The 138,429-nt window shown below is 29.7% G+C and overlaps 8 protein-coding genes across 10 annotated transcripts; 7 read left to right on the top strand and 1 right to left on the bottom strand.

Annotated features, from left to right (window-relative positions):
* The first annotated feature begins 3,731 nt into the window (after positions 1 to 3,731).
* On the top strand, positions 3,732 to 8,144 carry LOC129920493 (lipase member H-A). Its single transcript, XM_056001787.1, has 7 exons — positions 3,732 to 3,766; positions 4,017 to 4,165; positions 4,236 to 4,351; positions 7,341 to 7,467; positions 7,532 to 7,723; positions 7,782 to 7,983; positions 8,051 to 8,144. Exons 1-7 carry the CDS (start codon positions 3,732 to 3,734, stop codon positions 8,115 to 8,117), a joined length of 888 nt encoding a protein of 295 aa, XP_055857762.1. The 3' UTR covers positions 8,118 to 8,144.
* A 9,765-nt stretch (positions 8,145 to 17,909) lies between these two features.
* On the top strand, positions 17,910 to 37,577 carry LOC129920392 (phospholipase A1-like). The gene is made up of 7 exons (XM_056001675.1): positions 17,910 to 18,429; positions 28,577 to 28,749; positions 32,583 to 32,706; positions 32,785 to 33,030; positions 33,106 to 33,288; positions 37,059 to 37,242; positions 37,308 to 37,577. The coding sequence occupies exons 1-7, from the start codon at positions 17,910 to 17,912 to the stop codon at positions 37,453 to 37,455; spliced, it is 1,578 nt and encodes a 525-aa protein (XP_055857650.1). The 3' UTR covers positions 37,456 to 37,577.
* Positions 37,578 to 40,879: 3,302 nt separating this feature from the next.
* On the top strand, positions 40,880 to 44,601 carry LOC129920282 (pancreatic triacylglycerol lipase-like). The gene is made up of 5 exons (XM_056001648.1): positions 40,880 to 41,183; positions 41,244 to 41,507; positions 41,566 to 41,751; positions 41,870 to 42,050; positions 44,408 to 44,601. The coding sequence occupies exons 1-5, from the start codon at positions 40,880 to 40,882 to the stop codon at positions 44,487 to 44,489; spliced, it is 1,017 nt and encodes a 338-aa protein (XP_055857623.1). The 3' UTR covers positions 44,490 to 44,601.
* Positions 44,602 to 47,761: 3,160 nt separating this feature from the next.
* Positions 47,762 to 52,822, top strand: LOC129920222 (pancreatic triacylglycerol lipase-like). Its single transcript, XM_056001514.1, has 5 exons — positions 47,762 to 47,869; positions 48,097 to 48,496; positions 51,329 to 51,877; positions 51,942 to 52,121; positions 52,179 to 52,822. The coding sequence occupies exons 2-5, from the start codon at positions 48,436 to 48,438 to the stop codon at positions 52,820 to 52,822; spliced, it is 1,434 nt and encodes a 477-aa protein (XP_055857489.1). The 5' UTR covers positions 47,762 to 47,869; positions 48,097 to 48,435.
* A 4,113-nt stretch (positions 52,823 to 56,935) lies between these two features.
* LOC129920142 (lipase 1-like) lies at positions 56,936 to 63,387 on the bottom strand. The gene is made up of 6 exons (XM_056001394.1): positions 63,103 to 63,387; positions 62,845 to 63,022; positions 62,508 to 62,722; positions 57,567 to 57,707; positions 57,376 to 57,519; positions 56,936 to 57,322 (listed from the first exon to the last, which is right to left on the bottom strand). The coding sequence occupies exons 1-6, from the start codon at positions 63,220 to 63,222 to the stop codon at positions 56,936 to 56,938; spliced, it is 1,185 nt and encodes a 394-aa protein (XP_055857369.1). The 5' UTR covers positions 63,223 to 63,387.
* Positions 63,388 to 69,544: 6,157 nt separating this feature from the next.
* On the top strand, positions 69,545 to 77,298 carry LOC129906404 (lipase 1-like). Its single transcript, XM_055982159.1, has 6 exons — positions 69,545 to 70,045; positions 70,134 to 70,311; positions 76,141 to 76,352; positions 76,415 to 76,558; positions 76,621 to 76,758; positions 76,821 to 77,298. The coding sequence occupies exons 1-6, from the start codon at positions 69,863 to 69,865 to the stop codon at positions 77,214 to 77,216; spliced, it is 1,251 nt and encodes a 416-aa protein (XP_055838134.1). The 5' UTR covers positions 69,545 to 69,862; the 3' UTR covers positions 77,217 to 77,298.
* Positions 77,299 to 80,959: 3,661 nt separating this feature from the next.
* LOC129905139 (E3 ubiquitin-protein ligase TRIM9) lies at positions 80,960 to 110,787 on the top strand. 3 transcript variants are annotated; one of them, XM_055980540.1, is made up of 10 exons: positions 80,960 to 82,756; positions 98,524 to 98,619; positions 98,939 to 99,070; positions 99,134 to 99,235; positions 99,305 to 99,464; positions 107,271 to 107,303; positions 107,693 to 107,832; positions 107,946 to 108,084; positions 108,319 to 108,552; positions 110,333 to 110,787. In XM_055980540.1, exons 1-10 carry the CDS (start codon positions 81,914 to 81,916, stop codon positions 110,620 to 110,622), a joined length of 2,169 nt encoding a protein of 722 aa, XP_055836515.1. In that variant the 5' UTR covers positions 80,960 to 81,913; the 3' UTR covers positions 110,623 to 110,787. The 3 variants fall into 3 exon arrangements, with proteins under 3 accessions (XP_055836515.1, XP_055836514.1, XP_055836516.1); XM_055980539.1 differs by having other exon boundaries at positions 107,271 to 107,312; XM_055980541.1 differs by lacking the exon at positions 107,271 to 107,303.
* Positions 110,788 to 113,626: 2,839 nt separating this feature from the next.
* On the top strand, positions 113,627 to 137,090 carry LOC129907264 (lipase 3-like). Its single transcript, XM_055983383.1, has 6 exons — positions 113,627 to 114,321; positions 132,417 to 132,594; positions 132,700 to 132,911; positions 132,974 to 133,123; positions 133,191 to 133,349; positions 136,473 to 137,090. Exons 1-6 carry the CDS (start codon positions 114,121 to 114,123, stop codon positions 136,890 to 136,892), a joined length of 1,320 nt encoding a protein of 439 aa, XP_055839358.1. The 5' UTR covers positions 113,627 to 114,120; the 3' UTR covers positions 136,893 to 137,090.
* Positions 137,091 to 138,429: the final 1,339 nt, after the last annotated feature.

Raw genomic sequence — 138,429 nt, 5'->3', positions numbered from 1 at the left:
AGAAATTCTAATTTGTCATCTACGATTGTCTTATGACTCATTTTAATCGACGATGCTTGGTTTTTTAACCGACTTCCAAAAAGGATGAGGTATTCAATTCGTCTGTATTTTTTTTTTCTCCGTATACTTTTGGCCATTCTCCTTTGGGTTATGGTATATAAGGGCGTTTGGATTTGGTTCTTTTTCCGGGAGGATCTTTTAACTATGAGACATTTAAAAAAAATTTGGGATTTGGATAGTTATGTTACACTCCATTTTTTGTTTGCTCTAAAGCCCGTAAAGTTACAAAAAAGAGGTTGTCTGTAAAGCCGGTTTACGGACGATGATTTTATATTACGTGATAACGTCGTCAGAAAACATGTTGTGTGCTTTTGTTTAAAATGAGTCACTTAAAGCGTTTACTTATTTCAAACAATCATAATTTACAACAAAAAGCTAAAAAAAAAAAATATCTTTTTTATTTTCTCATTGTATTAATTTTTTTATTTTAAAAGCTTAGAAAAAAAAATTATGCAATTTAAAAGCCAAGTATTTCTTCTTAAGAATAAAACCATTTTTAAATTTTTGCAATGCGCAAAAAGTATAAAAATAATTTATTGAAAACAATCATTTTCATCAAAAAAAAAGCAAAGAAAACATGAATTTTTATCTTCTCACGTCATTAATTCCATTTTTTTTCCTAACAACCTATAAAAAATTGTATACTATCTGAAAGCTTATTATCTTAGCTCAAAATATATATATCGATTAGGTCTATGAGAAACCTACAACAAGAGCTAGAATTTGTTGAACTACAAAATATATACCATGTGAAAGCTTATTATTTCACCTTTCATATAACGTATCAGTCTCATTTCAAAGATGCTTACAAAAGAAGTTAGAGTTTTTTAAAGTCAACCATGCCGAATTTCCAGACTAAGATTACGCTACTTCCCACACTGGTGGCTGTTCGGGGGGCAACAGATCTCCACTGTTGTTTTGAGGTTTTTCGCAAGTTTCTTGATTTAACATTGTGTAGCTTGTAGTTAGTCTACCGTTATGTGTAATATACCAAATGAAAGGTAATTGTATCAGGATCACGGTTGCCGGAGTGGGTAGGATCCTACCAAACTGGGTAGGTTTTTTTACCTTGGGTAGGTTGGTAGGTTTGAAGTCAATTTGGTAGGTTTTTCCAAGTTCTTTCTCTAAAATAATTTTATTTTTAATAATTGACAAAAAAAATTTAATTATGTCAAATCTACCCAAAATATTTGTGCCAAACAAATGTGCCCATCTAAACCGAGAGTAATAATATTAAGTAGTGCCCTTCAAGCAAACAGGTCCGACCTCGGTCCGAATCCGCTCCGCCTCAGGCGGAGCTGAGTCCGACTTCGAGGCAGAAACTGGTCTGAAGGCGGCTCAAATTAGTATGGAAATTAGAATCACCGCGGAGCCGATTTTATATGTATTGGTTTTTTCACCACGATTTCTCCTTCGACTTTGTGTTCATATACAAAAAGTTGCAAGTGTGTGCGTGCAACCCCGTCTTTCGCGGTCGGAGTGTCTTTTCTGAACTCCGTTTTCTTGCTTGAAGGGTGTATGGTGTCTGAACTCATCCATTTTCATGTTTTGTGTTGACACTAATTTCACATTCTTGATTAATGATTTCTACAAAATGGGATTACAATTTTATTTTAAAACTTTTTTTCCAAAAAATTATTTATAAAAAATTATTTTTTTAAAAAACGGCTCTAACGATTTTGAATTTTTTTTCTAAAAATGCACGTTAATATATCAATCAAAACTGCATACTTGTTTTGGAGGGCAATTTAATTTCAGATTTTATTTTTTTTTTTTTTTTTAAACGAATTTTATTTCTATATAAAAAGTCTTAAAAATTTAAGCAACTTTAACTCCAAGAGCAAGTTCGTGCGACCCAGTCGTGGATTTTATTTTTTTAAACAAGAATTTATTCTCTTAAAATCGAAAATTTTCGTTGGGTAGGTTTTTCTTTGAATTGGTAGGTTTTTTTGAAAAATTTGGTAGGAAATTTTTTATGCGAGTGGCAACCGTGATCAGGATGCTCATAAAAGTTTAATAAAATTTCTATCTGCTCTTGTTCAAAAGTTTAACCTGTTGAATTCTAAAATTTTATTTTAGCGTTATTTAAAAATTGTGTTTACGAAAATGATCGCACACATATAGTCGTAGTCATGGTCTATTATTACTCTTTATACTTTATTCCTGTATCTATTAAAGAAAAAAAGATAAAAATAAAAAAGGATGAAAATCGGTTAAAAACGGTCAAAAAACGTGTTTTTTAAAAACTTGTTTCTTTCGTTATTCAGTCAAAACTCACTAAACGATTCCAAGTTTTTTTGCACATGTATGTATGCATAAGGCCAAAACCTACATGTCCTATAAGTTTGAGATTTTTTGAAAGCTCCAAAAAAAAGCTAAAAATCAAAAATTACCCAAAATACCCCTAAAAAACAAGATGTTTTTCAAAAATTCATATTTCGAAACGCAGAGTGTTGGAAAAAAAAAAAAACGGTTTCAGACGCATAATTTTTTTTCCTTCTCTTTCACCTGGCATCTTTAGAAATGTAAAAAAAAATTTCCAACCCAAAATCATCATTTTGTCATAGCCCCAACAAGTGTAAAACGTTCAAACAAAACGTTATAGCTTAGTTTCAAAATTTTTTAGAATTTTTTCTTAAATGCAGTTATTCTCAATTCTCTACGACTTCGCGTTTAGATTTTAGCCCAAATTTCATCTTTCCGTTTTACCCCTGTTTACCCTATTAAATGACGGAATTTGTAAAAATCCTTCATTTGGATTAAGCTTTAGGTTATTATCTTTCAAATAAGCTATAGAAGATTAGTTTATTTTTAATTGAATTTTTTTGCCGCACTGCGAAAGTGCGAGAGTGGAACGGGAGAAAATGGTCATTTTTTTGTGGTGGCTGCCATGGTTCATCGATTTATAAGACGTTATCACGTCAAAAATATTGTGATGTGACTGCCAAGTATAACAAACCACTCTAACCGATTCCATCCCTAGTTTATGTACGGTCTTAACGAACTCTTGTACTGCTCATAATCTCGTAAAGGCCCTAACTACATTTTTCTTACTTATAGAGGGAAACACTAAATCTAATATCGCAATTTGCATATAAAAATGAAAAAAATCAAAAGTACATTTTGAATTTTCTGAGAATAAATCAGAGACAATGCCCTAACTCCAAATATGCAAAAAAAATTTTTTAGTTAGGGCCTTTACGAGATTATGGGCAGTATTATACTAAACTGATCCTCAGTATTGCCAAAATTGTTCGAACATTTTTTTTATAACATGCTTGACTGAGTTTTGCATTGAAATCGCCTATTTTGTTATTCAAGTTCAAATCCACTTTAACTCCTAGACTTTGAATAATTAATTTTCCTTTACCTTTTGCCTCAAGAAAACGTTAGTGGCCAGTTAATTAAGTTTATTGGTTGTTAAAGATATGAACTTTAACTACATAGTTAATTCCAATCGATGCAAATTCTCTAAGCAAACATTGTTAAAATCACTTACATCGAAGTGTATGCAAAATATGCGTGTAGACAAGTGTTTAAATCACTATCGCTTAAATTTTTATGATTGATTCAGCTCGGCGAGTCTGAAAAATGATTTTATGCCTCCTTCACGTGCTGCATGCGAAAAAGATTGCCTTTCACTTTTCTGCTGTTTTTACTATCAGTCAGGCATGGCGAGAAAGAGGAAGCTCGTGCCTGTGGCAGGGTAATGTTTTTCTTCTTCTATTCATTCAGTAAGCTATTCTACAATCTTTCCGTAAATGTTTCCGACAAATCGTTTTACAATTTTTCGTTTTTGTTTTATTTATTTTATATTTCTGCTCTAACGAACACGTTTATTTTTATTGTGTAATAATTTGTTAGGCGTTGGTTTAACATTGCAATTGAATTCACTGCATGTTTATGTTTTTAAAATAAAATTTGTATTATTTTTTGTTGTTGTTGATTTCTTTCAGAAAGGGACCACGTTTCGGAGTTGAGCTGAGTATTAAGACACCGTGGAGTCTTTACAAAGCCGGATATAGTAAAAATAGAGAATCTGTGTTTCTTATACATGGATTTAATGGAACTGCTCAAGACAACCATTTAGTTTATCTGCGAGATGGTAATAGTGTTTGTATGAATGAAGAAATTGCTTTCTAATCAATTGATGTGTTTTTTTTTTAAATTTGTAGCTTACTTGTCACGGGATTATAATGTGATTACAGTTGATTGGAAACCATTGACGCAATATCCATGCTATTTGACAGCACTTATAAATACAAGATTGGCTGCACAGTGTGCCGCACAGGTTAGTAGTTCCTTGATAATTACTTAATTTGTTTGTTTCTGCGTAAACAACTCAATTAACTGTTTTGGTTGTTAAGAAGAGCAGTTTTTATGTGTAGGTAATTACAAGCTGTTAGCTCTTATATAAACTATATTCTATAGTTTTTAACATACCTTTAACTTACCTACATATAAAGTAACTAAAAATTAGGCTAATAAAGAAGACAGAAAAAAAAACAAGTATTCCCCGATTTCGGGGTGAGATTCTCTATCTCAAGCTGCATATCGCTTTTAATCAAATTCGGTACTTAAGGGGCTTTGAAAATTCCTTAGAGGCGAAATGGAAATTTTTCTATTGTGATTTTTTTATGGCAGTAATTTTTATGTGTAAGTACTGTAATAAGTAAGGTCAATCTCTCCAAGCAAAACAAATATTTTTTGATCAGTTACAACCTAAAAATGTTTTCTAGTTTCATAATTTTTTCGTAAACGACTCAACCGATTTCAACAAATTTTTTGACGTGAACGTCTTATAAGTCAATCAACCATGGCAGCCACCACAAAAAAGTGAAGCCATTTTCTCCCGCTCCACTTGAAATTTTTCGCAGTGCGGCAAACATTTCAATTAAAAATAAAAAATAAACTATTAGAGATACAAAAATCTTTTATAGCTTATTTGAAAGATAATAACCTATAGCTTAATACAAATGAAATTTTTAAAAATTCCGTCATTTAATAGAGTAAATAAGGGTAAAACAAAATTGCAAAAAACTGGCTATTTTCTAAACGCGACAATGGCCCGTATGCATAAAAAATAGTAAATACTAGCAATATGAAATTAATAAGTACCTATAAGTACGTTTGATATGCACAAAATGTGGACAAAACACGTTCATACTTTACAATTTTTCAAGTAAAAGAATTTACTATTTTTTATGCATATGACCCAATGTAAAGAGTTTATATTTTTTTATCGATAGATACATTTATTGCAAGACTGACAGTAGTATATTGAAAAAATTCTAAAAAACTTCAAAACTAAGTAATAAATGGTTTTCTAAAACATGAGGTAGACCTTTGACAAAGTAGTGATTATAGGTAGGGGAAATTCTTTTTGACAATTTGAAAAACGTCATTCGAAAGATAATAAAAAAATTAGTTGCCTGATACGGATTTTTTTTTAAGTTTCTGCGTTCCTAAATATGAATTTTTGAAAAACACCTACATACTTATTTTGGGGTATTTTTGGATGAGTTTTTATTTTTTTTTAAATTTTTCGTAGCGTTCAAAAAATCTCAAACTTATAGAACATGTAGTCTATAACAGTGCGCATGCATGCGGAAAAATTGTTATTTTAAAATGATTTCTGACTGAATAACGGGAAAAACAAGTTTTTTTGTCCCAAGTTTTTTGACCGTTTTTAACCTTTTTTCTTTTTTTCTTTTTTGAATGAATGAAATGTATACTGTAGGTAGATAATAGACAGGACTAGATATATATCTGAGCAAATTTCAATCAATTTTGTAGTCACAATTTTGAGATGACGGTAAAATAAAGTTTTATTTTTCAACAGGTTATATCTTTTGATCTAGAGCAAATACAAATTTGATTTAATTTTACTGAGCATCCTGATGATATTACCTTTCATTTAATATATCACAGATAACTGTACATTCACTACAAGCTACACAATGTTAAATTAAAAAACTTGCGAAATACCTCAAAACACCTGTGGAAATCTGTTGATCATGAACAGTGGGAAGTACCGTAATCTGAGTTTGGAATTTCGACATGGTTGGCTTAAAAAAATTCTAACTTTTTTTTCTAGGCATAGCAGAAATAAGATTGAAACGTCATATGAAAGGGGAAATGATAAGCTTTCAGATGATATTAATTTTTTTTAGGTTTTCATTGAAAAAAATTGATTCAATAGCGTGTGAAGATAAAATTATATGTTTTTTTCTTTTTTTGATGAAAATTGATCGAGCTCAAAAAATTCTAGCTGTTTTTGTAGATATCTAAAAGACATGAGATATATATATATTTAGGGCTGTAGCAATAAGTTTTCAGGTGGTATAAAATTTATTATAGGTTGTTATATCAAAAAAAATGAATTTTTGGGTGATGGAAGTGATTTTTTCAGTTATTTCAAAAGAAATGATTGTTTTTAATAAATTATTCTAATACTTTTTGCGCATTGTTAAAATTTAAAAATGGTTTTAGAAGAAATATTTGGCTTTTAAATGGTAAAAATTTTTTGTAAGCTTTTAAAATAAAAATAATTAATATAATGAGAAAAGAAAAAAGGTAATTTTTTTTTTACCTTTTTCTTGTAAATTATGATTGTTTGAAATAAATAAACGCTTCAAGTGACTCATTTTGAACAAAAGCACACAACATTTTTTATGACGACGTTATCACGTAATATAAAATCATCGTCCGTAAACCGACTCTCTCTCTCTTCTTTTGTTAAAAAGGATTTGAATCATTTTTAATACTTTTTTCTACATTGACATCATTTTATTCAAAGTGATGCATTATTCATTTATTTTTTTGTTTGTGATCAGCTCCAAAGCTTTGTCAAAGGATAATACTAGGAGAAAGGTGTTTCATTAACATTTGATACTTTTCCTTATACAAGTTACTAAAAATATCAATTTATGGGTACAAATGTGGCATCCTCTTTGTAATTTTAAAACAAATTTTATATTACTTTTTAAGTTTTTATTAAATTTCTTATACAAAATTAAAAATAAACTTTCACAAATTTTAAACAAAAAGGTAGTAGGCACCCTAGTGAAGAAATGGTTATTGCCATGGTCTATGAAGCCAGAGGTCTTTGTTTGAATCCTGGTCCTTTACCACCAACAAACTTTTTTGTCAGGGGTACTGCCTCTTCAAGGAATTGACAAAGTCTGTTTTCAATGTTTTGTTTTCGTTCTTAAGTTTTTGTCCTGGAAATGAGGAGTTTTTAGAAAATCTTTATTTTTTTTCTTGTCTTTCTTTTTTAGATTTACTCTTTTATCACACACCATGGTACGCCTCGTGAAAAAATAACGTGTGTAGGACATTCTCTCGGTGCCCATATTTGTGGAATGATAAGTAATCATCTTACAAAAAAGCAGTATAGGATCATTGGTAAGAAAAAAATTTATTTTATTTATAAATCCTCATTTTATTTATAAACATTGTCCATATTCAGGTTTGGATCCAGCTCGGCCGCTAATCGAACGAAAGAAAACTGACAGTTTTCGGCTAACAATTGACGATGCCACTGTTATTCAAGTAATTCATACAAATGCAGGTTTCCTGGGGCAGAGTGAAAATACAGGACATTTAAATTACTGCATAAATGGTGGAATGTATCAACCATACTGCAGAGGACATCCAATAAGTTAGTTTTCAAATAACTGTGATATTGTTGAATTTACTCAAGTTTTTTTTTATCTTAGGAAGATCAAGATGTAGCCATTTTATGAGTATTTGCTTTTTGGCAAATGCAATGTTCAAACACAAGAAATTCATAGGTATTCCTTGTCCCAATGGCTGTGTCAAGGTATCTGGACCAGGAAGATTACCAGTAACAACAAGGGATCCTTTTAAAATTGAATCTCTGTTGCAGGAGTATAAAATGGGTAACGATGCACCGGATAAGTGAGTAAAAAGATATGAAAAGTATATATTCAGAAACTTGACGTTTCATTCTTTAATACATTTTTAGTGCCCGTGGATGTTTTTGTCTCGATGTGCCTTATGCCAAACATTGTCCATTTACACAAGCTGAATAAATACAAATAAATTACAATTTTCTTAAAGTGTTCATCTTGTTTATAATTACAAAATATAATTAATATTTGATTTAATTATTTATTTATATGATTTATTTTAAATCAAAATTTAGGTTAATAAAAATAATTGTTTAGATCTTTAGTTTTATTGTTATTTATTTTGTTAAAAACAAATTAAGATTAATGTGATTATTAAAAATAGAACTATAAGTTAAATTGTTGTATGTGGTAGTGAAGTCTAAGTTTAAGCATAAGTTAAAACTTAATTTAGTTGTATTTTAATTAAATAAGAAATATATACAATATAAAAATAACATTGGTTTTTAATACCACTTTATTGTCTATAAATTCTACTCTGACTTTGTGATAATAATTCTTTTAATAGTTGACTTTTCATGAATGACATTGACAGATTCAAATATTTTTTAATGTACCTATATTAGGGTGGGTCAAAAAAACTTTAACCGTTTAGAAGATATTCGCATCCAAACCAATGCCCACTGATTTCAATAATTTTCTTATGGTCCCTATGCATTGCGACTTGGATGCGAATATCTTCTAAACGGTTAAAACAACCAATTTGAGGCCAAGGACTTTTTTGTAGAACATTTAAGCCCTTACAATAATCCATCTTACTTATTTAAAAATAATCATTTTTAAAACCCTTTTTTTTTTATAACCACCTATAATAAATTGTATATCATATGAAAGGCTATTATTTTACCTTTAATATAACTTTTTAATTAGATTTCTACAATGCCTACAAAAAAAGTAAAAATTATTTCAAGCCATTCCTAGATAACATTTAAATTCTTCCTTCATATTTGATTTATCTTTTTGGTGTAAACTATTATTTTTTATTCAATTTTAATCCAAAAAAATTGAGATTTTATTGTCTTATTGTCGTTAAAAGTTGATCAATTCAGGGTCAGTCCAATACTGTATCACTTTATTGTATCCTTATTTAAGTCTGAATGTTTAAAAACAAATTCACGAATGGTTAATGTTTCAAAAATTAATTTATCAACAAGTCCAGCCACGTAAAAATACAGAAAATAAAGAGGTTTTTAGAAAAAAGTGGTTTTGGTTTTTTGTTAATTTCTCGAAAATGACAAGATAATTTTGAATCAGGTTTTCTGTTTTTGTTTAAAAATAAGTAAGAGCATCGAATTTTAAAAACTTAATTAATACTTAATTACATAAAATTTTGAAAAAAAAATAGTTTGAATTTTTTTCCAATTTATTGTTAGGGAAATATTTCGACAATTTAAGAAAATTTGTATGTATAAAAAGTTTTTTTTTTATAAAAATACTCTAATGATTCTAAAATTTTTCTTCCAAAAATTCCTTTTCATACAAAAAATCTGATGACATACTTTGCATTGTGATCAAAATCATTCAAAACCGTTTTTCATTAATTATAAAAAATAGATTTTATGTATTTTTATACATTATAATTTTTCCTATTTATTTTATAACCAGCTTTGAGATAAGAGCACATTTACCGTAAGAGCAAGTTTGTGCGACCCAGTCGTGTATTTTATTAATATGTTTTTTTTTTCTCAAAATGAAAATATTTTAAAGTATTTAAAAAAAAGCTTATTTCAAAAGATAATAACCAAAAGCTTAAAAAAATGAAGGATTTTTAAAAATTCCGTCATTTAATAGGGTAAATAGGGGAAAACAAAATTGCAAGAAATTGGCTATTTTCTAAACGCGACAATATAAAGAGTTGATTTTTTTTTTAATCGCTAGATATATTGCAAGACTGACAATGGTATTGAAAAAAATTCTAAAAAATTTCAAAACCAAGTAATAAATGGTTTTCTAGAACTATAAAATGAGGTAGACCTTTGACAAAGTAGTGATTATAGTGATTATAGGTAGGGGAAATTTTTTTAGACAATTTGAAAAACGTCATTCGAAAGATAATAAAAAAAGAGTTAGGGATCTATTACGGATTTTTTTTTTAAGTATCTGCGTTTCGAAATATGAATTTTTGAAAAACACCTACTTATTTTGGGGCAATTTTTGGGTGAGTTTTTATTTTTTAAATTTTTCGTATCGTTCAAAAAATCTCAAACCGTGTGCACACATGTGCAAATAACTGGTATTTTAAAATGATTTTTGACCGAATAACGGGAAAAACAAGTTTTTTTCTCCCAAGTTTTTTGACCGTTTTTAACCTTTTTTTTATTTTCATCTTTTTTTCTTTAACAGATAAATGAATGAAATGTATATTGTAGATAGATTATAATCGATAGGACTATATTGGTAAAAAATTTTCAATCAATTTTGTAGTCACAATTTTAAGTAACGGTAAAATAAAGTTTTATTTTTCAACAGGTTATTTTATTATTATTATATTATTTAGCATCCTGATAATATTACCTTTCATTTGATATATCACACATAACTGTACATTCAATACAAGCTACACAATGTTAAATTAAAAAACTTGCGAAATACCTCAAAACACCTGTGGAGATCTGTTGATCATGAACAGCCACCAGTGTGGGAAGTACCGTAATCTCAGTTTGGAATTTCGACATGGTTGGCTTAAAAAAATTCTAACTTTTTTTTCTAGGCATAGCAGAAATAAGATTGAAACGTCATATGAAAGGTGAAAAGATAAGCTTTCAGATGATATTAATTTTTTTTAGGTTTTCATTGAAAAAAATTGATTCAATAGCGTGTGAATTATATGTTTTTTTCTTTTTTTGATGAAAATTGATCGAGCTCAAAAAATTCTAGCTGTTTTTGTAGATATCTAAAAGACATGAGATATATATATATTTAGGGCTGTAGCAATATAGACCAGGGTCGATAATTTTTGAAACCAGAAAAAATCATAGTAGAATGAAACCCATTGGAAAAGGAGGTGAATATGATGAAAATTAAAGGAAAAATAAATTACGGGCGAGCCGATTTCGGGAAGTGGGTGGGTTGAGTTTTTAATGGTAAAAAATGGTATATCTCGATTTCCGGCAAAACTACAAATCCTATAGAAAAAATTTGTATGGCGAAGTTGTAGGTAATAAAAAGATCTACAACTTTTGCATGAACAATTTTTTCACATAACCTCAAAATTTATGTGAAAAATTAAAAAAACCGAGTTTTTGGTTTTTTATTTTTATCTTTTTCAAAAACAAAAATTTTTCTACGAAATTTGGTAAAACCTTAGCTTATTATGTCCCAAATACACTGTAATTTATTTTATTTAAAATATTAATTTGTTTACCTTATTTTGACTTAATACCAAAAAAACAGCCTAATTTTCAATCGAAAATTCACGTGTCAAAATATCAGCTTTTTTCAAAAAGTCGGTGGGCATTTCGTTCGTTAAAATGTCTATTTTCTGATGGTGTAAAATAAAATTTACATTAGTATACTATAGAAAATGTTCTCGTAAAATTCAAAAAATGAAAAAAGCTTGAATTCGAAAAAATCTTTTATCATTGTTTACAATTTTGGGCTATTTATTCAAATTTACACTTTAATTACTCAAAAAACGTAACATTTATCAATGTTACATGAAATCTTACGTTTTTATATCGGTTTTTTGAATTTTTCACATAAATTTTGAGGTTATGTGAAAAAATTGTTAATACAAAAGTTGTAGTTCTTTTTATTACCTACAACTTCGCCATACAAATTTTTTCTATAGGATTTGTAGTTTTGCCGGAAATCGAGATATACCATTTTTTACCATTAAAAACTCAACTCACCCACTTCCCGAACTTGGTTCGCCCGTAATTTATTTTTCCTTTCATTTTTATCATATTCACCTCCTTTTCCAATGGGTTTCATCCTACTATGATTTTTTTGTACTTTTTAATGTTTTTGAAGGCATCGGCACACGGCACTGGTCTAATAAGCTTTCAGGTGGTATAAAATTTATTATAGGTTGTTATATAAAAAAAAAAATGAATTTTTGGGTGATGGAAGTGATTTTTACTTGCGATATAGGTACTATATATCAAGTTATGCATTCGTACAAAAAAAAAAAGTTGAGATAACATTTTTCCATGACATTACGATGGTAGACAATGCCAAAAAAGTGGGTCCCGGAAGTCCGTCTGTCTGTCTGTCAGTCTGTCAGTCTGTCAGTCTGTCAGTCTGTCAGTCTGTCAGTCTGTCAGTCTGTCAGTCTGTCAGTCTGTCAGTCTGTCAGTCTGTCAGTCTGTCAGTCTGTCAGTCTGTCAGTCTGTCAGTCTGTCAGTCTGTCAGTCTGTCAGTCTGTCAGTCTGTCAGTCTGTCAGTCTGTCAGTCTGTCAGTCTGTCAGTCTGTCAGTCTGTCAGTCTGTCAGTCTGTCAGTCTGTCAGTCTGTCAGTCTGTCAGTCTGTCAGTCTGTCAGTCTGTCAGTCTGTCAGTCTGTCAGTCTGTCAGTCTGTCAGTCTGTCAGTCTGTCAGTCTGTCAGTCTGTCAGTCTGTCAGTCTGTCAGTCTGTCAGTCTGTCAGTCTGTCAGTCTGTCAGTCTGTCAGTCTGTCAGTCTGTCAGTCTGTCAGTCTGTCAGTCTGTCAGTCTGTCAGTCTGTCAGTCTGTCAGTCTGTCAGTCTGTCAGTCTGTCAGTCTGTCAGTCTGTCAGTCTGTCAGTCTGTCAGTCTGTCAGTCTGTCAGTCTGTCAGTCTGTCAGTCTGTCAGTCTGTCAGTCTGTCAGTCTGTCAGTCTGTCAGTCTGTCAGTCTGTCAGTCTGTCAGTCTGTCAGTCTGTCAGTCTGTCAGTCTGTCAGTCTGTCAGTCTGTCAGTCTGTCAGTCTGTCAGTCTGTCAGTCTGTCAGTCTGTCAGTCTGTCAGTCTGTCAGTCTGTCAGTCTGTCAGTCTGTCAGTCTGTCAGTCTGTCAGTCTGTCAGTCTGTCAGTCTGTCAGTCTGTCAGTCTGTCAGTCTGTCAGTCTGTCAGTCTGTCTATCTGTCTGTCTGTATAAGGAGCTACAGCCTAAACGGATGGACCGATTGATGTCAAACCTGGTATGCAGCGTTATTTGGCGACTCTCCAGAGGGGTTTTTGGAATTAATTTTTTTGGACCAAAAATAACGGTACTTGTCATATACCGATTTTAGTAAAATTGAAATATCTCGAAAACGGCTCTAACGATTTTGTTTAAAAAATTCAAATGTAAGTTTTAAGACAAGGTCTATCTTCTAATGAAAATTTTTTTTTTGAAAATCATTATTAACGGTACCTGCCATAGAACCGTTTTTTTCAAATCCGATTATCTCCAAAACTAATTATTCGATTTCAACGAAACTTTTTGTGAAGAAGCATTTATATAATTTAAATGTAAGCCAAAAATAAAATTTTGAAAAAAATAATTTTTGGATTTTTAAAAAAATTTTGAAAATTTTTTTTTGAAAAATCAAATTTTCGAAAACGGGACACTTAATTTTTTTGAAATTTTGTTTTTAGATGTTGATTAGTGATTTATACAAAATGGCATACCAATTTTATTTTTAAACTTTTTTTTCCAAAAAATTATTTATAAAAAATTAGTTTTTTAAAAAACGGCTCTAACGATTTTGAAATTTTTTTTCTAAAAATGCATGTTAATATATCAATCAAAACTGCATACTTGTTTTGGAGGGCAATTTAATTTCAGGTTTTATTTTATTTTTTTTAAAAAACGAATTTTATTTTTTTTTATTTTATTTTTTTATAAAAAGTCTTAAAAATTTAAGCAACTTTAACTCTAAGAGCAAGTTCGTGCGACCCCAGTCGTGCATTTTATTTCAGTTATTTCAAAAGAAATGATTGTTTTAAATAAATTATTCTAATACTTTTTGCGCATTGTTAAAATTTAAAAATGGTTTTAGAAGAAATATTTGGCTTTTAAATGGTAAAATTTTTTTGTAAGCTTTTAAAATTAAAATAATTAATATAATGAGAAAAGAAAAAAGGTAATTTTTTTTTACCTTTTTCTTGTAAATTATGATTGTTTGAAATAAATAAACGCTTCAAGTGACTCATTTTGAACAAAAGCACACAACATTTTTTATGACGACGTTATCACGTAATATAAAATCATCGTCCGTAAACCGGCTCTCTCTCTCTTCTTTTGTTAAAGAGGATTTGAATCATTTTTAATACTTTTTTCTACATTGACATCATTTTATTCAAAGTGATGCCTTATTCATTTATTTTTTTGTTTGTGATCAGCTCCAAAGCTTTGTCAAAGGATAATACTAGGAGAAAGGTGTTTCATTAACATTTGATACTTTTCCTTATACAAGTTACTAAAAATATCAATTTATGGGTACAAATGTGGCATCCTCTTTGTAATTTTAAAACAAATTTTATATTACTTTTTAAGTTTTTATTAAATTTCTTATACAAAATTAAAAATAAACTTTCACAAATTTTAAACAAAAAGGTTTTAATATTAAAACCATTTTTTTTTAACCGTAAGTTTAAGTATGCACGTGCGACCCAGTTGTGCATTTTATTAAATTTGAATTCAACAAGTATTTATATAAAAGGTATAAACAAATTTAAACAGCTTAACTCTTAAAGCGAGCTCGTGTGACCCAAAGGTACCTTTGGTTTATATTACTTCCGTTAGTTACATTGATTTATTCTTCATAATTTATTTATGAACAATTAATGAGCAATTAATGCAATGTGGAATAAATTGTATCTATCTTATGTCTCAATCTATATCGAATATTAAAAAAAAAAAAATACGATAGCTTACAAAATTTCTTTTCCAATATTCTCAGGCTCTTAAACACAGCAAAAATTACTTCAGTTGCGTTTCACCATCAAGCTTAAGTTTATCACAAAAAAAAAATGCAGTTATTTAAGTTTATTATATTCCTATCGTTCATTGAAAATATTCTCACAGGAAACATAAAATTCAGGAAGTTAATTGAAAGAGTTTATGAAGAAAGTGATTCAGCAGTGGTGTATTTTATCGGAATTGATGATGAATTTTTGAGTGATTTTTCAAAAGCTGATATCTACATAAATATATCGACTTTTGATGTGGACTTCACAGAAGAATTTCGACAGAATAACAATCTTATCATTGTATTTCAAGTTCCTGATGAAAACAAGCAAAATTGTTTAAAAAATCTCATCAAAAGTACTCATGTTAGAGTATTCGTCATAATTTCAGCCAAAATTCTTAAAAGTTTATTTCAATACTTTCATTTTTTCGCTAAAAATAAATTCACAAAAATTTTTGGAGTCCTTGAAAACGGATCATCTTTTGCATACCTTCCCTACGATAAAAATCCAATTCAACAACTTTCGGAAACTTCTACTCATCTACCTGACGCCTTGGACAATCTAAATGGTTTTCCTTTACGAACAATTATTTGTGACGAAGTACCTAGAACATTTTGGTATCCAAATGAAAAAGGACAAAATGTTATTGGTGGAAAATTTGGTCAGCTAGTTGTACAATTCCTAAAAAGGCATAATGCAACTTTTAAAGAAATAAGTAGCTGCAATCAAAGTACAATAAATTTTACTCTAGACTCTCTTATGAACAACAATATTGAAATAAGCTTTAATGTGTATGTACCAGACATAAATCTCGATATAACTTATCCAGTGTCAATTGAAGAATTTGTTGTAATAGTACCTATTAATGGATTTCTTGACTCACATGAGTATTTTTGGAGGCCATTTTCAGTATTGGTTTGGCTGAGTATTGGGTTTTCTGTTGTCTTTTTTACTTTGGCTAAGATCATAATTGACAAAGTTACAACTTCAAATGTAAATGTTTGGTCTAGTTTTAGTGATATCTTTCGAATTCTTTTGTATTTACCAACAGAAAAGCCAATAACAGCCGGATACCGTTTTTATTTCCTGGTATTATAGGCTATTGATTATGTCGAAAAAAACAAGGTAATAAGGAACTAAGACGTTCAAGGGTTTTTATTGCAGGAATCGTTCAATGGGTTATAAAAGAAGATAAAACCGCGGAGTGCTATTAAATGAGAGGGTGGAAACTGAAGATAGGGGTGCAAAATCCCCCTTTTTGGTTTTTTCAATATACCTCGTAAACCAAGCAAAATTTTGATATATTGCACATAAAACTTTTTGTAGAGAATTAAATTTCCTATTGGAATAATGTTTTTTAAAAATTTAGAAACAAAATTTCCATACTAAAATAGTCAAAACAATCATAAAAAAATATCAAAAAAATTGATTTTTTGAGTTTTTTTGCTTATTTAGTTGTACATTTTTTTTGGGTTGAGATAGACATAAATATTGCTCCAAAGAAAAAAAGAAGATTAAATTTCCTTCAAAATGCTGTACTCACTAAATTTTTTCATTGAAAATTAACCGAAGTATGGCCATTTTAATCTATCTTTTTTTTTCGCATTTTTAGTTTTACTCAAGTAAAACAGAAACATTTGAGGGGAAAGTACGATAACTTAAGCACCAAGAACTGATAACGAGATTTTGTAGAGGGGATAAATACAATCATTGTTTAATATGGGAGGGGGGGTCAATGTCCCCCCGTTTTGGCGGGAGGGTCAATTTTCTAAAAAAAATACTTAAAATAAAAAAAAATTATTAAAAAACAACGGCAACACTTACAGTTTTGATTGATACTTTTTTCAAAAGCTAGAATTATAAACTTAATATTAATTTTAAAATGAAGTTATTTTAATCAATTGTTTTTGAAATACCCGATTTCAAACTCAAAACTTGTGAAAAAAAGTTTAAAAAGCACATTGAGTACAATTTTCACAAAGACTGTGGACTCCTATACGAAATTCATCGACAAAGTAAACTGCCTTAATTGATTTCTTATCAAATCATGAAAATCATAATGTTCCTATGCCTTCTACTTTTTGAGAAAATTGAAAAATAGACAAAATACTTTCTTTATCGGAATCACTCGTTTATTTCAAAAACAATTGATTAAAATACTTTCATTTTAAAATTAATATTAAGTTTATAATTCTAGCTTTTGAAAAAAGTATCAATCAAAACTGTAAGTGTTGCCGTTGTTTTTTAACATTTTTTTTTTATTTTAAGTATTTTTTTTAGAAAATTGACCCTCCCGCCAAAACGGGGGGACATTGACCCCCCCTCCCATATTAAACAATGATTGTATTTAACCCCTCTACAAAATCTCGTTATCAGTTCTTGGTGCTTAAGTTATCGTACTTTCCCCTCAAATGTTTCTGTTTTACTTGAGTAAAACCAAAAATGCGAAAAAAAAGATAGATTAAAATGGCCATACTTCGGTTAATTTTCAATGAAAAAATTTAGTGAGTACAGCATTTTGAAGGAAATTTAATCTTCTTTTTTTCTTTGGAGCAGCGTTTATGTCTATCTCAACCCAAAAAAAATATACAAGTAAAAAAGCAAAAAAACTCAAAAAATCGATTTTTTTGATATTTTTTTTATGATTGTTTCGACTATTTTGGTATGGAAATTTTGTTTTTAAATTTTTAAAAAACATTATTCCAATAGGAAATTTAATTCTCTACAAAAAGTTTTATGTGCAATATATCAAAATTTTGCTTGGTTTATGAGGTATATTGAAAAAACCAAAAAGGGGGCTTTTGCACCCCTATCTTCAGTTTCCACCCTCTCATTTAATAGCACTCCGCGGTTTTATCTTCTTTTATAACCCATTGAACGATTCCTGCAATAAAAACCCGTGAACGTCTTAGTTCCTTTCTAAACTACATAATCAATAGCCTATTATGGTTTTCTTTCATTATTGGAAATTTGTTTATAACATATTTTCAATCATTTCTAACTGTTTTCATTAAAATAAAACAATTTGATTCCATTCAAGACCTCGTCAACAACAATATTTTCGTAATGATACCAAGTTTTCAATGGGAAATAGTTAAAGACGAGTCTTATCCAAAAGGCTTAGAAGAAATAATTCTTCCGATTGCTTTTGAACCATTTCTATCTGAATTTTTACGAAACATTGATTTTGCATATGCTGGAGATAAAGATAGATCCCAGTTCTACATAAGCTTTCAATCTTTATTTAAAAAGAGTTTATTTCGTATTGCTCATGAAGTTATTAATAGCCATCATTTTGGATATGTTTTACCACATAGATCTCAATTTAAAGAAATATTAAATGATTTTATTGTTGAAATTAAAGAAACTGGTTTACTTCAGAAGTGGGATACAGATGCAGTTTATCAAGCCAAGGCAAAAGGTTTTGAATCAGAATTGTATAAAGATTATGTTCATGAAGAAGTTCATGGTCCATTGGAATTACATCAGTTGCAGTTTTTATGGAATTTTTTATTGATCGGATTGGCAGTTTCAACAGTTGTATTTTTATTTGAATTAGTTTTTTGGGAAGTCCTCAAATACAAATGTAATTCCTTGTACCGAAAATATTTTAAGAAATCTTAAAGATAACTTTTTTTCTGCAAGATACAGTTGAAACTCGATTAACCGGGATGGTCGGGACCGAGTCCATTACGGATAATCGAAAATCCCGAATAATAGAACTTTCTTTTCTGAAACAAAAAATTATATTTATTTAAGTATTTATTAAAAAACTTATATACGAACAGTGTTCATATATTACGGATAGTAGAGTTTATTACGGATAACAGAGTTTAAACTAATACGTTGTCTTTATTTTCGAGAACAAATTTCCAATTTTTTCATCACGGATAATAGAGCGTCCCGGTTAATCGAATCCCGGATAATCGAGTTTCAACTGTATATATAAAAGTGTTATAAGTGTTATACGAATTACTAATTAAGAAAAATTGTAAGAATGTTAGTATGTATATTTCTAATTTAGACTTAATTTATCATACACCGTTATTTAAAAACGGATTTTGTGAATCACTTTTTTCTGGACATTTTTAAATGTGTTAAAATTGGTAGATATGTTGGTTGTAAAGTACAAATATGTTATATATTATTATCTTTGAAAAGAATATAAATAAATTCATAGTTACTAAAAGTTTTTATAATTTATTTTTAAATAAATTTAAGTGGATGTTAATAAATAAATTGTGAAGTTTTCTTTTGAGTACTAAATTTGCATTAAACTGATAAATTTGGCATGTTTGTTTTATTCAAATTTTTAATATAATCTCTTTGTTCGAGAAAAAAAATTTATTTAAATTTTTTGGTCTCCTACTCTTATTTGTATAGGAAATAGGATATTGATTATGTCTTAAAAATCATAACAATGAGGATGGCACCCTACATTTTTTTTTTAGATAGAAGAGAGTATTATCTAAAATATGGTGTAGAGTTTAGCTTTTTAGTGCATAAAAAGTTATACTGTTTTGATCATAGAAGATTTTTGTCAGTGTAGTTTTATTTTGAATAGGATTGCCACATTTGTAGACTTACTTATTTTATTTTATTTTATTTTATTTTATTTTATTTTATTTTATTTTATTTTATTTTATTTTATTTTATTTTATTTTATTTTATTTTATTTTATTTTATTTTATTTTATTTTATTTTATTTTATTTTATTTTGTTTTATTTTATTTTATTTTATTTTATTTTATTTTATTTTATTTTACTTTATTTTATTATTGTTTTTTACTATTTAGACTTTTGTTTCGCATTTCAAACATTTTTTTTTTCTGGCCAAACAACAAAGATATAAATGTATTAGTTAAGTGAGAAATTTTCCTTTAAAATTGGGTTGATACATAGAAGTCCCCATTTTAGAAGTGGCAACCCTATTTTTTAATTTTCAGTATTAACTTATCTTTTATTTGACACCAATTTTAACCTCTAACCTTATGAGCTAAGTAATTCGACGCACGGTCGCCTCTCCGACTATGTTGTTTATCTGACAATTGAGAAATTGGCCCTAAAAGTACTTTGTTACAATTTAAGTCTTTATAAATTAAAGTGATAAATGAGTTTCATTTCTAAAATTAAAACCAATTTAACGGAATCACATTATTAACCAAATTATTGCAACCAAAATTTATGCGTTGATTGCAGCGTTACCACTTGCAGAAAAAAAGTCGAAGTAGATTTGAAGAAAAAATGGAAGTAGATTGAGAAAAATCGAAGTAGATTTCAAAATATCCTTTTCTTTATAAAAAACCTATATTAATAGAAAATAATTCTATTAAATTTACTTAAGTTAAATAATTAATTTAGTAAAAACAACTAACAACAAAAAATTGAATTCTTTCCAACTACATATTTTCGGTGTAAATGTATTTTTATATATTGTTTTATAACAATTTTTAGTCAAATTTTTGGTTTTCTGAAAAAAAAAAACAAGTAGATTTGGCTTATATTTTGATAACTTGAGCCTAGTACGCAGATCGCGCTAAAATTTATCTTTCATACAAATTTCCTCCAAAGATAAATTTTAGCGAGGATTTTTATCCAGGTAGTACGCAGTTCACGCGCTAAATTCGAATTCTCATCTACTACTTTTGCAAAAAGTCTCCACTCAATTTAGCTCGCGAAATAATGCTCAGCGCATTTTTTCACAGATAAATTTTGACATTTTTGTGGTTGTTGTTGTTGCTGCAAGGAATAAGAGGCAAAAAAAACCTTGGAATATATAAAAGAAGAGAAATAAAACAAAATGAGAGCGTAAAAAAGGTATTCTGCAGGTAAAAAAAAATATGTAATGTAATATTGAATGTAAGCTGGTATAAGTAAATGAAACTGTGATTCAGCCGTTATTTTTAAATTTAAATTTATCTTGGCTTTTAGCGAACGCGTGTAGAGATAAAAATTGTCGAGATAAAATTTAGTTTAGCGCGATCTGCGTACTGGGCTTTGAAGTAGATTGGAACAGAGATTTTAAAATGAAGTAGATTTTGATATTTTTTGAATGGTGCGAAGTAGGAAGTAGATTTTAATTTTTTTTGAAAAAAAGAAGTAGATCTACTTCAATTGAAGTAAAGTGGTACCACTGGTTGATTGTCTCTTTTTTTTAATTTTGAACATAAACATATTCTTGTTTTATTAAATCGAGTTGACGCATACTACTTTTCTAGTCACTCGACCTGATCATGACTAACCGGGTCTGGTCAGGGGCGTATACAGGTTTACTTCTTGGGGGGGGTCATGCCGAAATTTTTTATATAACAATTTTGATAACTTAGGCATAAAAAAGTGATAGTTGAATTACAAATATTAAATTTTTTTCGTTTTACATTTCGTCGGTCTCATAAGGAAACCTCGTAACTCCAGCTTTTTTCAAAAATGACTTTTGAATGCCATTTTTTAGAAAATATGTCAGCGGAGCAACGCAGAAAATTTGAAGTCATTCCGAAAACTCTAAATAGACTTAAATTCAAATTTTGCACAGCACGTTACTCCCTAAAATTTTGATTTTTGGAGTTACGAGGTTTGCTTATGAGGCCAACGATTTTGAATCTGAAGAGTTCTAAAGAATTTCCAAACAAAAACGGTATATAGTTCGCTTGCTTTAGTTTAGCGTCTATCATTAAGTCTTGACCAATTAAGGCGTTCCTGTTTTAAAAAAGACACTGATGTTCGGTTCTCAGTTGAATAATTTGCCTTAAAAACAACTCTGTATTGTTTTCCGCTAGCCCAAAGTTATTTTAAAACTTATAATGAAAAATAAAATCTTTTTTATTTAATAAGTGTAACTTTTGAATTAAAAGATTCCTAAATCGATAGTTGTTTCAAAAAATTTAAGATTAACTCTCTAATCGTGTACAAAATTCACAATTTTGATCGGAAGAATGTATTGAATTGGAACAGTGCAAAAAAAAGGTTTGAGAAATGATATTTCTAAAAATTTTGCCGAATATCTTCAACAATAATTGACCTGTCAATCAGAAAGCCCACAATTTTTTCAACAAAATGCGCCACACAGCAAGGCAACAGAAAATTTATTTAATAGTTTATTCTCTTCATCCATCAAATATAATCCTAACTTTTCATGCACAAATCTGCGTTGTTTTTAATTCAAATTTCCCTTTCGCGAAGATTTGACTCTAAAAAACTTAAAGTTTGTGTCGAAATCAATTATAAAATGGCTCCATGAACAATTGCACAATTATAAATTCATCATATCATAATTTATAGTCTCAGAGCCGGCAGCAGATTTCTTGCTTGAGAGGTAACCAATTTATATTAATACAGCAAGGAGTTCCATCTTCCATTTATAGCGATAACAAACATGTAAGTCTGCCAGCTTGTATCGGCGCCGATTCTGAGAAAAAGTGCAATAACATTGCAGTTTTTTTTAATGATTATGGAACCAACAAAAAAGTTTGGCATTACAACAGTTTATTCCTGAAACCAAAAAAATTGGTTTAAGTGAATTTTAAATACAAAAAGTGGACAGACTGAATCGTTTAAATTTTGATGTATAATCATTTGAAAAAACTGCACTGTTATTACAATATTTCTCAGAATCGGCGCAGATACAAGCTGGCAGATATACATGTTTTTTTATCGCTATAAGTGGACCTCCTTGCTCTAATAATATATGTAAATCGGTTACCTGTCGCGCAAGAAATCTATTGCCGGCTCGCAAGAAATATGCTGCCAGCTTTCGGTCTTGCCCGAAAACGCGATTGAAGTTTGAGTAATGTATAAAAATGGATGAGTTCTTGAGGATAAATCCGTTTATTTTTATTGGAAAGAGTTGCCTTACAGATGATTTTTTTTACCTACCCAATTCAATTTCTTTTTAAAAGTTTGAATATACCTGCTTGTTCGGATTTTAAATCTATACAAAACTCTAGAGCAAAATTCGCTAAAAATAAATCCGAATCCCCAAAACATGGTAAAACAGGTTGTTTGAATACCAAAAATTTTTTTTCACTTTTCATTTCTGTTCATGTTCTTAAACTTCAATATTTCAAAATCATCTTTCTTTAAGGAATTGAGTACAATATATCAATTTCTTGCTTAAGTTTTGAGGTCTTGGGGGGGGTCATGACCCCGTGACCCCCCCCTTGTATACGCCGTTGGGTCTGGTTCTTGCAGCGGTCATTTAGATTTGATTTTATTAACTTCAGTTGACAAAGTGTAGAAACATGGATCGCACATCTTTTTATTTGGTGTTTCTTTAACCAGTGAAATAAATATTTTTTGTGTTTGCAATTAAGTTTTAGTCTTGTTTAAAATACACAGATATGACACTAATACTGTGTATTTTAAACAAGACTTAAACTTAATTTCAACTATTCGACTTTTTTCTTTTTTTTAATTTTTTATATCCTCAATACAAATTGGAAAAAAATTACAGGAAAAAAAACAATAGTTTCACAGTTTCTTGTTTAACCAAATAAAAATACAAATACAAACCGTGTTGTTTGAAGTTTAAAATTTTCATAGCAAAATGACCAGTTATTATAAATTTGCAAAGTTATTGTGCATTATGATTGTGCTAGAAATTCTGAACACGGTTCAGCCACAACACCCAAACGATTTGAATAGTTCGAACTTAAAAAAACTCTACCGGTATACCGATGAGCCCGAGATAAATGTGCTTAAGTTGGAAGATTATTATTATTATTTATTAGCAAGTAATTAAAATTAATATAATATAGTTGTAAAAAGAGCCAAGCTGCATTTACATCATTGGTAGTACTCAATATAAGAGTTATTTTGAGATATTGGGCCACCTTTAATTCCATCCTTAAGGGTAGATACAAGAGATTTTCTGTGTTGCACTTGCTTTATTGCATATCATAGTACAAGTAATAAAACATTTTTATTAATATGATACATGATTTCACAGTATTTTTCAACGCCCGATCGAATAAAATTCATACCAAAATCTCTCGACCATCATTTAAAAAGTTATTGGACTCTTTAAGAATAGTCTTTTACTTATAGAGCAAGAATCAGAATTTTACCAAATTGCTCTTTGAAAAAAAAATAATACCTAAAATATGTCCATCAAAATATTTTGGGTAAAAGGGTGTTTTTTTTTTAGCAGAATGAAATGGTACCGGTGTTGGAAACCTTGTTTTCATAAAAAATTCTAAGGATAAATTTGCACAGAGAAAAATATGACCCGCTAAAAATTAACAGATTGCCATATTGTTTTACCGTCCATACATTTCATAAGGAAATCTAATAAAAATCAACGATTAATAAGGTTTTTTTAAGGAGATTTCTTATTATTTTTATAGAGAAAATCTTATTAAAATTTGACTGAAAAGTTGATTTTTTTTTTGCAACTTAGCACTAGAACAAAAATCGCGATCAATATTTTCATGGCAGGTTGGTTCAGGTGGTAAGGTGGCGACTAATGATTTGAAGTCTCCAGTTCGATTCCCAGCCTGGTCATCGTTTTTTTTTATTTTTTTGCAGATTTTAAAACAATAAGGAAAACCCGATTGTTTTAATAAGGTTTCCTTCTTGGATGAAAACCATAGAGAAATCTTATTGTTTTTGTTCTATTTTATGTGGTCTATTTTTCTCTATGCGGGTACATGAAAATTCTTAAGGAAAGTGCCCAAAAACTGGGTCTCGGAATCAACTTAACTTTCCAAGAGGGCAATATTCCAACAAATACGGCCAAGGTAGTAAAGAAATGGTTGCTGTGCAATGTTATTACGCAAGTTAAACATTCCGCTTTCTCTCCAGATTTGAATCCTTATGAACACCTATGAGTTAACGTAGAAAAAAGGGTTCGTCAGCATACAATAGCCAACAAGAATGACCTCAAAACGATCCTACTTGACGAAGGAAACAAAAATTCCTTCAGATACGACTGCCAAGCTTTTCCATTCGATGAGACACAGATTGCAGAAAGTGATCAAGATCAGAGGAGGTCCTACTAGTTAAGTTTATTTTTTCCTTACGTAAAGCGACTTTTGTTTAGTTTTTTTAACGAAAATTAGTAGAACTAGACATAGACTTTTTTGTTCCATATTTTTTTCTTTTTGTGCTAAGAATTTTTGTTATTTTAAGTTTTTAAATGGTATAATTTTGTTGAAAAGTTATTTGTTGATATACTCTCTTTCATTACTGGTACTTTTAAAAAAATTTCGATATCGTAAGCTCAATATTTAAAGAAAAAAATTAAAAAAATTGGAGCTGTACAGAGACTTTAAGGACTATATGTATATAAGTGGAGGTGTTTTTAAAAATGCATATGTATATATATATATTTTTTTTTGAATCATTTTTTTGAAAATAGCTCCTCCCTCCTAAACGAAGGGAGATCCCCAAGTAACAAATTAACTTGTATAAGGTTCAATGCAAACTATTTTTTGACTTTTGTAAGAAGAAGGACAAGTCTTATGCAAACCATTTTAGCGCACACTATCGAATTTCCTCAAGACCTTCCTCCACAGGCAATCCAGCGTAAAACGATCTTATGCAGGCCTTTTTACAAAACAACGAAACATTTTAGCGAGGCTAAAGCTTCGCTAAGGAAACTATCATTTGCATTGGATGTTATAATAAGGCCTTATAGAGGTTGTTATTAGATGTTGAATTTATGAATAAAAAAAAAATGATTTTATTGAATTATCTTTTTTTTCTTTTTATTTTTTTTTCTATTTTGTTTTTTTTTCTTCTTTTTTGGCTGTTGTTCTGAAATTGGGAGAACTTTATTTTGATTGAAAAAGAACACATTTTTTTTAATTTCACAAATGGCCCGGCCATGAATCGATCCCACGTACCTCCGCATACCAGCGCAGCACTTTACCCAGTAGTACATGCTCGAACATTTGAGATGAGTGGAAAAAAGGGAGCTACTTGATAACTCACATTGAAATGCAATGTTTTTTTCTAATGCACTAGAAAAATTGCATAATTTGAAGAAAAAACATTGCATACTTATAAGAATAAAATATTGCATACTTAAAAGATAAAAACATTGCGTACTTAAAATAACATCTTGAAACAGGGCTTATAGAGGCCTTCTGTCACTTGAAAATACGAGGCTTCCTTAGAACGGTTCAAAAAGGTCTTAAGAAGGCCTTCTTTAAATAAAAATTTACAAGGCTTCCTCTAAACACTTCTAGGATAGGGAGTCTTAAAGAGAGCTCCTTTCTTTCTAAAATGGTTGACTTGTGTAATCAAGCCTTAAACTAAACATTTGGGAGCGGGTCAAAATTCTGACTTCAAAATTCTGATTTAAAAAATTCTGCTTTTTTCAAGAAAATTCTGTTTTTCAAAATTCTGCTTTTTTTCTATTCTGTCTTTCAAAATTCTGCTTTTCAAAATTCTGCCACAATTTTTTACAAAAAAATTCTGCAAATTCTGCTTTTTTTTCTTAGCATATGCGTTTACTTTACCAAAATACTACTCAGTAATGTTTTTTAGGTTGGTATTTTCTTAACTACTTGCTGTTTAACCATCACAAATTATTTTCAAACTGCTTAGAGCACTGACTTTCTTATAACTCACATCTATTCGAGTATACCGTTGAAAACTAATTATAGAAACGATGTTGTGTGATAAAGTATATTTCTTTTCTTATTTAATGTTTTGAATATCAATTTTTGTTTGACGAAAACTTATTCTCAATATTTTTAAATTTATTGATTTATCAAAAAAATACGAATATTACAAAAAAATGACAAAGTAGGTACTGTAAGTGAGTAATCTCAAATAGGCAGCAAATTTTGCTAGAAGATGATTTTACAAAATTCTGCCAAAAATACAGAATTTTGTAAAACAGAATTTTGAAAAGCAGAATTTTGAAAAATAGACTCTTCAAAAGCAGAATTTTGAAAGCAGAATTTTAAAAAGTAGAATTTTGAAAGCAGAATTTTGACCCCAACCCTAAACCTATACAAACTACAGCTTGTCGAATCGAAAAAACCTTATACCTTATGCAAGCCAAATTGTTACAAATTGGGTGGGACACCCCTTCCCATGGTAAAAAAAATGCTTGCATTTGACTTCTTTACAAGAATCTGTTTCTAAGTTTTACCGCCTTAGTTATCGTACTATCCCCTCAAGAACAACAAACGGACTCGTCAATTTTGGCTAGTAAGGTCAAATACTTCAAGATTTTTACACTAGCTGTCGCTCTTTGTTTCACAGAAGGGTTAAGCTACCAGACATGTAAGTAAAGTATACCTAATATAATATTAAACTATTATAATCGTTGTTGTTGTTTCTCTATTTTAAGACCTTATACAAACTAAGGTACACTTTAAAGCAAGTTGTGTATGTTCCCACTCTTTGACAAAAATGCTCACACAGTTATTGTTTTGAACTTAAATACTTTGAAATAAAATAAACAAAACCATAAATCTGCAAAAAAAGCTTTGTTGATATATCTTAATGACAAGTTTTTTCCCGCATCAAATCTCACAAAAAGTCTTCAAGTGCATATATAAATTTGAGCATACAAAGTCTTTATATGCAAGACGAAAAAAACACCGTCGCAAACTATCCATACACGGAAATCACTGCCGACACACATGCGACATGCCACTGAACTCGACTTCCTTCTTAACTACCATATCGTTAGCCATCAGTGTCTTTCATGCCCTAAAGCCACCTTTTTTCACAGACATCCAAAAACATATTGTAACTCTATTCGCATTTGGCACTTCTATAAATGAATTTATATCTATTGTCAATCAAATAACAGCACTTTGTCGGTCGGTCAATACACCATTTAAATATTAAAAAACAATTATTAGGATTTTCTATTGTACACTATATTCTTCCAAAACCCATTCAATCTACAATGCTCGTTTAGGCCAATAAATAATTCATCATGCAGATGAGCCACCGAAGACAATAATAATTATAAATCGCAAAGTTGGAACTTGAAACTCGACATAACACATTCATGCAAGTTGTTTGGTCTTTAGTTAAAAAGTTATTACTATTCCCCGCATGTTTTTTTGGTAATGGAATGTTAAGACTGTAGACATGAAATAAATGCAACATGTTGTTTGACTATCCTATACTCGTATTATACTGCCGCATATATCGACGCTGCCGCGGCCGCGTTATACCCGCAGATGAACCAGACTCAAAATGCAAGCATTACGTCATGACTTGCGTTTGGCAAGTTATATAGAAAAAAAGCCTGAAGAATTGTTTGCTGAATAAAATGAAGGCATATCTATAAAAAAAAAATAAAGTATCTCACACTGCAAAACTTTTCAAAGCAAAAAAAAAAAAAAAACTAAAAACTTAAACGAAAAAAAAAAAATTGCTGGTTAGCATGAGTCGAATGGCTCAATGGTAGCCCCACGTAGACGGGAGGTTTACTGCCACTAGAGTGAGCATTGGTGGATCATAACTCTGTGACCACCACTCGAAGTAACATCAACCAAAACAAAATTCATACAAAAAATTTAAAAGTTGAATAGTGCGTTGATATGTGATAAACTTTTTTGAATTTAAACTTTAAATTTAGAGCAGATAAAAAATATATATAATTTTTGGACTTTTTTTTTATTTTTGACAAAAATGCGTATAACCAGTGATGGTGCAATTTACCTGATTGGTTTGGTAATAATTTATTCTTGTGCAAGTTGTAAGGTTTTGAGATGAATTTAGTCAAATCAAGATTTTAAGAATTATTTTTTTTTAAAATATAGTGACAAATGCTCAACGAGTTTTATTACAGTCATTATATCTTGGAGATGCATCGAATTTTAATACATCAAGGGAAGATTGTGTGTGGAAACGTGGAAATGATTTGTATGACAAGTGTCCTGATCCAGATATTAATCTTTATTTGTATACGAAACTGAATGGAACAAGGCGCCAAGTGAGTTTATTTTAGGTTTAATTTAATTTTATGATTTGGTTTTTTTTTTTTGTTTATTTAAAAAGATTGCTCTTATTATTTTGATTTTATTCTCACATAGCTTTGAATTGTGACAAAAATGTTTGGCTTTTATTATGTAATGAAAAACTAAACAAAATAATAATTCACGTTTTTGTCATAAATTATTATAAACTTAATTAAGGTCATATCGTAGTTTTTTTTTACCCATCACGACCATTTGTTAGAGACGATTCACATCATTGGCAGTCATAAAATGATTAGAATGTTTCTACACAGATGATATGGTTATTCAAAATAAGAGATTTATTTTATATCCAAATGATTGCTTTTTGGTATGAGTAGCAAACTACTAAGCCTACGTTGGACTTTGGAGTATGAAACCTTGATTTACTTTTAACACACCAATTACTATAAGAACTGAATTTGTTTGTATTACAAAATACAACCAGTAGTGGATTTATCAGTTTTTATTGGAAAAATTGGACTAAATTGTATTATTACATAGATGTTATGACAATAAAGCATGTTTTAAGTTAATTGCAATATTAGTGACAACTTGCTAAAATTAGTACTTTGTGATCACAAAAATAACAATGTGAAAATGCCATTAGTTTTGGGTTTTTAAAAAATTGATCACTTTGGTAGGTTCTAACTAAAACAAACTCAACTTGAAAGTAGGCAGAACAGCTCTGATGATGATTTTTTACGTGCACTATAGGACATAATGTACTTTATAGAATGTTTAAAAATCGTAAAAAACCCACCTTAAGATATCAATTAGGCATGATATTACGATTATGAATATGCCAAGAAAGTTTGTCTATCTGTTAATGTGTCTATCTCAATCTTATTTGAAAAAAAAAACTTTTAATACTTTTTACCATTTCTTTTAAAAATAAATGATAAAATTAAACTAAAATTATTCTCTTTTACAAATTTTGCTATAAGAGAACGTTCGACTTGGTCGAATTTTATAGATCCTTAATTTTAAATGGAAAGTGTTTATACTTGTAAAAATAACACAAAACTGTTGTCAAGGCAATCGGGGTCTCATGGTTTTTATTGATCCATACGATCTAGTATTGTAGATTGTTTTTAAACTGTTTCGGTTTGGTTATTTTTGGGCATAAAGCGAGAAAAAAGCAATATTTTAAAACTGTTGTATGGGATTTATATTTATTTATTTTTTTTTTCAAATCGTTTTTATATTTAAAAAATTGAAAAAAAAAAAAATAAAAAAAAAGAAATTTTAGTCGGCACATACAAAAATTTCAAAAAATTTTCGTTGGAAAAAAAAATTCAACTTTTCTGTTAGGGAATCATCAAAAATTTTTAACTAACAAGTTTGAAATATACTCTCTATCATCGTTATAATATACTTAATTGTTACTTCGAGTTCCATTATTAAAGATTTATGAATCCTAAACTTGCCCTTAGTACGTTTATCGTAAGCTACAATTAAATAATTAAATTAAATTAGTTGATTATCGATACAATTTATGTACCCCCTAAACAAGGATGGGTGTATTCATCCCATTGACGTAATACACATTGACTTATCGACCGGTAATAGAATTAAAAAAATAGATAATGCCACACTTCTTAATCGATAAGAAAATAAGGATTTTTTATAATCGAGCAATTTATTATAAAATATGTAGAGTATTTTCTTGATGACTTTGAACCAGGAAAATAAAGAAAAACATTTTAAACAAGAATTAATTATTAATTAAATATTTAAAATTAAACCAAAATGATGCCATTCTCGGTCTGCCATATTGAATTTAGATGCATACAAATTGCGCAGAGTAATGGTATGTTTCTTTTTTTTTGCAATGTCAAGGTAAAACAATAATATAATAATTATACTTTTTACAATTTTTAAAATTTTATATTTTGTCATAAAAAAAATACTTCCAAAAAATACCTCAAATCCAAAACTGAACACATTCACAATCCAAAGCGTGATTCCTTCATTCATCTATTTCTATACCGATGGATCGAGCGTTCGCTATAGCTTGGTCTTTGAAGCGAAGGTTGTGTCTTCCCTTCCCGTATACAACCTAAGGGCTAGAGATTTTTTTCCATTAGCTCCATGTGACCAAGCGAGTGTTGTCTGGGTATTTTAGCTTTTAAAACTACATCCTCATCTAGGTACAGCTCATACAATTCATTATTATGTGTTCATCTCCATTAAGCCTCTTAGCATACAGGACCAAATATTCGTCGAAAAATGTTTCTTACAAGTATTAAGTCTCCTTTTTTGCTCATCATCCAATCCTCAGCGTCATAATTTGCTGTTCGCTGGGTGTCACCAAAATAATCTCGGTCAGTTCCAAATTGATCCGCAACTCAATTCCTGGAATAATCTTTATAACTGTAATAAAAATAAAAGCACGACTGGGGTCGCACGTACTTGCTCTTATGTTAAAAGTAAATCTTATCTTAAAGCTTTTTATAAAAAAAAATGAGGCAAAATTTTAAGTAATTAGATTTAACTAAACCATTTCTTATAATGTACAAAAGTACATAAAATCTGTTTTTATAATTAATAAAACACCGTTTTTCAAGGTTTTGATCACAAAATGAAGTATCACATCTGATTTCTTGCATGAAAAGGAATTTTGATAAAAATAATTTTGAAAATCGTTAGAGTCGTTTTTTTTTTTTTTAATTAATTTTTAATATATAAAAATTTTCTAACATAAAAAAAAAAGTTTGGTATGCCATTGTGAAGAAATAATTAATTTACACTTAAAAACAAAATTTCGCAACATATCAAAAACCCGTTTTCAAAAATTTGATTTTTCAAACAAAAAATTTGAAATATTTTTTTAAAAATCCAAAAATATAAAAATTTTCGTTGAAATCGAGTTAGTCTTATAAGAGATATTTTGAAAAAAAAAAACCGTTCTAATAAAGGTACCGTTAGTAACCTTCCAAAAAATATTTTTTTAAATCAAAAGTTGGGTCTTGTTTGTAAAATAGTACAAAAATTTTTTTATCAAAATCGTTAGAGCCGTTTTCGAGTTATTTGGTATAACTTGAAAAATTTGTATGAGAATTAAGTGAGATATAAAAAACAAACAAAAAAAAAAACAACTTTCAGAATTCTATAAAAATCATCTGTATCAAATTTGAAGAAAATCCTTCCACGCGTTTAGGCTGTGGAAATGTGTTCAAATGGACGTACAGGCGCACAGACACACGGACGGAATTGCGAGACCCACTTTTTCGGAATTCTCTATCATCGTAATGTTTGTTTTAATTTAAAACCTCAATTTTTTTTTCGACACGAAACCAATACTTGCCCTCCTATAGAGCAAGTAAAAACGAACAAAAAGTTTTAACCTCAGCTCTTTTGTTTGTCTTAAATCCGCTGGCTTATAATGAGTTTCTGATCAAAATTAGTCTGCATCTGCTGTTAATCCAAAGGTTTGTTTGAAAAAAGACTTGTCCAAACGGGCGTGCATGGTCAAAAATACAAATAGCTTCCATCTTTTGTACCGTACAGTCAAATAAGTAAAAATTGGCGTCGAATATATTGGAATCGTTTTGCTTTTAGCCTTTGTAGCTCAGAATATTTCGCTACACATTATTCCTGTGATAATTCCGCTCCTGAATTCAGTTTTAATTACTTCCATATACGTGCATTGGTAAGCAAAAGTCTGTTTGTACAAACATTTCTTTAACAAATTTAAGCTGAGAAAAAATTTAGATTATTTCATTTCGAAATCTAAGAACGAACCTTAAACTATTTTCAATGTAAGACTATAAAAAACAATTAAAACAACAAAATGTTTGTATTGCAGTTAGACATTAAAGAAGGCGATTGGTTACGGAATAATGAATGGGATCCCCAGAAGGAGAATATCATATTAATTCATGGCTATGCTGGAGGGGATAACACGCTTCCCATGTCAGTTCTTCGCGATGGTAAATTACTCTTAGTTAATTTTTTTATCGGAATGAAGATATAAAATATTTACAAAATGTATATTTTTTTTTCATAAGCCTACCTTCGTCATGGAAGTTACAATCTATTTGTTGCGGATTGGGGTGCATTAGCACTGCCACCATGCTATGTGGCTGCAGTGCATAATTTAAAGACTGTCGCTAGGTGTTTGGCTGAGAGTTTCACTTTCTTGCGAAATTCTGGAATGAAAGTGGATAGGACGACTTGCGTTGGCCATTCACTGGGAGCGCACATTTGTGGTTTAATGGCCAATTATTTGAACTTTAGAGTAGAACGAATTATTGGTAAGACAAAAAAATAATGTAATAAAAAGTGAATGGTATGATTTATTTGTATTTTTTTTTCTTGTTTTTTAAAAGGACTTGATCCAGCTCGTCCCCTTATCAAACCTGGAAATTCGAATCGTCTTGATAGTGGCGATGCTAAAGCTGTTCATGTTATTCATACAAATGCTGGTTTCTATGGAGAAACTGGTAAAGTTGGACATGTGGATTTTTGTGTTAATGGTGGGAAACGTCAGCCATATTGCGGTGGTACATCAAGTAAGTCTGAACTAACACAGATTCAATTATAAAATTCGCTATTTATATGTATACATACATAATACATAAGCTAATGAGATCGTAGATGTCATTTTTATAATCTATAGCCTCTACGAAATTTTGTTTCTTCATGAGAAAATGAATGCATCCTTGACTTCAAAACATTTGATTGATCTCAAAAATGATATGATAATAATTCCTTTAAATCGATTTTGGTTATGTTTTTGTTTTACTTATTTTCAGTTTTGATTCTAAAACCAAAGTCGGTCAAGTACCAATTTATTCTGACTTCTAAAATAGTTGAAAAACGCCAAAAATTTAAAGGTATCCTTAACCATCAATTGAATTAATTAAAAATTGCATAGGTTCAGGGGCTTTTAGTTTGCTTTAATAATTTTAATTTTTGTATTTTAAATATTTATAATTAAAAATTGCTTTAATTTTAGTCTACTTATGCTTTCTACAGAGAAATAAATAAATATTCTGCAATTCAAAGAGTTTACATAATGTTAAAATTTTGTATCATAGGTGATAAGGGGGAACCGAGTATTGATAACATTAGAAAATTTTCCTCAAAGCTTTCAAATTACAAAGCAATATCTTTAATCATAAAATTAAATTTAAAATACATTTATTGTTAAGAAAAGCTCAATCTGATAGCTGCAAAGAGATTCGATTGAACATCATTAAGTTGCCAACAAATATAAATTATTTAAAGTGCTAAACCTATAGCCCAATAATATCCCAATAATAGCCCAATAAACGCCCACTAAATGTAAACCTAAACAAAGCTTATCCTTGATCTACAAAAGGTGAAGTAGTTCCAATTAATGAGTCTGGTGTAACTACCTTCGAACTTAACTTTGAATTTTTCAAATACCAAAAAACCTATCTGCAGCAGTTTGTATTAGTTTATTATTTTAATGTTTTTGATTAGTACCTAATAAGTTAGCTGTCAAGTAATTGGATAAAAAAAGCAACGAAAAACGTTTTAACCAAATAATTAAACGTTAAAGTCTTTTTGATTTTTTGATCATTTTGATATAAAAAGATTAATTTTAAGAGCTAACAGCTTTGCTTATTTCGTAAAATGCACTGGAACTGGTTTTTTTGATTAAAAATATTGGATCAAGTCCTCCCTCTATGTTGAAAGATTTCAGTTTTCATAAGAGCCAATATATAAGCAACATGTACAAAAATCAGAACGATTTCAAATTTTAAGGACAAATTTACAAACTGAATTGACTAATTGTGTTAAAAACACCAAACAAAATTACTTGGTTTCTACAAAATTGAAGATATTCGAAGAGCAATATTAGGCAATTTACTTCCTTAAAGGCCGTTTAAAATAATTTTTGTCAACAATTGGTCTTTAAGATTTTAAACATTTTATGCATTTTTCACAATGATGCGTTCAACACTTTTGTCCGAGAACCTAGGATGTTCATTGGGCCATAGCCCATAGACAGCTTTGCTAATAATCATTTTTAGCAAGAAAACAAAACCGACTTCCATGGATCAAAACTAGGTTTTATGGTTTTAAAATAGTTCCTATGACTAAAAGTCAGCGAAATTGAAATGGGACCACACTGTAGCCACCAGCTTTCTAATACAAAAAGAATTATCAAAATTGATTTACTCAGTCCAAAATTTATGCGGTAACAAACATAAAAAAAAAAAAAAAAAAAAAAAAAAAAAAAAAGAGACGAATTGAATACCTCCTCCTTTTTGGAAGTCGGTAAAAATCAGAACTACCAGATTTAATGCATGGTCTTTCTTTTACGGAAATGATAATGGTTACTGGACTATTAGTACAAAAATGTATTCCAATTTTTTTTTATATAATTCTGGTTTTCACAAATTTGAATGTACAATATCATTTAAAGTGACAATTAATACCGGATCACAAGTTTTTGAACAAATTTGGTGAGCCAGAATCTGAAGATGCAACATATACCTACATATGTCAATACAAGTATACAAACAAAAAACGGTAACGCCAATCTTCAATAAAAATCCAGTTTTATTAGTATGGCTTTTGTTATAAAGTTTAATCAAAATCTTAAAAAATAATTTGATCAAAACCGTTAGAGATGTTTTCGAGAAAATTGGAATATACCTCGAAATTTTTACCAATTTCATTCAATGGCCGCCGAAATTTTTTTGAAATTTTTATTTAAAAAAAAAAATTCCACAAATTCTTTGTTACACAAGAAACTAAACTCAGTTTGAAGATTAAAATAACTCAAACGGTTGTTTTTGTCTTTTTATAAAATTAATGAAAAAATTGAATTAAATTTTTTTGTATGAATGCTATAAGAAACTTTACTACTTCGTGCGACGTAATCGTGCATTTTATTTGATTTTGGAAAAATGATAGAACATTATATTATATTAAAAAAAATTATTTTTTTAGCGGCTCTAACGATTTTCAATTGTTTTGTCTAAAAATTCCGTTTTATGCATTTGAAACGGTGTTTAATTAATTATAAAAACAGATTTTATTTTTTTTACAATTCTTATTAAATTTCTTACAAAATCAAATTTTAAGTTTTCCCTAATTTTTTTCAATAAAAAGCTTTAACATTAGAGTTTCAGTCGTGCATTTTTTTTCTCAACAGAATTGGAATAGTTGAAAATGGTCAACGTTTTATTTTTGATAAGAAACTAGATAATTTAATACGATAATTTAGTACAATGTGCATTGTGCAATTCTGAAAAAGCTTTTTTAAAATAGGATGTAAAATTTCAACGCATTTACATTTTAGTAATAAATAAAATGCACGACTGGGTCGCACGAACTTGCTCTTAGAGTTGAAATTGCTTAAATTTTTAAGACTTTTTATACCGAAATTTGGAAAAAAAATTAAATTCGTTTTTTTTTAATAAAATAAAATCTGAAATCAAATTGCCCCCCAAAACAAGTATGCAGTTTTGATTGATATATTAAGGTGCATTTTTAGAAAAAAAATTTAAAATCGTTAGAGCCGTTTTTTAAAAATCTAATTTCTTATAAATAATTTTTTGGGAAAAAAGTTTTAAAATAAAATTGGTATGCCATTTTGTAGAAATCACTAATTAACATCTAAAAACAAAATTTCAAAAAAATTCAATGTTTCGTTTTCGAAAATTTGATTTTTCAAAAAAAAAAATTTCAAATTTTTTTTAAAAATCCAAAAATTATTTTTTTGGTTCATATTTAAATTACATAAATGCTTCTTCACAAAAAGTTTCGTTGAAATCGAATAAGCAGTTTCGGAGATAAAACGGTTCTATGGCATGTACCGTTAATAATGATTTTCAAAAAAAAAAATTTTTCATAAAAAGATAGACCTTAACTTAAAACTAACATTAAAATTTTTTAAACAAAATCGTTGGAGCCGTTTTCGAGATATTTCAATTTTACTAAAATCGGAATATGATAAGTACCGTTATTTTTGGCCCAAAAAAATTAATTCCAAAAACCCCTCTGGAGAGTCGATAAATAACGCTACATACCAAGTTTGGTAATCGGTCCATCCGTTTAGGCTGTAGCTCCCTTATACAGACAGACAGACTGACAGACGGGTTTCCGGGACCCACTTTTTTGGCATTGTCTACCATCGTAATGTCATGGAAAAATGTTATCTCAACTTTTTTTTTATACGAATGCATAACTTGATATATAGTACCTATATCGCAAGTAAAAATGGTTAAGGACTGACTTAAAAAACTTACAGTTTAATAAAATTAATGTGTTTTATATCCACTTACAACACAATTTTTTTCAGATGCCAATCTTTGTAGTCACATTTGGTCGATATGCTATTTAGCTCAAAGTATTTACACCAATCAGGAACCACATGCAGAACCATGCTCTAGACGCTGTCCATCCGGCTTGAGAAGGATATCAAGGAGTCAAGCTCAATATAATGTGCGAAATGCTATTCCTATGGGAATGCATACACCAATGAGGTAATAATATTTTAAAGTTCATTAAATTACAATTATTGATTTTAATTTAAAAATTTCCTACTAAGTGCTTTTGGATCATACTGTTTGAAAGATAATACAACACCATTTTGTCCAGCTACAGAAGATGAAGTCGGTGATCCAAGATGCTGTCTAGCTGAAGCTGCTGAAGAAGTTACTGATAATAATTTACGTTTGTTTAGAAGATTAGTTTAAGAATTTTTGAAAAAAACATAAGACTTGATAATATTAAGAAAATTTAATAAACAAATTAGAAATTAATAGAAAATAAGTTAAGACGATGGTTATTGAATAAATGTAGAGTATATAAAAGTGTTAAAGGGATACAATTGGAATTTGAATTTCAATGTTGTGTTTATTTTAAAACAAATTTTGTTTTTAATCAACATACAAACTAAAATAATTTTATAAAATCTTTCTAACTGAGAATGTACCTCAATGTTCCAATTATTCCTGACTGACCTAAATATTGAAAACAAAACACAGAGTAGGAACCCATTTTTGATTTCATATTTTAGAGAAATGAGTGAATATAATTTAATATGCAACTCATGACTTTATGGACGTGATTTTCATTTCAATTTGCGTTTGGATGAATTATTTTTTATTTAATGGTCAACCAGTAAATGGAGGTTGAGAATGTGAACTGGAAATAGGTTATTTGGCCAAATCGATTTGTGTTGTGATTTGTTTTATTGCAATGTCCAATACTACCTTATGGATCGATTTTTTTTTTTTTTTGAAAACAACGAATATTTGTGCTAAACTAAAGAGGAACAGTAGGTACTATTTTTAATGTTTTGAAGAAAGAGATTTTTTTATCCGTTATGGTTAAATTAAGCTTTTCAAACAGATTTTTTTAATAACAAAAAAAAGAATGTTGTGAGTCACTTGTTGGGTCTTAAATCGGTCAAAAATATAATTCCATATTCTTTCAACTTAAGTTTTTAGTTTAATAGAAAAAAAAAACAGAAATTTTCATTCACAATGACAATTTACATTAATAGTAGATATAAAAGTGTGTTGATTTGTATTAAAATGCATTTTCTTCGTTAGAAGAAACATACCTTGAAAATTTTTTTTGATATCGGTAATATTGGTTATATTCTTACGCCATGTTCCATTAAAATATTAAATATTCACCGTCTGTTCAGAGGCTGTGATTTTTATAAGTGACTGTATTCATGGACCATAATTTGGCGTAAGTAAAAGTAAGTAGATATTAAGGGTATGACAGCATCTAGATTCTAGATTATGAACCCACTGCTGTGGAGTTTTAAATTTGACAAAAAAAAAGTAGATCTTAGTTAAATTCTTAACCGATTTTCAAAAAATTTCAACCTTGTTGAAATTAGCATAAATTACATCATATGTTATAGTAGTGCAAATTATACATGAATCGGTGATTGTTAAAACAACATAAGTGACAAATTTTTTGAAACCACTTTTATAACTGTTTTGCATTGCTTATGGGTAGAGCTAGCGTTGAGAGCAAAACCAACATGATTTGATATTTGGATCATATAAAATTTCGAGGTTAAAATACGCATTTAGTGCAACATACATACAACATATCTCTTCTGCCAATTTTGAAATTGAGTGTTAAAACACCTTAAGTACTTCATATTAATTTGTTTTTTTTTTACATTCAACGCTGGAAAAACGAAGTAAGTAAACTGTTGTTTCTTAAGCTAGAACTTCATCGAAACACAAAGTCAAAAAAAAGTATAAAAAGTAAACAAAAGTACAAAATAACAAAAACAATTTTATTAATGTGACATTTAAAAATTAAAATTATTTGACAAATTAGAAAATTTTTTGTACTTTTTTCGCTTTGTGTTTCTATGTAGTTCAGGCTTTACAGTTTTTCGATGATTTAGTGTCAGTCATTCGGTCATTCGAATGGAATTGCATCTTTCAAAATGTTCTTGTTAATAAATTAAATTGGTACCAAATGAAAAAAACTATATCTTAGGAAAAAGTTTTACTATGAATTTTTCTCTGCATTTGGATTAAGAATGTAAGATATTGCAATATTAGTATTGGTAATGCATCTTGCAATGTGTGAAGGACATATTGAATTAAATTTTTATTTTGAATATAAAATATGATGCTCTGTTATTTTCCCTGAGCCATTAACTTCGACATTTTGTTCTAGAGTTTTCAAGCTATTAATACCAGCAAAGAATTGAAAATGCAAACTAAAAAAAAAATCGTAAATCTTGTCTTAAAGGATTCTAGTTTGGGTTCTATTGGTTTGATATTCAAAATCAACTCAGGGAAAATTACAAACCATCATATTTTTCACTTCAAATAAACATTAAAATTCAATGAGACAATCAATAAAAAGTGTTAAATGCAAAAATGCATTTTATACTATTTTGAAGTACCTACGTCACAAGGATAAAACTTTTGCACAATGTTAGTAAGACTTAACTACATCAAAAAATAACAAATTCATTGCTGGCCGTGGAACGTCCACTTTCGCCTATTTGTTTAATGTTCTTGTTTTTTAATGTATGTATTAATAAAATTGCGTTTCGGACGCGTTTCAGACGCGTTTTGGACGCGTTTCGGACGCACTTTGAACGCGTTTCGGACGCGTTTTGGACGCATTTTGGACGCATTTTGGACGCGTTTTGAACGCATTTTGGACACGTTTCGGACGCGTTTTGAACGCGTTTGATGCGTTTCGGACGCGTTTCGGGTGTGTTTTGGACGCGTTTCGGACGCGTTTCTGACGCGTTTCGGACGCGTTTTGAACGCGTTTTGGGCGTGTTTCAGGCGCATTTTGGACGCGTTGAGATAGGATAAATAGACCCGGAGAATTGATTTTCTTGCAATTCAAATACCATTTTTGAAGCTTGATGTTGACTGCTCAGTAACTTTAAGTTAGACACATCATTTTTAAGTTTCAAGCTATGTATTATACACATAAGCCAACCACTTGTTCATTACTTGTATTTATTATTTTTTTTTTTTGAAGAAAAAATACTACTTCCAAGAAATCTATTTTTCGTTACATAATATTTAAATGTGTGTTAAACTAATATGACGTCGGAAATTAAACTTTTTTAAGGTGTTACCTTTTATTTCTCTTGCCACTTTTGAACTAACAAAATTACAAAAAACAATTGTATTTCAACCATTGTAGTTACTAGCAAATATTTTGCATCTCCAACAAGAGAAAGTCTTTCTTTTTGTTATTATATTTAGTAGCCTCATCACGTACAACGAAAATAAAATGTTGCATTTGAATTTTTCAAAGCAAAAATAGAATCGTCCGTTGTCGTCGTCGTCGTCGAGTCACTTAAGACCTTTGTCACCTTAAATAAAAAGTATGTTGGTAAAACTTGCATCAATTGAAGGCAAAGTTAAAGTTACTTAATTATTTTTGTAAAAAAAAAACAGTTTACATTTTCTCCAACAGCAAATTTAAAATTCGAAAAGTGTCCCAAAAATGTTCAAAGTTGAGTGAAGCCACCGCGATCGCGGTTGCAGTTAAGTCTTTTGCTGCTTTTGTGTGTTGAAGAAGTGTTGAGTGCGTTAGATGTTGATAAACATTTAGGTTTAGTTTTTTTATAAATAAAAACAAATAAAAATATAAACAAAACAAATAATGAAATTGATTGATAAAAATGTTCAATTAGTGATCGTTATTATTCTATCGAGTGCATCCATTGTATCCGCTGGATTGAATTTAACAGTTGGTTCGTGTGTAGTTCAATACTGGGAAGTTTGCGAAAGTGAATTTGTTAAGTTTTATGTTTCGAGCAGTGATCACCCGCAATACGAACCCTATTTAATAAATGGTTCACGATCTCTTCTTCCCCCGTGGGTTGATCCTGGAAATCAGTACAAATTGATTATTCATGGATACGGAGGAGGATTTGAATATCAACAAACAAAAGCCTTACATCTTGGTAAATTTTAAAATGTTGCTAGCGACAAAATGCCTTCAGTGATACCCTCTTTCTTTTTAGAATATTTAAAATACAACTCTACCAACGTTATCACAGTCGATTGGGGCACATTAGCAGCCGTACCATGTTACCCCTCGGCTGCTGTCAACACCATTCAAGCTGGTGAATGCATTGCTACATTCCTTATGCAACTTGCTGCCGGCAACACAGAGTTCGATCCGAACAAGTTGCACATAATTGGATTCAGTCTAGGTGCTCATGTTGCAGGTTTTGCCAGTAATGCTTTAGAAAGATTGACGGGGAAAAAAGTCAAACGAATAACAGGTTCATAAAGACCCATATCAGTGATTTGTTTCATTTCAAAACCTTTCATCTTTCCCAGGACTCGATCCAGCACTGCCATTCTTTGCAACATCTCAAAACGATTTGAAACTGGATTCTTCAGATGCTGAATTTGTTGATGTTGTTCACACTAACGCGGGTATTTATGGCAAAATTGAATCTTGTGGACACGTTGATTTCTACATGAATGGCGGCCAGATGCAACCGGCTTGCAATGGAAGCAAAAGTTGGTATTTGATAAAAATTTTAATTGTCAACTTTATAGTATCCGCATTTTGGCGGCGATGACACAATATTTATCAATTTATTTTTGTTTATTTTTTTCATGATTTCATTCGACGTAGATATCCCACTTTGTAGCCATACAATGGCACCGGTTTATTTTAAGGAATCGATAAAAAGTTTGGACGGCTTTTGGGGTGTACGATGCTCCAGCTACTTTCAGTACATATTCGGTTGGTGTGGCAACAATTCGAGTATTATTAATTCAGATATAGCTCTGATGGGTGAACACTGTTCAAATGAGTAAGTAAAAATAAATATATTTTTATTTGTATTGACATAAAGTATATAACAAAAAATCTTTTCAACTTAAAACTGATAAAGGCAATAAAAAGTTTAACAATAAAAGTTACACAATATGTGCGATAAGATTAATAAAAAAACTAAAGTAAATTGACGTTCTAGGAAAATCAATAATTTTTTGTTGTGGTTGTCGGTGAAATGTTTAGGTGCTGAATTTGCACATGTTTTGTTTGTTTTTGTTTTGTTTATCATTTTTTTGTGAGCTCCGGTTTCTCTAAAAATAAAAAATTCTAACATAAAATAAACATCAGGTACATTTACGTAAATATAATTGAATTGATTAATTAATATGATGAAGCGATAGATCCCGAATTTATTCTTTCTTTAAAAAAAAGAGTTATCTTTATATCACAACTTATTCGTTTTGGCATTCTATACCTAAATTATCTCAAAAATCTAGATAAATCTCAGGTCTTTAAGTCGCGATGTATGCATAGTGGGTGATGCTTAATTTGCATGTTTCCATCCCTAAAGAAAATACAAAAATTTTTTCTGTGTTGCATATGAAACATATTTATACATATGACACATGATTTTGAGGTATTTTTTATCACCTGATCTAATAAAACTAAAAACAAAATAATTTGAACATCATGCAAAAAGTAATTGGCATTTTTAGAAACAATATTTTACTTTACAAATAACTGTAAGAAAATTAGAAGATTCTCTTTGAAAATAAGTGGAATGATAGTTGAAAAGCTTCTACATTTTCAAAGAAAAATATATTCCGTTGGTTATAACTAAGAACTTTTTTTCATAAATCTACGATAACTTAATATTTTCAGTAATAAATAGGTGTATTTTATTATTCCCGTGATCCAGATCAGATCATTGTTTTTATTCGTTTTACAATAAAAGCAGGATCCCGCTTTTTTCGAAACTAGGTTTTGCCGTTTAGGGTTTAGATCACTATAATTTTGGTGCGACATAAGATTTTTTTTTAATTTATTGCTTTAATAATAACAACAACAAAAATTATATTAAAATCCGTAGAACTTTAAACGTATTTGTATTTTCTTTTTTGGTTTGCATTACTAAACTGATCAACAAAGGTCAACTCTTCTTAATAGAACACTTTGCATTAAGATTTGTCTAAAAAAAAAATGTTACGCATACACCAGAGTGACCCTCTTAGTTTCCTTTTATTTAATCACTCACTGAATACGGAAACGAGGTGACATTTGGTAGTGTACATGACCGTCAAAACAATAAATGAGGTTTTTAAAAAAAAAGCATAAATCGAAATTGCATAAATTTGCGCATCTTTATATTTATATACGTGATGGACAAAAGTAGTAGATTCAAATAATATTTTGCAGTACTTTCCAATTAATATACACACACAAAGATGATACATGAACATCTTATCTTAAATGATAAAAAATAAATCGTTTAGAAAGAAACTGGAAAAAAAAACCTTTTTCTCTCCAACGATTGTTGCGATGTGGAGTCTGAAAATTTGAAAAGCTAAAATACAAAATAAAAACACAAAAAATATGTACATATACGTATTTAAAATTAAAATTTAATTCATTTTAGAAATAGCAAAAAACAAATAGTTGAAGAAAGTTTACCACTCAAACTCGTGTGTCTTGTTAATCGTCCAGGGCAAGAGTCTTGACTCTTTGCAAAAAAAACTAGATTTTTGCCGATTTGGAATACTATGATTTTCCTCGCTTATACATATCGTCGCTGTATTGGAAAACTGGCATAATACAAAAATCTTAATTCTTCAGAAAAGCTGTTTTAAATTTCCAAGTTTGTCAATTTTCCATACTATTTTCATAAATTGAAAAAAAAGAATCAGCTGTGTGATAGGATGCAAATCCTTTAAATTTATACTGAGTTTACAAAAATTAAGAATTTATTGTATATTGGCATTAATAACTCAAAAACCAAGATTATCTAATACAGCTAAGATATATCTTTTTTGTGTTTGTTTTTTTTTTTTTTTTAAACGGATCACTATTTTCGGTGACTTAAATTCTGTAAATTTTTAGTTCAATAACTTTCAAACTTTTTTACACTATAAACAAACAATTTGTTTGAACTTCAAATTCTGTTAATTATAAAGAATAAATATATTGAAAAAATGTAAATTTTTTATATTTTTTTTAAATTTTATAGAATTTTAAAATCCTGAGTACCTACTTTAATTTGCAAAATTTTCGAATACAAAATACAAACCTGGTCTTCTTTTTATTTTGTTTTTATTTCCCTTGATTAAATTTTACTTTGTCTTTAAATAATATTTATTTTGTTTTCAATTATTGCAATTTTCGTTTTTATTTTTTCAGATCTCGTGGCGTTATATTTGTCTATACAAGTTCAAAATCTCCATTTGCTATCGGGAAAAGTGTTTTGCTGCCTCACAGATAGATAATAATTTGTAACTCTTTAAATTTTGAGCCTAGAAAGCGAATGGTTAAATATTTTGTATTCCAAATCTTTGTAAATTAAAAATTCTGTCTTTGAAAATTCTGTAAATCCATTATCGTTTAAAAACTTTTTGAAAATTTGAAAATTAAAAAAAAAAGTTTTGAAAAAGGAAACCGCTCGCGTTTTTTTATCATTATTATTTCGTTAAGCATTTACAGAATTTTAGAAACCTAATTTGAGCACTTGAAGAACTAAATATCTGCTTAGAAAGTTAATCAAAATTCATTCATAATTTTAAATTAATAATAAAACAAATTAAAACAAATACAAATTTACCATAGCTTTAAATTAAAAAAAAACTATTGTTATCTATAAAGTTTCAAAACAAGATTCAAGTTATTTTGAAAAATCTATCTGAAAAAGTACAATGTTATTAATATAATATTTTGTCTGTGTTTTTTCAAAACTTTAAAGCTTAAAAAAATTAACATTTTTCAATATTAAAAAATAATAACAAATAGATACATGATTCAATTTTAAAGTTCAAGTGAATTATATTCAATCGCTCCACTTAAAATAAAAATAATTTTAATATTTTTTTATTATTTTTGTTATTTTTTCTTCGTTATAAATAGATACATGTGTAAATAAATCTGATTTTTTCAAACTAGAAACTTTATTTTTTTTTAATGAATATTTTCAATAAAAAAATAAAACTATCAGTTTTGGTCAAGAATTCTTCTTAATCTTAGTATTATTACGTCAGAAGTAGTGAGTAAATGCGGAAGCTCCCAAACATGTAACATTAGCGGCCTTACAAATCCAAAATTATCTTACTTATTGATCGTTATACGCATTTTAAAGGCGTGCGAGCTCTAAACTTCCTCGATACAATCGCGTAGTGACAGTATCTAATTTGGTTCAATCGATTGTTCTAAAAACCTACGATCGAACAAAATTAGTAGCTATCTATATTAATTAATATCGACCACCCTCGATCATAGGGCCTATCGAGTTACGTGCGTGGGCCCCTGCAACTTCTAACAAAAACTATATACATAAATATATGTCACAACTGATATATTTTTTTATTATATTTTGTTGCCATTATACTACGGATATATTTAAGGACTAAAAATGGTACCTTTTTTGGAAATAAGTAATTGCAACTAAAGCTGAAGTTTTAGGATAATTTTTAATTTTTTATTTTTTTTTAGTTTTTTGACGTGAACCATGGCAGCCACCACAAAAAAGTGACGCCATTTTCTAACGTTACACTCTCGCACTTTCGCAGTGCGGCAAAAAATTTCAATTCAAAATTAAAAATAAACTATTAGAGATACAAAAATCTTCTATAGCTTATTTGAAAGATAATAACCTAAAGCTTAATCCAAATGAAGGGTTTTTAAAAATTCCGTCATTTAATAGGTTAAACATGGGTAAAACGGAAAGATGAAATTAAGGCTAAAATCTAAACGCGCAGATGTAGAGAGTTGATTCTTTTTGCTATAGATAGATGAAACTAATTTAAAAATAATTGCATTTAAGAAAAAATTCTTAAGAATTTTGAAACTAAGCTATAACGTTTTAATTGAACGTTGTACACGTGTTGGGGCTATGACAAAATGATGATTTTGAGTAAAGGAAATGTTTGTTTGACAATTCTAAAGATCTCAAATGGAAGATGAGGAGAAAAAAAATTAGGCGTCTGATACGGATTTTTTTCCAACACTCTGCGTTTAGAAATATGAATTTTTGAAAAACACCTTGTTTTTAAAGGGTATTTTTGGGTAATTTTTGATTTTTAGTTTTTTTTTTGGAGCGTTCAAAAAATCTCAAACTTAAAGGACATGTAGGTTTTGGCCTTATGCATAAACGTGCAAAAACTTGGAATCCTTTAGTGAGTTTTGACTTAACAACAGAAGATACAAGTTTTAAAAAAACACGTTTTTGACCGTTTTTAACCGATTTTCATCGTTTTTTAGTTTTATCTTTTTTTAGATACAGGAATAAAGTATATAGAGTAATGATAGACCATGACCACGACTATGTGTGTGCGATGTTTCAATCATGTTCGTAAACAAAATTTTGAGATAACGGTAAAATAAAATTTTAGAATTCAACAGGTTATAACTTTTGACCAAGAGCAGGTAAAAATTTTATTAAGATCCAATTTTAAATGGAAATAAAGCAAATTCATGGAATCGAAGTTGATTAAGCACAGTACTTTTTAATTTTTTGATAATGGCAAAGCAAAATAGCCAAGAAAATAAAAATAAGAGAAAGAAAGTAGTTTTCCTATTTTTCAATTTTCTCAAAAACTAGAAGGCATAGAAACATATGGTTTTCAGTATTTGATAAGGAATTTATTGAGGTAGTTTACTTTATCAATTTATCCCGTAATGAAACCCAAAGTCTTGACAGAAATAGTATTTAATGTGTTTTTTAAACTTCTTTTTCACAATTGTTGACTTTGAAATCGTTAATTTCGAAAACAACTGTTTAAAATAACTTGATTTAAAAACTATAATTAAGTGTACAATTCTAGCTTTTGAAAAAGTTATCATTCATAAATGTTGCCATTGTTTTTTAATAATTTTTTGTTTGTTTTTTTTTTTAGAAAATTGCCCCTCCCGCCTAAAGGGGGGGGGGGGACATAGACCCTCCCTCCCAAAACAAAAAATGATTGTATTGAATACCTCTACTAAAAAGCGTCTAAGTTATCGTACTCGAGCCTTGCGTTGATATGAATTTTTCTCGAAAAAAAAACGTTTACCGGGGGTATCTCGAAAACGGAAGCTAATTCGATTTTGGTAAAAACGGAACAAAGCCTCATCTTTAGTTTTTGTCGTCATTTTAGGTCAACCTTAAACTTGTTCAGGCTCACTGTGTTCTATTTATACAAACATTTTATTGCAGCTTTTAAGAGAAGTTACGTTAGATTTTAAGAAACATTTTTAAGGTGAATTCAATAATAAATTACTATGGCGAATCGTATAAATTAAGCGCCAAATTCAAAAATAAATGTATTAAGAAAGTAGTAGATTTAATTCAAATTTAAGAGTAAGTTAATAATTCAAAATTTAATCCAAAAATTAAGTAAGTTAGGATGATTTTAATAGCGCGAGATTTCCTATGTTGCTATGTTTAATGCAAATAGATTTTTTTGATTTTATATTGACTAGCCACATATAAGACACCATTTAACAAGGCCCCAAATGCCTACCATTCGGCCCTGTAATATTGAATAAAGCTTGACCGAATTATGGAGTGTTTTATCTGATTGTGTCTTTAGCTTGCAATTTATAATTAATTTAGCACACTTCTGTTTCCGCATATCAGTCATCTTAAAAGCTTACACATTTTACAACCTTTGCGAGGTTTATTGATATTATCAATCCCAGCTTCTTTAAGTTACTGTTCCAATTAAAATTCGCTGAAAGAAATTTTTATATATTTTTTTTAATCGTTTTGGTATCAAAAGTGGATTAAATGAACACAAACTCGATTTCTTTTTGTTTCATTTCATTTTGCTTTGTTTTTTGTTTTGTTGTGTCTTTGATTTTTTTTTTCAATCAAGATTTATTGAAATTGTGTTTCTTTGCAGACTTACCGGCTTCTTCGGTGTTCGATAGCTTCAGAATAAAGACTTCATAGTTGGTTGTTGTTACACACGTTTTATTAATCGGAATCCAATGCGACGCACCGCGCATTGAATTGACATTCTTTTGGATATTTTTTGAGCAGTCGATAGACATTTAAACAAACGATGCTTATAAGTTTGGATTCAAAATCAAATATTACAACAAATTTAAAAGTGGAAGTTAGACTCATTGAATTATGAAGTGGAGAAACCGAATTCAAGGGAAAAGTTGTGTATTTGTTAGTTAAAAAGTGTCTTTATATTTTAGAGAAGAAAAGAATGCAGACAATTTAAAGTTGTGCCATGGACTATTGGACGAAAATGGAAGTACAACTTCTTTTGGTGGTGGTGGTGATTATTTTTGGTAAGTTATATAAACCAGATTATTGTTGCCATTTTAAGCCGGGTGTTATATTTAATTGTTTATTGTTAATACTGTTTTGTATTTTTAAGTGGTTTATTTGTAAATAATCTGACTTAAGACAATTATTTTACTTATTTCTGCGACAAAATCTAAAATTTCCTTAAGTGTTCGCACTGTGTCGCGAGGAATAAGACAAGACTAAGAAATATTGACCAGTGAGAGCCGTTTGCTGAATCGAAACTTAAGCATTTAAGATCAAAAAGTAAAGAATAAGAGTTTATATTCAACATAAATTATTTAAGTTTCGAATCAGCAAATGGCGCTGAATGAATTTCCTTAAAACCCAATTATCGAGTACAAGAATAATGCCCAATTTCATAACCAAAGATAAAAGGACTTTTATAAAAAAATTTCTCAAATTTTATCAGGCCCTTAAATCATTTTAGTTTCACCAATTTTTTAAAGGGAAATTCATGTGAATTTTTAAAAAAATTGTTTTGTTTTTCTTTTTAATTAGAAAAATGTTTGAGACAAAAACACTTCGTACAATGCGGAAAACGATGATTTAGAGACATCAAGCCTGTCTTCAAGACAGATTGGAAAAGATCCTGATTACATAAATGTTCTAATTTTAAAAAACATTTGGATTAAATTAAATTAAATGCACTGACGGGTTTGTTTCGGTTTGTTTTAGGTTCCAAATGACGACCAAACAAACTCAACAACAGATCCATCAGGTGCTTTGAAAAGTTGGAACCTTATTTTAATCAACATTGTAATAATCTGATGGATTAGAATGGATATTAAAAAAAAAAGCAAACTAACAAAATATTATTATAAAGATGCGATGCAAAGTCGAAATTTGTTTATCTATTCATAACAGCCGTGTTTTATTGGTATTTTTTTTTTACCTAGTAAACATTTTATGCTGTAAACAACAACAATTGATTCCTTTTATTTATTTATTAATAGTCCTTATTGTTAAGCGTCAAAAATGTAGATTATAAGTTTCGAAAAAATTTGTCTCTATAAACCAACAAATAAAAAACTTAATGTTACAAAATTAAAATATGATGTTATGATGTTCTTTCTCACTAAAAAAAACTCTTAACCCTCTGTCGACACACGGGTGCGAATTTGGCAGGACAAAAATAAAAAGTGGTCACAAAAAAGTGTCTTTATAAGAGTAAAAATACATTTTTTTGGAATTGTTAATACAATCTTCGAATTCCTCAGAAAATTCTACGTCAATTTCATTATGATTCTCTATAAAATAGTGAGAGCCAAAAAAGTTCTATCGACATGAAAAAGTATAAACCAAATTCGCAAAAAAGAGGTGTGCCTACAGAGGGTTAGGCCCGAAATATTTTTTGATATGGACATTTTATTATTTTTTCATCCGTTCAAAATTTCATCAACCTACCACTTATTTTCAAAAAGTAATTATTGGTAATATTTTGACTTCTGCTCTTTAAGTAAAAGACTATTCATAAAGGGTCAAATAACTTTTTACATGATGGCAGATACATTTTTGCATATTTGTGTATGAACCCGGTTCGTCCAAACTTTGTACTATTAAAATAAAGTATATAGGTAAAATACTTTTATAATATGCAATTTTTAATTTTTTTTTTTTTGTCAAGAAACAACAGAAATGTAAATTTTCAAAAATTAGCTAATTTTCTTTATTTTTGACTTTTTTAGTTGAGTTTTTTAAAGATCGATAAAAACTTAATAATTGGTTAGTTTTAGACTTAGTAAACCGACCTCAAGGGATTGATTAAATGTAAACTAAGTATGGGAAACAAAAAAATTTATTTGCATCCTTATGGCCTTGTGTGCAATTTTGTGTAGTATGTAGTGTATTTTTATAAATACGGATCGAATGGGTGGACCGACATACAGCCATTAGGATTGGTCCATTGCAAAGAAGAACATTTAATACGAACTCTAACTATTTTCAATGGCTTAAAATAACAGTTTTTGCCAAATTAACAACTAACGAAAATTTTTTCTTGAAAAACGAAAAAATACTCAAATGATTAAAAAAAAAAACTGTTTGGCAAAGTGTGAGTAATAATTGCAATATACTGATTGTTTGAGATGTTGTTAGAATACACAACACAGTAGTTTAAAACCTCGGTGTTTATAACAACCAGTTAAAGAAGATAAAATTTTGTATAATTTGAGCGTAACCACAGCTCTGTAGGTACAAAACTTCTTGAAATAAATCACACCAGAAGTTGAATAATTTCAAACCTGAAGGCTTCTGCATAGAAATTGTGATTTTTTTTGGAAATCGTATGAGTGGTTACATCTGAAATTCATATTAAGAATGAACTTTCCATTAGAATCATAACCCCTATGTTTAATTATTTGGTACCTCTACTTTAATTAATTAGTACAAAGTTGTACGTACCGGGTTCATATACCAAATGCCCTGTGATTAAGTAAAAAAAAAAAAAAATTTCAATTTTTTAACTTTTTTTTCATTGATTGTAAGTTAGAATTTTAGTCAAAACTAATTCTTTAAATTTTTTAACCACCTTAACTTGATACAAAATTTAATTTGCTAAGAAAAGTGTCTTTGAACTATTTTAAAAGTTTGACTTGGGTTTCGAGCTAAATAACAAAAATGAAAACCGACCGGTGTTGCCGTTTCGTCAAAAATACAACAATAGATTTATTAGAATTTTTTTACTGAAGTATACTTTTATTCCAAGGAATCGATTCAGCAATAAAAACTCTTGAACGAATTCGTTCTATTTTTGCTCTGAAGCTCCGGTCTATTAAATTAAATCAAAGTTTTATAAAACCATTTTACACTTCCAGGATTCTTACCGCCTACAAATGCTACTCCTGTCCAAAAAGGAAAAGAAGAAGCAGCAAAACCTGAACAAACAATGAGCATTGGTCCATGCAAATGGATTATCAGCCGACAATGTCCCGATGATGATGTTAAATTTTATTTATTTACTCGACAAAATATGATGGATCGCCAAAGAATTTATATTGATAAAACTTTAGAAAAATCAAATATTAGCCAATCATTTTTTAATCCAGATCATCCAACTAAAATTATTATTCATGGCTATAATTCGAATATGTTTTTAGATATGTTATTTGAGATGAAAGATGAATATTTACAAAAAGGTGAATACAACATTATATATGTTGACTGGAGTGTCCTTGGTCCTGGCCCATGTTATTTCAGTGCTGCTCAGAATACAAAACATGGCGGAGCTTGTACCGCACAATTAGTCGAAAGGATTTTGGATATGGGATCAGGAGATGTTCATGTAATAGGGTTTTCACTTGGAGCTCAATTGGCAAATTATATTGCTAGAAATTTAGGATTCTTTTTGCTTCCCCGGATAACTGGTGAGTTGCTAATTTTGCAAAGAAGTTCGACCAATTTCTAAAATGTTTGTTTTTGTATTTAAAGGTCTTGATCCAGCTTTGCCATTATTCATAACTTCGTCAACAGATGATAAACTTGATGCTACTGATGCTGAATTTGTTGATGTAATTCACACAAATGCCTTTGTCCAGGGAAAGTTGGAAAGGTGTGGTCATCTAGATTTTTATATGAATGGTGGAATATATCAACCTGGTTGCTCAGGAAGTAAGAATTTCGCAATTAATAAGAACTATGTATCTAAACAACATTCTAATTTTCCAGACATTTTTGCATGCAGCCATCAGCGAGCACCAGCTTATTTCTTAGAATCAATTCGTTCTACAAAAGGTTTTTGGGGTTGGGCATGCAGCTCATACATTTCGTATTTACTAGGATTTTGTCCACCAACAAATTATCTTGTTGAAGCTGGTGAAAATGCAAATCCAATGTATAATGGATTTTTCCTAATAACAACTTCGAATTCAACTCCATTTGCTTTGGGGAAATGGACAGATTTGCCTGATAGAACCAAAAATACTTATACACTGTCACAAAAGCCTGTAACTCGACATAGTCCTTTGTTAAAAGAAGTTGACGAATGGGGAAAGTTAGAAGGAAATTTCAATAATATTATGAATTTTCCAACTCCTTATTCACAAGACCCTAATGGAGAGACATGGCCATATTTTGGACGATCTGGAACGAAGGAAATCACCCAGGAATTAAAGGAACCAATTTCTGATAGTTCGACAGTAAGAACAATAAATAAAAATAATAGACAAAATTTACGCACAAAAAATCGTCACAAGGAAAATAAAGTAACGAATGATGATGATGGTGGAGTTTGGCCATCGTACAGAAGGAACCTTACAATGGGCTTTATAGATAAAAGTGTATTTCAAGTGCCTAAATTAAACAGTAGTTAAATATGTATTTTAGCCAAATTATTTAATATTTCCATAATAATATAATAAATATTATCTGCCAAAATGATTAATTGATATGTAAACTAGGATTAAGGTTTTAGCAAATTATTTAAATAAATGTTAGTTTATCATTATCTTAGTTAACCAATTTTGTATGCAACTAGTAAAAATTAACAATTTCTTAGGAAGAAAAAAATTTATCTTGTAGTTTAATATCTTAAGTGCAATTAGCAGTCCCGTCAACTTCAATCAGATATTATTGTTTAAAGGTGATTTGTTGAATTCTGGAAGCTTCAGTAGCAGTTGAAGTACATGTGCTGAGTTGTTGAGGGTGACGAGGAGCATTTCTGACGCTGATGATTTGTGTTTTACAAGGAAAAACTATACAGACTAGAACCCAGGGCCCAATCACTTTTTAAAATCAACATCTTTTAATATTAATTTACGAACTTTGGGTTAATTTCTACCACAAAAAAAATATTTCCCAAAGTTCAATAGGATTTTTTTTAAATCATTGTTGTATTTGAAGAAATATCCTTAAGCTATATAACAAAAAATGAAAATGGGATATCGAAACTTTATATGGAAGAAGAGGGAGCACAAAAATCAAGGTTATAGTTGTTATAGTTGAACCCCGTGGTAAGGGTGATGGGATTTAACGCTAAAGGATAAATTTATTATCTTGAATCACATTTTTGTACTAAACAGAAAATTCTATAGGTTATTTTTTCATTCTTGCTATCAGGTGTTATCAGGTCAGAACTTCTTTTGAACAGTCTATTTTGCCACTTGTATTCTTATAATCCTACAGAAAGCTCGTAGGTGGCTGCTGTATGTTGCATTTGTGGCTATGTGAAGTTTTCACCCCAAATGTTAATTTTTTGACATGATAACGTCTTATAAATCGATGAACCATGGCAGCCACAACAAAAAAGTGACGCCATTTTCTAGCGTTACACTCTCACACTTTCGCAGTGCGGCAAAAAAATTCAATTCAAAATTAAAAATAAACTATTAGAGATACAAAAGTCTTCTATAGCTTATTTGAAAGATAATAACCTAAAGCTTAATCCAAATGAAGGATTTTTAAAAATTCCGTCATATAATAGGGTAAACAGGGGTAAAACGTAAAGATGAAATTTGGGCTAAAATCTAAACGCGAAGTCGTAGAGAATTGATTTTTTTTTTTGCTATAGATAGATGAAATTGATTTAAGAATAACTGCATTCAAGAAAAAATTCTAAAAAATTTTGAAACTAAGCTATAACGTTTTGTTTGAACGTTGTACACGTGTTGGGGCTATGACAAAATGATGATTTTGACTAAAGGAAATTTTTTTGACAATTCTAAAGATTCCAGGTGAAAGAAGAGGGAAAAAAAATTAGGCGTCTAATACGGATTTTTTTCCAACACTCTGCGTTTCGAAATATGAATTTTTGAAAAACACCTTGTTTTTAGGGGTATTTTTGGGTAATTTTTTATTTTTAGCTTTTTTTTTGGAGCGTTCAAAAAAATCAAATCAAACTTATAGGACATGTAGGTTTTGGATTTATGCATACATGTGCAAAAACTTGGAATCGTTAAGTGAGTTTTGACTGAATAACGGAAGAAACAAGTTTTTAAAAAACACGTTTTTTGACCGTTTTTAACCGATTTTCATCGTTTTTTATTTTTATCTTTTTTTCTTTAATAGATACAGGAATAAAGTATATGAAGTAATGATTTACCATGACTACGACTATATGTGTGCGAGGTTTCAATCATTTTCGTAAACACAATTTTTAAATAACGGTAAAATAAAATTTTAGAATTCAACAGGTTATAACTTTTGACCAAGAGCAGATATAAATTTACTACAAGCTACACAATGTTAAATCAAGAAACTTGCGAAAAACCTCAAAACACCAGTGGAGATCGACATGGTTTACTTTAAAAAATTCTTACTTCTCTTTTAGGCATCTTTGAAATGAGATTGATACGTCATATGAAAGGTGAAATAATAAGCTTTCACATGGTATATATTTTTTATAGGTTGTCCAACAAAAAAATAGATGTCTCATAGACCTGATGGATATATATATTTTGAGCTAAGACAATAAGCTTTCAGATGGTATAAAATTTTTTACAGGTTGTTAGGGAAAAAAATGGATTTATTGACGTGAGAAGATAAAAATTCATGTTTTTTTGCTTTTTTTGATGAAAATGATTGTTTTCAATAAATTATTTTTATACGTTTTACGCATTGTAAAAATTTAAAAATGGTTTTATTCTTAAAAAGAAATACTTGGCTTTTAAAAATTAATTTTTTTTGTAAGCTTTTAAAATAAAAAAATTAATATAATGAGAAAATAAAAAAGGTATTTTTTTAGCTTTTTCTTGTAAATTATGATTGTTTGAAATAAATAAACGCTTCAATTGACTCATTTCAAACAAAAGCACACAACCTGTTTTCTAAGGACGTTATCACGTAAAAACCGGCTTTACAGACAACCTCTTTTTTACCAAACCTGCTTGGTTCCATTGACCAAGGATAGTCCGAGATAGCCCAATTGTTTTTTCACTAGCCCACCCTTAATTTTTAAATTATAATGGATTTAATTTTTTTTTCACCTCAAAAAACACAATAAATAGCTTTTTTTGGCTCATTGTAAAAATTGTTGATTTTGCACTGTAGTTTGTTTGCCTAGCCTAGGACAGCCTAACTTTTTTTTCGCTAGCCCGACCTTAGTCCAAAAATTATGACATTTTTTTTTTTTTTTCAAATTATCAACCTCTTTTAAATTTTATTAAACTAAGAAAGTCACTGTGGTGTATGTGTAATTTTTGTGAAGAATTTTGAGGACTTTTGAGTTGTTCGGTACAAATTTAATATTTTGAATATTTCATGAACTTAGGGTGGACAAACTATGATTTAAGAAAAAGAAATGTATCGAGCTGAACAAACAAATTGAATTTCCTCTAATTTTTTTTTGAAGGGTGGACGAACGAAAATTTTGCCAAGGTGAGCGAATTAGTCTAGTTTGGTTAAAATATTTTGAGGTCGCTGTTTTGGCTTCACGGAGCTTTACCATGACTAATTGAACTAAAATTCTAATCCTATGTATTTTGAAATAAGTTTTTTTTTATTTACAAAATATTTTCACAGGAAAACAAATTAGGGCTATCCTGGGCAAACAAACCACAGTGCAAAACAAAAATTTTAACATACATATCGTCGCTGTTTTAGAAAACTGGCATAACTCAAAAATCTTAGTTCTTAATTTGTCAAATTTCCAAACTATTTTCATAAATTGAAGAAAACGAATCAGCTGTGTGATAGGATGCAAATTCTTTAAATTTATACTGAGTATACAAAAATTAAGAATCTATTGTTTCCAGTATATTGGTATTAATAATTAAAAAAGAAGAATTTTTGAGTTATGCTGGTTTTCTTAAACAGTGACGATATGTTGTGCGGATAAAATCGACTCGTTAAAAGTCAGCATATCACACATTTAAAAGGAAGTAGCCTTATCCCAAAGTACGTAGATAAAACTAGTATCAAATGAAAGCTTATGTTCAGTTCATATTTTCTTCATATTTTCAAAAACAGTTTTGTAGGTTTCAAGATAAAAAATCTCCTTTTTTTTATGTTATGTTAAAATTTATAAATTACTCGTAATAGGGTGAAGGTTGTAAGCCCTTTGCCACTATTGCAATAAAACTTTTTAAAAACCTCTTTGTTGTTTTTAATTTCTACATCTCAATCAGATGAAAAATCTTGTTGTGCATTATGTAAATTTAAAAAAAAAATGAGGGTAAATAACTACTATTATGCTCATTAATTGTACATATTTGATAAAAACACTCAATAATGTCAGTAATGTCATTGGTAATAATAATGTTTAATTGTTGTTTGTAATGTGGGCCATTTGTTCCATTTTCTAATTTAAACAAATGTTTGTGTTGTTAAACAAAAATTATGAAATTGATATGAAGTCATTTTAACATAGTTTTTTTTTTCTTTATAATGAATGATGAAAATTAATTTATACTTTTTTAGGGCTAGTGCACACGGCCTTTTTTTTATTTAACTTTGAGTTTAGAAATTTATTTTGTATCACCAAAAAATTGTTATTTCTCAATGAAAAACCTTTTATTCAATTCGTGAATTCGGGTATAGAGCAACTTTCTAGCATCAAATGCGTATAAAAAGTCCATATGATTCCATTGTGGTATTTCCATTTTATGAAAATCAATTACATTTGGCAGAAGTTCCTTCAATCTCACCACATCAACTGGTTCACTCAAGTAGTCATTTAAGCTGTAATGCATAGCAATTGGTACTGTAACTTTTTTCAAATCATAATCTGGAGGTTCATTTTGGCAATAAATCTTCTTATTCTCCTCCACATAATCATATTGTCGAAATTTATCGGATTTGATTAATTGCAAATAATGTGTGACTTGTTTCATAGCAATTCCTGCTGGCAAATGACCCAAAACCATTATAAATCTTGTCTATAAGAAATAAAGTTTAAACATGTTTGATGAATTAAGAACTTGACATTTACTCTGTTAAACTGTTTAACGTCTTTCCCAACAAGCATGTAATAAACATTTAAGCAAACTTCTTCGGCATTTTGTCCACTCATACAAATGCCTTTGAATAGATTTGCATTTGGTAAGAATTCCAACATTGATTTAATAACTGGAATCTGTAAATGGAATTTAATTCATGAGAATTTTTGTGGGAAATACTTACTTCAATGCCTTGTTGTCCCAGTGGCAATAGTGGAGTTCGGATATGTTTCATGAATGCGACGGGGGCCAATGCATGTGCTAGAATAATTTTCTCATTGTATTCAGGACGCATTGAGCACATGACGAAAAGGACTGTTGTTCCCTGCAATGAAGGATGTAGATGTGATTTATGATTTTGTTTTTAAAGGGAGAAATTTTGTTTCAAAAATAATTTTGGGAAAAACTCAACGAACAAAAAACAACCCTCTTCTCAATAATAATAATAATAATGGGTTGCAAGGACTACATATTTTAATACAAAGTCTTTATTTTTCTGCCACTTAATTCAAAAATATCAGCCATTGTTGAGATTTTATCCAAAGTCTGCAACAAGAACATTAATTTACCATAATTTTTAAATTAGTTCAAGAACAACAATAAATGGAACAGTGTTTCATTTTTTAAAGTCTAAAATCCATGGCGTACTAAATTGTGGATCAAACAAAATTATATACCTATCCGTCTTGGGGAAAATTATATTGTATTTATTTTTAATTATTTGAAATATTAATAGTTTCATTTTTCAAAGCAAAAAATAGTTTTATAGGTTTTAAGCTAACTTTTAGGAGTTACAAGACACACTTAAAAAAAAAAAAAACATTTTGAAAATGACATTTTTACCAGAAAAAAAATTTCGGTTTGGTCAAACCATGTAGTTGGTACACGAACAAAACCGCAGACATACAAAATCCACTCGAACATGATACTCGAACAAAGTTTATTGGCACCATGTTAATGAAGGTGTAGAAATACTATTGGGGTAGGGCTCTAAAAATAATGTAATATTTGTTTTTATCCTTACTGTAGTACCCCATAGTACAAGCGTGATGGACTATAACGCCAGAGGTCTTATCCCAGCTTTCTCCACCTAAAAACATTTTCTTGCAGGGGTACTGCCTCTAGAGAGGAATTGACAAAGCCTCCACGAGTATCATTGTCATAAAAAGGTGAATATCTGCTAAAACGTTTGGACTCAAAGAAAAGTTGAAAATGAATTACAATCACACAAGAATGGTTGAAAGCTGTTAGTCCTAACAACGGCTTCCGGAAATTTCACCAAAGTAAATTACGCCACATTTTTTTTTTGAAAAAAAAAACAAAAAATTTTCATACAAAATTTGGGTTTTTTCTTGCAAAAAGTACAAAACTTTCAGGAATTTCTTGCATTTTTTCCCAAAAAAAAAAATTTCTGGTGCTATTTCCATTTCATAAATTGTAAAAAAAAAAAACCAGAAACCATTTGGCGTATTTTTTCCTTTTTTGTTTTAGAAAAAGAGCCAGAAAACTCTTTTCAAGTATTGTTATTTTTTTTGTATCAGAAACATCCAGAACAATGTCATTCAGTTTCTTTCGAGCGTTTACCGGTGATTGTTAAATTGTTAGAAATATAAAAAACATTAATATGGAAAGTTTAATGTTACAGTTTTTGTAATAAAACGTTACTTTTTGAATGGTTGGGTACAAAAAATAAAAAAGACAAAGTTATTAAAAAAAATTTGTTTTTACTATACATTTTGAGACAACAAATTAACGCCCGTTTAGTTTTCAAAAACTAATATAAAATAGTCTTAACCCTTTATATCACCATGTGCCATTTCTGTATTTTTTTTTTTTTTTTTTTTTTTTTAAGAATTACTTACTGATTTGTATGAAATTTTCAACCCTCTTATAAGTGGGAATCATAAGTCGTACACAAAAATGGATAATTATAAATTGATTGTCTCTTCTTTTTAAAGTATACAATATGTTTTTGTTAAAAGACCTCACTTTTGAAATAATACGACATAAACACAAAAACTATGCATTTTTTGTTTTTTCTTGGGTTTCTTATAGTTGTATGCTAAATAATTTTTTTGGTCGAATTCAGATTGCTGACTTGTTAAAGCTAGATACTTATCACAAAAACTGATTATTTTTGTACTTTCTATACCTATCTAATTGAATCTTAACTGGCGTAAAAGTAAAAAGCATTTTTGAAATATTTTGCTGAACTTCGGAACCAGGGGTTAAAAACTCGATTTTTCAAATTCAGACGTGATATACAATTTATTTTACATTGACATTTAATAAAAAATAATTATTTGAGGTGAATTGAGTTAAATAGTTAGCCAAGGGTATGGACACTATAGAGGTGAAAAGACAAAATTTCAGCTGCTAAAGATTTATCCTGCTGTGTTATCCTGTTAAATTTGTATCTTTAGAGAATACAATTTTCATAATATATTATACATTTTTCACTAAGCCTAGAACGCAGCTAAAGAGAAACGAAAAATGTTCAAGTCTCCATAGTCGACAAAGAAAATGCTAACAAAAAAATATCATCGAGTATTCTGTCAAAGTCAAATAAAAAAAATCCAAATAAATTAAAAATCAAGAAAAAACAGAAAATAATTTGTAACACAAGATATAAATAAATTTAAAGTGAAAAAACACTGCTCTTGGAATCAGGAAAAATGCACAGGACAATGAAAAGTACCTAAGTGACAAATGAGTGAAAACTTTCCAATTTTTCCCTAGAGCTGCGTATGTAGGTACTAAATAACGAAAAGTAAAACGAAATTTTTCGTTCAAGATTTCGTTATGCTATTTTTGTATGGAAAATTTCGTTTCGCTTCATCTGCGTACTAGGCTTTAACGTTCAAAACTTTAAATGAACAAAGAAATTTGAAAAAAATGATACATAAATCTTATCAGAAAGAGAAAAGTCCATTTATGATTTATCTGCTGGCTGTTAAAACCATTGATAATATCTAGTTTTTTTGTATATGATATTTTACGAAAAAGTTTTTGTATAAGGTTTAGGAAGGCTTCTATAAATTTTTTTGCTTGCTTACGCTGGCATGTAAAAATATATAAAAACAATTTTGTTCGGTTAGAGCTAACCCCTCCCGAAATGAAATCCTAGCTACGGCTATGCCAACAAAAGTAAGAAATTCCAATAACATATTTTTTCTCTCTTATTATAGTGTCTTCTTTTTGGATGTTTGGAAAATGTCTAAAATAAATACCTACATATTTAATAGCTTGTTCTTTAAATTTTCACATTTCTGTACTTGAAAACAGCTATAAACACTTTTTTTTAACCTCTCAATGTCGAAATATACTATGTATGACTAAATTAAATAAATAAAATTAATAAAAAAAAAAAAAAAAATAGGTGTTTTATAATAATTGTTAAAGGCAAGTGCTTACAGGTGGTTAATTTTAAAATACATCCACTTGACATATAAAAGGTTAAACTCCACAGCAATTTTTGGGAGTTGAAGTTTAAACAAGTGGAGGTATAGCTCAATGTGTTCTAACAACGAATTCAAAAGTCTGGGCGCTTCAAATCGCGGTGTGATATTGTTTTCTGAGGGTTAAAAACCGTGAGTTTTTCAATTATAGCCCAGTCATTTTAGTCATTTTTAAGCCCAATCTGCGGAAAAATTCCTACTGGGCTGAATTTTGGTATACAGCTTAATGACGGCTTTGTTATGAAGATGTGAAAAATCGACATTGATATCGTGTCCGCGTTAAGAGTTATAGGGGTCAAAAGGTCACAAAAACTGGTTTTTCAGGATTTTCAGCAAAACGGTAAGTCTTATCAAAAAATTTTCAATGCAAGAATTGTAGACCAGATTATTATATATAAAAAGTGTCATGACACTTTTTTTCCTAAGACCCACCGTTTCTTAGGTATAACGATTCAAAAAGTTGAAGTTTAGTTGTAATCGTCATAATCCTATTCCTGAAAAAAAAAACTCCTAACTGAAAAGTTCCTGAAATTTCATTATTTTTTTAGCTTGAATTTGATTCCTCAACTGTTAAGAATATGGGGAAACCAAACAAAAATGGAAATTTTCGCCATTTTTCCGATTGGGGCCCTTCTCCCGAAACCATTTCCCTGGGAATTTTTGTTTAGAATATGTCTATGTGTGCAATAGAGAATGGACAACCCTAAAACGGCTTATAGCTACACTTATGATTGTTCTAAAAACAGATAGAAAAAAGTTCTATCGCAACCAGTTCATAAAATATGGACTTTTTTTCGTTCAGTGTATTTTAAATTTTATCATCTTATGTTTTCGTTCACTACAACCACGAATGAATGAATTTTATTTATTTCTTTTTTTTATAATTTTCCACAATAATTGTATGAGTACATAAATGCTTAAAAAACTGCACAGCTATTGCACATTTTTGTAAAAAAAAATTTTGAAATCTGTTTTTTGATGCAAAATGTAAAAAAAGTATTTTATGAAAAATTTTAAACACCTGTGGTATAAAATAAATCTATAGAAACCTAGGTGGCCAACTTTCTTAAAAATATTCTGGTATAAGGAGTTTTTGTGACCTTTTGACCCCTATAACTCTTAACGCGGACACGATATCAATGTCGATTTTTCACATCTTCATAACAAAGCCGTCATTAAGCTGTATACCAAAATTCAGCCCAGTAGGAATTTTTCCGCAGATAAAACCTAAAATTACTGGACTATAATATAAATAGGATTCAAACAAATATACAGAAAGTGAGCCTGATGTCATCAATTTTGACGATGTGATTTATAGGATTCAAGATATCAGCTGTTAAAGCGGCTTTGTTTTGGAGAATTTTGTTTTTGTTTTTTTTTTTTATATGGTGAGTTCTATTTGTCGCATGGCCCAGATGGCGGTATTCAAGCTTTGGGTAAATGACAGAGCATCATTCCCTGTATTCAAAATGTGGAATTTGTGTGAATTAAGTCTCCTCACAACTTGCGTTGTTGAAATCCCCGAAACCCATTTAAAGGCCACGATTTAAAGCTGCCAGATTTTTGAATTCGTTATAAGGCTTTAAGTCTCTTACTCACATTTGCTGTATAGGCTCTCATCAAACCTCATAGGTCTATAACTCTCAACTCTATTTAAGTATAATTACCTGTGAATGTCCAACATAAATTAATTTTAATGAATTCGTTTGATATAAGATATAATCAATCATTGCAGGAATATCAAAAACTGCAATTTCGTGCCAACTGAAATTCCAAAATGCCTTATCAATGTCCGGATTAAGTGTTGTGTGATTGCGGGAATATCGATTTCCTCTTGCATTTCCCATCCAAACGTCATATCCCAGATCGTATAGATAATATCCTGAAAAAGAATGTTAGTTTGTTATTCAGAACCAAAGATTTTTCAATTATTTCACTAAATAAACTGATTTCTTTTATCACACTGACTGAATGTTGCATTGTATTCATTAAACAAAAGCTTACCCAAAGCTAAATTCGGTCCCATTAAAATATACGTTGCCGAACTATCTAGCAGACCGTGTTGAAGTAAAATCGGCCTTCCTCCAGGTTTCGGTATCCGATGCATCCTTAAAATGTATTTGTCACTTGTTATAACGAAATGTGTCTCTGCGGGATATTTGTATTTCCTTATAAGTTCATCCTATTTATAAGGGCATCTGAAGTTTTCTTTATTCCTTATTTTTTTTTTTTTTTTTTTCAATTCAAATAAGTTCTAAGTACCGTTAAAAGTTTTCCATCCTCAATTACATCCGGTGGATAAATATTTTCTAATGAAACTTTTCCACACGAAAAAATACATAACGTGGCAAAAAAAATACAAATGATTTCTAGGAGTTTCATGATTTTTAATTGGTTTTGTCCAACGTACTCAATCAATCTGAGATGGAAATATACACTAAAATGGCAACTGTTAAATTATTTCTAAAAAAAATTGAATATTTCGATGAGTGGATTGGGAATTTATACGACGAAGAGTCGTGGGAAATTAAATGAGACTTGTTTAGTTACGCGTTCGTGCACTGATTGGATTTCGATAAGATTTGGTTTGAAGTAATTAAAAAAAAAAGAAAAGAGTAGTCATTTGTCATTTGTTTAATTGAAAATAAATGAAGCATGCTACTAGTAATTCTGAATACGATCATAAAATTAAATGAACAGAATAAATTTTTTGTTAAATATTGCTTACAAAAATATGGAATAATATAATTTGTTAACTAACTTGGCATTGAGTAATTTTATTACTCATTTGAAACACTTTTTGGTGGTTTCTAATGATTCTTATCATCTTTTCACAATCTAATCAGAAGATTGACATAGTTTTCAGTGCAAACTCATTAGCATTGGTTAAATTGGTTGAAAAAAAAAAATGATCTATATGGAAATTTTTAATCCAAGTACCAATTAAAACCATAGAAACATCACAAGTAGCACATAATTATTAGATGAAGGAGTTTAGAAGTAAGATTCTACATTTATGGTGAAAACGAACAAAAAAAAAGAAGTCTTGATAAAGCTTCGACCCGTCATCGCCTATAGATTTCCGGTATGGTAAACCATCTCCAAGTGTTGATATAAATAAATAAACTAAAATTTTTTTATTTGTATAGTCTTATGTCGACTTTTCACGAGTTGATTTTTGCCTCAAGATGAGCAGCACGGTAAAAGGGGACGAGTCTTCTATTATAGACAAACTTTAAATTTAAAAATATTACTATAACTACAAAAAATCATTATTACGATTCATCATTATCATTATTATCTTTTACCAAAAACCAAGTAGATATGTCATTTGATTTCTTGTATAAAAAAGAATTTTTAGATAAAAATTTTGAAAATCGTTAGAGCCGTTTTTTTTTTTTTTAAATAATTTTGTAGGTATGGGATACAAAAATTTTGAAACATTTTTCAAAAAAAAAAACATTGGTATGGCATTTTGAAGAAATAATTAATTTACCTACACATAAAAACAAAATTTAAAAATTTTTCCCCAATCCGTTTTCAAAAAATTGATTTTTCAAAAAAAAAGAGGTTGTCTGTAAAGCCGGTTTACGGACGATGATTTTACGTGATAACGTCGTCAGAAAACAGGTTGTGTGCTTTTGTTTAAAATGAGTCAATTGAATCGTTTACTTTTTTCAAACAATCATGAATTTACAAGAAAAAGCTAAAAAAAATACCTTTTTATTTTGTCATTATATTATTTTTTTATTTTAAAAGCTTACAACAAAAATTATGCAATTTAAAAGCCAAGTATTTCTTCTTAAGTATAAAAATAATTTATTGAAAACAATCATTATCAAAAATGCAAAAAAAAAACATGAATTTTTATCTTCTCACGCCATTAATTCCATTTTTTTCCCTAACAACCTATAAAATAGGTATAAGCTTTATACCATCTGAAAGCTTATTGTCTTAGCTCAAAATATATATATCGATCAGGTCTATGAGACATCTACAAAAAGAGCTAGAATTTTTTGAACTCGATCAAATTTCATTAAAAATAGCAAAAAAAAACATTTATTTTTATGTTCTCACGCTATGGAATCAATTTTTGAAGTTATACTTCTTATGGGAGGGTGGGTATGAAAATTTACTTTTTGACAAGAATGTCAAAGGGATTATGACGCGATCACCCTGGGTAGCAGGGCTGTCGTTTCACCTTTAGAGTACGCAGTACTTTAGTATTTAAAGATGCAGTACGCCACAGTACGGCAAACATAAAACACACAACACGTAGCAAGTTACATGTTTCATGTGGCAAGTTGCATGTGGCAAGTTGTATGTGGCAAGTTGCATGTGGCAAGTTGCATGTGGCAAGTTGTATGTGGCAAGTTGCGTGTGGCAAGTTGCATGTGGCAAATTGCGTGTGGCAAGTTGCATGTGGCAAGTTACATGTGGCAAGTTGCCAGGGTTGCAAAAAGCTAACATTTCAGCTCAGCTCACAGCTCAGCTCAAATTTGAACTAGGTACCATAGCTTAGGTCATTTGAGCTGAGCTGAAAGTGAGCTGAGCTGAAAGTGAGCGCCCCAACTTCCAACGCCTATATCTCGGAATTTTGAAAAAAATGAAAAAAATTTTTTTGATGCCAAAAGGTAGCGGAGACTCTAACCTACATTTGGGTACAACTTCCATCCCTGTAGGTACACGCGTTCTCAAACCAGGAGAACTTAAAGGTAAAAAAAAAGTTAAGCCCGATTCTGAAAAAATAGGCATGATGTGGCGGTTTAACATGTAAGGCGATTTTTTAAAAATCTGACAATGTGCAAAGCGTAGGCCCATGACACAAGCTATCATTTGGCATCACTCCCAAAAATTGCTCTCAAGCGGCTTAGCTTCCAGGAGCGTTCAAAGATTCGGGGATTTTTCGAAAAAAAATTTTACCCCAACTTTCAAAGGCGATTTTCTCGGAATTTTGAAAAAAATCGAAAAACCGGATTATACCACTATCGGGTAGCTGAGAATATAAGCTTTTGTATGGCACCACTCCCCTGTCTCTAGATCAAAGCCTTCCAACGCCTATATATCGGAATTTTGAAAAAAATGAAAAAAAATTTTTTGATGCCAAAAGGTAGCGGGGACTCTAACCTACATTTGGGTACAACTTCCATCCCTGTAGGTACACGCGTTCTCAAACCAGGAGAACTTAAAGGTAAAAAAAAAGTTAAGCCCGATTCTGAAAAAATAGGCATGATGTGGCGGTTTAACATGCAAGGCGATTTTTTAAAAATCTGATAATGTGCAAAGCGTAGGCCCATGACACAAGCTATCATTTGGCACCACTCCCAAAAATTGCTCTCAAGCGGTTTAGCTTCCAGGAGCGTTCAAAGATTCGGGGATTTTTCGAAAAAAAAATTTACCCCAACTTTCAAACGCGATTTTCTCGGAATTTTGAAAAAAGTCGTAAAACCGGATTGTACCTGATTTTTTTTATGATTAAAAAAGAAATATTTTACTAAAAAAATAGAAATATATTTACTATTAACCCTAGAAAGATAATCTACGTCTGTAAGACGTATGGCGTGTAAAGAACTGTTTTATCTAATTCAATTCAAATTTCTGGGTTTTTGTTAAATTGATTTGATTTATTATATCACTTCTTTAAAATAATCTAAGTAATGAGTTAAATAAATATGACAAAAAGTGTTAACATAAGACCAAAAATCTCTTTTAGAATCATACGTCTCTGAGACGTATGATTATCTTTCTAGGGTTAAAAAAACCAAGAGAAAGATCACGAAAAATTATCCTTTTTTTTTTATAAAAATATCCATGTGTTAAAATAATTCCATTAATAACTAGAACCAAACATCTTGAGCTATGGTGTTTTATAAAAGTTTAAAATATCTTCATATTTCATTATACTTTCCAAATAAAAATCAATGTATCCTCTCACCCATCACAGCTCAGCTCAGCTCACTTTACTTTAGCTCACCCAACAGCTCAGCTCAACCATCAGCTCAGCTGACTTTCAGCTCAGCTCAAATGAGCTGAGCTATGGTACATAGCTCAAAAGTCAGCTAGCTCAAAATTTGAGCTGAGCTGTGAGCTGAGCTCAGCTCACTTTTGAGCTTTGTAGCAACTCTGCAAGTTCCATATTGCTACTACTAGTGCTGAAGCACACACAATTCTCATAAAATAACCATATCGCACATTTTATGCTCAATTCATTTAGTTTCGTTAAGCGTATACCGTACGTTCTGAACCGCACAACATGTGTAAATTTCACAGAATAAATTGAAAACTACATGGACGCAAGGAGGATGAAAGAATTAATTTATTGTTCACTTGATAAAAATGTAAAAAAACGATGTGTGGATTAATTAATTTAATAATAGAAATTAAAAATATCAAATGAAATTCATTTACATATACTGAATGAGAAGTATAACTTCAGTCGCGTGTACATGTGTACACACACTCTTTTTTTTTTTGTTTAACAATCTATAAAAAATATTATACCATGTGAAAGCTTATTATTTCACCTTTCATATGACGTATCAATCTCAAAGATGCCTACAGGAGAAGTTAGAATTTTTTAAAGTCAACCATGTCGAATTTCCAGACTGAGATTACGGTACTTAACACACTGGTGGCTGTTCGGGGGGCAACAGATCTCCACTGGTGTTTTGAGGTTTTTCGCAAGTTTCTCGATTTAACATTGTGTAGCTTGTAGTTAGTCTACCGTTATGTGTGATATACCAAATGAAAGGTAATTGTATAAGGATGCTCATAAAAGTGCTCTTGGTCAATAGTTATAACCTATTGAATTCTAAAATTTTATTTTACCGTTATCTCAAAATTGTGTTTACGAAAATGATTGAAATTTCGCAACATTTAGTCGTGGTCATGGTCTATCATTACTTCATGTTTTTTATTCCTGTATATCTATTAAAGAAAAAAAGATAAAAATAAAAAACGATTAAAATCGGTAAAAACGATCAAAAAACGTGTTTTTTAAAAACTTGTTTCTTCCGTTATTCAGCCATAACTCACTAAACGATTCTAATTTTTTGCCTACATGTCCTATAAGTTTGAGATTTTTTGAAGGCTCAAAATAAAAGCTAAAAATCAAAAACTACCCAAAAATACCCCTAAAAAACAAGGTGTTTTTCAAAAATTTCAAAATCAGGTTAATCTTGTACGAGATACTTAGAAACAAAAAAAAAACTTTCTATGGCAAGTACCGTTGATAATGCTACAAAAAAATTTTTTTTTTATTTCAAAAGTTGTAATACTACACACAAAAATTTTAACTAAAATTTTAAGAGCCGTTTTGGAAAAAAATTAACTTTTCTTTTTCCGTTATTTTTTTACGAATCCTAAACTTGCGCTATAATACCTATATCGCAAGTAAAAAGAAAAAATATCGTAAAAATAGGATTTTTGCCTTTTTTTGACATACATATTTTTAAAGACATGCGCGACCGGAAATCTTCACCATTCGCAACTTTTCCACGCTATTACAATTTAAAATAAAAAAAAAAAAAATGTTTTTCACCCCACTCTAATGTACGTACATACCTGAACTATGAAAAAAAAATGTTGTCATAATTTTTGAACTAAGGGTTGGCTAATGAAAAAAGTGATGGAATTTGCTGTAATTATCATGTTTGTTGAGAAACGTTTAAAAGGTACTTTTCGTTTACTGAAAATAAAATCACCTCACAAACCATCTTACATTTGCTGTGACTTTTGAAAAAAGTTTGGATAGATTATACTTAACATGTAGCTATTCTAGGTGCTCATACGGCAATCCAAAAAAAAATCAATGATTTTTACACTTGAAAAAATATTTCTATTTTGTGGTTTTTTTAGGTGAAACAAATCAAGTTAAGCCTGTTAGCAGGAATGTTATATGGATTAGTCACATAAGTAAGAATTCTAAGTCAAATAAATAACTTTTGAGGCATAGTACGCACACCAGTGGATTTACTTTTTCAAAATTATTAATTTAAAAAAAAAAAGTCACTCTGGTGTATGCGTACTATTTTTTTTTTTTTTTTGAGGTGAATATAAAATAATGCTTCTATTATTTTTAAAACTAATAGCTAAAGGCAGGTTTGAAAAAAAAATAGCATTAGGGAGTGCCAACTTAAAATACACGACTTAAATTGCTCTTATTTTTGGATTAGGTTAGATACCTGAAAAAAATATGTTAAAAAAAAAATTGTTTTTTAATTTTTTCTTTTTTTTTTTTTTTGAAAATTTACAAGTTTAGATAAAATCGTTCCAGCCTTAAACGAAATTATGTCCGTTTTCGCAAAAAGTGGCAACGCCATAATTTCCACTATCCGAATTTATTGAGAAAAACTAAAAATTCAGTTTTTTTTTTTCAGAATATTTGAGACCATTATTCACACCAAATTTAATCGAAATCGTTAGAGTATCAACATGTTTGTAATCCAAGTGTGCAATACGTAGAAATTTAAAAATAAAACCTGACCCAACTTACCCATGTTTGCCCTATTTAATTACACATCTCTAAACAAAAAAACACACATATTGCCATCATCACTAGGTTATGGTTTATTCGTTTTATTTATCGATGTCATACTTCAGCTTCCCCGCCTTGTTATCTCTCTGTCAACAGCAGCAGCACGGTCGGCGGCGGTGTTGGTCGGTGGTGGCATGCCTCAAGCCATACAGTAGGTATAAAACTACCGTCTGTCTGACATTCGTGCTAAGCTACATGGTGGGCTAATGGGTTGACAATTACAAAACTTTTTGGAGTTCATCTGCTTTATCCGAATTTTCACTTTTTTATTTTGTTGCTTTGTTTTCACTCTATTTTTTTTTAGTTGTTTATTTTATTATTTTTATTAAATTTATTCAAATTTAATCCATCGTCGTCCGCGCTTTAAACGTATAGCCGTGGTATCTTATTGTTGGCTTTGGTAGTAGAGTGGTTAAGTTTACAAAAAAAAAAAAACGAAGTAATTTGTCGGTATTTAATAATTTTAGTTGTGCCTTGGACATCATAATGAAAGTAATGTCATTACGTCGACGGAATGCACTGTGTGCAATTATTTTGATTATCAAAAGTTTATCATGTGTGTTGAGTGCGGAAGAAGAAGATTATGATGGTAGTTTGGAAGAGGAGGAGGACGATTCGGGGGAGATTATTACAAGGAAAAGTATAAGGGAGGATTCAACGTTGAAAGTTGTATGTTTTTTAAATAAAATAATTCAATTACTTTCATTCATTTGGTTGAATGTGAATTATAAATATGTTTTTTATATACAAAAAAAAGGATAAATTAATTGCAAAATATGGATACGAGTCGGAAGTGCATCAAGTGACAACGGAAGATGGTTACATTTTGAAAATGCACAGGATACGTAATTCAGGCAGGCAACCTGTGTTTCTGCAACACGGCTTGGTGGATAGTTCAGCTGGTTATGTTGTCATGGGACCAAATGTCAGTTTAGGTAAGTTATCTGTTGTTGACAAAATGAAATATAGAAAGTGCAAGTCCTAAAAGACAATTTTATATTTAAAAATATTTTGTGACTTGGCGCCTAGGGTTTCGAATTAGTATCTCATTCAGTTTGTTTGTTTAGCTTGCTTTTGTTATAAAAATGTAAGATACTGTAAGATATTTACTTTTGTAGGCTATATTTTTTTTTTTCATTTGTGAAATCGTGAATTATTATTTAGGGTTTTCCTATTCTCAAATGTATTTTTTTGAATGGGCTATCATTTTTTCTTGAATCTTGTTCCCTTAAATCAAAAGTGATGCTATTTTCTCAATTAACCATTTGCCGTCCGTTTGCCAGTGTTTATTGATATTTTCTTTATTTGTTTTTGTTTAAAAAAAAATTGAAAAATATTAACAAAATTTCGAAAGAATGAAATTCGTCATCAAATTTATTGCCTGTTTTTAAAAATTATCAAAGAGGCTAAATACTTATTCACCATTCTGGTTCTGTCAGGCCCTTATCGGTCAGATTCTTTGCTACTTCATATCGAAGGTTGAGATGTCCTAACCTGCTGGATAAAATTCATTTCATTATAAAGCAATTCAGTATATTTGTATGGCTTTCTCGCTTTTTTCAAATAGTTCTTGATGTTGATTGGTATGTAGCTTCCGATTTCAACGTCGAAACATAAGTTGTCGAAAATCTGTTTTCCATTGAATCAAATAATAAATTAAAAAAATATACAGTGTGATTCAGGAGGAATGTTAAGACGGCAAGATATTTTTGCATACAATTTTCTGTTTTTGCTTAAAAACAAAAAAGAGTAATTTTGAAAACTAAATTAGTGATTAACATAAAATTTTGAAAAAAAAAAAAATTGAATTTAAAATTTTTTTTTTTTAAATTTTGATTTGAAAAATTCATTTTGCAAAAACTGTAACACAAAGGGCCATTTGCTGAATCGAAACTTAAATAAATTTATGTCAAACATAAACTCTTATTTCCTACTTTTTCCTCGGCTTAAACTTACATATAAGGATTTATGTAGAACTTATATGCTTAATTTTTAACAATTTATTTAAAAATTAAATAAGATACCAGTTTATTGGTTTGAAAAAAAAAATAAAGCATATTATTGTAGGTGTAACTGTTGACTTTTAATTTAATATGTATTTTTTTCAACTGCCCCTGCCGACTAAATGGAGGAGAATAGACCCAAAATAACTTACTTGAATAATTTGTTTTTGTTTTGAAAAATGAGTTAGGAACTACTTTTTTCACAGACATAAGTTGTTGATAATTTTGTTCTTCTTCTATTCTACACAAATTGTTTTTTTTTAAATTTATTTTCTTGTCAATTAATCAGTAACAAAAAATTAAAATTTTTTTTTTTTGGCTTTTTCGCCAATTTTTCACGTATTCCGAGGGATATTTGCTAGACAACTAAGATTCGTCTTCAGCATCAACAGAAAAAAAAAAAACAAAAAAAAAACCTAAAGGTAGCCACAAAGAAAAATACAGTGCTGTGAAAAACATTCCGGATTTTTTTGTCATTTTCATCAATTGTCATTTTCATCAATTTATAACACGAAACTGGATAAAAATATTGTTTTAATATTTTTTCTAGATCTTTAATATATCAGTTAAGGAATTTGAACACAAAAAAATGTTCTTTAATACATTCAAAAATTTTTAAAATTGAAAAATGAAGGAAGGTCAGAATTTCGTCAGTGCAAAACTAACCGGATTTTTCAAGGATTTTGATTCTCGGTGTTGAGGTAACGGTTTTAAGCGGCATTTCTGTAAAATTTTTGTTTTTGGTGACAAACAAAGTTGTTAGCTTTGTGAATTGTATAAATTATTTAATGGAATAACGGAAAAAACGCATTATAGTCATAAAATTCGTTACTAAGTCGTAGAACACATTCAAACCGAAATAAAACAAAATGGTATCCCTTTGGGATGTTGTAAATTGCAACGTCAAGTGAGTATGATATTGTCAAAAAGTAGAAAAGAGAAAAATCAGTTGAAGCAGATCACTTGGGTGGATGCCATAACAAAATATCCCTAAAAACTGATAGGCGAATAAAGAGTTCTTTGGTAAGAGATCCGTTTGCGACTTCTTAAACTATTTGTGATTAGCTTAATCTGCCTTCAACATAAAGTACAGTAAGGAAGGGTTTGAGAGATTTGGTCTTAATCTCTTTCCGTTCGGAAAATAGTCATTCTTTAACACTAAACATTGTCTAAAAAGGTAGGCAATGAAAGGATCTTAAGAAACACTTTAAATTTTAAAATAAAAATACTTCATCATGATTGTATTTACAAAAAATCATCTGAATTGCTCGATAACAAACCGGAAAAATATGTTTTTCAATGATAAAAGCAATTTTAAGTTGTTCTATTCCGATTGTAAAATGGCAGCCAGGCGCTCATGTTTGAAACCAAAACAATATGCTCCCCACCGTGCAGCACAGCAGAGGGTCATTGATAGTTTGGGGTTTTTCTAGCTGCATGCTCTACCCCGATACACCAAATCAACAGAATTATGGATCATCTCCAGAATGGAGAGATGTTGAAGTCGATAATGGCTCCATAAAAGGAGAAAGAAATACCTTTACATTGGCTCTTCCTGCAAGTTATAATGCCAAAAATTCTTAAAAGCTCTTAAAAACAGTAATTTGGTGTAGAAAATACTCCTGGCTTAGAATAGCCAGAACAATTATCCGACTTGAACCCAATTGGAAATTTTTGGGCCATCTTTAAGTGACAGGTAGAGAAGAAAAAGCACACCTCATCAATTAACGATCTTGTAGCTTTTAAAAATGACTAAAAGCATATTCCTAGTTCGGTTTTATTTAATGTGTCCAAGTCCAAGCCTCGTTCGTGCCAAGCAGTTTTAAAAAACAAAGGTTTCTGAACAAAATATTAACTTTAAACATAAACATTAATAAATCCGGTTAGTTTTTCACAGCCGAAATTCTGGCTTTACTTCATTTTTCAATTTTTAATTTTTTTGTATGTGTTAATGGTCTTTGTTTTCTGTTGAAATTGCTTAACTGATATATGAATGACCTAGAAAAAATACTAAAACAATATTTTGTTTCAGTTTTGTGTTATAAAATTTTATTTGATGAAAATGACAAAAAAATCCGGAATGTTTTTAGCAGCACTGTATATATGTATATCCAGAACATTCTTTTTTTTTAAATTAAAATGAAATAGGACTTTCATAGAGTTCAAGTTTCTTAAAATTGCTCTTATACTAAAAGTAGCTTAAGCTTTTTAGGGGAAATTATATTGTTTTTGATGACTTTAATCACAAAACGAAGTATGCAATCTGATTTTTGGTATGAAATGGAATATTTAGAAAAAAAATTTTTAGAAAATGTTATATCGGTTTTTTTTTAAATATAATTTTGTTAGTATAAAATCCAATATTATTGAAAAAACAAGATTTTATTTGCCATTTCGAAGAAATAACTAAACAACATTCAAAAACGAAATTTCGAAATATTTCACTAAGACATTTTTCCAAAAATTGATTTTTCAAAAAAAATTGAAATTTTTAAAAATCCAGAAATGTGTTTTTTGAAAATTTTCTAAAATTTAAATATTACGGTAACTTTAATGCTTTTGGATACAAATTTTCGTTGAAAACAGGTTAGACATGTAAGAGACATTCAGAAACCAAAAAAAAAAAAAAAAACGATTCTGTTAATAATAATAATAATACAAATAATAAGTTGAGACTTATTTATTACATTACCTACACTCAAAAATTTTAATCAAAATCCTTAGCAACGTTTAACTTAAGTAAGAAACAATTACTTTTGTTCTCCTTAATTACAATGATTAAGTTCAAAAACTATCTAAAAAATGATGGCACAGATACAAAAAACCGAATTTTTGAATATATTTGACCTGATTTAACCAAAAATACTTGACAAGATACATAAATGGATTATATTTAGTTAAGTTTTATTACATTCAGCTTTAAAGTATACTTTAGGCAATTGCCATAACCTTAGATTCTACCAAAAGCTATTTTCTAGATATTATTAGAGTTCTATTTTCCTCTTGTTTAAGGAATTTCTCAAAAAGCCGAAAAAAAGCATTGTTCAATAGCGGAACTCTATCTCAACACCGCACCTTTCCAGATATAATTTAACACTATTATCGTAGTTTGATTTGCGATAAACATTAGGATGGGTCAAAAAAATGGAAATTCGTTTTTTTGATTTTGTACTTCGAAAACTCGATTGCTAGACACCTCTAGAATATACTCACCAAATATGAGCTCTTTATCTTAATATGAATGTCCTCCACTTTTCAATTTTCCATTTTTACATCAAGCTTCTACTAAAAAAAAATATATTTTTTTGCTTTAACCGTTTAGAAGATATTCGCATCCAAGTCGCAATAAAAAAACTATTGAAATCAGTGGGCGTTGGTTTGGATGCTAATATCTTCTAAACGGTTAAAGCAACCAATTTGATGCCAAGGACGTTTTTGTAGAACATTTAAGCCCTTACAATAATCCATCTTACTAATTTAATAATAATGACTTTTTAGTGAAGCAGAAAATTTTGAAAAGTAAAAAAAAGTTTTTATATTTTTGTTTAACTTTGACCTCTAATATATTTCAAATGGTTAGATTAATAAAAAAAGTTAACAAAACCTTTTTTGTGGAGCAATCTGTTTCCTACAAGAATATGTCATGCGCGTTTGATTATTATAATTTTTCAATTTGTTACAAAATTAAGTACAAAAAACGAATTTTTAAAGATTTTCTCGATTTTTGGACCTCAAATATCTACTAAACGGTTAGATAATTCAAAAAAGTGTTTTTAACCTTTTTTGTAGAGCGCTCAATTTTCTACAAGAATATGTAAAAAAAATGGCTAAAAATTCAATTAATAAAAAAAATTTTTTTTTTTACTAGAAGCTTGATGTAAAAATGGAAAATTGAAAAGCGGAGGACCTTCCCATTAAGATAAAGAGCTCATATTTGGTGAGTATATTTTAGAGGTGTCTAGCAATCGAGTTTTCGAGGAACCAAATAAAAAAAAACGAATTTCGATTTTTTTGACCCACCCTAATAAACATACAAAACGGGCTTACATTTTTTAATTAATATTGTACATATACCTACAGGGTGATTCAGGAGTAGTGTTTTAAAAAGCTAGAGCGTGTAGGTTGGGTCGAGACAAAAAAAAAATCGTATAGGAGGTTGGGGGTCTATTCCCACTCAATTTAAAAAAAAATTGACTTAATTTGGAAAAAAAATTATTAAAAATCAACGGTTATAAAGCTAACGGTTTGTAAAGCTAAAAACTTAGTCTTTTACAAAAAATTCAAACTAAGTCATTTTATACCATAGTTTTTGAACAATTAATTTTAAATCAAAATTTTGAAAAAAAAAATTGGAAAAAAATATTTCAAACTATTTTTTTTAAATTTTGTGTGATTAAGTACTAATTTAAGCTTTATATTTCGATGCTCTTATTTGTTTTTAAACAAAAGAAATCAACTTGCTTAAGTTCTAATTAAATATTAAAAAATGATATTGTAGAACGTTCACTTTACTTTAATCTAAGACCCTATGAAATGACCCCGTTATGATCTACTGACACATGATAAGCCAAGGCACAATGAAATCTTGTACAAATCAATAATTTCCTTCACATAGGATACAATGCAGCTATCAACAAAAATTGTTCATTTAGCATTTATACATTTCTGTAAACTAAAGTTTGTACAACAGCTCTTTTGTTTTCAGCAGGTATATTCTTGAAAACTCTTTGACACGTGATTCTTACAATTTTTATTTTTTAGCTTACCTATTAGCCGATCTCAAATACGATGTATGGATGGGTAATGCGCGTGGCAATCGATATTCCCGCAATCACACAACATTAGATCCAGATGAATCGAAGTTTTGGGATTTCAGTTGGCACGAAATTGGAATGTATGATTTGCCAGCTATGATTGATTATGCTTTAGCAACAACTGGAGCTAGACGAATTCAATATATTGGACATTCACAAGTAAGAAGAGCGATATGTTCTTTTTTCATTTTAAAATGGTTAATGTTTCCTTTTTTCTCAAGGGTTGCACAGCATTTTTTGTTATGTGCTCTATGCGACCTGAATACAACAAAAAAATCATATCGATGCATGCATTAGCACCAGCAGCATATCTCTCTGATACTGAAGATCATCCTTATATCAAAGCAATAGACTTGTATTTTAAGGTACACCTTAAAAATATATCAATTTATAGTTTATTAAGTAATTAACATTAATTTTTTCCCAGAGTGTGGTTGGAAGTTCCATCAGAGAACTTTTTACCGGCGAATTTCGATTCATCTGCAGTGTTACCAAAGAAACCCGAAGAACCTGCATTGAAGCAATATTCACAATAGCTGGTCGTGATGAAGATGAATTTAATGAGGTATTTAATTGTTTTCATAAACTTTTTTTCCATCAAAATAATAATAATAAAATCTTTTTTAGAAAATGTTCCCCGTTGTTCTGGGTCACTATCCAGCTGGAGCTTCAGCTAAACAAATAAAACATTTTGTTCAAATCATTAAAACAAGTCGTTTCGCACCGTACAGTTATAGTGTCTCGAAGAATTTAGCACTTTACAAGGAACACTTGCCACCGAAATATGATTTGTCCAAAGTAACAGTACCAGTTTATTTGTATTATTCATTGAATGATTTGCTCGTTCAACCAAGCAATGTGGAGGAATTGTTCAAGGATCTAGGAAAGCCAGTTTCGAAATATTTGGTACCACATAAAGAATTCAATCACATGGACTTTTTATGGGCTTCTAATGTGAGAAAATTACTCTATGATGAAGTTATACGGAATTTGAGAAAATTAAAATCAATAGAATTAGAATGAAACAGGCTTTTAAAACTGTTATCAATTTATTTAAGTAATACAAAATTAATTTATTTAGTAATTTATGATAGTATTTTAAAGATCTTAGCTTTTGGTATAAGATAAAATGTAGTGCTTTATAAAGAAAATATTAAATATACAAACTATGTACATTAAAACATTGGCGTTAAGGGCTGTAACGGCCTTTTTTTCAACAGAATGGAATAAAGCACTATTTACTTAGCTTGAAATTTACATCACTTTAAAAATATTTAACTACATACTGTTCATTATACTTACCTACAATCGAAAATAATTTTTTTTTTGAAGTTTTTGCTACAGCTCTTTTGTTTGAAGTGATTTCATATAGTCTGAACCTTACTGAAGCAAGATATTCTTGGGCCATTAGAGATATTTAAAAAACAAAGTCTAATTCTGGGGCATTCAAAATAATTAAAATTTCATCCAATTTAACTCAGCAAAGATCATTGCATTAATAAATTAATGTAGTCCAAGATTTTTGAATAGGTTCCAAGAAGACGCCGTTTAACAACATACCTTTAGGCGTCTCTGAAAAACCGTTGTGTTCAAATTAACATTTAAATCAAATTTGCTCCGAAGACACATCTATGTGAGTTGCTACAAGGGGTCTGCCGAATCGGTTGAGTTTGAGGGACGACGAGTTAATAAAGAATATAGTCGTTTAAAAATCTTAATTCTTTGCAGCATATGTAAGGCTACGTTGAAAATTTGAATGGGATGCTGTTATTTATCTTTTTTGCACTCGTTGATCTTAGGCGTTAAAACACTCCACTACCTTCGTGAAGAAGGTACACTCACCTGTGTAGTCCATGTATAGAGTTTTACACTAATGCATTAGAAACACTAGGAGCGCACAGTGATGCCCAGGCTAACATTTGCGTCTCAAAAATGTTTTTTTTTTTTCAAAATTACTGTGGCAGCTTGTATTATGATGAAAATTAATTAAAGAAGAAGAAAAGTTTTGCAGTGCTTATAGGGTTGAGTTTAAGCTTTTTGAATAAAAACTTTCTGCTAAACAACTTTTGAAAATAACTAATGACTTCCAATTAACAGGACTAAAACATTAAATGGTTTTGAGAAATATGTGTTCGTCGAAATTTAATGCTCGTTGGAATAAGGTTATACTGAGCATTTAGGAATTTTTCCTGGCCTGACGTCAGGTCCTCAAGTATGAGAAAAAAAAACACTAAACCAAAAGAGATCTGTGAAAAGACCTCACGTGGGGCATCCGAAAATGCCCCATGTGGGCAACTGGAAATCCCCACGTGGGGCATCTGAAAATGACCCACGTGGGGCATCTGGTTGCTTTAACAATTAAATGTTGATGGACAATGTATAATAATATTCATTTCGCATTTCTTTAAAATTTTTCGTTTCGAAATACATTTTGAGATATTTCAATTTGGGACAACAGCAGCTATGAAACGCTTAGAAAAAAAAAATCATGTGTGCAATTCACACGTGGATGAAGCGAAACCTTAAAAATCATTTTAAAAAAATCGAAAAAATATAACTTTTTTTTATTCCATCACTTTTTTGATATGACAACCTACAATAAATTTTATAACATCTGAAAGCTTATTGTTTCAGCTCAAAATATTTATATCGACCATGTCTATAGGTACAACATCTACAAAAAGAGCTAGAATTTTTAACCCAATTAGCTTTCATAAAAAAAAAAACAAAACAATCAATCTCTTTTCTCTTCTAACGCCATTAAATCCATTTTTTAAAAGGCAACCTATAATAAATTTTATATCATTATTATTTCACCTTTTATATGACATGCCTACAAAAAAAGTAAGTATTTTTTAAAGCCAACCATGTCGAAATTTTATACTGAGATTACGGTACTTCCTCTACTGCTGCTCAAGTAGCACATTGGTGTATAAATTGGTATAAATTCATTAATTTTGGTGTAAAATTGAGAAATTTGAATAAAATGGTGTATTTATCAAAAAAGATGGTATACAAATTATACCATCATCTTTTCTGTGCAAAATTTCAACATTTCTTTCAAGATTCCGTGCAAAAAATACGCCGATATTCAATTGTTTTTATAATACACCATTATTGGTGCATAAAATTATTCGATTCTCAAATGAACCGAAACTTTATATTTTGTACACTCTCTTTGGTGTAGGAAGTACACCTTGTGGACATAAAATTCACCAGACTGCATAAGTGGGAGAAGTCATATTTTTCCATGGCCGCCATTTAAATAATGAAGACAGCGATTAATTATTTTACTATAATAGTACTATATCGGCCTAATTATCCCGCATTCTTACTTTTTTTTCGATTCGTTTATATAATAATAAGAGAACGCTTCTAAAAAAAGTAAAAACAACAAAAAAATTATTATTTTTGAAAAACTGATTTTTAAAATCGAAAAAAAAAAATCATTAATTCATTGAAATTTTTGAGGCGCTCGATTTTTAGACGGGGTAGTATCTAAAATCAGTAGATGGAATTTGTTTCGTTCTTAAATTAGGCACTCAAATTCATATTTAATCATTAGTTAATTGTATTGTGATAGAGAATAATTTATTTTCATTTAGGTATTTCATAAGTAGTGTACATTTTAATTCATCAAACTATTTAAGGTTAAAAAATAAACTTTGGTTCAAATTATAAATCAGAATAATTTAAATGGTGTATTTTATCCATAAATTTATTGTGTATTTTTCAGTTTCAAAGGAATAATTTTTCACCAAAAACCAGTTCAGTTTTTATACCACTAGCTCTATTTATATACCAAAATCGGTTTAATTTTTTAACCAGCGGAGTTTATTATATACATACGAGAAAATGGTATATTTTTTATATTCAAAATGCATATCACGAAAGTGCGAAAAATACTCCAAATATTTTGGTGTATTTTAGACTTTTGTGCTACTTGAGTGGCTGGTCATCGGTAACAAATTTTCACAGGTGTTTTGAGGTATTTTTCAAGTTTTTCAATTAAAGATTATATAACTTGTAGAGCACGTACCGTTATGTGTGATATATTAAATGAAAGGTAATATTATCATGCGTATTAAAGTTAAATAAATTTGTTATGTGCTTTAGATCAAAAGATATAACGTGTTTAGAAAAAACACATCTTTTCACCGTTATCTCAGAATTTTGAATATGAAATTAATTTAAATTTTGCACAATCATAATTTATTTAATTGCCTATCTACTGTATAAATCTCATTCATTTATCTATTAAAACAATAAAGTTATGATCAATTGATTTTTCGTGTCGCTTTTTCGTTTCATCTTGTTTCAAATCACTACGATACTAATAAAGTTTTCACTTCAAAAAAAATTTAATATTCCACCTGATACCGTTAAAATAGAACAACTGAAACAGCAACCACACTTGTTTCTTCAGACACCAAACATCCCTTTAACCACCCGGTAAGGGTAGCTAAAACCTATATTTTGTTCCATTTCAACAACATTCCCACAACACTTTTCACATCAAATATTTCCGTGTTCCGCAAATAATTTTATCGGAATCTCAGGGAAAATCGAAATTATTGCAAACACAGTCGGGGTTGAAAAATATTGACTGGCGCAATAACCTCCGCCATCACCACCACCACTGTAGCGCTAGGCCAAAATATTCATCATCATCATCATCATTACGCTCCGCTCTCTATCATACACATCACACCCATACACATTTCAAGAACTCAGCACGATAGATACATTTCAGTTCTAATATAACTCTTACGGGACTCGGACGGAACGGAATCCAAAAGTGCGACGAATGGTTTGTGTCATCGCCTCAATTTTTCTTTTTTTCTATGTGTTCCAAAGTGAAGAGCATTTTAATGGGAAAAGATTTATCAGATATTAAAATATTGGTGGAGAGAAAAAGGCAATCGTTATTTTAAGGGTAGATCCCGTTAATATTCGTCGTCGTTGGTTGATGTGCAATTTGTTATTCTTTCCCTTTTTTTTCCATCTCTAAAAACAATAAACATATCGGTTTTTATCCTTGTTGTTGTAGTATAAATTTTTGTAAATAATATTCATCCCAATCCGCGACTCCAGTGTTACTGAACCCGAAAATTTACAAAAAAAAAAAAAAAAAAATCAGGAAGATGAAGAATGGTTATTCTTCAACCAGGGGTTAGCGCAAGTCTCGTTTTTTTTTTCCTCCAGTTTTGTAGAATAAATCGATTTTGAGGTTATAATTTCTGGAAGAAGAAGGCTACACAGTGTAAATTTTTTTCATCATCCTCTTCTTCTGCTGTTTCTTGTTCCTTTTTCGAGCAAACGACGAAAAAAAAGGGAGTGGGGTGTGATTGTGCTAAGTTTGCAGTTTTTTTTTTTTGCTTCTAAAATTTTTTGCCATTAGGAAATTAGATTAAATAATGTTGGAAATTTTTATACGAAAATTCAATTGAATTGATTTGATTTTAGCGAAAGAAAAGTGAATGAAAAAAAAAAGTTTTTTCTTAACGGTTTTTCTTTCCAACAAATATTGGGCAAAAAAGTTTGAAAATTAATAAAAGAAAGTTATATACAAAAATGGTTTCCCAATTTTTATTTAAAGTGAGAAATTAAATGAGTACTTTCGACTGAAAAAATAAGGACTTCCGGCAGAGTAAAAGTTATCGATAAAACAGTTTTTTTTTACCTACGACCTTTTTATTGGTCCAAGTTTTTTTTTTATAATGGAGGACGAACTACGTTGCCCGATATGTAAGCAATTATTCGCGAATCCCGTTCTCTTGCCCTGTTATCATGCCCTCTGCCTAGCTTGTGCAATAGACATTCAAGCTGCCTACACACCGGCTGTGGGAGCGGCCACAGCTAATGGTAGCTTGCCCCCAGCGGTAACAGGTTGTGCCGCCAGCCATCACCACAGTCATCATCACCCCAACTCAACACATCACTCATCGACTTCCTCAGCCGCTAGTACTTCCAGTTCGGGTACCACAGAAAGCAGCTCGGACCAGGATCAAGCCGATAAGGTTAGCATTTTTAGCGAAGCAGATTCCGGAGTTGTTTGCTGTACATCAAGACCCGGTTCGTACGTCGGCACTCCCAACCTTCAGGCACTGCTCTTTCCGCCCTCTGGTGGTGCTGTCTATTATCTGATCTGTCCACATTGTCGTAAAGTCGCATTCTTCGACGAAAGTGGAGTTCGAAATTTGCCGCCATACAAGACAATGGAGTCGATAGTTGATAGATTTTGCGCACGCGAAGCTTTGCGCTGTCAAATGTGCGAAACTGATCCGAAAGTTGCTTCCTTGATTTGCGAACAATGCGAAATACGTTATTGCGACGGATGTAGAGAATTGTGTCATCCAGCTCGAGGGCCATTGGCTAAGCATAATTTGGTCAAGCCGACCGGGGCAGCTCAGCAAAGGGAATCGCTGTGCGCTGAACACTCGGAACCGTTTACTTTGTTCTGTTTGAATTGCAAGGGACCGGCTTGTGTGCAATGTGTGAACGAGAACGCTCATCAATCGCATGACGTTCAGCCGATAATACAGACTTGTAAGGCACAGAAGGTGAGTGTTTAGATGAAGATAGTATTTTTTATTGATAAAAATGAGATTAAGTAAATATCAATATTATTTTGTTTGTGTTTGTATTGCCGGTGTTTTGTTGATTAAAAAAAAAACATGATATCGATTTTTTTTGTTTATTTTTCTTCGAATTGACTTTATCATGAAAATTTTATAGTTTGATATTATTTATTTCGTTATCAGGTCAAAATAAATTGAATTGAACTTTTCAATCGAAAGAAAATAAAAAGGTTCTTATGCAAACGTGCCTTTCTTTTAGGAAACAAATAAGAATGTTTTTTTGGACACCTGATGTAATATCAATTTCATTGTAAATTAATTTAAAAATGGTTTTTCAGTTGCACGTCATTTCTCCAAATACAAAAAATCTACTTTAAGTACCTTTACTTGCTGAGCTCTAAGTATAGGTAGATATAACATGTTTATGTGCTTGACTGATAACTGATAAGTGCGTGATGATAACTTGTTTTTACAATCAAGTGTTTTGCGAAGAACCAGGCATCATTTTCTATATATAAATAAAATGTTGACTCAATTCGTCTGTGGACGACGTTTAACGATGCACGTAAGAATATGGTAGTTTACAAAAAAAAGGTTCAAGTTCCATTTGGTAGCATTATTTTTAGTGGATTTGAAAAGGGTGTTTTGTTGTTTTTTTTTTTTTATTGTTCATATTTTATTTGTTTTATTATAATGATCGACATATGAACCCTTTTTCGACTTTCGAGTCAGGTTGCATGGAAATTTGATACTCCCTTTTCGGTGATCACAACAGGTTTTTATTTTATTGAATGAAATAGAGTATTATTAGGGGGAAAGTGTTAAGCAATTAAAATGAAACAAAAGGTTATATTGCTTTCATTGAACAAAAGAATAAAAATTGAATAAGAACTATTTATTATTAAATTGAACAAGAAATTTTTTTTTATAAATAAATCGAATATCAGTACAACTATCCCATAAATAAATTAAAAATAAACAAGATTGGAGAAATTATCTAGAATCCAAATTAATCATAGATACCGATAATGACAACGCGTATCTTTATGAATTTGCGTGTTCATAATGGGTGTGAAATACTGCGAATGAATCTCCGCAGTACAATTATGAAATAAGTTCGCACAAAGTGGAAGGTTTTGAAATAACTTAACAGCAGATACAAATATTTAAATCTAACAATAAAACAAAGAATTTCGGAGCATTTCAGAATTTTTAAGTAATAAGTAATTGACTATGAAGCGATGATGTTTTGGCAATTTTGAATTATTGGCTGCATTCAGGATTTAAAAAAAAATTCATTAAACCTATTTATTATATAAAGCAATGACCTAATTTCCTGAAGAATTGGGCATTTTTCTACTCTCAACAATTCTCACCTAGTTTTGAAAATTATGTTAATTTTCTGGAGCACTGAAGTCATGACTTCATGGAGTAGTTCCGTTCTAATAAACAGTGATTGAGTTTTTTGTATACTTGGCGATTCGGCGATTTGGCGGCTTTCTCCAAATACTGAGCATGAATTTTCTCATCCGGTTTTAGCAGAATCTTATCTGTTATCTAGTCCTTTTCTTCAAGAACCTCAATTCTTCCACCTGAAAGACAGTTTCAGTTCCTCAAAAAGCTCTTGATAATTCGTGAAAAACTCTGTTTTCATTCTATGCAGAAAAAGTAACCAGTTTTTTCAGGCTATGTTCAATAAGTTTTATAGTTTATACAACATAATTTGGGTAAAACCTTAAAGTAACTAGATGGATTAGTGGTAATCCTTTTTCATAACAAAATACATATAGTCGGAAGTCTGAAGATGTACTTAATAAATTATCTTTGGCATATTCAACTTTTTGATGTCCTTCGAACCCCCATACCTGGCTTTCATAACATTAAATTGAAGATCTTGTAGGTATTTGGTTTGGAATGCTGATTCTTTTCTGATACAACTTAGAGCTATTTTCTAATGCAGCTTAGAGCTATTTTGATGTCTTTCAACTTTTCTTGTAGGTGCAGATTGAAAGTTAGTCTTGAAGTCAGAAATATGCCAAGATATCAATACTGTCTCACCAACTCTAAGGACTCCGCTGGTAGGAACCATTTTTTCTCTCTCGTGTAACGCCTCGTATTGTTTTGGAATACCACAATTTTTTATTTTAACGATATGTATGGGAATTCCATTGATTGCAATAATCGGTTTACCTAATTGCTATTAATCATAAGCTGAAATCATATTTGGCATTTCCACTAGCAAAAAAATGTCTTTCGCCTACAAGAAATCTTTGATTGTTGAATGTTATTCCTGCTAGAAGATATTTAAGTAGACCATTCAGAAAAAAAGCTGATAATTACCTCTGTAATTCCTTGGATAGCTCAGGTCTCCTATAAAAAAAAAGTGAAATATGATGTTTTTTTGAAAATTATCCGAAATTCTTCCTGAATTATAAATATGTATTTTGAAAACCCTTTCTCCAAAAACGGCACAAAACTTGATGGCTAATTTTTGTTGAATCAAATGGTACCTGTCTTTCCCAGGAGCTTTGTTGTTCTTCCATTGAAATCTTAGTCTAAAGTCATGGACTTAGCCAGAGATTTTGTCAAGGGTGGGCCAGTTTATATAAATCACAAGATTTATTTTTAACTTATACTTTTACCAAACCGATAATGTTCCATCATTGTCAGCGCAATGTCTCGCAATTAATACGCTCTCATACCAAACAATATTAACAAAGTTATTCGTAATCAGTCTTCGAAGTATAAAAAAAGGTCTTGAGATTGAAAAAAGAACTTTTGAGTAGTGGGTTGCTCTAACCAAGTAAATATACAACCTTTATCTCGAAAAGAGGGTTACTAATCTAGAAGATAAGCTACTCTTACCGAATAGATTGGCTACTTCAGAGTAAATAGACTACTCTGATCGAAAATACAAAATAATAAAGGAGTTTAATGTCAAAAGCTTACCATTGAATCCGATCTCTGAACATGCTGTTATGTTATCTATTCGGAAGAACTTTGTCTAAATGCCAGTACGAGCTAATACAGGACGAAAAGTTCATAGGTAGTGCCGATTTTTGTAGAGTGGGCCACTAAATACATGAAAGACAAAATGCCTAGTTAAAATACTAGTTAACAATAAACCAACTTATTCATCAGAAGAGTTAAACCATGCTGATTTGTTTTCCATTATGAGCATTTAACGACGTTCACATGAACCTTGTACCTATATACATTGTATTTCTATTATCATTATTATTTATAAGAAGAAACTTTTTCTAAAGACACAAGTCATCAATCAAATTTTATTTAAATGTCGGTCAGAGTCAGTTACATTTCAATATTATCTATACCTACATACATTATGCAATCCATAAGACCCTTTTTCAACCATTTTCTGTTTTTTTTTTTTTTTTATTTTTGAGGTTTTACTGTATGTCATTCCAACACGATGTTAATGTCATGCAACAAACTATCAACATTCAACTTAACCGAAAATACAGGATGTCTCAAAAAAAGCGGGTGTCATTCATCTTACAAGTTACAACATTTAGCTAAAAACAATTTTTTCAGTAGACCACCAATGTTGTTTCTTGACACAACCTTCCCCTATTAGTTATTTCTTAGGGATAGGGTTTCCTGAAGAAAAAAAAAAACAAAACAAAACTTTTGCATCAGAATATCCATAAATGATGTAATCCTTTCCATGCTGTGTATAGCATTCAGTTTACTTAGATTTACAAATATTTTGAATTGTTTTGTATAAGTTTTTTTTTTCTTGTTTTCGTTTCGTTCTGGGGTTATTGTTTTTCTTCAATTTACTCCTTTTTTATCACACTTCAACTGAATTTAAAAAATCAAAGAAGAACTAACAACAATTTGTTAGTTCTTGTTGTTCTGAGGAATAAATCGTTAAATCTTTTCCTAATATCTAGCGGAGTACCGCAAGGCTCAATTTTAGGTCCATGACTCTTCTCTATTTACGTGAATGAAGAACCAAAATCCTAACGCCATTGCGGCGAAAATCTTTTTGCTGTAGTCCTTTTGAAAACTGAAAATTTATCAATAAGTTCAAAAATATTCCTCAATTTGATCTCACAATCTCCTCTTCTTTCTGCAAATAATTGAATTTTAACATGAAACTAACTATACCTATGAAATTTCTCACTGCTTTAGGGTGTGAGGCCAATAAACACTCCTAACTTTAAAATTAAGTTAACTCAGTAAATATGTACCTACCCAAGAAATTCCTCTTCAAAGTTGACTTTTTGACATTTTCCTTTTTTGATTCATCCTTTTGCTGTTATAACATTAAATTATAAATCCAATAACCTTTCTTCTTATCACAGAACAGACATTTGAGCACACACCTTCTATGCCACTGCACATAAAATGTCAATATGTGTATTTAATGTGTGTGTATAAAAGATGTTTATAATATTCAAAGCTTCTATAACGAATTTGAAATCAATTTAAATACAAAATTCAATCGGCAATTAATTACGCTATTCAATATTTTGTTTCCCTCCTGAATACACATACATACAAACATTATTTAGCATACCTACTATACAAGTACAAAATTGTTATATGATACATTAACATTAATACCTCTCTCACCCTGACGCATTGTTCATGATATAAGTTCCTTGATTACGGTCTAATTAATTGCTTTTCTTTGATCGCAAAGTGCAAATACTCTTTTTTCTGTTTTGCTGTTTTGTTATTGTGTATATCATTTGAAGACTAAATGCGGCTACTTAGTTGGCTTTACGAGTAGTGAAACCTTATATTTTTAACCGGCATAACTGGAGTGCGCAGAGCATCATCTTCATATGAAACATTGAATGATGATGAGTATGACGGGATGAGTGTGTCTTGAGAACAGTCATTCTTTGCCACAAATATTTAAAACAAAACAAAAAATGCAATTCATATGTTGAGGTATAAGATTAATGTGGTAAATGATATTTGCAAGTAATATCAAGGGGCCAAGAATCGCTTAGTCAAGATCGCTAGTAATTTTGAGGCTATAGGTAAATACTACACCCTTACGTATTTATTGAATACAATTAAGTTAAGGTAATCCTCAACTTACTTTTAAACCCGTGAAATTTTTTTGAAAAATACAAAGTCATCTAAAACGCTCAAATTTTGAGATTTATCGAGTTCTATTTTCACGCCAAATATTATTGTTTTTCCAACCTCCGTTTAGGAGATATTCAAAAAACAAAATTTCCAAATTCACAACAAAAGTTACGCATACACCATAGTGTACTTACTGAAAATTTAAAAGTCGCTAAAATCCCCAAAAATATTTTTTGTTTATCTAAAATTCAAACGACAATCGTTTGTCCACCTCGAAAAATGAATGCAAACCAAAAATCGTCGTTTGTTCAAATTACGTTTAGAAGATATTCAAAAAACAAAATTTCGTACTGCTTGTGATTGGATTTGATATCTGTCGAGTTTTATAATTTTGGCTTTTTTTACTGAAGGTGTTTCCTGCGTATCATGTCGTAGTGCATGCCTGTACAATGTACATATCCTTAAGATCTTCCACTTCAGGGTTGCTAACTTCTTTAGGTGAAATTTTGTGACCGTGAACCAAATAGGAAAACAGTAGGTGATGATAGGCCTGATGAGCTGCTTGTAAAGGAGAAGCTTTATTTTTTGGCTGAGTCCGTTTCTTTTCCGCATTAGTAGATGAATTCGATGAAATGCGAAATTGGATTTTTTCACGGCAGCTGCTGCTTGAGGGTTTTACTCAGATATTTGACGTTATTTTTTTGCTGAAATTTGTGTTCCATCGGGAAGGCTTATCTTTATGTTCCTGCAGTTCCTGAAAGACTACATTTAGGTGTGGAGTTTTTTTTTATACAAAAATGCATCATTTTTGTCATTGGTCGTCGTTGGTTTAGGAGAACACAAGAAATGTTGAAAAGCAAAAGTTGTCCCGAAAGAATTAAAATTAAGTGTAGCTCCTGTTAATAGTCAGATTTCCCATAAAAATCAAGAATGACCTAGAAAAAAAAAATAAAGAGAAGTCACCACGAAAATCATGATTAAAATCACAAGTTGAGTTGGAAAAATTACGGGTTTACGCGTAGAATTAATAAATTATCGGTCGTGCTGAAAAAATCGGGTATTACTTCGAAAAAAACCATTTTCCAAACCGGTAAAATTACTACTTTCTTCGGTTAAAAGTATAGAAAGAACTTCACTCAAGTAGTAATTAAACAATTTAAATCACATATCTCTATTAGGGATGTTGCGGATATTCGCATCCGCATCTGCAAATGCGAAACATCCGCATCTGCAAATGCGAAACATCCGCATGAATTGAGACATCCGCATCCGCCTCCGCATCCGTAATAATCAATGCGGGTTTTCATGCGGATGCTGATGCAAAGAAGTTGCGACAAGAAAGAAGTTGGGCCAACCGGCGAATGGCGCATACCCAATGGGAGTCACACCGAGTATGAGTCTGTGACTGATTTTTTTCAGGTAAAACACAGAAAAAATGCAAAAGTCTTAATTATTATAGCCCGTTTTCACTAGAGCCCAAACTAGATAATTTTGCAAATTATCTAATTTCGAATCTCAAATTTCAAATTTTTAGAATTTGGATTTTTAGAAGCTTTCTTTCCGGAAAAAAAAAGGGCCAGTGCTAGTGAAGTCTTAAACGATAGTTTTTACCCACTGTGCAGTTTTCCTAGGGAACAATTATATAGTAGCGCGGGCTTAATTAACCAACCTCTGTGTAACCGACTTGATGCAGAGAAGGTGGCGGTATTACTTTTTATTAATTCTAATGCACCTATTTTTAATTTCTCTCACTAAACACAAATAATAAAAATGTTGTTTATAACTGTATATTGTATTGGTTTCGTGTAAAAATGTTTTAATCAAAACTAACATTACGATGATGGAGAAGTCCGAAAAAGTGGTTTTCGTCATGACGTCCGTCGGTCTGTGCGTCGGTGCGTCGTCACAAAAAGCTGTACATGAAGCTGCAGCCTAAACGGGTTGAGGGATTTTCTTGAAATTTGGTACAGATGTTTTTTTTATAATTTCCAAGGTTGGTTTTTTTTTTGTTTTTTTAATATCTCGCTTTAAACGTATACCTCCCATACAAAGTTTTGGAGTTATTGCAACTTTCTCGAAAACGGCTCTAACGATTTTGATTAAATTTAACATACGTAATGCTGTTTGCAGTTCTAACATAACTGCGTTTTTAGTTTTTCTCAAAAAATGCGGATAGTGAAAATATGACATAAACTCTTTTTTAAATCGCGGATGTCGGCTCTTCCCGTACATCTTAATGGAGTTATTGCAATTTGCTCGTAAATGACTCTAACGATTTCGATTAAATTTTACACAAGTAATGTTATACGTAAATCTAACGTAACTGCATTTTTAGTTTTTCTCAAAAAATACGGAAAATTGAAATATGACTTTACATTTTTTTAAATCTTTGATGTCGGCTCTTCCCGTACACCGTTAATAAGTTATTACAATTTTCTAGACTAAATTTGACATACATAATGTTTTAAGTGATTTTAATATATGTAGCTTATTGCGTTTTTTGTTTTTGTCAAAAAAACACAAGTAACAAAAATATGGCGTAAGAAAAACTAAAAAAAAATAATTTCGTATTTTTGCATTTCTTATGAAATTCCTTAAAAAAATCAAATTTTAACTAATTCAAAATATTTTTTTTTTTAATCTTTGACATAAAAGCTACTTTTATCATAAGAGCAAGTACGTGCGGCCCCAGTCGTGCATTTTATTTTTTGTTATTTTGAAGAAAAATAAAAAATTAAAAAAAATTTAAAAAAAAAATGGTTAATGCTGGGAATCGAACCTGACTGTCATGCACCGTACCCTTACCCTCTAGGTCAGTTTTTATAAAAATAATAGTGCCAATAAGGCAATCTTTTAGTTTTAAGTTGTATTTTTTTTCTTTCAGTGTAGGGGCATTTAAACTCGTATTACTCGAAAAGGGGAAAAAAGGGAAAACAACGCGCTATTATTTCGAAAGGTAGGACAGTATTCTTGATTTGAGAACTTAAATTGTAGAAGGCACTCGAAGGCAAACCAACTAAATCTCCAATTAACTGAAAACTAAGCTAAATAAAAATGGTTAAAAATGCTTCGCTTACGAGCCCCATTACAGTAAGCCTTAATGTTATTTAACAATATAATTTATGTTTTTAGGAAGTATTAACCTTCTCCTTTAATATCCATAATAATTTAATATTGTTCACAATTTTTTAACATCCGTTATCACTATCCCATGTTCACACCTTTTAACTGTACATTTTTTTTATATATTGACTTTGAATGGCTATTAAGAAATGAAAAAAAGGTGTAACCGTCTAACTTTTTTTGGTTTTGGTTTGATTGGAGATTTTAGAACATTGTTTAATCATTGGATTTTAAAAAACTGACATTTACTTTTTTATTTTTGACCTATAGCGGTGCCCACTGCCACTGTGCTTTGGTAGAATTGATAGTTTGCCCGTATAAAATCACGTAAGGCTTCGGAAAAAACTCGAGATTCCCCTTAAAAAATCACGGTTTACATCGCAAAAAAAAAGAATCCTTTCTACAAAATCGCTGGTGGCACAGATTAAGTCAAATTACTGCTCCCTTTTAATAACAGATTTCCCAAATAAAATCACGGATAGCTCTGGTAAATCGCGGATTCCTCCGCTTTTACCACCACGAACTTTAAAAATTGGTTTGTTAAATGTAATTATTTTTATTTTGTAATTGTATTTTTTTTAGATTTTCATAAAAAAATTTAAATACGGTAAAAAATCACAGTTTTAAATCACAGGGAATAAAAAATCACAATCATAGTCAATTGATTAGCGGATTCTCATATAAGTCCTATAGTCTTAAAACAAATAAGACCGGAAAGATTACCAAACAATACGTGTTAAAAGGCATTGTTTCTGCAAACAGAGCTTGTTCAGGTTTTATAACACAAGAAAATAAACTCTCATGAAGAATAGATTTAAACTTTGTTTATTATTGGGGTTAGGACTAATGAACATGAAATGTCAGACAGAGGAATTTGGAATCCCCAAAAAAAAAAACTGAAGCACTGTGGAAATATGAAATGAAACAGTAGGTACGTGTCCAAGCATCCTTATGAACTTAAAGTGAAAAGGCTTCCCTTAAAGCTAAGAACATTTATTTGTGTGTTTCGATATTCTACTGTAAATTTAAAAAATCTCATGTGCACTAATCCCGACTTTTAAGGCCCAACATGGTTTCGAGGTCCTTTTTGATGACAAGTCCAGAGCTCAAAATTATAACGAATGTTTTCATATAATAGCTAAATTTTTACCGAAAAAGAATAAAAAAATTGAAATGAATATTTTATTAGATCGGCGAACCCCACATGCGGAGCCGTAGTGTGAAGCAGTAAAGTGGGAGAGTTGTGACCCCATCCGAGATCATGACTATCGTCGATAATGGAGAAGAAGAAGAAGAATATTTTATTAGATACGAAACAGGAACTATGTATTTCAGAAAAATCTTAACGTAAAAATGGGAAAAGTATCGGTGAAAAAAATATAACAAGTTTACTAGAACTATTAAAAATAGTTTATTCCAATTAGGTTGGTACTTTTTCCATATATTTTTTTAAGATTTAAAGATTTTGAAAGTAAGATGATATTTCATCCTAACCGAACGCCCCCGGACTCAATTCGAATACTGATTGCAATACCAACAGTTGTGATTGTCCCCCAAACCAAAAGTGTTTTTATAACTTAAACGATCAGCCCCTATGTTTCAAATTGATTTGATAACATTTATCCCCATCTATAAATCCCACAATAATCAGATTTACACAGAATTGTTTGTGTGTACTTAAAAAATTTCTGGCAAAAGGGAATGTGATGTGATGACAATAGTAATTAAAAGGTGCAACAACAGCACACTTTCGAGTAAAATGCACTTGGGCTTGGGGTGCAAATGCAACAATACAAAACACACAAAGCATAATAAAAATAAATCGAACAATAACAGGAAGTATTGAATAGTATAGTACCTATAGAGTATCTGTTCCTTGTTGTTCCCATTAACAGATGTTTCAGTTTCTCTGTCCTCTCTCTGTGGATTTGAGAATGGTGCAACAATACAAACAGCTGTCTGCAGCAGGAGTGTATCATCATTTTCGGATGTGGCACGGGCGGGCAATGGCACCGAGTACCGATACCGAACTGAACAGTGGAACCGCATGCTGCTGGTTATCATATCATTGATTTGTATGTCTGTCTGTCCTGTCATGGGTCCCCTATCTTTGTTGATTTTTTGGTGAACACGCCTTTTCATTCGGTTTGGCTCATTTGCAATGATTTTATTTATTAGCACGTCTGAGTTTCTTTTATCTTTAAACTCTTTATGATTGATGATTTATGAATTAAATTAATAAAAGGAGTTCTGAGGATTTATAGTTTATGCAATCCATTAACTATTTTTTTTATAAAGAAGGGTATCCTTTAAAATGACAAAGTATTAGAAGCTACTGTCTAAATGACTAGATGGATTTTAATAAAATTGAGTTTAAAAATTCTTTTTGACTGTTCAATTTTCATTTAGTACAATAATTTTCAACTGTTACAATTTTTGTTTAATTAAATTTCTAGTAGACATAGGAGTACCAGCTTGAGTTTGTTGATTTCGACCTAACCGGTACTGAAGGCATCATTAGAATGGTTTTTGAAAATGACAATGCAATGGTTATCGGAAAAAATCGGCTATTGAATAACGAAAAACTAAAATTGTTTGGAAAGTATTTATGGATCAAAATAATGGAGGTGGCAAAAAATAACTTTTTTTTCTTAAAAAAGACTACTGAAAGTAACTAAAAAAATAAACAGACTGATTTAATTTAAAAAAAAATGATTTTTTAATACAAAATTGACTTAAGTGAATTAAAACTTTTTTTTATTTTTTTTAAGAGAATAAACTGGGCTTTAATAATCAGTGAGCAAAATTAATACTCATTTACGTGTTTTTTTGAATAAAATCATATGAAAGTGAAAAAAACAACTTAAAACACGAAGAAAATTGGGTTCGATGCAAAATTGCGGAGAAACGGTTGTACGCAGAAAAAAAAAGTTTTGAAAACTGTAACAAATTCTTGATTGGTTGTAAAAAAAATCTTTCAAATCAGACGAGTTTTGGCAAAGATAAAGCCAGTTTAAGGAAAGAAGAGCAAAAATGATTAAAACCGTCATAACTCGAAAACGGGACGAAAATGAGAAAATTACCTCTTAAGTTTTTCGACTTAAAATGACCTCAGGAATCCATGGTTTTCATTTGGGGCGGTGACTGTGGGACACCCTGAATAATGATTAAAAAAAAAAATCCGAGGAGGGGGGAAAGAATTTTAAAACAAAAAATGCATTTAAAAAAAAAATTAATGTTTCATTGATTAATTTACACATTTAAGCAACTTTTTTTTCGATGGAACTACTAAAGTTAACTAATTTGGAAAATTTGGAAAATTAACGATATATGTACCTATATTTATCATTTTTTCCTTCAATAAGGAATAGAATATTATTTTTTATTTCAACTTTATTTAAAATTTTCTCCTCACAAGGAACCACTGCTTTTTTTTCTAGATAATTACGAAAAAACTACAACAAATTTCGAGAATTTCTGACCAAGATTAGCTACCAAATTGCCGATTGTAGGTTGTCTTCTAACAAAACTAAATATTAACTATGCAAATGCAGACATAATTCTTCTAAAATTTAGAAACTGCCAAATTCTATAAATCACAATCTCTAACTACCTATTTACTTATATTTGAATTAAAGTATTTTGAAGTTAAGTTAAGAAATGATGCCTCTTTGGCAAAAAAATAAGGCTCATTGCCTCAGCTAATGAAATTCTGCCTAAAAAGCATATAATTTAAAAAAATTAAAATTAAAAAAAGTTAAAATTGAAACAACGCACTAAAATTTAAGGAAAAAGTAGGTACAAATGTACTAAATTAGAAAAATTAAATTATTTGATTTTGGAATATAGAATTTTGAGATGCTTTGCAGCCGCAAATGTTGCAATCTGGTATGTATACATGGTAAAAAAAAAATCGTGCAACGCCATATGGCAAGAAATGCGCTGAAAACTAAACTTCTTTAAAAACGGTCCTGTAATAATTTTCGTTTTTAACCATAATGGCTGCAGTGTCGTCTTTTTGTCATATAATGCAATTCTTAAGCATATATCAAATAAAAAAAAATGTTAATGAGTATTTTACTTCATAATTTACTGGGGCGTATTACACTTACTGTACTGGGGCGTTTTGTAAATTTCGAAGTGCAATATGATCATGCAAAAATATAGCAATCCAAACTGATTTCATTTTTTGAACTTTTTAAATATGTATATCAATTTGATATGGTCTTTTACTCCAGTCAAAGCGTCATGTGACCTTGCGCAGAGAGGCACTGTCAGTTTTTATTTCATGGATCGATAGGGGTATATTTAAAAGGCTTAAACCCAATTTCTCACCACCTGATCATTCTTTTTAGCGGAGTTATTCACAAAAATGCATTTTTTGGGATATTTTACTTCTAAGCTAACATATTTGCTCCAGATTGTTGTAGACCAAAAAATAAACGCACATTCTCTTCCTTATAATATTTTCTATCGTTGTATGTAATTTCATTGTATTTGAGTGAGTAAATACAAAATGGCAGCCATTTAAAGTCAAATTCTTGTTGTTAAAAAACACATTTTTGTCATTATTTCGAAAAAAGCTTATATCATGATTGAAATTTTTCTAATCTATTTTGTAGCCCTATTAATGTCCTGCATTTTACAGAAAAAATCAGCTCTTTATCACCAAAGATGGCCGAGCAATTGATAAATGAACACATGTAAAACTGGTGCGAAAACACCCAAAAATATCGTTTTTTGGGAATAACTCGGCTTCAGAGTGTCCTACGACAGAAAATAAAGCTATTAATTGTTAGTTACAACATTTTCTATCGATTTAGTGCACATTATTTTTGTTGAAACAAATAAAAAATAAGTAATATTAAGTCAAAGACGTTTCTTTGTTTAGCAAACTCTTGCCTTATTATTTTGTAAACGGTGCAAGTATTGGCTAAAAAAATAAATTACTGTTGTAGTCCTTTAAATTATCTACAATTTAAAAAAAAAATTAGCCCTCTACGAAACACACGTGCATTTTTGTGAATAACTCCGCTAAAAAGAATGATCAGGTGGTGAGAAATTGGGTTTAAGCCTTTTAAATATACCCCTATCGATCCATAAAATAAAAACTGACAGTGCCTCTCTGCGCAAGGTGAGGCCCTTTTTACCCGACGCTTTGACTGGAGTATTATACTTTTTGAAACAATGAAATTTTGTCTGCGCTCTCCGCAATATGTTTTGGTCCCAAATTTTTGTTTTGCAGTTTTTTTCTTTTCAGGGCACACAGATTACTACAACTCAATAACACAATTGACGAGCAACTTAAATTAGTTTGAACAGTTTTCGTTTTGTTTGTTTAACAACACCTGTGTGCGTACGAGACTAGTGGGGCGTTTTGTAAACTACGGCGTATTGTATAGTTTTACCCTAGAGGTATTTCAACAATCTAAGCGGACAAAACTATTTTTTTATTTTTTTATTTTATAACACGCAAATTACTAAAATCAGTTGTTTTTGTTACAAAAAAAAATTTTTACAAAATAAATTTTTTTTTTTGGAAAAATTTTTTTTTCTTGAATTTTTTTTTGAAAAAAAAATTAAAAAAAATATTTTTAAATGCTCAATATACAAAATTATTTGATAACGGGAGAAAAAATTCAGATTATAATTTTTTTAATACTAATTATGCAAATATATTAAAATTTTCTATGTGCTGAAAATTCGCGCGACTGCGGTATTCTGCGGCTGAATTGTTAAGAACTTGTTAGGTTAGGTTGTTAGGTAAAGCGTTCAAGTTTTCATACAAATAACAATAATTGCGGGATCTAGCAAGATACACAAAGAAATTTCTTTTCATACATAAAATTCTTAAAAAAATTATCTTTATTTCTGGCCCCTTTTGCCCACCACTAAAAAATTTAAAAAGGTATAAACCATTTTTCTAGGACCAGGGGTTCAGTCAGGGCATGCATGTTTTTTTAGATTTATTAAAGCAAGCATGGTTCATTAAAACAAGCATTTGAAATAGTATGAAAAATAAAATACAACCCAAAAAGAACATGCATGTACTGACTGAACCCCTGGTCCTAGAAAAACGGCGGCTTATACCTTTTTGAAAACGTTGTTTAATGTAGACAAGAACCTCATCAAAAATATTTGATTTAATACTATATCTAAAAAAATGGCCTCAAAAGTCAACACATATCTATTTCAAATGAGAAAAAACTTTAACCCTCTTGGGGCCAAAATAAAAATCTGAAAAAAATTAGGGGATTTTTTTTATTATTTAGAAACAGATTTTCCACTTAGGAACTTGATTCTCGAAAAAAAACCTAAATAACGAACGCCCTAATGTATATGTACACCGAAAACAAAATTTGATAATAACAGCTATCAAATTAACATTTTTCAGTGACAAAAGTCGTCCAACAATTAAAATATCAATTTTGATATTTTATCATATCATTTTGACATTTTTTAATTTCAGGTGGGATAGTGAAAATTTCACTTTGACAATTAAAATATCATTTTGACATTTTTTTAAGTTTAAGTGGATAGTGAAAAATTTCACTTTGACAGTTAAAATATCAATGTTGACTAGATTTTACGTTTTAGTTTATTATAATGAAACCTATTTCTTTCCTTTTCATTTTTATTATTTTTATTATTTTAAGAATTTTCCTTCTTTTTTCAAAACATTACTGAAAGGGAATATTCTTTACAAAATAATGGTGATATTATTTTTTCTATTAAAGGTGATATAATTGTTTTGTTATTTTCTCCCAAACTATGTGAAGTAAAATCTTAGTGCCGATCAAATTTTCTCAGTAAATCATACACTTTACTTCGAAAAAACACAAAGCGCCTTTAAATTAGTACACATTAAGAATTTTTTATTTAATATTTTTCAATAATTTGGAATGAGAAATTGATATGAAAAAATGATAATAAAATATCAAAACAAATTCCAAAATGTGACATTTAAATATCATCCTGATAGTAAAAATGTTGTTTTAACATTTTAAATATCATAAAACACATTTTATAGAGCATTTTTGGCTGATATTTAAAAAAATGTTAATTTGATATTTAAAAAATGTTAAATTGATATTGGTTTTTTTTTTCGGTGTATGTATTCTATGTATATATGACTATCTTTACCCTAATTTATTACATTGAAATAAGTAAAACAGTTATTAAAGTTTGAAAATTAAAAAAATACCTAACCAATAAAATAGTAATTTTAAATAAGAATTTTCAAATCGAATCTAATTTCAAATAACTTAAAATAAAATATGAGTTAGATTTTTCGAACTACATTACTGATTGCTATAAAAAATAAAATTCATTATTCTTGCTTTGTTCTTCATAATAATATTGAAACTTAAAAACACCGAGAACTTAATTATATCTATATTTAATGGATTCATGATAAATTCAAAAAAATAAAAAAAAAACTCAACTTATCACAGTAAAATATCACCTAATTTGCTTCAAAAATATAATATTAAAAAACCATACACCTTCTGTTAAACTAAAAGCATTTTTGTTTACCTTAATTTTTTTTATTTCAGACTGAACTGTCTCATAACCTGCAACAGTTATCAGAGAAGGCACGTTCAACAACCGAGTTTATTCAACGATTAAAAGGAATGAGTGACAAAGTTACGGTAACTAGATATATAATATTATACAACAAAGACCCATGATAGCTCCTTATTTTAATTATTATAATTGCTTTAACTTAAAAGCATAAAAAGTTGCATGTCAGAGATACCTTTCGTGTCCTTTTGTTTGGCTACTGGGATATACCAGATAGACCAAGACCAATATAGGAAATGAGGACATTATGTTAAAATAACTTTATTCTTGTGTACTTTTGCTATGACTATTTTAGGTTTTAACTTATTTACCTGTGTGTACTCGTATATTGAAATTGTGCATTAATAATATTCATTTCTTTTTTGTTTTTTTGTTTGTGGTCACCAGGAATCATGTTTAGAATTTGAAAAGCTGGTAACAGCACAATGTGAGACTTTAATACAAGCCATACACGACCGAAGGGAATATCTCCTTGAGGCCATTCGAATGGATAAGGATACGAAAATAAGGATACTTAAGGTTTAATAATTGCAATTTATATATTTTCAAAATATTAGCCTAGTTAAAACTTATATTTATCAGGATCAACAATCGAATTGTACTGGAAAATTGCAACAAACAACAGGACTGATACAATTTTGTATTGAAGCACTTAAAGAGACTGATGGCGCTGCTTTCTTGCAAGTAAGAAAGAAGATTCTTTTTTAGCTGAGTTTGGAACTTTAATACAAAAATATTTAATGTATGTTTAAGGTCGGATCAATGCTAATAAATAGGGTAGCAAATACAGATATGACTTGGCATCAAGAGGTCACAAATGCAGCGCCACGTGTATCGCCAGTTGTTGATTTGACATTAGATGATGCACCACTTTTACGAGCAATTGACAATTTAAGCTTTATACAGATGAAACGTGAGTACAATTTTTCAATTTACTTATTTTTATTGAAAATAAATTTAAAAAAATAATAGCAAATAAATACATGTACGTAAGCTAAAACATTTCCGTATTTTAAAAATATTAAAATTTGCACCGACATTCAATTCCATAAGAAAACATAAATTACCTAACTGGGATTTATTTGAAATTAATTAGAGAAAAACTCATATCATATTTACAATGAAAAAGGGAATAAGCCATTGGATATTCGAAGCCTTCAAAGTCCTTAACTTTCTGGCTCTGGTTTTAGACTTAAAAATATTTATGGGCCAAAATACTTTTTTATGCCTTAAAATTTGTGCCTTTGGTTGAATAAATAGCTTCAAAGTAACTGAAAGAGCGGCGAGTGTGTACTGCGTTACCACTGAGTTACCTCATTTGTGAGATAAGTATAGACGAAATTTGTATTATTGTCATTCTTATACAGAATTATTCTGCCAACAGTTTTAACAGTGATAGCATTTTTTTACTGCCTAACGATATTTAAAACTGCATTATCTTCTACTTCACTGCGTTACCATACAGAATAAATTGTTTAAGATATATTTTAAAGTTATTAAATTCACCAAATTTCCTATAAATAAACTAAATCGTTTTTTCGTCATGTGGTCCGTGGGCCGTGGATCTGTGCGTCCAATTCCGGTATCAAGATGACCACTGCGTTACTTTTTGTCACAGGCTTTTTATAGCATTTCTGATGACTATATTTAGGCTTTTGATTACTTAAATATGTTTAAGATACATTCGTCCCAATTTATAATCATTTACATAAGTTGAAGCTTCCAATTTTTTAATTTTTTTCAAAACCTGTCCGATTTTGAAAAAAATTAAACCTGTCCGATTTTGAAAAAAATTAAACGGCTATTGCTTTGTTTAAGGCTCGATATTTTTTTTTTTAATGTACTTATAGTCCGGTCAAAATAGACTTAAATAAGGGGGTGAGGTTACATAAATTTCCAGCAAGCTGAAAATTGGTAGGATTGTTGGAAACACCATCATAAATTAAATCTAAAAAGTCCTCATCTATCCGAGACCTGGAAAAAAATTTACTTAGGGTCAAAGGTCACAAAAACTGGTTTTTCACGATTTCCAGCAAAACGGTCCCCTTAGACGAGAATATTTTTAAGAAAGTTGGCCACCTAGGTTTCTATAGATTTATTTTATAACACTGGTGTTTAAAATTTTGCATCGAAAAACAGATTTCAAATTCTTTTTACGGAAAATGTGCAATAGCTATTAAATTTTTTAAGTGTTTTTATACTCATTCAATTATTGTTGAAAATTATAAAAAAATAAATAAATAAAATTCATTCATTCGTGGTTGTAGTGAACGAAAACAAAAGATGATAAAATTTAAAATACACTGAACCAAAAAAAAGTCAATATTTTATGAACTGGTTGCGATAGAACTTTTTTCTATCTGTTTTTAGAACAGTCATAAGTATAGCTATCAGCAGTTTTAGGGTTGTCCATTCTCTATCGGACACCCTGTATATATTCAGACCTATTCAAAACAAAAATTGCCGGAAAAAAATCGGAAAAATGGTCAAAATTTCCATTTTTTTTGCTTTCCCCATATTCTTAACCATTGAAGAACGAAATTCAAGCTAAAAAAATAATGACATTTCAGAAAGTTTTCAGTTGGGAGTTTTTTTCAGAATAGGCCTGATTGTGACGATTACGACTCAACTTCAACTTTTTGAATCGTTATACCTAAGAAACGGTGGGTGTTAGGAAAAAAAGTGCCATGACACTTTCTATATAATAATCTGGTCTACAATTCTTGCATTGAAAATTTTTTGATAAGACTTACCGTTTTGCTGGAAATCGTGAAAAAGCCAGTTTTTGTGACCTTTGACCCCAAGTAAATTTTTTTCCAGGTCTCGGATCGATGAGGACTTTTTAGATTTAATTTATGATGGTGTTTCCAACAATCCTACCACTTTTCAACTTGCTGGGAATTAATGTAACCTCGGATGTATAAATTGACCGGACTATTAACAACTAAATAAACGCAAAAAAAATTAACTTAACAAAAATGAACTTTCGCCACCACTTTAATAATGGACTGATTTTCATAAAATAAACAACAATCGCTTCGTTTTATTAAAATCTAGGGGCAATATTTTTTAATTTTTTTTTTTGTCTTAACAAAAAAGTTATTGCCAAGAAATTATAATAATCTGATTTTTATAAAATATTACGCCTAGGTTTAAGTAAAACAAACCGATTCCTGTTTATTTTATGAAAATCGGTTTATTATTACAGTGGTGACGGAAGTCCAAAATTTATTTTTTGTTTTTAAGACAAATACAAAAAAATAGTTTAGGTACAAAAAAAAATACTTTAGCTTCTTTTTGCCAATTTTTTTTATATTTAAATACGTTTAAGAGGGTATATGACTAAAATACGGCTTTGGACCATGTTTTCCATAATGGCTGTTTTTTTTTTTTTTTTAAGTAATTTATTAATACGAAAAAAAAAAATTGCTCTGAATCCAAAGAGGCTTATTTTTTTCAATCTTTTTCCTATCCATCCAGGAATTAAACATGTATTTCATTAATTAAGCCAGATATCCGATGTTATTTATACGTGTACTTAATATCATTAACACTTTAAGGTACAAAGAACCTAACTTTTGATGTATCATTTTATTATAATGTAACTCTCACAAACATTTTTATTTTTTCATTTTACATATTTTAGTTACTGCTAGTTATTGGTATACTTCAAAAAAAAATATATTATATTTATTTTGAATATAAACATAAATTAACACTCCTTTTAGTTTTTTTTTTTTTAATTTTTAATCCGAAACAAATGTATTGGGATAAATTGGGATAGAAATCGTGTGTGTGTGTGATTGAATTTAACGTGTGTCATATTTCCGGAATGAATAATATGAAAAGGTATAAAAAAGAACACAGCATCCGACTGGAAACAAACAAAATAAAAAAGTTATGAATTCAGAATCAGATTTTGCCTCAAAGTGAATCATTTTAAATATGTAAAAAATATTTAAAATACAAAAAATCACACTTTTTATGACACATAATTTGTAACAGAAAAAAAAATACAAATATACTATTGTAGAAGCTGGTAAAGGTTTTTTTTTGTGTTGATGATCAATGAAAGCTAAATTTTTATGAATAAAATATCTACATTAAAATTAGGCTTTAGGCATTTTTGTCCCCTTATAGTCAGCACCCGTTTCAGGGTACTTATCTGAAAATTAAATTAAATGTATGTAACTATGTACATACTTCACTTCAACGCTTTCCTTACAAATTGGAAAATAAATTATTCCATGATTTTTTTTTTTTTTTTTTCATTCAAATGGGAAGTGGGAGGGTTGCTATACTACAAAAATGCAATGTCTATATCCTATAGGTATGAGTAATGAGTGTATAGGATGAATTTACCTAGGTTTTTGAATTCAGGTGCTGAAATAAAAAAAATATTTGCACAATTTTTTTTTTTAATTTTTTATGTTTGAAGCGGTAAAATTTGAAGCTCTAATAAGAATATTATACAAACTTGTGAATTTATACGTTTGATTTTTTTATGAATTTAAATGCACCGTTTGGCTCTGTTGAAAGTGTAAGAAAAAAAAATTCTATGGTCAGAAAAATTAATTCAGGAGTTTTTTATGTTAATAGCGCAAAAGACTTAGTACGCTTCCCTGGGTTCTCACCAAATTTGATTGTACTTTCCGCAGTATCTCCTCTTGCCCGTGAATTTCCTTCACTTGAAGATTTCCCGATCTCATTGTTGTCTATCAAATGGCTTTTCAAAACCAACTAGCACAATAGTCTTTGCTAGTCTAAATCTTTTACACTGAATTTCTCGGATTCCGCAGGCGGCCATCTAAAATCCGCTCAAAAGATCTTTGAGCGGGTTTCGTGTATCAACCTTACCCTTGTAAAGTGAGAGAAAGTTACTACCTAATCCACCCAAAGAGGATCAAAATATTACGGTGGTATTTTGGCGCACCGATTACAACTTACGACCCACTTAAATGGTCTGAAATTCACAATATTGCTGAACTACCAAATTCTTTTCATTGCTTCGCTGCCTCTTACTTAAGTACTTTTTAAAAAAATGTTGACAACAATCAAATTCGGATGAGATTTAGAAATCTATTCTATTTAGGTTTTAAAAATAATACCCGTCAATTTTCATTAAATGTTCCAGTACCAATTTTCTAAAGCAAAATTTTAGGAAGAAAATTTCGAAAAGTGGCTAATTTTTTTAAAGTAAAGTAATCTTCTATAATTCGAAATTTTGAAAATTACTTTATTTAGGTGCTTTTTCAAAAATTATTTGGTCGATGGGTGTTTTCGAATATTTCTTCATTAAGTCTAAAAAACGATTTTCGTATAAATTTCCAAAAAAATCGTGAAAAAAAATAAATTTATAAAATAGTTTTGAAAATGTAGTTATAAAAATATTAATTAAAAATTTTTCAATGTTAACAAACTGCTCAAGCTATTTTACACATATAAAACTTTTTTCTATTTGAAATACCATTACGGATTATAGTTTTAAATCAACTGCTAAAACTTAAATTAAGAAAAAAAAATCCGATGAAAGTTTTCAAAAATTTCATTTTCCAAAAAAATATTTTCTAGTACCTAAGTTAAACACGTTTTCAGTCTGGAAATTAATTTTTCTGTTTTAAGCTATAATTAAGTTTTTAGTATTTACTTAGCCAAAAACGTCCTCTCAAACAGAAAAAATTAAATTTAAGTCTTAAGGAAAGAGCTAAAAATTGATATGAAATGAAAGATAAAAGATACTAAAGATAAAAAATAGGGTAGCTCTTTTAAAATGTTAATGTTATAGATAAGTGGAACAAATTTAGCTGGTGGGAGGACCAAATATCGAAAAAAATATATTTTTTGGACTACCCTAAAACACAAACACACTTGTTTTTAGACAAAATTAATGTAATCCAGTCAAATAAGGGTTTAACCTCGGAATGAATGTTAGTAGAAATTTTTTTTGCTCAATATCTTCCTTTTGCCATTCTATAACATTTGTCAAAAGTCTAGAAAAATCTCATGTCCGCTTGTCGCGATTTCAAGGTCACATCGCGAAATGGAGATTTTCAAAATTAGCAAAAATAGGCTTTGGTAGTATATACACATATGATACATGATTTCAAGGTATTTTTTAATGCTGATTCCAAAAAATCTAAAATCAAGGCAATCTGACGTCTCTGGAAAAAGTTATACCTGTTTTGCATCTGTCAACTCATATTATTATAACAGTTGCAAACTTACTGCCGAAAAACCCTTAAAAGTTATGGTAGATGAACCAAATTTTGCATGAAGATTTTAGAATCCATTATTATTAAAAATCAAAACAATCCATTACAAAAAATATATATACCTACGAAATAATGGTATTTTTTGATGGAGGGGCAAATTTTAGGATATGCACTAAAGAAGATTTTTGTTCATCTTAGGAATAAGTGCTAATAGGCTAATTTTTTCATTTTAATCTTTGTTTGGATATTCTTTAACTACCCTCAAAAATCTAAAAAAATTTCATGTCCGCAAGTCCTAATTTTCTTGGTTTGAAAATAAGGTACAGATTTTAAAAAAATTAATAAGAAAAGTTTAAATTTTTATATGTATACCAACATAAGCGACATGATTTAAAGGTATTTTTTAACACTAATTCCAACAAAACTCACAAACAAGTCAACCTGACCATCCCTGAAAAGTAAAGCACCTTATTCATGTTGATCTGACACAAATATCTGAAGTGTAGTTTTTCAATTTTTTAAAATCTGCACCTTATCTTCAAACCAAGAAAATTAACACTTGCGGACATGAGATTTTTTTAGATTTTTGAGGGTAGTTAAAGAATATCCAAACAAAGATTAAAATGAAAAAATTAGCCTATTAGCACTTATTCCTAAGATGAACAAAAATCTTCTTTAGTGCATATCCTAAAATTTGCCCCTCCATCAAAAAATACCATTATTTCGTAGGTATATATATTTTTTGTAATGGATTGTTTTGATTTTTAATAATAATGGATTCTAAAATCTTCATGCAAAATTTGGTTCATCTACCATAACTTTTAAGGGTTTTTCGGCAGTAAGTTTGCAACTGTTATAATAATATGAGTTGACAGATGCAAAACAGGTATAACATTTTTCAGAGACGTCAGATTGCCTTGATTTTAGATTTTTTGGAATCAGCATTAAAAAATACCTTGAAATCATGTATCATATGTGTATATACTACCAAAGCCTATTTTTGCTAATTTTGAAAATCTCCATTTCGTGATTTGACCTTGAAATCGCGACAAGCGGACATGAGATTTTTCTAGACTTTTGAGATATGTTATAGAATGGCAAAAGGAAGATATTGAGCAAAAAAAATTTCTACTAACATTCATTCCGAGATTTACCCCTTTTTTCTCCTTATTTGACTGTATTAATGATACTTGATAGAGTTTAAAGCTAAGTCATAGCATTCTACATTGAATTTTTGGTGAGAACTTCTGCTATCTTAAAAATGTCGGGTGCCATTTTAAAACACTAAGAAGCACTCGGCAGCAACCCCACGCAAGTGTGGGGAAATATATGTTTTTAAAGTGTTTAAGTATTTGAGTAGGGTCGTCGAGTAGGTACTTACTCGTATTTTAGAGATGGAAGCTAACTTTTTTCAGATAGAAGAGAGTTTCATCAGCTAAAGTTTGGTGTAAAGTTAACCCGTTTAGTAACTAAATACAAAAATTATACTCTTTTGCTCAAAAATAGTTTTTGTAGTGTAATTCTTTCATTTTTTCCACTGTATATTGTCGCAAGCGATATTCTCCCAAAAAAGTCAAAGAGGTTGGGTTTGTACCTACAGGTTGTAGTGTCGCATCCTCAGTGATGTCATTAAAAAAGTTCTCACAAAATTTACGAAAACGTAGTAGCAAAACCATTTCAAATAGTTATTTGTTTCAATTCACATTTAAGTCATTGATCAACACATAAATAAAGAAGCCCGTAATTAGGAACATAATATTGGAATAGGTCTCAAAGATATATTGCATGTCCTGAACTTTGTTAACCCTTTCCAACCCAAGCTATGAAAATCCATATTAAAAAATTTTTGTTCAGTATTATCGTGTCGAAAACATCACAAATAAGAAATATGAATAGCAAAAAGTTATTTTCCAAAATAATAAATAGCAAAACTAATATGTTACTTTCATTTTACATGTAAGTAAAATGCACTGCCTATGACCACAAAAAAAAAGTCGGACAACTGAGAAAATAACTTTTTATGGAACAATAATGTATGTTACTTCTTCGAAGCCAAAAAACAAAACACTTTCTGGATTAACATTTTTTATATCTTTTTTTCAAAATTATGTCCATTATATAAAAAAAATTTTGGAAAAAAAATGTGAATTTCAGTCCCTTTTTTGATAAAAAAAAATTAAAAGTATGATATTTGACTAACTTTTAGTAATAATCCATTAACTAGGCATTATTATCTTTCAATTAAGCCACCGAAACCTAAACAATTATTTAATGGAATATTTTTAACGAATTTTTAAAAATACGTTACATGAGAGTAACGCTGGGTCCGAAAGGGTTAAGAGTTTGTCTCATAAAAATAAATCAAACAGAAACTCAGTTATTGGGAAATATTTTGAAACACTCAAATTTAATGTCTTTTGTACATAAATTCATTAGTTAGTTATCTTCATATTTTTGGTATATTTATATATTCTGCTTTGCTTTTTATTATTATTATATGTGAATAGCTTCTAAGGATGGAGATGGAAGATTGCCAGCAGGTGAGAGATGTAATAATTATTTTTAGAATCATTTTTAATAAATCATCTTAATGCATCAACTATGTTATATTCTAATCAATGTTTTGATATATTGCACACACATTCATTTGTCAAGCTTTAATTTATAAATATCATTTTTGTTATATAAATATTTGTTTTCATTCATATCAATATTTTTGTTATTTATTATGTGTTGAAAGTCAAACAAAAAATAATTTTGTCATCCTCCTCCATTCAGCAACTTCCTTCCATAATATTTGGCTCCAAATGCAGCTTTTTTGTGTTATATATTTTGTTTAAAAATGTTTTGTTTTTAGCTTGGTTTTAATAAGATATTTTTTTTTAAAGACAGAATCTATAATTGATAGTTATTTTGTATCATTCTTTAGCACCTCTAACACCAACCGTGATTCCAGAAAATTGCTCGGCTGAAAATAATTCTGTAACAGTAGCGTGGCAGGCACCAATTCATTGCTCTGTGGAAGGATATGTTCTTGAATTGGATGATGGAAGTGGTGGTGAATTTAGGGTAAGGTACCTATTTTCTACAAAAAAAAATCAAAATCATAATTCATTTGAAATGAAATAGTTTGATACTAAATTCATTTAATGTTCAAATTTTGATCAATAATTTATCTACAGGAAGTCTATTGCGGAAAAGAAACAATTTGCACAGTAGATGGATTGCATTTTAATTCAATGTATAATGCTAGGGTGAAGGCGTTTAATAGCAGCGGTGAAGGAGAATATTCAGCTTTGATTGGACTTCAGACAGCAGAAGGTGAGAAATTGAAATTATAGGACTCAATTGAAATTATAGCAAATATAAAGCTTAAAAGTATGCAATGCTTTCTTCTAAATTGCAATTCAATGCATATTTTTAGGCAATTTTATTTCAAGCTTCAAGTTGTTAAATGAACTCACCATTTTTTTTTTTTTTTTTTTTTGTTATTAAAACAAATATTCTGTATTTGAAATTGAAATGATCAATTTTTTTCTAAATTTTAATTCACAGTTGCTTGGTTCACTTTTAATCCACAATTAAGCGGAGGATCTGGTTCTGGTTTAGTATTCTCCAATAATAATTCAACAGTATCAGTTGAAGGATGGGAGCATCGTGTTGCCCTTGGTTCAGTAGGATTTTCTCGGGGAGTTCATTATTGGGAATTTACAGTCAATAATTATACTGCTGATACTGATCCAGCATTTGGAGTAGCACGAATTGATGTCAATCGAAATAAAATGCTTGGTAAGTATTGTCTTTATCACAAATTGAAAATAAGAAAAACAATTTTGGTTCTAAAATTTACTAAGCAAAAAATTATGATCATCCAAAACATAAAAAATAAATAGCTAATTTTTAAACAATTAATATTAAAAGTTTTGGTTGAGAATTTAAAAATTCTGTCATTAAAAAGGGTAAATAGGGGTAAAATGAGATGATTAAAAAATGATTTTCTTAACTGTAGGTCGTTGAGAGTTGAATTTTTTTTGTCGATAAATAAAATTGCATAGGTGTTGAAAAAATTCTTAAAAATTTCAGAACAGAGCTATGAATGGTTTTCTAAAACAAAGCTTGAGGTAAGCCTTCGAAAAAGTGGTTTTAATGAGTAGAGGAATTTTGTTTACTATAGTTTGACTTAATACACAAAAAGAAGTAGACGTCTAGTACAATTTTTTTTGCAAAGTCCTAACTTTCAAAATATAATTTTTTTGAAAAACACCCATTTTTTAGTGTTTTTTAGGGGTTTTTGCTTAAATTTTTTGACCGTTTTCAATTTAAAGGATAAATAAATGAAATTTATAGATGTAGCACAAAATATGTAGAACTGGACTGTAAAAAAATTAATTTTATATTCATAATTGGGAGATAATTTTAAAAGGGTGATATTTTTTAAGACACTAACTTCATGTCTTTTTAGCTAGAGCACTTATGAAAACTGATTGCATTTAAAAAATTCCAACTCTTTTTGTAGATGTTGTACGGACATGATTGTCGTAAATATTTTTAGCTGAAATAATAAGCTTTCAGAAATCATAACATTTGCAGTCAAGTGAAAATATTGACAAAATGTTGTGCGAAGAAGAATAATTTAATTTTTTTTGCGTTTCTCATGATAAACTAGTGATTTCAAAAAATCATTATTATACTTTTTACAGAACATATACACTTGAATATAGTTTTATTCTTTAGAAATAATATAAGGCTTTAATTGGTACAATTTTCTTATTTTCATATATAAAATAAAAAAGGAAAAATTATAAAGGAAAAAAATGTTTTTTTTGCACTTTTTTGTAAAGTATGATTGGTTTCAAAAAATTATTCCTTTTTTTCTATAAAATGTACAGATAAAAATAAAATTTTAAATTTTTAAATTCAAGCTTGAATGTTATACTTTGAGATGGTATATCTTATAAATAAAGAAAGTTTACAAAAAAATCATTTTTAAATCATTTGTCTTATCTAAAGCACACAATATGTTTTCTTATGACCTGAAGTTATCACGTAAAATTAGCGTCCGTTAACCGACCTTACAGACATTCACTTTTTTAACAAGAGATTTTTGCAATAAAAATCGAAGAAGCAAGGTGTTTTTGAATTATTGAAATGAATTATTCTTCCGTAGTGGCAATGAGGATACTTGTATTATTTTTGTCTAATTTTCACTGAAATTTCTCGTTGTATGTTTTGAGACAAAGTAGATAACTAGTACTACTCCCATAGTTTGTACCTGCTAACTCCGTTATCTATCTTCAGCCTTTTTTATGTCTCATTCTAATATCTATAGAACTGTTAAACTCTTTTTTAGAACAGAAATGGGTAAATCATATAAAAGTGAAACAATTACATTAGAAAATTGATGTTTATTTTTTTTCAAGTTCGAAAGTCAACTCTTTTGTTTCTCTTTTGAAATTTGTTTGTTGAAAAGTTAAGACACCAAACATTAAAATTCTTTCAATTTTTTTTATTTATATAGTCTTTTGTATATAAACTTATCTAATTTTGTATATATTTTATTTATTTTCAGGCAAAGATGACAAAGCATTCGCCATGTACATCGATCGTCAACGATCATGGTTTCAACACAATTCTATACACGAGCGTCGTGTTGAAGGTGGCATTACAACTGGCAGTACAGTTGGTGTTCTACTCGATCTCGAACGACATACATTAAGTTTTCTAGTCAATGAAATGCCACAAGGATCTGTAGCTTTCCGAGATTTATACGGAGTTTTTTATCCAGCTGTTAGTGTCAATCGTGGAGTAACACTTACACTTCATACAGCATTAGATGCACCACAAATGGATTATCATTAGCTTTCTTTAGACTTAGATAACTGTCAAAAAATATGCTTAAATTAAAAAAAAAAAAACAAAAAAAAAATATTCCATTAGAAGTTCATAGAATGCATAAAATAGTTTTAATAAAAAATATAAAAAAAAAATAACTGGTATCCTCACAACATATCCCTACATAATGATCTCGTTTTTGTTTTTTTTTTTTTATTATGTTTTTGTTTTATTTTTTTTTTTAATCTTCTATTAAAAATAGTGCAGATTTATTTGATTGGAATCGAAAAAGAAAAAAATCATTACCTACGTAAATAAATAATTTTAGAAGAATATTTGTATTATTAATATAAAATATTTATAATTGCAATAAATTATAGAAAAAAAAAATAATTAATTTCCTAAATGAATTTTTGGGAATTGTATTATGTAGCATTTATTATTATAAAAATTAAATTTAATTAAAAAATAAATATTATACAAACGAAAATATTATAATAATATTTTTAAAGTTGTGTTAGTAATTAAGTATTGTACAAACGATAATTTTCAATTAATTATAAGAACACAAAAATACACAATTAAATTAAGAAGAATTTGCATGCACACACTGCATTTTGACATTCATTTTTTGCTTAAATCAATGTGGATGAAAAAAAAATGAAATAAGGATTTGATTTTTAGTTTGTTTTTTAATATTTTTTTTTAATAAATTACATTTTACATTTTAATATATAAAAATAGATATTATTTAAATTTTAATCAAGCAATGTTATAAGGGAATGAATTTTAAACTTAAGAAAATATAATATTTTAACGCCATTAATCTGCTATAATATATATTAAGAATACACAAGTCATTATAAAAAAAATTATGTTAAGTGATTCATTAAAATACAGGAAGTTATGTATGATTATGTAAATAGAGATTTAATATTTGAAAAATATTATTAATAAAAATAAATAATTTATTAAAGAAATTTTGATTGTTTTCGTCTTTTAATCCAATACTATTTACAATAGGTGATATATTATATCTACATTAGGCTGGGTAAAAAAAAATCGAAATTCGTTTTTTCGATTTTGTACTCCGAAAAATCGATTTCTAGACACATCTTAAATATACACACCAAATATGAGCTCTTTATATTAATGGGAAGGTCCTCCGCTTCGTAATTTTCCATTTAAACATCAAGCTTTTACGAAAAAAAAATAATTTTTTTATTAATTGACTTTTTAGCAAATTTTTACATATTCTTGCAGAGAATTGAACGCTTTACAAAAAAAGCTTTTTTCAATTATCTAACCGTTTAGTAGATATTTGAAGTCCAAGAATCGAGAAAATCTTTAAAAATTCGTTTTTTGTTTAAATTTTGTAATAAATTGAAAAATTATAATAATCAAACGCGCATGACATATTCTTGTAGGAAACAGATTGCTCCACAAAAAAGGTCTTGTTAACTTTTTTTCATTAATCTAACCATTCTAAAGATATTCGAGGTCAAAGTTAAAAAAAATTATAAAAACAATTTTTACTTTTAAAAATTTTCCAATTCACTGAAACTTCATTATTTTTTTAAATTAACAAGATGTATTCTTGTAGAGGCTTAAACGTTCTACAAAAAATTCTTCGGCATCAAATTGATTGCTTTAACCGTTTAGAAGATATTCTAAAACAATCAGCAGTGTCTTCCAAGTCGAGATACTGGCAGTGAAAAATGCTGCTAAACAAATATCCATGATGGCGATATCACATGCTGACATCACCTTTTTCATTGACCTTAATCAAGTCAAAGCTTGTTTCTTGCTGTCTCGCGAAGAGCTTAGGGTTTTTGGTATGCAGCATAATATAAGACTCTGCTGGGTTCCCGGCCACAGTGATGTGTTCGGCAACGAAAAAGCGCATGAGCTTGCAAGGGAAGGCTCACTTCTTGATCCCTCTCTCATAGACCATAACATCAGAATTCCACAATGTGAAATAAAACGAAATATCGTCAACAATATTTTCCAAAAAAACCAATGAAAGATGGAACCTCCTAGATACCTGCGGTCACACCAGGAAACTATGGCCGAATTTCGACGAGAAAAAATCAAATAAGATCTTACTACTTCCTTAAGATCCCTTATAGGCGTCTTAACGGGACATAACCTATTAGGATACCACAAAAAGAAAATGGGGTTTAGTACGGGTGATCTATGTAGAGGCTGCGGCAATTAGGACGAACAGGAAAACACTGTTCACTTCCTCGGTCACTCTGCGGCACTAGAAAAAAAATTCTTAGGAAACTACTTCTTTAATGAATTAGAAGAACTATCAGAACTCTCAGGCAATAGCCTACTGAACTTTGTCAAGTCCTCCAAATGGCTCGTTAACACTTTTTCATGAAGTTACAATACTTCAGGGTATCACAAGGGATCAAAAGGATTTTTTAAATAGATTTTTTTGTTTCTTCTAAAAATTTAACCAAAATCTAAAATTTGCAATTGAAAGCAGCTTTAAGTACATACCTGGCTGAAAATAAAAATACATTAATCAAAACCCTTAAGTTCACTTATTTTTAAATATTTGTTTAATTTAAATTTTTCTGAATTGTAGGTAAGGTAGTTTCATTTACACATCGAAAGACCAGCTTCTGAATTACACATATTATAAAATCAAACAGATCTACTCTCAATACCTCAATTTCTCAAGGAATTCGCAATTTCGTTCGATCAAGAAATGCAAAAATGAAGAAAAAAACACAAAAAGCAACAAAACAAAAAAAAACCAGTGCCACACGTTTATGCACAATAGTTTGAGGTTTGTTTCCACACATCAAGAAAAGACTTATGCCACCGAAAGAGACTCCAATCTTTCTTCATGCGTCTTTTACTCGTCCCAAAGATCACCTGTAGTAAGTACGCTCTTTCCCACTACTTGCATAAATCCGCCGCGCCATCCATCCACATCCAAGAGACACACTAGACCGCGTTTGGCACAAACCTAATAGTAACAGTTTCCTACCGTACATCGTTCAGTTCGTATGTTGCATAAATTGTAAGCCGCCATAACAACGTAAACCTATAGGTGCTGCATTGTAACATAAAAAACGTCATTTTTTTCAAAGAAATTACGTGTTTTTTTTGTTTGTTGTCTGGTTTAGAGTAATGAACATTTAGAAGACGTTAAGGTAGACGACAGACGTTGATATTATGTACTTCACCTTAATGGTCTTTGCCGGTTCGGTTCGCAGGAAATGAATTACTTCACATCCAGAGTATCGCACCTAATAACCGTGATCATATAAGTGACTTGGTCATGACATTCGCTGGAAACAATAACTAAAAACCCAAATTTAATTAAACTTACAAAACAATTTGAAGTAAAGCACTTTTGTCTGCACTGTCTACGCAATTAAAGAGAGCGAAAGTGAATCTTATTTTATACCACCAATTTTAATAGCTATGTGAATTTAGTTGAGTGTATTACAACAACCCAACAACAGCTTTTATTTTATGTGTTTTTTTGAGTGAAAAGGAAATAAAATGAAGAGTGATAGAATTTTTATTCAATTTGTTTTATGGTTATTTATGGCAACAAGTGTTTCCTCGTTTACATTAAAGGTTCCTTCTTCGTATTCATTGAAAAACCTACTTAACAGTGTGCTGCTATCGAGTAATCCAACTTTAACAGGAACCGGAAGATTTCTCAATTCAGATGTACTGGAGGATGCATCCTTAATAACGGTAATACACATCAAGCACATAATAATAATATTGGCTACGTACTAAAGAAGTTGTTTTTGACTTTTAAAGCGGAAGTCTTGGTAAACAGAAGTTTATAGTAATGTAAGTTCGTTGGATATGGAATGTGACTTCATGTTGGATAAAGTCTTTAAAGGTTGTAGTCTGAAGGGCTTAAATAAAAATTTTAATAAATAAATGTTTTAATAAAACGTTTTGACAGAAATTACTGATAATAATGTTCTTATTCATGCTTTAAAAATTTGTAATATGGACATATCGTTAGAAAAAAAAAATATTAGTCAGAATCTGTAAATATTTGTTCAAGAAATAAAATTTTTTATATTTTATATTTTGTTTTGCTGAATTATAATATTATTATTTTGTGGTTGTATAAGTATAAGGGAAGAAATACAACCACAAAATAATAAAATTTTTTATATCTACTGCTGAATTTTAATGCGCCTACGGGCTTAAAAGCTTCGAAATATCTAAATACAAAAAAATATTTTCCAAGTTTCAAGTCCATGCCTTTATGCTAACCCAACATTTCCTTAAAAGTAAAATATCGAAGTGTTTTGTTGAAAACTCGGTAAAACTGTAAAAGTTGATAGAAAATTTTGAAAATTTAGTACAGGTAAAATAGGCATTTAAAAAAGAAAAAAAAATGTTACACTCATGAAACTTGCCAAAAAGTTTGCTTTTGGAATAAGAACCAAGTACAAAAAAAGTCTATACAAAAAAGTTGGGTGGAAGGGTGTTTTTTCGCGGACCAGAAGGAGGGAGTGAAGGTCAAAAATATACTGAAAAAAATTGTTTGTCGAATCATCATATGACACATGTTTTCAAGGTATTTTTTGATGCTGATTCTAATGACATAAAAATAAAGTCAATACGATTGTTCTAAAAAAAAGTTATAGCCGATTGAAAACAAGGGTGCTTGTTTTTTTACTTCAACAGGTAAAATATAACCGAAACCCATGCTACCGAAAAACATGCTACACTGATGAAAATCGGGATGAAGGTTTTAGATAAAGCCGGAACAAAGGATTCATAAAGTTCTTAAAATTATTTTTGGTGAAAGGGTGTTTTTTTGATGGGTTAAGTTGTGTGTGAGGAAGGTATCATAACAGCTGACTTAAATTTTATTAATTTTTAAAACTTGGTGTAAATGTTTTGGTTGGTATAAGAATTAAGAATCTAAAAAGTGTACAAAATTATCTTGAGTAAAAGGGTGTTTTTTTTTAAAGAAATGATGAAATTCGGAATTAGTACCACAAAAACTAGGAAAAAATTATCACACCAATGAAAATTGGTAAAAATGTTTCATTTAATACAAAAACCAAGAACCCAAAGAGTCTATACAAATATTTAAGGTTAAAGGGTGTTTTTTTTTTTTGGGAAATAGGGAAAAATCCGCGATAAATCCGATAAAATCAATGGTATAAATGGTACCCTTACGAAATTCATTAAATATGTTCTCTTTCCATTGGGAATTACGAATAATGTAAGTCTATAAATTTTTTTTATGTGAAAGGGTGTTTTTTTTAGAAGTAAAGAAAATATGGGTATATTTGAAAATATATGTATTACAAGAGTAATATTAGTGGTACCCTATTGAAATTTAGCAATTATGTTACTTTTAAGATAAGAAACAAGAATATAAAGTGTCTATAAAAATATCATGGTTATTAGGGTGTTTTTGTTTTAGTGAAAACAAAAATGATGGGTTACCCTAATGAAATTTGGTAAAAACATTGATTTTGGGATAGAAAGCAAGAATAAAGGGTTCAATTTTTTTTTTATTCCTTGATTTTATGTACTTTTTTACCTGTACTAATTAGCAAATAGTACACTCCTCAACGCTATAGGAGTGTACGAAAAAAAATATTTAAATTTTTTTAAACAATGCTGAGGCAGTAAAAATTAACTGTAAATATCATGAAAATAGTCATATTGACGTTAATTTTTTACTGTCTCAGCATTGTTTGAACAAATTAGAATATTTTTTTCGAAAGAGGCCTTTAAATTTTTTTTTTTATTTTTTCTTTCAAAATTTTAAGTTTGAGGACCATTTTTTCAAAGATTCTTCACTAAATTTATTCGATTTAAAGGAGAATGGGCAAGTTTGTATGGAACGTGGACGTTACGCGGCCAGGAATGAATTTGTTATTTTTTGATGTAATTAAGGTTTACTAATATTGTGCAGAAGTTTTATCCTTGTGACGTACTTCAAAAACGGATAAAATGCATTTAACACTTTATATGTATATATTGCCTCAATATTATATAATTGTGTATTTTAAGTGCAAAATATGATACTCTGTCATTTTCCCTGAGTCTGAAGACCTTTATCTTGAATATCCAACCACTAGAACCCAAACTATAAGCATTTTAAAACAATAATTTCAAGCCTATTTTGAGAGTTTCGTTGTTTAATATTTTGTTAGTTTGAATTGTTTGAAAACTTTCGAGCAAAATCTTGAGTGGTTGTCTTAAAAATCTTATATTATGAGTTGTATTGGTCGTATTTTCAAGATTAATGTCTTCAGACTCAGGGAAAATGACAGAGCATCATATTTTATGTTCGAAATAAAAATATGAATCAATTTGTCCTTCATACATTAAACAATGCATTAATAATACTAATACTGCATTATCTTGCATTCTAAACGCAATACAGCGAAACGTCCATAGTAAAAGTTTTTCCTAGGTTATAATTCTTTCATTTGATATCAATTTCATTGATGGCCGCTCAACGTCCAAAATGCCCATTCTCTTTTAATAGATGGGAATGACTTTCTAGCCTTTTTTTAATGTATATTTAAATATTATAGGTGTTGTCGTCGTGTTCAAATTTTTTTTGTTTTTTTGTTTTTGAGACAGTTGGTGAGAAAATCGCATCTACGATGGAAGATTGTCCTTCACTTCCATATATGTATTTTTTGACGTGATAACGTCTTATAAATCGATGAACCATGGCAACCACCACAAAAAAGTGACGCCATTTTCAAACGTTACACTCTCGCACTTTCGCAGTGCGGCAAAAAATTTAAATTCAAAATTAAAAATAAACTATTAGAGATACAAAAATCTTCTCTAGCTTATTTGAAAGATAATAACTTAAAGCTTAATCCAAATGAAGGATTTTTAAAAATTCCGTCATTTAATAGGGTAAACAGGGGTAAAACGGAAAGATGAAATTTGGGCTAAAATCTAAACGCAAAGTCGTAGAGAATTGATTTTTTTTGTTATAGATTGATGAGACTAATTTAAGAATAACTGCATTTAAGAAAAAATTCTAAAAAAATTTGAACCTAAGCTATAACGTTTTGTTTGAATGTTGTACACGTGTTGGGGCTATGAAAAAATGATGATTTTGGGTAAAGGAAATTTTTTTTGACAATTCTAAAGATGCCAGATGAAAGATGAGGGAAAAAAAATTAGGGGTCTGCGTTTCGAAATATAAATTTTTGAAAAACACCTTGTTTTTTAGGGGTATTTTTGTATATTTTTTTGATTTTAAGCTTTTTTGGGAGCGTTCAAAAAATCTCAAACTTATAGGACATGTAGGTTTTGGCCTTATGCATTCATGTGCAAAAACTTGAAAACATTAAGTGAGTTTTCATTGAATAACGAAAGAAACAAGTTCTTAAAAAACACGTTTTTGACCGTTTTTAACCGATTTTCATCGTTTTTTATTTTTATCTTTTTTTCTTTAATAGATACAGGAAGAAAGTATATGGAATAATGATAGACCATGACTACGACTATATGTGCGAAGTTTCAATCATTTTCGTAAACAAAATTTTGAGATAACGGTAAAATAAAATTTTAGAATTCAACAGGTTATAACTTTTGACAAAGAGCAGATAGAAATTTTATTAAACTTTTATGAGCATCCTGATACAATTACCTTTCATTTGGTATATCTTACATAACGGTAGACTAACTACAAGCTACACAATGTGAAATCAAGAAACTTTCGAAAAACCTCAAAACCCCAGTGGAGATCTGTTGATCATCAACAGCCACCAGTCTGGGAAGACAGAGATTGATACGTCATTTGAAAGGTGAAATAATAAGCTTTCACATGGTATATATTTTTTATAGATTGTCAAACAAAAAAATTGATTCCATAGCCTGAGAACATAAAAATAAATGTTTCTTTTGCTTTTTTTAATGAAATTTGATCGAGTTCAAAAAATTCTAGCTCTTTTTGTAGATGTCTCATAAACCTGATCGATATATATATTTTGAGCTGAAGCAATAAGCTTTCAGGTGGTATAAAATTTATTATAGGTTGTTATATCAAAAAAATGAATTTTTGGGTGCTGGAAATGATTTTTTCACTTTTTTCATAAGAAATTATTGTTTGTAATAAAACAATTTGGCTTTTTAATGGTATTATTTTTTTTTTTAATTAATACAATGAGATAAGAAAAAAGGTAATTTTTTTTAGCTTTTCTTGTAAATTATGATTGTTTGAAATAAATAAACGCTTCAATTGACTCATTTTAAAAGCACAAAACCTGTTTTCTTGCGACGTTATCACGTAAAATCATCGTCCGTAAACCCGCTTTACAGACAACCTCTTTTTTTTTCTTAATTTTGTCTAAACAATACGGCAACAGGGTTAGTATTTTTTATTACAGACGTTTCAAAAAAAATATCATCATTGAAAAATATATGTACATAATTACTGTTTTTAAAATAACGTGATTTCAACTTTTTATTAATTTTTCATTTCGATTTGATCTGGTTTCGTTTTAAAATGACTTGAATTTATGCTCTTTTTATATCTGTACAGTGTAAAAACAAGATAATTAATTGTAAATTCAAAATTAAAGATGACATTTAGAGCAAAAATCAACAAAATATCCTTTTGAATTAAAAATCAGTTCTTGTTTGTTTGAAAAAAAAAAAAATAATTGAAAATTAAAGTAATTTTTTTTTTTCATTTTACATACGACCTTGTTTTTTTCGTATGAGAAATTTGTAACTATTCCGAAAAAAACAATCGAAAAATTCGTTCCTATTAATAATTTATATAAAATTTTCCATTACGATCCACCATTATCTCATAGGGAGATCGGAGAGGGGAGTTGTTGAAAGAGATAGCCAACAAAAAAAAAAAATAACTTGAAAGAGAGACACTCCTTGAATGAGATTTTGAACTTCTTTAGATATAGATGACATTCATTCGAGAAAGTTACTCTTTATTTCATTTTTACCGCACTTATCAATTTATCCTCGTATACAATACAATTATCAAGAATGCCATTAAAAAAAAATTTAGATTCCTTTGCATTGGGACAAATATTCCAGAAGGAATTAACAAAATTGAAGTTAGGAGAAATGGGGGAGAAGCCTTTATAGAAGAATACGCCAGTTATGTTTGTATACCTTAGAACGACGAAATGCAATGAAAAACCTGTTAATAATTTTTTTGATGTCAAAACCCAATTTGACAGAACTATCATGGCAACTATACAATAAGAAAAAACCTTCACCTTAAATTAAGAACAAATTACATCGCATCGACATCGGCAGGTAATATCAAGAACAACTGAATGAGACCGTCTTTGTAATTATTGTTTTCAATTGGATTTTTTGTGACCCTGTTTCCTTGTCTGCGTTTTATTGTAAAGTAGCGCAGTGGTGCCTTTAATGCCTTTTGGCGTAAAACATTATTTTCACTGGCATTTCTTGACGAAAATCTTGAAATTTCGTACTCGTACTAGTACTCTCTAAAAATTTAAATAGTAATAAAATTAAGTCCAAAGAATTCCAAATTAGTAAATGATACTCTTTGATCTTTAATTATGCTATTTCTGAGAATTTTTTTAATAAGAAAAAGTTATGAAAACTTTCCTATTTAGATTTTTAAATCAAATTGAATTGATATTGAGTCATATTATTGCCGGTGAACTAAAATATACTACTACGTCCAATCCAAAGTAAAAAAAAATCTATAACGTCACGTTTCGAAGATAAAAACTTGTATTGAAGTTCATGCCGTGGATTTGAATTAAGAATATTAAAATTTATTATAAAACTATGTTTTTGTTTAACGAGAAATTTAATATTAAATTTTGTTGAGCATTGTAATTTCTTGTAATTTCATGTTTTTTACTCAATACTAAAAAACATATTTGGCAACTTATGATTTGAGGGTATATCTAGCCTGACAGTTAAAACAATAAATTCAGATTATTGCACAGGCATGTGATAGAATTTTTCACAAAAGGTTGCATTCGGTATCGATAAATAAATTTTTAATTTTAAAAAATTATAACTCGAACGAACTTATCAACATAGATTTTATTCAAGCTAAGTGAAAATATATTTTTTAATAGATATTTTGATTCATATAAAATTTGACTGGGTTATAATTTATAAATAAACAAAATATTAAAAAAAAAAAAACACTCATACGCCCGAGTGTACAATAGAGTTAACACCAATAGCTTGCTCAGTAAATTATTATTATTTCGAAAGTATACTCTAATGAGGGAGAAGAAATTTTTAAATTTTATTTTTTTTTTCAATTCCATATATATTACATTCTTTATCAATAAAAATGAAAGGATTGCTCAAAGTCCAGACTAACAATCTTGGAATACGGTCAAACCAAATGTAAGTTGTCACACAAAACATTTCCACATTCTCTTATTTATTTATTGCAACATTTTGCTTCATTCAACTTTAAAACATCATAATCTGGTTTACCTGAATCAAGTAACAAAATATATTTCGCAAGTCTGAAATTGTGTCAACAATTTTAATAGCTCATATAAACGATCCTTATCGCTATAAAGTATATACCGCACCATACAGTAAATAAATTTATTTTAAAATGCCAAGTAAACCACTCCTGAGTACTGGTACATTGGTATTTGATATTTACAAAAAAAGAAGTAAAAAAATAACATAAATTGTGTGCAATATTGTGCGGTGGCACATTATGTCAACGTCTTGTAGGCAATAAGCCACCAAAGGCACCCCAAAAGCCATATTAAAGTCATTTAATTCCAAAATATTATCTCTAACCACATACTCAAACTATCTACAACGACGAAGAGTGTGAAATAGCCTCCTTTTGAAATTATGACATCACTCCTTTTACTGGTCGTCTACTATAAAACCGGTAGACTAAAAATCGTTTATACTATTTCAGACCACTTTCTATATAGCTTAGCTATGTCTCCAAATTCCAATCCCAAACTAAAAAACTAATTGCTTAAGAGGAATATACATTCAGTGCGTTTTGCTTACCAACATAATAATTAACCAAAAAAAAAGAAAAGAAACATTCAAAATAAGAAGACAAAGTTAACAATAACAAACAATTAGCCCACATTGTTGTTTTATTACTTTTTTTCTCAAAAAAAAAAAAAAAAGAATTGGCCATGGCGCTACCTTGCATTCGGATTATGTAATTTAATTATCCTAATCGTCATATATACCAGCTGTGTAACCTGTAACTACCAATTGCAGTATACTATACAACATACAGGTGGCTTATACTCCATTGAGCTCTTTTGTTCCACCACCTATTTGAGAGACCAGTGGCGGACTATGGCCTCAAAATGTCTAAAGGCTACAATCAATACTCTCTTGCCCATTGATTCCAATTTCACACCTAAAGTATTTTAGGCTATAGGCGTTGAAAATTTAAGAACAAATAAGGTTTTGCTGATTTTTCCAATCAATCCATCGAGCCGTCTAGTCTTTTTGATTTATTCGATCGAATTTTTGTAAGAAAATCACGATTTTGACATTTATCAATTTTGTATGCATTTCTGTTGATAGAAATGTCATAAATTCATACATTTTTACTTGCGATATAGGTACTATTAGGCAAGTTTATAGGATTCGTAAAAAAAAATCGAGATAACAATAAGGCATGGTATTACGATGTTAGAGAATGCTAAAAAAGTGTGTGCCCCAATTCTGTCTATCTGTGTTCTGTCTTTATTTCAGGCTGCAGCCCAAAATACTAATGCGATTTGCCTCAAACTTGGTAGTTAAGAGTTTTTGGTGAGTCCTTAGAGGGGAAATTTAAATTTTTTTTGGCACCAAAATTAACGGTATAGGTACTTGCCATATGACTAAAATGGAAAAGGTTATTTTTCTCTAAAACGGCTCTAACGAATTTGATTTTTTTAAAATACGTGTACTGCGGCAAAAAAGATCCAACTTTTGAAATAAAAAATATATTTTTTGAACCGTTTTTAACGGTACCTGCCATAGAACCGTTTTCTTGATATCTGACTTACTCATAAACGACTAATCGGATTTCAACGAAAATTTTTATATAGAAGTGTCTAAGTAGTTGTAATGTTAAAAAGTCTCAAAACTTTCAGTTTTGGATTTATCAAAAAAATTTAATTTTTTTTTTTTTTTTGTAGAATCAATTTTTTGAAAACGTGTAAATAATTTTTTTTGAAATTTAGTTTTTATGTGCCAAATAATTATTTCTTAATTTCGTATTAAGTAAAACTATTTTTTTAAAAAAACGTTTCCTACAATTTTCAAAAAAAAAAAATTTTTTTAATTCTTTGTTTTATAAGAAACTAAATGGCGTACTCAGTTTGAAGATTTAAACCATGCAAAAGAGTGTTTTCGTTCTTCCAAAAACAATTTTTTTATCCTTTTTTATATTTCTTATAAAATTATAGAAAAACATTAAATTACAATTTTTGTTAATGAACTTTTAACATAAGAGCAAGTACGTGCGACCCAGTCGTGCATTTTATTATCAATAAAAATGCATACAAAAAAAAAATGTTTGTTAAAAGAGTATGACCATTTGATATCAAAATCGTGATCCTTTTATTTTATTAAAAAAAAAAAAAAAGCAATCTAATAAAACGAAACAATGATGGATTCGAAACTTTGTAGAATTTGTGTGGGCATATTAAACTGTAAAAAAAATATTTTGTTCAAAAACCCATTCATAATTTTTTTGGGAAATTTATTCAAAATACTCCTTAATTTTCTTGTGCAATCAGCGATTGCTGATTGATGGTTAAAGACACAAAAATCGTTTTCCATTCAAAGTTTTCGTATCGAACTTAAAAAAATAATATAATGCATTAACAAGTTATCTGCTCCATATACCTAATGGTTAAACTGGAATCAGGATGATAAAAAAAAGGAAAAATTTCGAAAACAATATTTTTTCGGTATTCAATAAAATTGAGCAGAACACGTAGCTTGAAAGTTTTTACTTAATAATATAAATAACTAGAAAGTTCTTAGATCCTCTTTTTTAAATTCCACTACCACCATTTTTAATTGAAATACCAATAGTTTACATCATTGATATCTACTAAAAACCTTCTAAACAGGTAAAAACACTAAGATCGGTTGAAAATTGATGATGAACTCGGTGTACTCTATGCACTCGGTGGATTTTCTTACGAGTACATACTTGTATGGGTAGGTAGTCTGAACTAAATATTTTGAAATTAATGGGTCCAATACTCCTTCAGTATTGCTATGAAAGAACATTTAGGTCCATTTTCTTCACTCGGAGTTGAACAAAACTTGAGAATTTTTATATTAAAAATTCTCAAGTTATGTTCAACTCCGAGTGAAGAAAATGGACCTTATTCGTTTTGTTTTGAAAAACTTGAAGTACTTAGAGTACTTAAAGTACTTAAAGTAAAATCGAATGTCTTGAATTTGGTTTTAAGACATTCATTGCAGACATTTATGTTCATCAAGACCTATTAAAGTTCATAGTCCAAAAACGAGTATTTTTTAAAAGATGGTTGTTGTTAACGGTACTTGTTAAGGACGTTTTCTTGCTTTCTCTTTCTCTTAATTCCACGAAAATTTCATTATGGAATTGTTTTCGAAAAACCAATTTTTGCAAGTGTCGAATAAAAATTTCTCGAGATTGTAATCTTTTTTGTTGAAAAATGTGTGAAAGTCTTGGAAAGAGGAGAGTTAAGAAATGAAATAGATTGAAAGAGTGCTCTCTGACGAATGAAAAGTTAGATATTATAACTTAAATACAATTTTGGAGCAATGGAAACATAGGTATATTTCATGATTTAAGCAAATTTAAGAAGCTGAATCTAAAAAATCTGCACCAAAAAAATAAAAAGAGAGAGGATTAAAAATAGCCTTAAAACATGGGCACCAAAATGACATTACTTTAAAATAAAATTAAAGTTTTCATTTCTGTCGAAAATATTTGTAAAAACTCTTTTGGTTCCTGGTTATCATACCAACTGAAACACTTTCACTAAATTTCATAGGAGGCGCATTTTATTCACAGGATGTTTTAAGACTAGTTACAAATCCTCTCATTTCACTCAAAAAAAAATACCTTCTCAAGTGAAAAATTAAAATATTGACCAAAATAGACTTTATAACCCAAAATCATAATGCCAAATTTTACAAGAGAACCATTATTTTTAACAGTTTTTTCCAATATTTTTTTGGCACCACTTTAAGAACTTTCTTTACTATCGTCTAATGTGCAACGTAAGGAAATGGAGCGATATATATGGAAAAGACGAACATTTCTTTATTTCAGCCGATTCTTAAGAGGAACACTGTTTTTTTTCTGTTAAGCTGTAATTTTGTACTCGTGTTACTTCTAGTCCCACTCACCTCTACACAAAGAATATACATCTTTTTATTTTTAGAGCGGCCGTATCGGGTAATATTCAATTCAGAATTATATAATATAAATATTTTCTAGCTCGATCAACCATCTTATCATCATCATAATTCCTAAAAGCGCCCTAAATACGAGTGACTCTAAGTTCGCCACTGTATACCACCAGCCTTGTTAATAAAACTCGTACATCGCTTCGTACGTTCATTGCTTCATCACTTCAATGCGGAAATCAATCTGCTGGATATGATAGTATCTTGTATGTTGTTTAACTTAATGTTCGTACCCGGCGGCGCACGGGCTTATTCAGTTGTGCATTCGATGAATTTTTGTTTACAATTTTTTTATTTTATTTTTTCTTCTCTTTTTTTGTGATAAGAGGTGTTTCACGATGCATATTTTTTTTGTTGAGCGCATCTTTTATCTATAAATTTCGTAATAATAAAATAAACTAAAATAATTTATTAGTTTGATTTGTTGAAATTTGTATTGATGATTCATATGTGACCATATTTATTTATTAGCATAAAATCTGTATGTTTATTTGTTTTGTGTAATATCATTTATGGAAATAATAATTTATGCAGAGTAATTTATGGGGTCGTTGTCTAACATTTGTTTGATAGCAAACTACACTATTTAGGTATTCAAATACATGTTAGCTATGTTTGCCTCATTTGTCAATGACTTTGTACTTTGAAATATTTTATTATGATTTTACCTACAAAATCAGACTTGTACTGTTTTAGTTTTTTTTTTTGCATTAATGTAATACTATGTCTGATTAAAAATTATGAATAAAATGTGTGAAAAACATGATTGTGAATGCAATTTGCATACATTTTAGGGCAACCTTGGTGAAGGCTAAATTTTTATACACGTTCAAGATTATGTTTGATTTTGAAGCTTGGAGTGTAATCCAATTAGCTGTAGGTTGGTGTGATTTTTAAAATAAATAAAAAAAATTATCCAATATTTTTAAGAAATTTTTTAATAGAGTCCTGAAGAAGGGTATAAGCATACCCGAAACGTCGACTGGTATCTACGAATTAGAATATATTGAAGAAAGACCTATAGCCCACGAAAAGAGTAAAATTTTGTTTACTAAAAAAGGTCACGTAAAGAGGAATTAATTAAAAATTATTAAATATAATAATTACTGAAATTCGTGTACGATATCTCTAATTTTATGTGCGGTTTACCAAAATAAAGTTCACACCTCAGCTCTTTTGTTTTAACACATTTGATTTGTTTTAACACTTATTGGTGTATGGGTTGCGTCCCATGGCTGTATTACATAGTGTCTTATGAAAAATTAAGTATTTCTATAGTAGGGGAGAGTGGGGCAATTTTGAACACGGGGCACATTTGAACGCTGCATATAAAATTTTAGTATATCAATCTTTTTTAGAAGTATTTCGATATTTGAACCTGTCAACACGATATCCATAAATGTCAATGACTTTCCATAGTTATCTCGGCTGACTTTCAGATTTATAGGTGGAAGGTGATTTTTATAGTGGTTTTGCATTATTTCAGTTTTTTAGTTGTAAGAGTTTAAACAAAAATTGGTACGTGATTTCAAAACGCAATACAATTTTTGTTAATGGTTAATGAATTTTAAACTAATTGACGGTGAATTTTTGAATGAATATATATTAATGTTAAATATTTATTCAACATTTTATGTCGTTGACACAGTTGGGGCAGTTTTGAACAAGTATGTTGGGACACTTTTGAACATGTTCAAAACCGCCCCGAGCAGTTTGTATCAGACATTTTAAGGACACTTGAATGTGTTTTATTTAATAAATCGTAATGTTCTTATAAAAAAAAAATAATGAAACTAGTATTTGTGGGCAAAATTAAAGAAAAAATGGGAATATGTACAGCATAACTGAAGATTTAAAAAAATGCCTGAATTCTTCAAATTCTGCTAGACTGTTCTCGATGAGAACTCGATTATATACCGCTTAAGCGTTATAGAAATTAAAGTCAAGCTACCTACACCAATTAATGTTCCTGGTACATGAAGAACATTCGCTTTGTTAACATTTGGATTTAATGTCTAGAAATATATCTATATATACTGAAAATAAATCTATTTGACTCTGATGAATACCATTTTTCTAAGATATATTTTAAATGAATTTTTCTCCGTTTTTGTTTTTCTTTTGAACTTATAAATGTGATAAACTGATAACTATAGTTTTGAAATCGAAGTTCAATGTTACTGTTCAATGTTAGTAAACTTTACAGATCAAGAAAACGAACATATTTCGTTCAAGCAGTGGCGAAAGCAAAAAGTGTTCAAATGTGCCCCACTCTCCCCTACTATAAGGTTTTGTAAAAAAAATGAACTCGAGATTATGAAAAAGAGTGCCTCGCAGTTTTTTCTTTGTCTATCACTCTATCTCAAGCTGTTGTCCAAATCACAACAAACTTTGTAGTTAGGAGTTTTGGGTGATTTCCTATAGAGAAATTAAAGATTTTTTAAGATTAAAATACTTGGCATATGACCAAAATAAAAAAGGTATTAAAAAGAAATCACAATCTGTTTTTTTCATTTCAAAAATCGTGTTTTTGGAAACGGTATAAGGAATTTTTAAAAACTTAAGTTTGGATTCGTAGCTTCCATTTTTGTATGTATTTTCCTACTCTCTCTGCTCTCTAGTAAATTTTAAGCGATAAGACATCGATTTGTAACGGAACTTTTGTAGATGATCTTGCACAGATATAATTGCTTCTTGTAGGTCTTAGCTTAGACTTATCCTCTTTTCGCAAATAAATTTTAATTCCACGTATTTCTTCAGTGCATTTCTTTTTTCCTTTATCCATTTTGTTGTTAATTTCTTTGAACGATTTAGGTTTATTTATGTCACCATAGAACCATAACATGGTAAACGAAAAACTTTAGTTAATTTTGAAATCAATAAACAATTTTGAAAATCAGATCGAGTTTATGGCAGCTACTGTATGTGTTTGTATATATGCACTGCACATGTATACACTGAGGGAAAAAATAAATTGAAATTGAAACGTCGTTGTTTGAAAGTTGAACTACTTTGATTTATGTGACTTTAAGATACGAAACCATCAAAAATTAACCTATTTTCCACGTTGATTTTAAAATATCCATCTTCAACGCAAAATCATTCCGAATAATAGTTAAATCAATGTGGTTTTCATGGATTTCACGTTGTTTTATGGTGGCTTTTCCCTCAGTGTAATGTCTGACGATCTTCAAGTTTATTAAATATGTAATTCAATATTTGTACGTTTGGATTTTGTTATACTTTTCATAAACACTAGTCAAATGATATTTATATAACGCTTTCTTTTATTGTATTCCATTTTAAATATTTCAGTTTTGTTAACAAAGTGCTCCTTCAAAGAAATGGAAAACAGCTCATTCATCGTATTGTCTCAGTTACATTATGATAATTTATGACAAATACATTCATTTTCGCATTTTGGAGCTGATTAAAGATAATAAAGATTTTAGAATTTTTTTTTTTATAAAAAATTAGTAGGTACATAAATGTTTGTGAAAAAAAAAACATAAAATTCGTTCGGAAAACACAGCTTCTAAAACGAATTTCAGCTTCAAAAAATGTATGCAATTTGATTTTTCAGCTTAAACAAAATATTGTTATTGTATACAAATACACTCTTTTAAATACTTATTCCGAGACAATGCATATTTTGACTTTAATATCATACTTACTACGGAAAGTACAAAAATAAATAAAATCTGTAGCCTTAAAATTATGATGAACCATATTTTATATCCGACACCATACTATTCACAAGCATTAATAATTTAAATTTAAAAAATAAAGATGTCCCAACTTTTGTTATCAAAAAAAAAAAAAAAAAAAAAATGTCACAAGCGTAAAACATCTTTGTCATTCAAAAAGACAACGAATACACATTTTAAATGATATAGAGATGGCAATTAAGGTGTGAAGAAATACAAAAACTAAAAAGTAGAAAAAAAAACTTGAAAACAAAAAGTCTTCTAAAAACATGAACTCTTGCATTGTTTTGGCATTTCATGCTTCATGCATGTCTAATCAATCCTCACCTACTTCCCCCTAATGGGTTTGCCTTAAGTGGTTCATTGTTTCGGAATATGAACAAAATCTCTATATCTTGTCAGAGAGTAGTTGTATCTACTACCTAATTGTGTCAATCTTGTATCTTGTATCCTATAAGACTCTATGCTAGACAAGTTAAAGAGTTTCAAACATGAATGAATACAAGTGTTTGGTGGAAGAGAAATTTAAACATCAGTTTTTATTTTATGTTCGTTGTTGTTGCATAATTTTAAGTTGCAGAAATTGAAATTGCAGGTAATAGGAAGGTATATAGCATCTATGAATAAAAAAATGCGAATAAAAGGTTGTGATATAATATAAGACTTGTGGGGTAATATTGTTGTGATTCAAAGACTTTTTGATAAAGGTAGGGTCGTGGTAGTTTTATTCAAATTCTCATCAATTCTTTTGAAAACAAAATCCACAAGGTCGCATGTGAAGAGATACAATGTTTAACTTTTAAAATATCTATCTATCTTTAGTGCATAAAAGCAGAGTGGTGAGTTGAAGGATTTTTAATAATTAATTACTACAAGTCAATTTTATTTTCAAATCCATTCAAACTCATATGAACGCTCAGTGAATCTGCATAAACTTCTATGTTTGTTACTAAGTTACCAAAACTGTAAAGTAAAACGAAATACAATTTTATTTTGCTTGTTTACATTTGTTTTTTTTTTTTTCTGTGCAATAAGCAGAATTACCGGGGGCTGGAAAATACTCTAAAATTTTTGATTCTTATTTGAGTGGGTATTCTTATTTGAGAAAGGTAGGCCTAAAAACTCCTGGTACAAGCAAATGCAAAAACACCAGCATTCAGTTGGCCTCAGAAACGGAACAATACAAAACCGGGAGACTTGCCGCCGATTTCTGAGGGTCAACCCGGCGAACAGCACAGGCGGATCACTAGTGTGAAGCAGTAACGTGGGAAGGTTATGATCCCCTCGACATCGAGATCATAACAGCGCCGAGAAAAAGGAAGAAGAAGATTTGAGTGGATTTTGTTTTTTATTTTTATTTATTAACACTGATGATAAAGAAGGTGACATTTATTTCAATTATACAGTCGTATTTGATTTTGATTTGGGTGTGTTGGCATTTAGGTCAAAGTTGTAATTCACATCATTTTCAAGTTTTCCATATGCACTGTGGCGTATACGTGCTCTAATTTCTATTTATTTATTTCATTTATACATATTACTCGTATGGAACTGAAAACTAAATTTAAAATATTAAAAAATAGGAAATTTCTTTTTTACAGCATTATAGTCCTATAGTGATAGGAAATCTGGTACCGGGGAGGTCAGAAAAATTAATTCATGAATTTTTATGATTTGTATCGAAGCATAATTTTCACTTTTATAGCAGGTTCAAAGTCTCTCAGAATCTCTTTATATGTTTTTTTTTTTTTTTGACGTGATGAAGGCTTATGAATCGATGAACCATGGCAGCCACCACAAAAAAGTGACGCCATTTTCTAACGTTAAACTCTCGCACTTTCGCAGTGCGGCAAAAAATTTCAATTAAAAATTAAAAATAAACTCTTAGAGATACAAAAATCTTCTATAGCTTATTTAAAAGATAATAACCTAAAGCTTAATCTGAATGAAGGACTTTTAAAAATTCCGTCATTTAATAGGGTAAACAGGGGTAAAACGGAAAGATGAAATTTGGGCTAAAATCTAAACGCGAAGTCGTAGAGAATTGATTTTTTTTATAGATATGTAGATGAGATTAATTTAAGAATAACTGCATTTAAGAAAAACTTCTAAAAAATTGTTTACTAAGCTATAACGTTTTGTTTGAACGTTGTACACGTGTTGGGGCTATGACAAAATGATGATTTTGAGTAAAGGAAATTTTTTTTGACAATTCTAAAGATGCCAGGTGAAAGATGAGGAAAAAAAATTAGGGGTCTGATACGGATTTTTTTCCAACACTGCGTTTCGAAATATGAATTTTTGAAAAACACCTTGTTTTTAAGGGGTATTTTTGGGTAATTTTTTATTTTTAGCTCTTTTTTGGAGCGTTCAAAAAATCTCAAACTAAAAGGACATGTAGGTTTTGGCCTTATGAGTTTTGACTAAATAACGGAAGAAACACGTTTTTTGACCGTTTTTAACCAATTTTCATGGTTTTTTTATTTTGATCTTTTTTCTTTAATAGATACGGGAATAAAGTATATGGAATAATGATAGACCATGACTACGACTATATGTGTGCGAAGCTTCAATCATTTTCGTAAACACAATTTTGAGATAACGGTAAAATAAAAATTTAGAATTCAACAGGTTATAACTTTTGACCAAGAGCAGATAAAAATTGTATTAAACTTTTATGAGCATCCTGATACAATTACCTTTCATTAGGTATATAACACATAACGCTAGATTAACTACAAGCTACCCAATGTCAAATCAAGAAACTTGCAAAAAACCTCAAAACACCAGTGGAGATCTGTTGCCCCCCGAACAGCCATCAGTGTGGGAAGTAACGTAATCTCAGTCTGGAAATTCGACATGGTTGACTTTAAAAAATTCTAACTTCTCTTGTAGGCATCTTTGAAATGCTCAAAGTATCAAAAATCTCTGTTTTTTCACTGTTTTGCGAAGAAAATTAGCTCTAGCTTCCAAACAGATGGGGCTTTTTTCAATATTTATATATTAAATTAAAGGTAGTGTTTGTACACATAATTCAGATGCTAAATTTGTTTAGTCTTACATAAAAAAAATCTAAAGCACATATGTATGTCTTGCATTTTTTCAACAAAAAAAAAAAAGCCTAGAAAACAAACGATAGATCAGTGTTTACGGAGTAAAAACAATTTTTTAAATATTTTTCAGTTAAAAACTTTAGTTTTGTTTATTTTTTTTTTTCTTTTTTAGTTCCTTAATTTATTTTAGTTATATAATCCTTTAAAAAAAAATAAACGAACCCTAGCGGTTGGGAAAAAAACCAAAAAAAATTATTACATTAGTTTTATGTAGCAATGCAACTTTTGCAGGGGTAGAATTTTGAATTTCCAGAAAATTAAATTTCTCTCTGGCCTACCTAGAAAAGAACTCCATCGCCCTTTTGTAATTAAAATTACATTCATGTATCTTTTATTGAAAGGGGTAAAAATAAAATGGAGTGAGGAAATTAGTAAAAAAGATAAAAAGAAAAAAGTTTTTTGAGCGTCACATTAGAATAATTTTAAAGACATATTTCTGATGCTTTATGGAAAAGCTGTCGCAGACCCTCTGATATTTTACGCGGACCACAGATTGAGAACCGATGGGCTAGAGTTAAAGCTTAAATTAATAAGATTAAATAAATAAGATTAAATTAATTTTGTTTTCTTTTTTTCTAAATTTTAGCCAAAATTGGTTCGAAAATATGGATATCCATCGGAAACACACACAGTCGTCACCAAAGATGGTTACATTTTGGAAATTCATCGAATACCAAAAATTGGAGCTAAACCAATTCTACTGATGCATGGTATTCTAGATACTTCAGCTACATGGGTATTAATGGGACCTAAATCTGGACTGGGTACATGTATTTGCATTATATTGGATTTATTATTTCTAAAAGAAATAAATGCAATTTAATTTTTTCTAGTTCTTTAGTAATTTACAATTTAATCAACTTTTTAAGCTTATATTCTTTACAATTTGGGATATGATGTTTGGATGGGAAATGTTCGTGGAAATCGATATTCTAAAAACCACACCAGTTTAAATAGTGATTATCAAGAATTTTGGGATTTTACATTCCATGAAATGGGCAAATATGATCTACCAGCTATTATTGATTATGTTTTGGAAAAGAATGGACATGAAAAACTACATTATATTGGTCATTCTCAGGTGATTTTTGGAAAACTGAAAATATTTTAGAAAATTTAATTTACGTATTAGTTTCATCTCAGGGAACAGCTGTATTTTGGGTTCTGTGTTCGGAGCAGCCTTCGTTTGCTGAAAAAATTGAATCAATGCATGCACTTGCACCGATTGCATATATTTCTGACATGAAAAGCCCACTGTTTCGAACACTGGTGTTGTTTTTGGATTTTTTGACCGTAAATATTGGTGTTATATGTATATTTTTTGTATTTATAAGAAATTTTTTTATAATTTTTTTTACAGACTGCAACACGAGTTCTACGGATCACAGAATTCATGCCTAATACTAAATTTTTAGTAGACAACAGTCAAGTAGTATGTCACGATAATGCCATGACTCAGGATGTTTGTTCGAATATTCTATTCCTTGTAGCTGGCTACAATTCTGAGCAGCTTAATAAGGTTTGTGTAACACATTGAAATTTCTAAAAACTCCTTTTAACAATTTTTGGTACACATGTAAATCATAACGTCGGTATTCGGTAAATGACAAAAGCAATAATAATTTCTCAATTCCAATAATTTCTTAGCGAAAAGTAAAATAATCTCAACGAAGTAGTTTTTAACTACACGCTTCCGTCTCCGACTTTTTATAAATAATAATAAAACCATTTTATAGTAGGTACGTATTTTTTCATCAAACGAAGTATAGAAAGGCTGATTTTTTCAAATCTGAAAGAAGGGTATTTGAAAAGCTTAAGTCCTGGTTTTCGGGACACCACCCCCCCCCCCCCCCCCCCTGGCGAATTGATCTATATCTTCCAAACTATTGGTTTTACCGAGTAAGTTATTGACCAGACTAACTAATATAAATATCTTTTTTGGTTTTTAAATATTCGGTACAATTTCAAAAACCTAAAATAATGCTGAAACAATTGATTCAGGGCTAAAGAAAACACATTATGAAGTTAGTAAGAGCACGATGGCATTTTACTCTAAAGTTTTAATTACAACCTCAATGAGCTGAATTGCTTCAACCCGGAAAAAAATATGTATTTAATGCAGGGACTGATAAAAATTTTAAAAACCAATAAAAAATAAATTGAAATAACCTCAAAAATATTGTTTTCATGGAAAAAAAGTGTATGCACAGAAAAAGGTACTAATTTTAGCTATTCTGGACAATAGCTTATTCGGTCAAACCAATAGTTTGTAAGATATAGATCGGTTCGCGTTTTCCAAAATAGCGGATTTCTTCAGGAGGAAGTGTTCCAAAAACAAGGACATAAGCTTTTCTAAAGCCCTTCTTTTAAACTTGAAAAAAAAGCAGCCTTTCAATGTTTCGTTCCACAAAATGTATTTTTTTTTTTAACTTTCCTGTGCTATTAAGGGAATCCAATTTTCGACTTTCGTAGGAAGAAATAAAAGAATTAAATTTGTTTGAATATTTTGGTTTTGCTATTTTTCTAATTATTGCCTGACTTTGCATTGAAAAAAAAACACAAGTTAACCAATTCATACAAAATGTTTAAATTGTATATACCTACATTAGGGTGGGTCACAAAAATTGAAATTATTTTTTTTGATTTGGTGCTCCGAAAAATCGATTGCTAGACACCTCTAGAATATACACACCAAATATGAGCTCTTAATATTAAAGAGAAGGTCCTCCGCTTCGCAATTTTCCATTTTTACATCAAGCTTCGACAAAAAAAATCATTTTTTTTTAAATCGACTTTTTAGCTGATTTCTTAACATATTCTTGTAGGATAAAAAAAGGCTTAAACACTTTTTTCGTTTATCTAACCGTTTAATAGATATTTGAGGTCCAAAAATCAAGAAAATCTTTAAAAATTCGTTTTTTAAGACAAGTTGAAAAATTATAATAATCAAACGCGCAAGACATATTCTTGTAGGAAATAGATTGTTCCACAAAAAAGGTCTTATTAACGTTTTTCATTAATCTAACCAAGAAATAAAAAAATAATTGTTACACTCATGAAACTTGGCAAAAAGTTTGCTTTTGGGATAAGAACCAAGTACACAAAAAGTGTATAAAAAAAAATTGGGTGGAAGGGTGCTTTTCGCGGACAAGAGTGAGGGGGTGAAGGTCAAAAATATACTGAAAAAAATTGTTTGTCGAATATCATCATATGACACATGTTTTCAAGGTATTTTTTTATGCTTATTGTAATGACATAAAAATAAAGTCAATACGATTGCTCTAAAAAAAAGTTATAGCCGATTGAAAACAAGGGTACTTGTTTTTTTACTTCAACAGGTAAAATATAACCGAAACTAATGGGAAAAACATGCTACACTGATGAAATTCAGGATGAAGGTTTTAGATAAAGCAGGGACAAAGAATTCATAAAGTTCTTAAAATTATTTTTGGTGAAAGGGTGTTTTTTTGATGGGTTAAGTTGTGTGTGAGGAAGGTATCATAACAGCTGACTTAAATTTTATTAATTTTTAAAACTTGGTGTAAATGTTTTGGTTGGTATAAGAATTAAGAATCTAAAAAGTGTACAAAATTATTTTAAGTGAAAGGGTGTTTTTTTTTTAAGAAATGATGAAATTCGGAATTAGTACCACGAAAACTAGGAACAAATTGTTACACCAATGAAATTTGGTAAAAATGTTTCATTTATAACAGAAACAGAACCCAAAAAGTCTATACAAATATTTTAGGTTAAAGGGTGTTTTTTTGGGAAATAGGGAAAAATACGCGAAATCCGAAATCCGCAAACTTTTTGCCAAGTTTCATAAGTGTAACAATTTTTTTTCTTTTAAATGCCTTTTTTACCTGTACTACATGTAAAGAACTATAACGAAATTACATCATGAAGTGTAAGTGAGTATTTGTACTAAAATTCGAAAAGCAATTTCATTGAAACCATTAGTCACACAGAGATGATTTTAAAAAATTTGCGATGCAAGACCGTCTAAGAATTTTAAAACAGTTTAAAAAGGACTTACGAAAAACCCTCACATTCAAGATCTTTTCAAAAATAAATTAGGAGAGCTAAGTTTTGTGTTAATAATGAATATTAGCTCTTCAAGATGTTCTTTAAACAAAACAAAAAAAAAAAAACAGAAAAAACTGTAAAATTTGCAGCAATAATTAGTAAACAAATTTTAATTTTGGTTTGTCAATGAATAAAATCACTCTATAAAGTTAAGCTTTTAAGGATGAGTACAAGTACATACCATATACCTAGTTAGGGGTGATTAGCCAGCCCAACCTACTTGTAGAATTTTGTGAAAAATGTTTTCTTATAAGAAAATTGTTAAATACGCTCGAAATTAATATACATACACTAACACATTTTCCGGAGCCCCACAGGATCTTAACTCATTTGAAATATATCTATATGTTTTGTGTACCACATTTCTCTTAGGGTATAAAATTCGTTTTCCCTGGGTGAAAAATTAAATCAAATGAAATATAGTTTGCACCTCAACTCTTTTGTTTGAAGAAAGTCTAGTCGAAGTGCAATAAGCACTTATATGTTTATTCACGATTGTAACACAAATATGTATAAGTTTATATGATTTATATTTAAAATAATAATTTTTTTTTAGACAATGCTACCAGTGATGCTGAGTCATACACCATCTGGAGCATCCATAAAACAACTCGAACACTTTGGTCAACTTATGAAATCTGGTCATTTTCGGAAGTTCGATCGTGGTTATTTACGCAATCAGCTCGAGTATGGTCGAATGACACCGCCCGACTATGACTTCTCCAAGGTTAAGGTACCGGCTGCCTTGTACTATTCGATGAATGATCTATTAGTGTCAACGACTGGCGTCGATAAATTAGCACGCGAATTACCAAAGGTAATTGACAAATATCTCGTGCCAATGGAGAAATTCAACCATTTGGACTTTTTGTGGGCGATCGATGTAAAGTCTTTGGTCTACGTGCGGCTAATAAGTAATATACGAAGTGTGGAAAATCATATGCATGGCAATCGAATTATTGGTTCGTCGTCGTAAATTTAGTAATTAAAAATTATATATAATTGTATATTAAAGTAACTATAAATACTGAATTAGCTTAATGAAGTTATATTATTGCAAGCACGATGCAAATATGTATACCTACGAATACTATCACACATACAGAAGTCATTTTAAGGTGGAAAATGAGGCGCTCTTCGAATTATTTACCAAAGTTAAGAAACAAGTTTTTTTGTTTGATTTTTTTTTTTATAAAATAAATTTGTTAATGATACACATAAATTAGTTTAAAATTTAAGTTTAATTTTAAGAATTTAGATTTAAAAGTTTTGCCAAGAATTTTATGTATTGCATTTTTTTATTATTTCATTTTATTGAGTTAAGACAATTTAATTTTTATCATTCACATTTACAAAAAGCTCTTTTACCAAATTTATTATTTTACAATTTGTTAAAGTTCGTTGAAAATTTTTTTCTTTATTATACAAAAAAAATTAAAGCTATTGCACTGAAGACTTATTATCTTTTGGATATTGTAAGCAACTTATGTTGAGAATAAAATAATGATCTCATACAAACTTTAATTGTTTTTTTCTCAGATGAATAAATTTAATTGAATAAAACTGGATAAGACTTATGGAGACTATGTTAGCCAGAGAAGTGAAGGAACATGTAAAAAAATGGTTTTGTTAAAAAATCCAAAACTTATTATGCTTCTATTTGAAATTAGGTACAAGGTATAGAATTGCTCTTGACATAATTTTAAGAAAATTCAAGTTAAACTTTTATTTTAAACAAATATTTTCGAAACTATAGTTTTCATTTCATAACACATAAGAGCACGATATGGAATGTGACAAATAATAATGTAGAAATTAAATAAGTTTGAATTACAAAGGTGTTTCTTATTCACCTTAACTTTGTATGATAATAATTACATACATATATCTGAATTAACTTATTGCGTGTTTGGGTTCATTTCAATATTTTAATTATATGTTGTGAGGAACACGCAAATAAATGATATAAATAAAAGTTAATTTCAAAACAAAAGTAGTTATACCATCCAAAAATAAGTTTATAAGTCATAATTGGCTTTAAGGACTACTAAAACCAAATGTTTTCCATATAACATCCATTATAATCACCATACCATGTTTTATCATGAATAAAAATGTGTGCTATTTTTATAATGAAAATAATTGATTTTTTTTTTATCGACATAAGGACAAAGTTCAGGATACTACCACTCCGTTTTCTTGTATTTAATTTTTATTAAAAAAAAAACACTTTTTTTATATTTTACTTTGGGATGGTGAGCTATGAGTACTTTCCCAGCGATTGGAGTTTAGCAGTGCCGTTGGAATCCACTTGAGAAAGTGAACAGATGCTTATTCGGTCTCTCTTCTTAAAATTATTAAATACGGATATCGATATCATCCATAATATTAAACTTTGCCTCATTCATAAAATTTGTTGAGTTTATAACAGGTAAAAATAATTTTTCTGAGCTTATAGATATTCGAGTATTCACTGTACTGAAAGGCTCCGCGAAATTAGGCCCCAGGAAATA

The sequence above is a fragment of the Episyrphus balteatus genome, chromosome 1 (assembly GCF_945859705.1).
Source record: "Episyrphus balteatus chromosome 1, idEpiBalt1.1, whole genome shotgun sequence".
Classification (NCBI taxonomy): Eukaryota; Metazoa; Arthropoda; class Insecta; order Diptera; family Syrphidae; genus Episyrphus; species Episyrphus balteatus.
The sequence above is the reverse complement of the archived record's forward strand: the minus strand, read 5'-3'. Positions and strand labels throughout refer to the sequence as shown.

Coding starts and splice junctions, on each gene's coding strand:
- LOC129906404 (XM_055982159.1), top strand. CDS start 69,863: ATGAAAGTAATGTCATTACGTCGACGGAATGCACTGTGTGCAATTATT. Junction 70,046..70,133: donor AGGATTCAACGTTGAAAGTT/GTATGTTTTTTA, acceptor TACAAAAAAAAG/GATAAATTAATTGCAAAATA. Junction 70,312..76,140: donor GGGACCAAATGTCAGTTTAG/GTAAGTTATCTG, acceptor TTTATTTTTTAG/CTTACCTATTAGCCGATCTC.
- LOC129920392 (XM_056001675.1), top strand. CDS start 17,910: ATGATACCAAGTTTTCAATGGGAAATAGTTAAAGACGAGTCTTATCCA. Junction 18,430..28,576: donor GGAAGTCCTCAAATACAAAT/GTAATTCCTTGT, acceptor TTTAAAATATAG/TGACAAATGCTCAACGAGTT. Junction 33,031..33,105: donor TAGAGTAGAACGAATTATTG/GTAAGACAAAAA, acceptor GTTTTTTAAAAG/GACTTGATCCAGCTCGTCCC.
- LOC129920493 (XM_056001787.1), top strand. CDS start 3,732: ATGGCGAGAAAGAGGAAGCTCGTGCCTGTGGCAGG. Junction 7,724..7,781: donor CTGCAGAGGACATCCAATAA/GTTAGTTTTCAA, acceptor TTTTTATCTTAG/GAAGATCAAGATGTAGCCAT. Junction 7,984..8,050: donor GGTAACGATGCACCGGATAA/GTGAGTAAAAAG, acceptor ATACATTTTTAG/TGCCCGTGGATGTTTTTGTC.
- LOC129907264 (XM_055983383.1), top strand. CDS start 114,121: ATGAAGAGTGATAGAATTTTTATTCAATTTGTTTTATGGTTATTTATG. Junction 114,322..132,416: donor AGGATGCATCCTTAATAACG/GTAATACACATC, acceptor TCTAAATTTTAG/CCAAAATTGGTTCGAAAATA. Junction 133,350..136,472: donor ATTCTGAGCAGCTTAATAAG/GTTTGTGTAACA, acceptor ATTTTTTTTTAG/ACAATGCTACCAGTGATGCT.
- LOC129920282 (XM_056001648.1), top strand. CDS start 40,880: ATGAAATTGATTGATAAAAATGTTCAATTAGTGATCGTTATTATTCTA. Junction 41,184..41,243: donor AACAAAAGCCTTACATCTTG/GTAAATTTTAAA, acceptor CTTTCTTTTTAG/AATATTTAAAATACAACTCT. Junction 41,508..41,565: donor AAAAGTCAAACGAATAACAG/GTTCATAAAGAC, acceptor CATCTTTCCCAG/GACTCGATCCAGCACTGCCA.
- LOC129920142 (XM_056001394.1), bottom strand. CDS start 63,222: ATGAAACTCCTAGAAATCATTTGTATTTTTTTTGCCACGTTATGTATT. Junction 63,023..63,102: donor AGGATGGAAAACTTTTAACG/GTACTTAGAACT, acceptor CCTTATAAATAG/GATGAACTTATAAGGAAATA. Junction 57,323..57,375: donor ACGTTAAACAGTTTAACAGA/GTAAATGTCAAG, acceptor TATTTCTTATAG/ACAAGATTTATAATGGTTTT.
- LOC129905139 (XM_055980539.1), top strand. CDS start 81,914: ATGGAGGACGAACTACGTTGCCCGATATGTAAGCAATTATTCGCGAAT. Junction 108,085..108,318: donor TGGACTTCAGACAGCAGAAG/GTGAGAAATTGA, acceptor TTTAATTCACAG/TTGCTTGGTTCACTTTTAAT. Junction 108,553..110,332: donor CAATCGAAATAAAATGCTTG/GTAAGTATTGTC, acceptor ATTTATTTTCAG/GCAAAGATGACAAAGCATTC.
- LOC129920222 (XM_056001514.1), top strand. CDS start 48,436: ATGGACTATTGGACGAAAATGGAAGTACAACTTCTTTTGGTGGTGGTG. Junction 48,497..51,328: donor GGTGGTGGTGATTATTTTTG/GTAAGTTATATA, acceptor TTACACTTCCAG/GATTCTTACCGCCTACAAAT. Junction 52,122..52,178: donor TCAACCTGGTTGCTCAGGAA/GTAAGAATTTCG, acceptor CTAATTTTCCAG/ACATTTTTGCATGCAGCCAT.